Source organism: Harpegnathos saltator, unplaced genomic scaffold (assembly GCF_003227715.2).
Source record: "Harpegnathos saltator strain DR-91 unplaced genomic scaffold, Hsal_v8.6 scaffold224, whole genome shotgun sequence".
In the NCBI taxonomy this organism is placed as follows: domain Eukaryota; kingdom Metazoa; phylum Arthropoda; class Insecta; order Hymenoptera; family Formicidae; genus Harpegnathos; species Harpegnathos saltator.
Window position 1 is genome coordinate 53,331 of NW_020230011.1, and position 142,753 is coordinate 196,083.

Sequence of the window (142,753 nt, forward strand, 5' to 3'; positions counted from 1 at the left end):
ATTTGGAAATGCTACAATTTCAATAGCAATCTCTTCTTCTCATCTCGTCTACAATTTTTTCTAAAAAGACTCGAGGGAAACGATTATTGTTGACTTGTACAAACTGTATCCACCCCTCGAGTAAAAAGATTTAAGATGAATACGAGGAAATGTCTCTTCAAGACGACTCTTAAAAGTTCTTCCAGCAATCCTGTTCATCCTTTCTTGTTGGCTCGCACACACATTAGTGTGGAATTTCAAGGATAATAATTTCAATCCCGAAAGAATGAGCTCTCTGTTCGCTGCAGCGGGATCGAGAAAGCTTCCCGTAGATCGTTGCAATTTATGGCCTTTGCGGCGACAGTCACGAGACACGATCTCTTGCAGCATTAAAGGAACACACACGGACACACACGAAGGATGCAGATTATCTCGGAGCTTGTTTCTTCGTGTTTGTCCTTTTCATACTCCACCCGAAAGAATCCTCATAAGGAAATAAATATACGATTGTGTCCTTGTGCGTCGATTTTTCGGGACTGAGGAGGTGCGTGAAATCCCGGCGCGGTCCTCAGCCGCGCGATGAGCACCAGTCGTGTACGAGCAAAATGAAGGGAGACCGGGATCGTTTCGGGATTTTCACGGCCGCCGAGGCACGGGAGCCGACTTTCCTCGTGGCAAAACACGGTGGCAAAACGAAGCGCGCGAACGCGATAGGGCACGGTCGTGCAGAATAGAGGGCCAGCAGCAGGGTGCCGCGACATTCTTACCCACAGCACAGAATGCTGTAGGAGTCCGTGTCTTTACTTTCACTGCTCGTGGTCTGATCTCAGACGCGTTGTCCCCCGTCGTAATCTTCTAGCATCGTAAAAACATTAACGTTACGATCCGACGTGCTCGCGAATCGGAGCAAACGAAGAGCAACACCGAGCAGTGCGCGAATGTCGCGCGAGCGGCCGCGATCGCGCATCCCTCTCGATCCCGATCGATTTGCTCCTGCCACCGGTCAGGACAATACCTTTGCCGTTCCCTCCTCGGCAAGACCGTTGGAATTTGAATTTACATCGCGCTGGGCGAAGACGAGTCGCGGATATTCCAGCGTGGCATAAATTTCACGAAACGTGTGTGTATGGCGCGGACAGTCGAGACTGCGAGAACGAAAGAGAGGGACCGCGGCTTCGAGAAAACGGTGGGGTATACGCGGCGCCAATCGTCTCCTAAACTACAAACGAAAGGGAAAGGAAGAGTTACACGAGAGGAGAGCTGTGTTTGTCCCCGTCCACGTCGCGACTCGATCGAAGATGACAGAGAGAGAGAGAGAGAGAGAGAGAGAGAGAGAGAGAGAGAGAGAGAAGGTGGGAGGGAGAGGCAGGGTAAGAGAAAGAAAGAAACGGCGATTGAGAGACCCGATGATTCGTTTCCTCAGATGGATTTCGCGCGGTACACATACCGGTCCTAGAGAATCACGTGACTATTTAATTATTTAACAGTGTTATGCAAAGAACGATTAGTCCGCATAACGTTTCCGGATAGAACGCTTCGAAAAATCAAGCGGAGGACTTTCAACGTCACCGACGCTGAGAACAGATTGCTAAAACAACGGACGCGTCGGAATGGCGTTTTCTTCCTTTTCTTTTCGGACGAGATAAAAAAGGAAATCGCCCGTCCGCCGACGGGCGCTCGAAAGAGTGACGTTATTCCTCCCCCTGAGAGCGAGAGAAACTGTCATTAGTTATTCACTTGCAAAATATTTATTCGGTAGCCCACGCTGTACGTTGCGCGTGTTTGCGAAACGAAGTGTTATGTCCAAAAATATCGTCGCGTCTATTTACCGGGCGATGTGTATCGCCGTCGTCGGCGTATATATGGGAAATATTCGTAATCGATGCAAAGAGCTGCCTAATTATCCAACACCGTCGGCTCTTCTCCAAATCGTGACATTTAACACCGTTCGCGAATTTCAGATGCATCCCAACCTAAAATTCCGATTTCGCAAAACTGTCCGCGTCCACTTTCTCAATTTTTTCAGCTCGACTTTTAACCACCGTAGAACGATCGCATTGTCGTGTTAATTGCCAATTAACGATATCCTAGGTAGATAAAAATATAAGACAAAATTATCTTGAGAAATTCGTAAGAAATTCGTACTAAACTAAAAACATACTTCACGTGTGCAAATGAATCTCCCGGGGAACGGGGAGTTTGTTTCGCTCCACGATTTACATTCTACCTCGTCCACGTCTTCCATCTCCTATTATTCCTAGAGACAAACGACTGGAGCGCAGACGAGCAAGCGCGTCGATTCGCTAAATTACAAGAATTCGCGTGTCTCTCCTTCTCTGACTGTCGCCGACTAACGGATGTTAGCCGTCACAAACATGCATAAACTCCTCTTAATTACTATTAATAGATCCTATGGCGGCGGAAAAAACGCGTAAGCAGGTAACTCGCAGCTTGATTCGCCTCCCCGCCGGCTTGGCGTAAGCCGGGCGTAAGTCCGCGCATTCGCGACAGTATTGCGAGCGGAGGGTGAGTGTGCGCGTATCATTAAGGATATATCGGAGTCACACGTACGCTATCGCCGACGGCTCGTGCACAGGTGGTTGCTGGTAGAGTGAGAGTGCCATATATATAGAGAGAAGGGGAAACTCGACTCGGCACTCCAAAGTACACAGCCTCCGCGATTGCAGTGGTGTGCTTTCTTACGGTTCCTGCCACCGTCGCCGCCTGATATCCATTCCTCGCCGCGGCCTCGCGCCCAGTGGTTAACAGTCGGCCACAGATCGGTGCTTTCCACACGTCGCAGCCGCAGAAGGGCACGACATCCGCAGGGCCAGCCAGAATCCACGGGCCGTCGGCATCATGAAACTTACGTTGTTCACGTGAGTAACCGCACGAGTCGCGGCAGTCTGTGATCCGCAAGGTCCACTTTTAGACCACGGCGCTGCCAAAGCGGTCCTTATAAACCTCCGAACTCGTCTCGCTCACGCGTTGAGCTCTCCTCGATCTCTTTCCCTCTTTTCTGGCGACGTTTCTCCCCTTTGAGATCAGCTCTTCATGAGCCGCGTGGGTAGAATTAGAATTCAGCGAGTGACTTCTTCCTCTAGAATTCAGCGGACTTCTTGACAGTGATCCCCGGGTGATTATCGTATCCTGTACATGACTCGCTCTACTGATACGCTCGAATTGTCGCTTCTCGTTCCTTTTTCCATAAATACCGAGGAGGCTGTCTTACCGCTTCATTCATTTCCACGCGAGCTTCGTCGTAAATACAGGGTAATGTTATATGGGAAAGCACTCGGGAGAGAGCGATCTGTTCGGATGTTTAGAGAGATACAAAAGACGTCTGGCGAGCTCTTGTCTAATTTTTTATTATTATAATTATCAGGCGATTATACCTGGGAAGAATGGAAAATCTACTTATATAAATGCTTTCATCGCAGCCGTCGCATGAAACGGTACATTTGAACGTAACATATTGTTCAGCTGTTCATTACGCGCTCTCCAATGGTTAAGAATATCGAAAGAGCACGATGTTAACAAGAAACAACCGCAGAAGAAAAAAAAATTAGTGACGTTTAACGGTACGGCGCTTAACGGTACGATCGTTTACTCGCGTGCATTGTTACTCCGGTCAATTGCGATCGCGCAGATTATCCACAGATCGCCTTTGCTGGCTAAGTCGGAGTTACTCCAAGGCCGATAGTACATTCGCGATCGAAAGGTGTATCTACTCTGCCTATGCGTCGTTTTCAGGCTTCGGTATCTGTCATTCGTTGCCTGCAATCAAAATCACCCAACACCTGCGGAAATCGCCGCCGCCGCCGCCGATAACTTTCGATCGCGACAACGCCGATCGATTTAGCCGGTGGCTAATGACCAATATATATGCGCCGAATTGTTTAAGATAATGTTCCTGAGCACATAGAAGATAATGTATGCACGTAGCAAGTCGTCAAACACGTGCACCGACTTTTCAACAGGTTATTCAATCGTCGCGTTTTATTAAAGCGTCGCCCATTGATTACTTCACGTTACGCCCGCGTTCTACGGTAATTTCGATCAGATTCGGTCATATTCGATTCGCGAACGCAGTTATGAGCAAAGTATTTATCAATCACGGAATGCAGAGAGGCGCGTTATGCAAACGGCCGCAGTGACTGCTCGAGCTATCCTTTCCTGGTCCTGACCAGGAAATCGATTAGAAAAGTCGCGGCGAGAGAGCGAGAGCGCATAACGGCGATTATTATTGAAATCGATTAGCACGCTTTTTCTTGACAAACGAGAAATTCGTATAAACAGCGCGGGCATTGCCGTTGCTTCTCCTTGACATTATTCTAACGAGATGTGCGTTATGAAGTGTCTTCGTAAACCTCCTATCGTAAACCGGCAGAGAATGAAAAAGAAGAGGCATTTATTCGTGTCGAGGCGAGCCTCCTTAAGCGCGCAATAAAATTACATCAAATTTATCATGCAGAATTATAATTAAATAAGCGAGAAGGTGGAAAGGAATAAAGAGAAAACGATCGAGGGAGGAATAAAAATAGTAGAAAAAAATTCAGAGGAAAGGAGAAAGAAAAAATAATGAAATTTTGTTGGAGGAAGAAGAGAAGGATAGAGAAAAGGGAGGAAATTAGACGCAAGTAGAACTCGGAAGGGGAGGAAGATCTACGTCTAAGGAATATGTCCTTGTATAAAGAAGCAAAAAAATAAAAAGAATGGGAGAAAAAGAAAAGAGATGAAAGGCACAAAGACGAGGAAAAAGATTTCTAATGAACCTGCGCAGGTAGCTAATAACATCCTGCGGGCAGATTAATGTGAACGTAATCGTTTCCTTCCAAGGCGAAGATCCAGCAAGTTCAATGATCTCGCGTCACGACGTAGTCGAGAGCGGACGATGAATTACCTCGTTGGCGAATAGTGGATCAAAATTATTGCGAATGAATGCTAACGCGAAACTGTAGTCCTCAATCGGGCCGTCTCGTAGCCCGGCGGCCGGCCAGGATTACGCTTATTGATTAAGTTTGGTGACTATTCTCATTTACCGGTGAACCGGTTCGCCGATGAAAGAAGAGGTACGTCGCGAATTCCACAAATGAGCAAATCAATCGCGCGTACGCCGCTTCCTTCGCGTTTCATTTTAACTTTCCACTAGGATTTCTAAATTAATTACGGTGACTTGGGAATACACGCGCGTCCGCACACACGTACACAGCCCAAAAGAGAGATGCATCGGAGCATCTTTTCACGAATTCTCGCGGAGCAAATTCAGACACCTGCTGTGTAATATATTTCGAAGTAACATTGAATCTATTGAAAATTGTGGATAACGATAACGACGCCGACGATCCCCGTCCTCAAGCCATCTAATTATTTCGTATCAATGCATGGCTACGGAATACGAGCAACGTGTAAACATCTTGCGAAAGAAAAAATTACAAATTCGAAGTCTCTTCGCGTACAACTTGCGTGTACATTTTTCTCAACAGCGGAACGGGCCATTACGCGCATGCCACGTGCGCTAATAGCGATCTAATAGCGCGCACCGACGATGCGTTAATGAAAGCGCAGGTAAAAGGAGTGAATTAATCTCGAGTGCGAATCGACCTTGCTGCTCAAGCATAAGCTTCCGGCGCCGTATGTAAAAGTCGCAAAAAACTTCATGAAACTCTAACCGCAAGTAAATTTCTAAAAAAAAAAATTTGATTCGCGCTGCTTCTGTCTCGTTCTTATTTATGTAGAATGTTGGAATAATTACATTTAGGTATTTCGGAGCATATATATATATATATTTATTTATTTATTTATTTATTTAGAAGCCGGTTTGTCGTTATTTGTATATATTTAAATCCACCGACATAAAACACACAGCAACGAAGTGTTCAGTAACACAAAAATAATCAATGTCATTCGACAAGTTCCAAGTATGACGGAACGTCATGGTCGTTCTCGTTTCGCGAGAGAGGCACCGAATTCGCGATTCTTTTCGTAATCGCCCGGCGCCGGGTATTCCCGCGGCGATCTATCGATCGAGATCGCCCGACCGACCCGGCGTCCCCTGCGGATCCCTCGAAATTTCTCCCCCTTTCTTTCCCTCGGCACACCCGGGGCCCCGAGTTCGGCTGGTTTTCTTGACATTTGTGAGCCGCCTCACGTATGAATGTCCCGTCGTAACGGCGCAGCCAATCCCGAGCGTCGCGGCGCGCGAGTTGCACGAGAGCCGAGCAGAGAAAGTGAGTCCCGTGTACGTGAATGTCACAGGTCAAAATCCACCTGGTGTACGCGGATCTACCACGAGCGAACGCGAACGCGAACGCGAACGCGAACGAGCGCGCGAGCGGCAACGAGCGAGCACGCCGAGCCGAGCCGAGTCGAGCGTGCGCAATAATCGCTGCAGCGCACGTCACGAGTAGGATCTCTCGTCCTCGGATTCCTTTTTCGATCCTGGCGAAAGTTGCGGCACCGGGCACCGTCCTGCGCGCGTCCTGCGCGAGATCCGCGAGCCACCGCCACGGAAAAGAAACTTTCGGCCCGACTCCTCCACTCCCCCGCGAGAAACGCAAGGACGCGAATCCAAACAGAGATAAATAATCCTCTTTAAGGGGAAGCAAAGCTACGAAGCTACAGAGAGAGAGAGAGAGAGGATCAGAGAGACCATTGATATAAATTTTACTTTCGATACGAATTGAAACGAAAAGAATTTCTTTTCGGGCTTAAATTGGCGCCGTGGCTCGATGTGGGGTAAATCAAATTAGTCCGCAAACCATCAGTTGTATTATATTTCAATCATACTTTACATTATAACAACATACTCTGTGTCTCCTTACATTCATATCTAGATCTATCTTCACTATGTTATTTGTGCTGTGCTAACAAGAGAAGAGTTTTTCAATGACAATAGAACGCAAACAGGTGATTTATGCAGGACGTGACGTTAGAAGCACATAATTTACAAGAGAAATGTCTGTTGCTCTTAAATTTCTCAAGCGACACAATCATGTATTCATGTAGTCAGCTTCCAAGTTTTCAAATAGTCTGACTTGCGTATTCCGCTGTTTCCTAAGTGCAACCTGTCAATTTAGCCGCCGTAAACTTGTTTCGCGACGGCGTTACGCCGTAACTTAAATTACGTTCTTTTTTTTTTCGAGCGTGAGTACGCCCGTGAGCGAAGGCACAGATTCTCGGTGGTTTCCATGCGATCCTTCAGCTTGTCGCCTTCCTCTTTCTCGGCCAGGAAAATCATTTTCTAATCTCTCAGTACGTGCTCTGCATACGTGTGCTGTAACCCGCAGCTGTCGCTCGTCTGGTCAAACCGCACGGTTCTTCCGTAATCCCTGCAATGCCGTAGTCCGTAAGCAATGCAAAATGTAAACGAAAACAGCAATTTACTGTAACCGTTACGTCACATTATATAAACACCGTTAAGTTATTTCGTTGCCCGCGCTATTTTGGAATTTCGTGCACAACAAAATTCGCAAATTGCATATTTTTCTCTGACGATAATGTTATTTCGCAAATTCCTTGAGAAAATGTTATTTTCGCCGCGTATTATCCTTTAGAGCTGTCACTTGAAGATGATTCTGTGGAAACAGGTTCGCACATAGCGATCGTAAAATAATTATTATATTCTGCGAATGGTGAAGCGAGTCGCAAGAACATAATACATGAAGATTGCAATGTGCGTAACGTGTTGTTTGCAGAATATTAGCCCTCTGTATAATAGCCGTCAGCAGATCAGCCGAAGAAGAATATGATTACGAGGAAGAGGCGGCAGCAGCGCCGGTGACGCCGGCGCCAACGAAGCCAGCAGGTGGTCGGCTGGGAGGCCTTCTTTCCTCGAGAGGACGTGTCAATGTAGCAAATGTAGGAAAGAAAAGAGCGCCAGCGGTGAGTTGAACTTTCTTTTTCGCGCTAATTCTTCACGTGACGCGCTCGTAAAAGATTTTATCGTTGTTGAAAATCCGACTCTTTTTCTCTTATGTATCTGGAGAACAAAATTTATGAAACAATTTCCGTAGGCTCAGTCGACGACGTCGAAGCCGGTGCCGGAACAAGCGGCCGAAGAAGACATAGTCGAAGACGAAGACGTGCTTGAAGAGAGCGAAGAACACGAAGCTCCTACGACTACGACCGAAGCTGCGAAGAAACTTCGGAACGGTGGCGTCCGGCCCTTCAGGTATCCATAGAATTCATAAAATTGCCGCTTTACATCGAGTATTTTTTAGAAGAAATGACAAAAAGTGCGCGATTGCAATATAATTTAGATCAAACGAGGATCTTCTGGCTGCCTTGAAGAGGAGAAGAGCCCAGACCGGACCCAGTAGTCATCCACGAGAAACCGCCGCTACGCATTCCGCAGTAGAATACACCACAGCTAAGTCAAAGTAATGCAATATTCATATTCCTGTTGAATTTTATAAACCACTCGAGACACTGTAACGCATGTTTGCTCTAACAGTAAAGGTCGATTACTTTTTTATACTCGAGTTCTCTCGGTAAACCGCTGCTGACTAGCAATAATTGCGTTTCAGAGCTACCACAAACAACCGTGCCAAGGCCAGCACAGGTGGCGAGGCTAGATCGTCAGGACGGGGCAGGTTCGGAGGAAGAGGAAGTAAGACTGTTCAGGAGGAGGTCGAAGAGACCCAACGGGAGGAAATTCAAGTGAAACCCAAAAGCAACTCTTACCGCAGAGGTGGTCGATCATAAGTTGATCACTAAGCCGTAATGAGATTTGCCCAAACTCTCGTTGACTTCTTAGAAACACAAATTGTTGGAATGCACGACACTTTACCTGCGGCCAGAAACCGTCGTCTCTTTCTTCTCTTTTTCTTTCTCACTGTAAAGCATCAAAAGTCTTCTTCAAACGACATCGTCGAGTTCTCGGCGCGGATCAAAGTCTCAATTTCCGCGCGTATCGAGACTTCCGATAATACACAATTAACGTTAAACAAAGGATCGTGATGTACCTCTGGCACGAGTCATACCGAGGCATCTCGTCTTTCCTCGAAGAACGGCAGCTTCGTTCGCGTGTTATAAAAATATATATCAAGAGGTAATTGTAACCAAGTGATTGTAACGATTGTCATAAGAGGTGTTAATCAGAAGGAACGAAATAGTCGTGTCGTTTTTCCCTTCGTTGCCGAGTCTTCGTCAGACGCGCGCGCCGATCGAAGAGATCGATAAAAAAGTGATGTGTACATAGCAAAGTACTGCCGCCCGTCAAATACCTAAATCACTTAATGTATAAATGTAAATTAATGTGACAATTAATTAATGTGAACAATAAAGTTTTTTTCTGGAAAGCGACTCTGTTCCGGCGTACGTACTCTATGCTGATCTTTCGATCGTTTTCGCGATATGAAACATTGTCATTGATTGATTAAAATGACATCTCGTTACTCAATGAAACAACTTATTCGAATGAGAAAAAACCGGAGCAAAAGTTTCATTAGAAATGCGAGTTTGTAAGACTCGAACGCACTTGTACGCGCGTGTACATGTGTAATCTTTTTTCACAAAATATTCCTATTCCTATTCGCTTCTTCACCTTGATAAAATACGTGTCTGTTAATTGTTATTTGTTCCCCTAGATAGAATTTTTATCACTCTACAATAGAATCGATTGAACATTGTGTATATGCCAATATAATAGAAACGCGAAGCCACTATTTTTAGCTATGACAAGCAATGCTGAAAAAAGACGAATTAATTATCAGTCAACTACGTCCACTGAGCTTCATCAATTAATATAGATAGAATATCATCACACATGATTCATTCCGAGGTATGTTTCAATGCGATTTTACAATATAGAAAAAACACGATGTCCCATTGTTCGCCAGAACAAAAGACCAGACGAATCAAAGGCGAATGAACTCTGCCGCGAGCTACGTTGCCAGTCAACCATAACATCTTGCATCTACGTGACAAAAGTTACAAAACGATTCTTCGTGTTTTTTGCATAAAATACAAAAACACATGCGCGTGCAGCAGAGAATGAATATCAATTTCGCCTGGCTCGTTCTTCAAAAGCGGATTTTCCAAGTCACAAATTGCTCAGCATTGCTACATGAAAAACAATACAAAGTCCGAAGTCCAAAGGTAGAAAATGATAGAGACAAATGCAAAATCCAAGATTCAAAATTATTAAAAAATGCGACACAACAACACACTGTTTATACAAACGGACGCTTTCAATTTACGACGAAAGAAAATAATATCCACGTGTAATCTCTGAAAACTGTACAAACTTATTATTTTCTTCGCTTCTGTGCGTGTATATGTGCGATCATTCTGCTACTCTATTCCTTCGAGCCTCGGAAAGTAGAAACGCGGGTATTGTCCGCTTTAAATTTTCAAAAGCATCCTCGACGAGCATATTCAATTTCTAATTTACCCTATCGGCGCCGTTGATCGCGCCGTAACATTCCCCGTTATCGCCTCGTCATACCTCGCGGGTACTCGAGCTGTGAAAAAATAATGATGCACACCTCGCGGAATGTGCACGCGGGAGAAACTCCCGAAGCTCGGAATGTCGGAGGCGTTCGGCGCGTGCACTCCCGCATTCTTACGTCTCGCATTATGCGATTGCGGCACGAGGAGTCGCGTATGTTACCTACCACTCCCGAAACTCCGAAAGTTTGGCGCGACCGACTTCGCGGCCCACTTTATCGCCGATAAATAATTCAATCACGACCTCTCAGCGAGCATTTAATTCCTTTCACCCCCGTCGGAATGTCCGCTGCGCTTCCGAAATTGCGGCGTGCGAAAAAGTCCGGCAGTGAACAGTGAAGCCGAGCAAGAGAAACGCGCTCACGCTTCGAATATTTGCTTAGATGAGTTCGATCGAAAACAAATGGGAAATTTAAAGGGAATTTGCAAAGAATAATATCAAAGACTGTATTCTGTATTAAAATATTAAAATATTCTCTCCGTGTCTCTTCTGTTCTCGTCCCACGCATCGTTGATACTTTAGAAATCTGTAGCAAAGAAAGCACAGAACAATCGATATTGTTCGATGTTGCGAATCTCAATTTATTACACTTTCCGAGAGACTCGAGACGCGGCGCGCATTAGCATAACGAGAGTTTCGGACAGGAATCATTCGAAAGCAGGAAATTACGGTCTGACGGGTAATTGCGATACGGATCGCTGACTCGTCAAAACTTAATCGACTCGTCAGCGTTTAGAAGGCGCGACCTATGTACGAGCGTAATTCGTCCGCGAGCGCGAGAGCGCTGAACTTTAAAGTTCATCACCGACTGGATTTTACCGGGCGAGGTGTTTATAGAGAGGACTCGCAGTTTCGGCTGTCGTCCCGCGGCTTGCAACCTTGGGTCGATTGCAGCTGCGAGATCGGAGGACTACGAAGAACCGCCGAAGAATCCGCCGAGGAGAGTACGGATAGAATGCTAGAAAACAAGAAGAAACGAGGGAGAGAGAGAAAGGTGGTCGGGCGACCGGGCCCGTAAGAGCAGAGGTGTGCGATAGGCAGGAAAGTGAGAGGAGGTGGCACCTGGTCGGCCTTGAGGCCTTTACAAGGAACATTTCACTCACAAAGAATATCCAAGCCGCGTCATGACATCGGGACGTCGCGTTTTGGCGACGAACGACGAAAGGGAAGGTGACGAGAAGAAGCAAAAAAGAAACGAAGAAGACGCGCGCGAACGCGCACGCACACACACACACATCGACATAATTCGACACTCGATGCGACGTCGAATTTTTTGAAAGTCCGGCAGAAGAAATGTTACACGTTTAGCTGTGAGACGCGTCACGCCGTTAAATCGTGGAAACATCTATATTATAATGAACCGTGACCGAAAATTAGCTGTGTTCCAAATTTAAAGTTACCGACATCGGTTCGCACTTCAACGAGAACGAGTTTTGCAGCTCCCAGCAGAATTTTGTCCGATTTCTCAATAGAGAATCTCATAGAGATATCGTATTAGCATTTTTTACACGGAAAAGTCGCGGGGGAATACTTTCGACGAGGACAACTCGGCGGTCATGAGCACATCCGCGATGGCGTTCGCGCGCGCAACAATTTTCCGTGTGTGTGTGTGTGTGTGTGTGTGTGTGTGTGTGTGCGCGAGAACTCCTACGCGAGATTCTAATCGCGAGTCAGAACTGATCTCGTCCCGTTCAGCAGTCATCCTTGATCGCGGCGGCATTCCATCGGGAATTTCCCGTTTCTCTCGACCTCCGACCGGTTAGTGCAAACCGTTGACAGTGTCAACCGCCACCCCTAGTCGCTGCGAAATCGTTATCGCTAGCTGGTTCGATGGGAGGAAAGTAACAAACGCCCTATTCGCATCTATGAAACGCACAACGCAGAAAAACAAATAACGGACAGTGAAAGGAGAGAAATTTTGACGTTCGCCTTGTGATTTCTCAGGTTGCATGCACGCGAGCACTGAATTGTTCACCAGCACCAGACTTATTATCGCCGCTATTATGGCAAAGGTTAAACATGATTTCTTCCAGCAATTTACGCGTTCTTTTCTCCTGATGTAGCGCAGATTCCCTTTGCCTGCGAGTTCTCCGGCGAATTTTAAGGTCACTCTTTCTTCATAAAAATCTCATGAGGTCAGTCGCTTTCGACTACGACTTTTCCAACCGTGAAACGCAACGGTTGTTAAAATTCGAGATGTAACATTGATTTAAAATTTATTCCGAGTTATAAAAGATCATACCTGAAACGTGATGAACGATAGTAATAACGGCGAAATATGGTAAAATAATCATCTACAATTATGCGCGTTATTAAGGTCCTATTACATTGTCGCTGTGTATTGTACAATGTACAATTACATAACTAAACACGGTTGCGTGAGGTGGCCATAATGTACGACTTTTAAGTGTGAAGGTGAATATATCCCTGGGTAATGCAACAAGTTACATGTTGACCTTTCGATAATGTCGTTGGAGAGGTTGCAAGAGTAATCGCGCCTCGATGCGTCGCGTTTTTCGCTCATCGAGCGCTGATCGAGCTCGACGTAAACCACAGCATATTTCGTAAAATCAGCGGTCAGCGTGCAAAGTATTTACTCCAATACCACTTCGTGTCATGAATATTTTCGAAAGAAAGTCGCGATTAGTTCTCAACTACTCGCAGTGAGATCTCGTCACGATCGCATCGCGATTTGCCGTTTCTCTCGTTCAGACTGTACTCGCTAAAATGGGATAATATGTTCTGTTCGCGGAAATCGGACTTAGGAAGGAAGCTACTCAATTATTGCACCTTCGTGCGATTTCGTGCGTAAAATCAGAGGTCATTTTGCACATCGAGGAAAGCTACACGTTCGCACCACGGAGACGAAAGCTCGAGAAACCTCCTACGGTGCGTCAATCAGGACGATCGCTCAATTTATGCTACACGTAAAGAAAGATAACCTCACCTTCGTAATCGGACGAAACTAGAACATGCAGGAATACGAGCGGTAAAATTATGCTCATTATGAATTATGCAAGTATGAAAAACACGAGTCATGAAGCTACTGTTTATCTACGAGCGACAAGCGCTATCTGATAGACTGACGAGCCATCTCGACTCGAACATTACTCTATAATTACAGGAATGTGTGCATCTCGGCGAATTGCAATTGCGTTCACTGTCGCCGGCGAAACGTCATTGCGACACGAGGAAACGATTACACACCGCGATACGATGTGCATTATAATAATAACGCCCGAGGCGTTGCACAAACTGTAACAGCGCATGTCCTCCGCAAGAGCAAATAAGTATGTTTGCCGATTGCGCGCGTACTACGGCAGCTCATAATTGCACTTCATTTGCGCGAGTAGAGAAGAATATTGCGTTGGAAGGAGACACTCTGATTTATCGTTACTCAAGAGTCCATGTCCGGGCAGCATGCGCACACGTTTGTTTCAGGATGGAGTGACGAATGCAGATAAATACAATTGCTGTGCACTGCCGACTTATCGATCGTCGCGATCATGGACGAGAGATCTTATTTATTAACAGTCTTCCTTCCTCCGTCGAGAATGCGCCAACGAGAAAACATACGCGACCGGACTCTGAGCGTTCGTTGACGTTTTACGGCGCCGGCGGTAGCGCGAGCAGGATGAGGAGGTCCGTCGAGCGGTTATATCCTGATCGGCGAAATCAATGAGCGATAATAACACGGACTCGGCGGTGAAGTAAAATAAAATATCGCGAGAGAGAGAGAGAGAGAGAGAGGGAGGGAGGGGGGAGGTAGAGGGAGGAAGAGGGAAGGACTTTCTCTCTCAGGCGGAGATCCTTATTCGCTTTCCCTGATACCGCGCTCGTCAGCGTGCGTCGAGTGTGCGGAGGACCGCGTAAGGACAACGTCTCGCGACGGCGAGAGAGATGAGCGTTCGTCGATAAAGCACAAAATACAGCAGGATCGCAGTTAATTTATAGCACGAGGTACAATTGCGAGGTACACTTGCAGCGGGATCCAGACGAGAATCCAGACGTAATCTCGCGCGACTAGCGTGTTATTAGAAATCCCGAGAAACCCGAGAAATTGTACGGGGCCGTTCGAAGGCGTCGGGATTGCCGTTGCGAATTCGTAATTGTTCAGACCGGCCGGTTGCCCAACAATGGCGATAATGACGAGTTGTCCTCACGGGGGGGGGGGAGGGTTGTCTATAAGCCTATTTGACTTTTTAGCCGGCGCTCCTTGCGAAACCCTTTATATTTGTGCGCTCGGTTGCGTAATCCGCGTGGTGAGCGACGTGCCGTGGTGAGAATCCGCGCGCGCGCGCGTTCTTCATGCATTCATGCAGTCGAATGAACGCATCAACGTGCGAACAAAAACGAAGAAAGATTACACGCGCGAGTGATGGTATAATTATAACACTTATGATTCAATGCTCGCTCGCTCGCAGCGATTGATATTGGACGCCCACACGACACGTGCGTGCGTCAGCCAATGTTAAGGTCACTTTGTCCGCAAGGTTCTGCCAGAATTAGCGCGAAGAGCTCGACGGTGCACCTGACGGGGATCTGTCGCGTCGTCCTGTAACTTCGTCTCCTTGGCAATCCTTGGTCTCTGTTCGCGCTCACGAGAAGCGAGAAACACCGACGAGGCGATGTCCACGCAAACGACTCGCTCTCTTTCTCTCTCTCGAGAGAGAGAGACCGCTCTCGCTCTTCATTAGTCCCGCGGCGCTCCTCCGAGCGATAGTTCTGCCGCAAGGCGCGCGTACACGCGCGAAATGTAGAACTTCGCGATCGTCATTCGCGCTGCCAAGTGGGTCAAGTTGATATCCGGTTTCGCGAAACCGGAATGCCCGGCCACGCGCGAAATCTTTCTCTACGAGAAATGCCCCGAGCTCCTTCGCGCGGCGCCGCGGCGCCGCGGCGCCGCGCCGGGATGCACTTCGCGAAGCTTACGCGCGTTAGACGCGCGCGACACGCGCGCATGCGCCTCGCCTGCGACGTCCGAGAGGCAGAAGGGCGCGTGTCCACGCGCAACTCGTTTACCTCCTCCGGAAGATAACCGCGAGCGCGCAGAGATTCGGAGATGACTCACCGGCGAAGCTCACGGAACGTTCCGCTGGGGAAAAGTCCAGTTTCCCCGGTGATGATTCATCGTCATGATTTCAGGATCGTACTGACTGACGATTGACATCATCATCATCATCGCAGTGAGATCCGTCGTCTACGTTCGGCGTCTCGATTGGCGCACAGCTTGCGTGCTCATCACGACACTCACTCGCTACCGCAGCGAGCCGTAGGTCGAATTGATGAAGATGAAGATGTCATCTCGCGCCTCTTTAACTCCCAAGCTCTCGCGAGCGACGATGACAGCCCTCTCGCTCTTTGTTCGTTTCTACCGCGTTAGCCTCCCTCACGGAGGAGTAACGGCACCGTTAGGCGTTATGTAACGGTGAACGGACGTAACGGTAAGCGTTTCGTGCTAGTGCAAGAGAGACAAAGGTATGCGTGGATGCTTTCGCGCGTGCTCATCCGCCGGTGACGAACGTCACGCGTCTCTCCTATAAGCTTGTAATAAATGCGCGCTTCTCCGCGAACGCGGGAAACGCGGGCTTTGTTATTTCCGAGTGTGACGCGTTCGTCGGAGGACGCGCGAGAGCTAACGCTAACGGGAGAGGAGGCTCGGAGGGAGGCTGCGGGAGGAAGGAAAATGCCTGGACCGGTCGATCTCGCATGGAGATGCGAGTGGGAGGCACTTTCCATGAAATTCCTCCAGGCGCCTCGGCTGGTTTCGTCATCGCGCGTCGACGCGAGATCGAAGTCTCTTTATTATCGCCACCCGCGCGCGCGCGCATTCGCCGTCGATTTATGGCGGCGCCAGGATTCGCCCTCGATTCGCGACCTTGTGAGGAAGAAAAAAAGTCTCTCGCGCCGGCCGCCTCGCGCGGGAGGACTCCCGCGATTGTTTTCGTCGACGTCGACGATGTTCGCGCGCGCCTTAGGAATTCCGGCTGCTCGTTGTCCTTAACATTGAGTTGAGTCGTGTTCGATTTTAGACACGGAGATAAGGAGAAAGAGAGACGGATATTTCGCAACGTCCGGATTTCACTCTCGCCTCGTCGCATACCTGGCGAGCTTATTACGAACTCTGCGCTGCGTGGATGGAAAGAAAATTCACAAGAGCGTAAATTGCGAGCCGATCGACACGCTTCGTCACGCGAGAACGCACAAATGACATTAATGTAACGTTGGACATTACCATTTCGTTTCGTTTGCTCACAAACGTTGTGTACAAATTATCGCGTCAAAGCGTCCGACAATGTGTTCGTCGGCGGACAAGACTTCGAATAAATACACGAAAAATACACGAAACTCGACGAGACGCGAGAGATTTTGAGGGAAAATAAAAGATATCGCGCTTGCGAGGTAAAATTGAGGGTTACACTTGTTCTTGTTGAGAGACGCCGGTGAAACTCGAACTCGTACTTTACCCCGTTCGATAATAGAAGCGGCAAACACGACTGACGCTCAGAGAAAGCGAACTTCGTAAGAGTGAATCCGAATTGGAAACGGCACGCACTGTACCTCCTCGTTGGCTACTCGCCACTTCTTGGGCGACGCTTTTACATTTAATATGTTTCGTTTGATGTCCAGCCACAAAGCGCGCGGCTGCTTAAGATGCAGGATTCCCTGGCGAGTCGCCACGCCACGCGATGTGGCTTTACACGAGTTCTCATCACGTTCGCCGACAAATTGCACGGGATCGTCCGGGGAGTATGGACTTTCTACTTATGGCTCGGAGCGTTTCGCGTTTCGCGAGATGCCGTGGCTTGATTTTGCAAAACAATAGACGCGCACTTTTCTTATTCCGATGCAAAAATATACGATACGTCGGATATGCGATCGTCAAAGCAATCGCGAGGCCGCGATCGGCGAGGCGGATACTTTAATCCCGTATATTCCGTGAATGCCAAATCGCTTTCCTCCGCAGAGAGCGAGACGCTCTCAGGTAAAACTATCACGTGAAAAACGGCGCTATTAATAGAAGCATCAGTGTCATCAAAAGGCGATATCGCCCCGCGCGCCGCGCGGCGGCCGCTTCACATCGGAGTCACGTCGGGATTATGAAACATACGCACGTACGGCGGAGTCCGCCTTGAATTTAGAAAGAAGCGGAGGAATATGCGCGTAAAAATCGTGTAGATTCCCGGCCGATACGGGAGAAACGTGCGTAACGCCCGCGTGATTTACGCGCGGCGATTTTCATTCCGCCGACAGATCGCCGTCGACGTCGACGCGCGGGCGAGACTTCCTAGTGAAAGATGCGGGCAAAAAGTGTCCGTCGCAAAAGTGGAGCAATATCTGTCAGCCGCGAATCCCCCGGCTGAGTCTGCGCTTTCCAATAGACGAGCGACAGGCGACGAGATGAAGCGCGGGATAAAGGAAGAATGAGAGCCGCCGCCTCCGCCGTGCGCGGCGCTGTCATGTCGGTTCCCGGCCGTTCGGCGGCTCCCTCGAGCTGCTCGTTGTTGCTAATTGTTTAATTATCGCCAACTATCGGCGAGCGGCTGATAATTGGGCCTAAAAGGTCCAACGCGAGATTGCGACAATCTCACTTACTTCCTGAGAAAGTGCTTTCACATTATCCACCGCGCGTTATATCCCCGCAGTTACGATATTACCAGCGAGATCTTCCGCCAGCGCGCTCTTTTTCTCTCTCTCTCCTGAAATTTCATTAGCAGCTTTACCTCAGTTCCGGCCGCGTCGAACGTGATGTCACGTGATCCCCCGCGCCCGGTCACGAATTTCGGCGACGAAGGAAATCGGCACGGCGCTTCATAGAAAACACCGACCGCCTTTCTACCACCGTCCGAGTTCCGCGAGACACCTTGCGCGCGTGCACTCGATAGGGTAGGGCACGCACACTCGCGCGATGGCACTCGAGGAGAGTGCTACGTATATCCCGGAGAAAGTCAAATTTAAATCTGGACTATGTGGGTGCTGAAGGAGCGACGCAAAACGGGCGCGAAGTAGGCGCGAGAGGCGCGTTTTTAACGCCGAATTGGCGAGCGACATTTCGATCCGTCGCCACGATAACGCGCCTTCGACGCGCGGATCCGCACGCACAACGTGTCGACAATTTAATTTGCATTACATCACGTCGCATAGATCACAAGGCGCACAAGAGGGAGCAACGCAATGCGGGAATACGCTTCGGAAATGGGGCTTCGCCCAAGAGGCGATCGGCTGAATCGATACGAAAGAAGAAATCTGTCACGTAGAAACTGCGAATTACCTCGGACTGCTCGCCGACTTTCGAAAGTCGGTGGCGCTCGCGCGCGAGCATTCGCGTATTAAAAATGTCTTTTTACACTCGGCTACGCCGAGGATTCCAGTCAGGTATTATACGTACGAGCTCGCGAGCGATAGCCGCTCGTCGAAAGTACTCGGGAAAACGGCTGGTCCTTTAAAGGTCGATTGGGATGCGGCGCGAGTTCCGCGAAAGTGCAGTCAAGGTTCTCTGTTTACCGCGCTGTATACGCGTTGCGCACCGTCTACCGGCGCGCGCTCTCCGTTAAAGTGCACACACGTATGTGTACCAACGACCTCGGCTCTCGAAGAGACACGCGATCGAGATCGAGATCGAGATCGAGAAGCATCCCGACGCGGCGCCGGCGAAAACGCCGGACGGCAGTCCGTCGCGATCGATCGAGAAGAAGAGCGCTCGCGGATCGAAGCGCGAGATACCGCAAGCCGGATCCTTCCCTCGCGTTGATCCTCGCGTCGATACTCCTGAGGCTAGGCGAGGCGAGGCGAGGCGAGGCGAGACTCGTCTCGTCCAAACGCGACTCCGCCCTTGGACTCGCGACGATGAAACGAGACAAGCAGCAGACGGGAACCTCGGGAGAGACCTTCTGCGGTTCTTTTTTCCTCCGCTCGTCTACGTCTCGAGCGAGCGAGCGATCTCGATCTCTGAGTGATCGTTCGCGAGCGATCGTTATTATTCGACAAGGCCGTTGGACAACGGCAATTCTCCGTTCGCACGTTCCGCCAGAAGCGGCTCGCAGTCAATGGCCAGGCCTCTGTATTTAGCCTTCGACTCGTACACAGCCGTTCAGCGCCGTTGCAGCGGATGTAGTACGCGACGTGTTGAATGGCAATCGACTCTGAGAGTTGAAACATTCCGTATATACAAAGCGTGATGCGTTAAGCGTCATCGATACGTTCCCGTTAGCGAACCGCGTGGAGCGCGTCTTCCCCGAGGAGCGCCTTGCGCATCTGGCTGTTCATAAATCAAAAGCGCTCGCTGGCAGCGAAGTAGACGGACGAGCTAGACGAATGAAAGAAAGATAGAAAGGGGAAACATCGCGAGTCGGCCGGAAAGTTCAGCCGCCTTCCTCGACGGCGAGCAGAATGAATGATCGTAGACAACGTTGCACAGCTTGACGAGTCCTGTCGCGTCCTGTCGGATGCACCAACTTTAGTCTTGACTCCAGAATCGCGAAGCGTCTTCGACTGGGCTCTGGACGGAGGAATTCCGGACTCAGGTCCTCAGAAAACTTCTTACCGATTCTTGTTGGTCACAATTTTAGGAATTTCTATGATTGACAACTAATGTGTGTGTGTGTGTGTATACAATATATAACTCGAACCATAAAATACATCTCTTGAGCCATTCGACTGTCCTTTTTTATTTTTTTACTGGTTTCAAAAGTTTGCTTCAGGTCATGAGAGCCCCGAGGATGTACCCCGTTCTGGAAGAGCACTTTCTTTAACCCTTTAACGCCCGACTTTTTTATAAGTGTTTTAAGAATAAAATTTGAGTCTTTTTGAACTGAGACTATATAAGTAGTGATAACCAAAAAGATATCAGAATTTTATATTTACGAAAAACTACCTTTCCAAGCGGAAACTACTCCCAGAAGCGAAAAATACGCCTGATCGGTTAAATTCTTTTTTTTTAGTTTCAATAATTTTATATCATACCTGGTTGGAGAAATTCCTCGAAACATAAAACTCACATTCAGAACTTGATCTTTATTTACCCGGAATGGAATTGCATAAAGCATCGAGAGATACAGAGGGGAATTTTACAGGTTTTGCAGATTATTTTTGTCCTGCTTTGCTTCCCTTTTGAGCTGCACTTGACAACGTTCTTTACTGTTTTCCTTAACAGGCATGTGCTTGCTGTAACACTTCCTGATGTCTTCGGTCATCTTCAGTTTCTTGTTGTCAAAGTGAACTTGCCGCCCCACGTTACCATTAAAACTGAGCTAAAAACAGACTAAACCGAATCTACATACAACCTATATACCATTTTTTCGAAGAAGAATTCACCTTTACAACAGTGCAAAGGAAACGAAAATATCTCCTTTTCTGACCAAGTTATTAGATGCGTTTCTGGTAACTATAGTTACCACAACGTCAATCGAGACGAGTTCGAAATCGACCTGCTGCTGCGAACTTGCTGCCGCATTTGACGTTAGCAAGATTGCATTTGATGTAATTCTTCCGTAATTTTTCACTTAGAAAACGGCATGGACCTTCTTGGCCAGCTAATATTCACCGTTTCGCAGCTTTCGTCAGATAACTCGGCGCGTTCGTTGCGCGTTCCTCTACGAATATTATATCATGGACTTTCAGCGGCGTTCCGCTGGATGCGCAGCGGGATATTCGAACGTTACGTTCGCCTACGCGGCGACGACGAGCTTGTTGCAACTGCACCGAACCTCTCGCGTTATGTCACCCCATTCGCGGTGTAACAGCCCGGCAAAAAAGACATTGTTCTCCGGCGTTTCGCGCGCTTGTCTACCCGAGGGGCGCGAGCACGGGTGCTCTCCTTGCGGCAGAGAAAGTCTCGTAGATTCGTATACGAACGCGCACGTACACACAGCCGCGGCGGTCGTTACAAGTGTACACAGCACACCTACAGAAAATCAGCGCGCGAGCTTCGTCTCTCCTCGTGTCGCGAAAACCGATGGACTTCGCGGACCTCCTCTCTCCTTCCGCTCTCCGCCGTCCGCCGTACGCGGCGATACGATCGTCGCTTCAGCAGCTAACGAAACAGACCGAGTCGCGTCTGTGCGACGAGATTCGCGACGGCGACGACGGAACTGCATGCGCAAGGATCCTGAAGTCAGACCGCGACATCGACGCGCTCCGCGAGCGCGCTCGACAAAGTGAACGCTGCCGTTTGCTCCAGCCTTGATCCAAAGTTCAAATTGTCACGGATAAGGTTGCGCCTGCGAGAGCTGGCCGCGCGTCCACTCTGCCTGACATTGCCTGCCCGCTCGCTTTCACGTCTCGCCGTTATCCTTGCGACGACATTATCCTTTCGCCATTAGGATTGTCAATTGGGCTAACGAGTCGGGCGTAATTGCGCGGCAAGCGCCGCGGAGAAACCGACTCGCGAAGGCCGGGCCGGAAAACTGGAGAATTCGGGATTCTCCGCGCGTGTCTAAAGTCACGCTTCGTATCGCGGTATATATCCGCCAATAAATGCGCCATTTTTATTCTTCGCTCCTCGCGACGGCCGCGGCTCCCTTCGAGCGTGTCCCCGGTCCCGTCGTCCTACGATTTCTAGCCCGGCTAGAAAGAAGACGAACCGTGTTGCGGCGTGCGGTCGTTCGTTCGATACTCCCAGCACTCGCAGCGCTCGCAGATTATCGTGGCCTGGCCTGGTCCTAATGGATCGACATTCTTCTTGCGCAACGAGAGACGCAAAGACCTTTAACGCCGCAGCTGCCTTCTGCTTCTCGACGAGACGCTCCGGGCTGGATAGTTTATACGGCTGTCGGTTTCTCCGGGCCTTGACACCTACGGCGACGATCTCGACGTGCGCCATCTTCGTCGGCTTCTTCCCCTCAACTCTGACTCAAACATGAACCGTGTTCGTGTGTAGTTTTCAATAACGTTGATTGCATCGTGACATTTTCGCCCACTGCCCGTCCTTCGGACGGCACGGCACCTGGTTTGACATTCCGATGTCAACCAGAACGAAGATGTATTTGAATGGGAATTATTCCAGGATGCGACGACGAAGCGTTATCTGACGTAATTCTGCTTCGTGATTGTGCGTATAACGATGCAACGGAATAGAGAAGTATTGTGCACTCTCGAGGGAGAGAGAGAGAGAGAGAGAGAGAGAGGGGGGGGGGGGAGTGGAAGAGAGATAAAGAGGGAATATTTTATATTAAATAATAGTCACGATCTCTCTTCTCTCCACTCTCGTTGGCGCTGATAAAAAATTCGCAGATTTTTACGTGAATGATCGCGAGGTTTTACTGCTCGGCGAAAATAGAAACCCGAAGAGATATCTCCTCGCTGAGTGTAGGAGGAAGTGAAGATGCTGCAGGCCTTATGCAATGCCCCCAATAAAGATTATCGATCCTTTCAGGCACGTCTCGCGCTCGGTGCCCATGGCGGAATCGCGCTTCGCTAGTTATCGCCGCGAGGAAAAACTTATCGAAGAGCGATTCCACGTTTTACGCTCCCGTGCTCCCTTCCTCATCTCGTCACCGTTCCACGAGGTATCGCTCCGACGCGACCGACTCTGCATTCCAAATGTTGGGACCGCCTTTTTGGTGTACTTTGCGTGATTCAGACGAAACTGCATATTGTGAAAGCACCCGCGCTGATCGGGACGCACTTCGAAATCTTCGTGAAATCCTTCCACGCGTAAGTTGGTCCTTGAAAAGTCGGAGAAGAAATTGTAAGAGGAGGGGAGGGAGGAAGGTCGCGGGTGAGATTGTTGTGTCATTGGGGTAAAACTGCTTTCGTTGCGGTGAGGAGAGGTTTCAGGTCGTGCAGTAGTTGACCCTGAAGAACAGCAATCGGTATCTCTCAATGGCACCCATTAGTTATTTTGTTAAATAAAATATATTTAGGTGCAACTTGACCAAAGATCACGGAGAACGACGCTGATTGTGTGCCTGAAACTGCGAGGAGGAATAATTTATTCTACCGAACCGGACATTTTGACGGTCCCAATATGCAACAACTTTGAATACTCGTTAGATTAGTTGGACCGTAATGACGTAACGCGACTCCACATTCGACGTAACAAGTATAGGACGGCTTTGAAATCCGGTATAATTCCGCGGTATCGTTGACACGGGCAAATTTCCAGTCGTCGCGAACAATCGAACAGAGTCCTTTGTGCCGTGCGCGTAAGTTGATCTAGATTAGACTCGACCCGCAGTCCAGGCCCACGCGAGAAGGAGAGAGTTCGCGCTACTTGCTACACTTCGCAGAAACGATGCTTCGCAAGGTTGGGTCAAACATCGAAGGAAGTTAGACACTCGCACGAGCTGAGTCGAGCCGGGCGAAGCGTTCAGCCAGCCAGCCAGCCAGCCAGGATCTCTCGGGTCCCCGTTGGTCCCCGGTGTGCAGATCGAGTGTACCGAGCCGAGTCGAGTCGAGTTCGACTACATGGTGTCCAGTTTTCATAGGCTGGTGGGGTGCTCTCCAGGTGGCCGTGGTGGGTGGCGGTATAAGTAGAGGCCTGCATTCGCCACCGTTCTCATACCCTCACCACGTCCTTCGGCTACCTCTTACTTTTACTCAGTGCCCCTTTTTCCACTTTTTTTCTCTCTCTCTCTCTCTCTCTCTCTCTCTCTCTCTCCTCTCTCTCTCTCTCTCTCTCTCTCTCTCCTCTCTCTCTCTCTCTCTCTCTCTCTCTCTCTCTTTCCGTTTCTCTGTCGTGCAGTCACACTCTCACTGGATCTGTCTTTCTCTCCGGCCGCCCCGGCGCGTTCGTTCGCCTCGCCGTCCGCTCGGCCGCTCGCTCGTTCGTTCGTCTCATCGTTGGTTTTGCACCTCATCGGCGAAGTCGCGTCACGAAAGTGGCCGCTGACCAGAGGTCACGTCGACCAGGTCGCACGTACACGCCACGTACAGCGGAGACTCGACCCTACCTGGTGAACGCTCCACGGCTAGACACCTCTGCGCGCAGCCGGAGGACGAGTGTCGGTCGCGATCGCGAGAGAAGAGAGCAGAGATGGTCGCGAGTGTCCGGTGACGATACGTATCTCTATATATATACATATAATAGCAAACGTCGGTAGTACATTCGCGCGCAGAGAGTCGACATTGTCGAGAGTGCCGGGGAGAATTTCGTTCGTCCGGAGCAGCCAGCTGTTCGCGTTCCACGGCGGAAGCAGCACGAGGAGAGGCGAACAGGACGACGGAAAGGACTATGTGCAGTGCAGACATGTGGCTGAAAAGCGTGCTACTGTGAGTACAATCGACTCCTCCTCCGCTGATGAGAGAGAAATCTCAGTGATGGGCGCGTGTGGGAATTAAATGCCCGTGAAATGAGAAATCTCGTTAATGTAGTAGTAAATATCAATTAGCACTTCCCCACGAGATTATTTCTGAGAATTCAGGAAGATAGATAGAGAGAGAGAGAGAGAGAGAGAGGGGGGAGGAAGTTGGAAGAACTTAATTGTCGAGGATCGCTGATTGACGAATGATTAGACGCTCGGATCTGACACGGCTTGTTCGCTCGTTCGAGCCGTGATTCGCATCGAAGCTCCTTTCTACATTCGCCAGAAATGGTAATCGAGTTAGTCAATAGCTCTTGCGCGTATCTTAGCTGCGATCTACGCGCTACGCATCGCGCTCCTCCGCAACACACACACAGTTCCTGTTTACATACTTCCTATATAGATACTGCTTAACGTTTAATTCTGCATTCGCTCTCTTTGTCGCGCGCTGATTCTACTCTGCGTTATAATTTCATTATGATATTCTTCTACGACGTGAGAGTAAGTTCGCTCACTCCTTCGGGCCTCCGGATGTTCCTGTCGACGAGCACGGAGTCGTTTTATCTTCGACTCTGTTATATTTTTTCTTAACTTTCCATTTCTCGTCGTCCGTTCGGTTTTTAATCTGCTTTGCTACTCTACACCCGAACTACGAGGATCGATACACAGTCGTGTCTAACAGGCGAGTGCGACGTCTGAAGTTTCTTCCCGTTTTAAGTAATCGCCAGACGCACATGTTCATGTAACACCTTCGATTGCTATCGAGATCGTAACAAAGTAGGTCGTCACAACATGCTTTTTTACGGTATACGCAAGCAGAACGCACTTTACGACTAGTTCCGCCTCGCGAGAAGCGATGACAATGAAGTAAAATTGATGCGTCGTGCAATTCCGGTCATCCTCTCGGCTTCCATCTTTTACCTTGACGATCTTTCGAAAGCACGATAATCGCCGCGCGGGATTATGATATATCGAGAGAAGAGTGGCCTCGATACTTTTATAATTGCAGTTAATTTATGCCGGCACTGCCGCGCGATTCTCGCGCGAACAGTGAAAACGATGCCCCCCCTCCCCCCTCCACCTCTCGTACGGGATCACCGTAAAAGATTATAAATGACTGTCGATGAGAAAGAAAGCATCTGTCTCATTTTCTCAAGAGACTTCGCGCGCTCCTGAAACACGTAGCGAACGGCGCGCGCAATCTGCTATACTCATTCGCATTCTTAGATGCGCGGTTTCGTTGAGGAAGATCTACGTTTACGACGTTTATTTGAGAGAAACTTGCGTAGACATTGTCCTCGATTGAAAGATGTCGAGATCGAAACTAGAAGTCGGTGCAACTGGCTCCCAACTCGGGACAATCCGATGCTTAAGATGCATGAAATGCATAACGAGTGAATATCTCCGGTAAATGTATACAACAAAATATTGCGTAAAAAATGTGAGATAACAATTGAGATAGAAATATCTACGAAATCTTCGAGACCGTTATTTCGAGCCGCTGAAACGAGGATATCGCTAGGTGAAATACAAGCGCTTGACAAACGGAGCGCTAACAACGTGCTCTCCGGATGTGCTCGTTACTTTCAAGTTCGGCGAGAGCGTCGCAAATATACGAATTTGCAGCGCTTCTCTCGGTTAAACACATCATTAGATGCACCTCGATTTCGCGGCAGCGTCTGCAATAATCCCACGAAGAAAGCCACGTATTTACGTCAAATGCACGGTAACGAAGACGTACTCCGAAGACGACATGCATTTCGCTGCACACAATTACGCGCTTCTCGAACGACTAAAATATCTCATGCTTTTACATAATGAATATCTTATTACGGGCCGTACAAATTATCAAGCGAGACGACCAGACGCGGTAGAAAGTTCAATCGGTAGTCGGCTATCGAGTCTCCCTTCGTTGTTCGCGCTTCGAAATCTTGCAACATCATAAAATCGCGATAACGCGGACGTCACACTCGGCTTCAGGAAAACCTGAGGCGCGGGGAAAGCGTCGGGTCGCTGAGTAACAAAAAGGTATACCGCTCGCATTCTTATACAATTGCAAATGCAACAAACTTCGATCGAGCGAGCGGATAAGAGCGGGCTCGACCGGTGATAAGATATCTCGAGCTTGCCGAACTGCTGACGAGCTGCTCGCTCCTCCTCGGCGAGCTTCCCGCAGACTGAAGCCCCCGCCTCTTTCGTGAGGCGGCGTGAAAAAATATTTACGGCCCGGTAATAGGCTTTTGCGGCGATGTGTTGTGACTTACGTAATGCCAGTGTCTCGTGCCACTGGAGATACCTACGTACGCGGTACGCTTATGCAGATACGCCTGTAAGCGAGACCGCTTTCTCCATATGGTTTCACGATAAATTCCAGCATTAAGCGTACGTTTGCCGTCTAAGATTGAGTTACGGGATGCGCCGTTACGCCGCGCTCTCGAAATTTAACGACCGCTCTTCGCACCTTCCTCCGGCCGGCACTCGTGAAATTCTCCGCCGGTGTTGCGTCTCGCAACGGAAAGTCCGGTGACTTGAAAATTCGGCAAGATTTGACACAACTCGCGAACACGATGACCACTGCTTCTCTCTTTCCGCTGTCTCCGCAGTCAAGCTGCTCGAGAGAAAATTAAGTGTGAGACGAGGATGTGCAAAATTATAATATAAAAAAGAAAAGAAGGAAAAGGTAAACGTGTCCTTAAGTTACGTATGCTCCTCGACATTCTCGTTGGGAAAAAAAAGTCGATTTCGCGCCGCTCAAAAGGAATCCACGGGTGAAAGGTCCGCATGTATCAATAAGTACGTTTCTCAATTTGCGTTTCTCTCGCGATCTCACGGAGGAAGAGCTGAGATTTTCAGATAGTCGTGGTGTGAGGAGTTTTTCAGCGAGCTAACAGCAACGAACATCGCGAGCGGTGAAAAGTGCCGTAAACGAGCTTAAACACCAGTCGAGTACAGACATTCACTATTCCTATATTTGACTCGGTCGCGAGCGCTGCGCACGAGGGAAGGAAAGAACGTGTCTTATGATTCGTTCTACTTTATTTGCAAATGTATTCCGGTTATAGTAAGTTATTCCTGCACCGGAAGACCGCTCGAACGGAACGGTCTGTCGGTGCGCGTTCCTCGGCGGTTTCCCGCAAATGTCGCGCGGCGCGGCGCGGCGGACCCGTTCCCCTTTCATCGTTGTGGCGAATTAATATCGGAATATCGAATTCGTCCGGCGTAGTCGAGGCGTCTTCCACGATCGAGGGATAAAGAGACCGATTACGGTGAGAAGGAAAAAGCCGGCAGTCACGCACGATGAAAAAGACGCGATATCGTCGATCGGTGCGCAAACTTTCATGCGATTTTCGAAAGAACCAGCTCTCGAGAACCGAGCGGGCGTTTTTCCAACAGGCGAAAAACAACGATGATGATAACGTAACGAAGCGAGTTACGCAAGATCGATGACGTAAAAGTCGCGCTAAAAATAGGATCGGCGAAACGAATATTCTAACAGTGACGCGTCGAAAATATACATTTGGCATTTCGTCTCCGAGAGCGATCGCTTTCCGAAATGTCAGTCCCGCGATCACGCAATGCCCTTGCCGGTTGCATCTCGGCGAGAAAAAAAGAAGCCCTGGATCCGCGTTCGTATCCATTTCAGAAGCGGCTCTCCTTCGTCCACCGGGGAAATTGGTCGTAACCGATCGTCCTTGCGGACGCAACGCCACGCACTCGAGCACTCGTCGTTGTCTCCGAGCGACTCTTTCTTCGAAACTGGTTGAAATACTTTTATATTAAACAACAGATGCGTCACAGGAGCGTTATCAGTATTACGTGTCGCGATAACCGAAGGCGGAATATTAACGCATTAAAGCGTCATCAACTTGGAAGGTACGAGTCTCTTCGCAAAAGTTACCAATTCCCGACAACCTTGAGAAAAAGGGGAACGAGGTCGCGCGCTGGTATGCGTTGATGGACGGCCTTGGCATTTTTTTCCAAATTTAATTACATTGATAAATTAATTTCTAGTGCCAAATATATATATATATATATAACCACTTCTATCCACTCTTGTAAATTATTACGCATTGAATTATCCTTCGTTTCGTCCGCAAGGGAGTAGAATGAAAATTAAACTTCGTCTACTGACAAGATGGTCACATCTCACGGATCGTGAAGAGCAACACTAATCCCTATTGAACTATTTTCGGTATCCTTATCTCGACATTTCAGGCAATTATAGTCCCTTCCAGCCACGTTCTCGTTCCTGAATAGATAAGTTTCACTCTTTCGAATCGTTTGCTTCCCGTCTGCAAAGTGGAAAGTGGTTGCAGATAATTAATTGCAAGCCATTCCACACTACCGAGTAAAATGAAAAATTTCTCGAATTCACGCATTCCCGCAACCTCTTGCGGTGATGGTTGACACGTGAATTTCACGTCGTTGCGGGCGAACTTCAATTTTCGCACGATGGGTGTGAAGAATCGAGTGCGGTCCAGTCCGGAGAACCGGGCGAGTCGGATGCAGCCTGCCCGGACTCGACGACCAGATGTGAACTTTCACCACGTCAGGACTTGCATTAGCTGTACACGCGTTCTGCCGTCGTTTACACCTCGCCTCCTTGCATCTCGCAGGCGCCTTTATCACTTTCGCTGATGCGCCGTTATGTCGCGCGATGACTCGATAATTCTTTCGCTCTCTTTTTCTCTCTTTTTTTTTCTCTCTATCACCCTTTCCTGGCCGCGTGTGTTTGCACAATACGTGCGTCAGCCGTTTATACATACTCGGGCAACATGAAAGTGCAAGCCCTTAATTATTCTAAAAAAAAATGCGCCTGGAGTTTCAATGATAATTAAACAGTTACTAGTTCATCTTTAGTGAAATTTCGCGATTACATTCGGTTTCGCGGATGAGTTTCAATTTACGCGACATAGTAATAGATCAGAATTACTTTTCTAGGAAGAAAAAAAGAATTGCCACCTCGTGCAAAGCTCTTCCTTTTTACGACGTTAGTCGTAGAGAGTATTACGCGATGTTTCGGCAGGTAACAGGTATTGTTGCGTTATATTTTACAGAATATGTGGTGTCATTGCATGCGCGTTGGCTGACAGCTCGTCGGATATCGCGCAGATATCCGGCGACAAATTGGCTCGAGCGAAAAATGTAGCAGTCACGACGTACCAACCACCTCGAGCCATCCCGATCGAAGGTATATTCGTTCGCATATTAATCTAAACAAAAATATAAATTAGTAAATTAATCGACAACTTCGGTCAAGCGTGAAGTGAATTAATTTAACGTTCAAGAACTCGCGCAGGAGCTCATGAATTTTTATAAATTTCAAGAATCTGTGACAATCAACTGAGAGTCCTTGAATTTTGACGAGTTTTCAAAGTTCTTCGACCTTCAGTCGAAGGTGGAGCTATGAGTTTCAGTAAACTTTTGGAATCCGCGACAATAAAACGAGAGACCTTGCATTTTAAGAGGTTTACAAAATTTTGGCCAAGCTCGAGCGAGGAGAGAGGAGGAGCCGTGAATCTTGATGAATTTCTAGAATTCGTCACGTCGCACAAACTGCCGGAAAACGTGGCGAGACCATCGGAGGACGATGATTACGATGACTACATCGAAGAGAAGAAAGTCGCGCTTAAGGACAACAAGCACTCCAAAAAAGTCATCCCAAAGTTCGAGAACGTCGACAAGAAGCTGGCTGTCCTCGAGCCTGTCAGGCGTTTAGACTCAGCCTCAGAGGAGGACGACGTGGAGAGTCTCACCGCTAAAAGACAAGCGCGAGTAGAGCTCGAGAATTTTAGCGACACTGGAAAGGTCTTGCAAGAGGAAAGGACAAGAAGAGTCGACTCTAGGAGACCGCGTCCGACTGAACAGGACGAGGTTATTCCGGGAGTCTACGTCAGGTAAAACACTCGTCGAGACAGGATCGTTCGCAGGAAAATTCGTAAATAGAAAGCGTACAAGTTGAGACATTTCCAGACGATTCATCGACGAACGATTAGCTGACGCAACGCTTGACTTGTATCTTTATTCCCGCCACTTCTTCGAGGATGCAGTTTATACAAACGTTCTCAATCGGTTGAATCTTAACAAAGGAAATAAAGCTATTTTTTCCACAAGACACACACGCGCGAATATAATTGTACAATTAATACAAAAAAGTTGTACAAGTTCTTCACTCGGATAACAATATCTGTGACGTTTGCGTGTCTGCAGCGCTGAATATCCAACAACGATGCTACCGATCCTGACTACTCCGCGCGAAGCACGCGGCAAGGACAGCTCTTACGATTTCGTTCCCGTGAACATCATTCGCGAAGATAACAAGGATGCCTTCGCGCGTTTCTCCGACGCGAATTTCGGCGACTTGAGCGATGTGAGCTTGGTGCCGGCCGGTACAAATTCTCGTATTCAGGTAGGTTGAACGTCGCGAATAACTATCGTTGCGCATTCAAAAGTCCAGAGCTATCTAATATATCGCTCTTAATCCTCATGCCCGACAGGTGAAGAAGGGGCCGAACGGCAAGGACTACGAATACGAGTATGTTTATTATTACTACGACGAGGAGGATGAGAGTAAAGCGGGTACAGCGGGCTCGGCTGTGACGAATTCTTACGACATTCCTTCCAGAACGACCTCCGCGCCCAGGCGAGGCGGCACCGCCGGCAACAGAAGCAAGTACAACAGCGTGGAGAGGTCGAGCACCGTGGAGCCCAGCAACAACGAGGTCATACCGAACCGAAACGGTAACAGAGGTAGGCAACTCGCCGAGACCGAGGATGTCTCCGAGGAGAGACTGCCAGCGAACACTCGCTTCCCACCGAGGTAAATCTTGATCGTAGCGTGAAGCCGTACGATGTATCCGCTCTACGCGAGAGATTCACTTAACAATGCGGCTATCCTCTGAACAGATCGCGGTCGAATCACAACACAGGCACCACGGAACCCTCGCGAGCGCGAGGCAATCGGCCACGGCCGAGCCTGGACCTGGTCGACTCCAGCAGCTTCCGAACTCATCAGGAAGGTCCCGAGTTCCCGCCAACCTTGCCGAAAGGCCCGGTCAGATTTCTCGGTGTTACCCCTAACGAGGATAACGAGGAGAAACCGCTGATCAGAAGCCGTGGTAGACCGCAGCGGGTTCAAGAGCCGGCACCCGTCGAGGAAGCGCTGGACGACACACCGGCGCCTGCTAATAGAAGACGTCCGACCTCCACCGCAGCGCCCGAGGTAACCCTGCTCGTTAAAGAACAAACTGCACTGAAGGAGGGAGTAGTCGTAAACCGTGGGGGGGGGGGGTCATTAACGTTCAAGATATGTCTGTAACTCGACATACATACATAACGAAAATGTTAATTCGGTTAAAAGGTATCTTTCTGTTGATATTCAATTAATTTTGCGTTTCCTTTTACGACCAATTACGACGACCCTAAACGACCTAGAAAAATCGTACGTTGTATATAAAATGCGTGAAAACGAATATTCAGGCTGGAGTAGAGCTGAGCAGAGGTCAGCCGGTTCGCTCCAACGAAGAAGAGCAAGAGGAAGAAGAAATGGAGGAAGACGAAGAGAAGGAGATCGCCGCGCCGGAGAAGCCCGGCGTGAAGCGCGTGTCCTTCGAAGACAAGACGCAGGATTCCGGCGAGACTGAGGCCACGCCAATCTCCTCCAGCACCGCCGTCGACACCACGGACAATCCGACGACGGAATATCCGTCGGCCATGGACAAGGTCGCCCTAGACCTGTACGCTTTCCTGCAGCAGGGACAGAGCAACCTGATAGACGCGGCCAGCAGCGAAGCAGGAGAGACAGGAGACAGCACGACGCTTCTCGACGACGAGCTTACGACCGACGACGCCGCGACGACGACGACGACGACGACGACGGATTTCGCCGCGACTACGATCGCTACAGAATCCGCGAGCACCACGACCACCACGACCACCACCACTACCACCACGACTGAGCCGACAACCACAACTACCACGACCACGGAAGCACCGACCACCACGACTCAAGCTCCCGCCGGAAGAGGGAAATTCCGACGACCCGGCATAGGCGGCCCGGCTGTCTCGAGGAATCGGTAAGTTCCGCTGAACCTAATCTTCCGTATAACCGGACGGCAGCTAAGAAGAATCGTCGCTTTCTTGCTCTTAGCTTCAAGTCCAACGGTGCCAGCACGACTAGCACCGAGGCGCCTGCTTCGGAACCAACTCAGAGAAGTCGAACGCGTTTCCCTGGTAACGGTTCGAACGGCGGCGGTGGCTTCAAGCGACCTCGACCAGCCGGCAACCACAAGCCCGTTGAGGAGGATACCGTGCAGAAGGAGACGTCCAACACAGCGAACGCGGAGAAGCCGTCCGCCGTTCGCAACAGATTCCGCGCACCCGCTGGAGGCCGAAGCGCCGCTTCCAGCACGGCGTCGCCGCCGTCGCCGCCGAGCGGCGCTTCGGCGACGTCGAACGGCGCCGGTGGAGCGGCCCGACCGACCTTCAACAAGCTGAACATCAACCGCAGACGCGGACGACCCACCACAGCCGCGCCGGCGGGCGAAGAGACCCAGGAAGCTACACACTCCGAAAGCGGCCAGACTGTCGCCCAGGTCGCGCCGGAAACCGCCACCACTTCCGCTCCAAAGACCGCCGTACGGGCGAGACTTCCCGGCGCCGGTCCTGCCATCAGACCCGCGATCAGACCGGGCGGCAGGGTGAACCTGAGGCAGAAACCGGGACAGACCACGACCACGACGACGCTCGCGCCGGAAGCTGCCGACGCATCCGTCGAGGAGCCGGCCGGAGAGGGAACCGAGGAGGAGACTCACGAGGTTCGTGCGAAGCGCTCGCTTGACCGTGTTGAGTTTCATCACAGTTTGTTCAACAAGAAAGTGTTGGTGATAATCTGAAAAGAATAAAAGATAAAGTCAAGTTGTTTTCTTCAAAGGAAAATAGAAGATTTTTCGTAACGCGCAATTATCTAATATTTGATCCAGTTGCTTCTATTATCAATTATTGCTTGGCACCATTTTCGCATATTTGCGACCAGATTTTCCGCGTATTCTGGTAAAGAACGCCATATTGCTTTTATTTTTATGCACAATTGCTGAAATGTAAAGGCACGCTTTCCTTTAAGTTTCATCTTAAGGTATGACCACATATTTTCGATCGGGATTTGCGTCTGGAGAGAATGCCGGCCAATCCATCATAGTTATGCCATTTTCGAGCTTTTCTGACAGCGGCGGTTTTGTCACGGTGAATCGAAACGTGGTGATACCACGTTATTTTCATGCAGGCGGCTTTTGATGATATTAAGCGAGATATGTTGACCTTTTCGGCGGAAGTTTTACTCGGGCCTAACGCAGGGTAAGACCGGGATTCGTCTGAAAGAGACACAAGATCGCTTTGTCCTGCTTCGGAGTCGTTGCATGAGACAGCCCTCTTTCTGGCAGATCGTCAACATTTCCAGCGGTTTTAAATCTACTCACTTTCTTACGAAAGCCTCTGACTTTTTAATTGCTCCAGCAGTTGCTGCGATTGTTAATTTTGATCCTTTGGAATGGTTAATAAGAAACACCGCCTCCTAGCGCTTCAAATATTTTACACTCATTTTTAAAAACAATGTTTACTTTTAACGACTACTCAACGCAACTTTCTGATGTACACTGCGCAAAAGAAGTTAGTTTCAAGATTCAAACGGTATAAGGTAGATAAGGTGCTACTATGATTTTCCACAAAAATATCACTCACACTTTCTTGTCGAACAGGACTGTTCCTCATTTCTCAGTCTTCGTCTTCTTTCGAAGGTGGGGTTGCGAAGGGACATCTTTCAATGGTTTGTAAATTTCTCGGAGTGTGAGCGAAGCAATGTGTATAATTGAATTGTAATGCGGACTGTGACGTTAATTATTGTCGTAGCTATTCTATTATTATATAAATATAGAGATGTCTATCGATTGTATCGCAATGCTTCTCGCCGGGAGATAACCGATGCACATCGTAACACGTTACCCTACACGATATTTATCCCCCCGGAACATAATAGAACTTTCTATTATGCTAACGCCACGAACATTGAAAATGCCGGCGATCCAATTCGGCCGACCGCCGAACAATTTTAACTTTCCCCTGCAAATGGCGCGCCGCGGAATTCAATTGTTCCAGGTTGAATCGGTTATTATCATTCGTCGCGTGTGTGCATTCCGGCCGAGCCGCTTTTCGAGAAGTTTAACAACGACATGGTAAAAGCGCGTGTTTCAGCGTGATCAGTGACGGTCTTCTTTGTCTTCTGCATTTTTTTCTTCGTTCTCTTCACTTGTTCCGTATTCGTATTAAAGATCATCATTCCCGCCGAATGTACCTTTCATTGAGACAAATCCTGCGAAATCGCACGTCTATTTCATGTGACCGATCCTGAACTTCGAATACGTGTGCGCGCACGTATCTTCGGCTGTAGACTTCGCGAGATTAGGTACGAGGACGCAGTGATGTCACTCGACGAACTTCTCTCCCGGGGTTTACTTTCACTGGATGGCCTTTCAAAATGTCATCGATGAGCCGGCGAGAGACGGTGCGCGACCGCTTTTCATCTTTCGACTTTATGACCTGCCGGTCGTCGTGAGTTACGGCTGCTGAACGCGAAAGAGCGAGATAACACAAAAAGAAGGAGGAACAGAGAGAGAGAGAGAGAGAGAGAGAGAGAGAGAGAGAGAGAGAGAGAGAGGGAGAGAGAGAGAGAGAGAAAGAACGATACTTTGTCCAATAGATAATTTCGTAACATTCTGAACGAGCAAATATTATCCAAATTTATTGTTACCCTAAAAATAAGAATTAAATGTCCTACCCATTAAACGCTTCCATCATCTTAGAAGTCCCAGTTTTCCAAAATCTAACGTGCTGCCTCTCCGCGCAAGATCTGAGATACAACGACATGCGACTTAAAGCGAACTTCAGGATGAACTACGAGGATAGTCCCAGAAGTAACCGACCTGACGTACAGATGGCGGTTGTTGTTTGAAAAGAATGACAATGGTAGAAAGTACCAACTTTATAAAGCTTAAGTTTGAAGTTTGACGACGCTACGTTGTTTAGTATTTGTTTGGCAGCCATCGATGGTGAACGATCTCAGTGAATCTGTAAACATGGAAAGCATTAGTCATCGTTATGTGATACAATACTTTCATTTGAAAGGCCTCAGTCCAATCGATATCAAAGCGGAGCTAGATTCTACTCTGGGGGTGTCTGCTCCTTCATTTACAACAGTAGAATATTGGGTGGCAGAGTTAATTAAACGAGTACATGAGAAGATAGATACTTCCGTCTAGATATCTTACACGTTCTTTGCTACCAACGCTAACAATGTCTAACAATCGTCTCATTTTACAGGCACCAGCGGAAACCAGCCCGCCGCCAGCGCGAGCTACCACGCCGAATCCCTTAAATAAGCTTCGCAACCGCAACCGACTGCAAGTGCATGCAAAGGCAACGACGAAGGCGCCGGCGGTGCCACCTTCAATCAGAAGATCACCGTTGCTGCCGCGACGCAAGGTGACCGAGGCGCCCGCAGCTCAGTCGAGCCAAGAGGATGTTGCTTCCGAAGAAGAGGTCACTTCCAGCGAGGCGGAGCCGACCGAAGCGATCTCCGCCGAGACTAGCACAGCGGCCAGCACGAAGCACGAGGAGACACGAGGTCTGAGCGGCCTCCTGGCTCCTCGACGCAGGATACCGGTCCGACGTCCGGGTCAAATAGTCGCTCGGGAATAAAGAATCGTCGCGCGATAACGAGTCCTGGACGAGTTTGGGGTCTTGAACGAGTCCAGAGGATCCGGGAGATTCATTTCAGCGACAATGAGATGTACGAGAATGGAGGAGGGTAAACTAGGTGTCCTGTTGCTCCTTAGAGACCTACTAGACGCCGAATATTATTCGTAGAGAGGAACATGTCACTTCCTCGTTCTCTCTCTCTTATTGTATTCTCTTCTTTTTTAGTGTCTTTCCTCTACGACCAGACAGCATCTTATGCGTTATGACGAAAAGAAAAGGGTGTACATAGTGCCGTTTGCAAGGGTAGCTCTTTTTGAAGGATCACGTTTGTAATAGTACTCACTTTGATCGCACTTGAAACGGCGTGATTGAGACATGATGACATTACGACGGGGCAGCATTTACACCGATATATTACGTGGCAATAGCAAACTGAGACGAAAGAATATTTTCGAAAGATATTTCGCAGGATATTTCGCGTCGCGGAGTATTCTCGAAATACTCTTCAAATATTCTCAGATTATTAGCGAAATCTCATTTAGCTATCAACGACATTGGATTTGTAATTATCATCGAGCTTTGTGCACAAACAAAAATAACAAATGAATACGATATTCGACTCGGTTTTCCGATATCTCAATGTTCCGCACATAATTTCCAGAAGAAGTAGATTTCCCTGTAATTTCATAGTTGCACGTGTTACTGGAGATACGCATAAACTTTGGTTTAATTATAGATGAAGGTTGATGACTACTAATGTTAATGTATAGTAGAGACGCGTATAACGTATACGTACATTCATATATGAATTTATAAGCATTCTATTTCTATTTCCTAACACGGCGAATTGCTTCGTCAATCGAGAACGAACCGTCGATCGAGAAAGAAAGTTGGAAAGAGTACTGATACCAATTATTCTTTTCTCTGCTATGACAGAATAATGGTCGTTTACTTCTTTTCTTCATCGTTTACTTAGATTAGAACTAAATTACAATTAGAATTTAATGTTTACTTAAATTAGAATATCAATCGTGAAGAGTGGTAGTTTGAATCAACTACTTGTGGATTACGCGTAAATACTCGACGTTGGCACGATTGTATTATTTCGCCAACTCGGCCAATGCGATACGATCCAACGTTACAACACCAAGCTACATATAAATGTCTCAACATTACAACTAGAATTACTTGCACAATTTTCAATGAATTTTACACACTGCGTCCGTGCTCATACATGCGTAAGGTTGAAAATTGTAGTAAAGTCAAGTAACTAAACATTAAGGCTTACGTGACGTATGATGTACCGCTTTCGAGGGTGACAAACGCAATGACGATTCGATAATACAGATGCACGTGTCGAGGTGTCTTGGTATATATTGCGACAATTGTAACTATATCATATATTTAATTTGGTGAGTTTTATTTAAGAATTGGCGAGTTTGCGATGTTATACCGAAATATGATCTTTAACGTGATCTACACATATATGCATGTACTCCCATACATAATGCTATCTGTATTTTCCTCTGTCGACACCATATTCTTAGGACTACTATTACGTGCGCAATGCGTATGGATACTTTTGTAATTACAATGTTGCAACATACACTGTAAATATTGCAATTAAACGTACGTAAAACTAAATCGCATTGCGTTTCTTCGGAAAATCTTTGAATAGACATTCAAGTTCAACTAATTCGTTTTGACTTCTTTTAAAATCATACGTTCAAGATAGAAAGAACAATAATTAAGAAAGAATGATAACGTTAATGGTAAAAAATTCAATGAATGAACTCGTACTTTCTCATGAGCACTCACGAACGCTCGTGAGCTTCGTGGGCGCTCATAAACTTCTTGTAGATTTATTATAATATATCATCGGTAATTTTTATCAATATGAGATTATAAGATTGTTGTATCGACATTTTTAATTCCTTTTATTTTTAATTTTTAATTCCTTCTAAATGGCGATGTAGACTCATTGAAGTTTGCCAATCGCTCTCCTTAAATCTTTGTTATAAAGACCGTAAACATGTCATGACACTTATTAGTGTAAAAAAGAAACGCATTATATTCGAATATAAACATATCTATTGTGCCAAATTTAATTCACGAAATATAAATTTTTGTATTAAATGTCAGATAAAGTTTGTAAAAAGATAAATTTTTAACAGCTGCTCTCTACATTATCAACCACTGTCGGTAATACGGAGAGACACCAGTTCTCCTCTGTGAAAATACAGGTAAAATGTAATTTTACGCAAATATATAGTGTACTTTATCACAAGTCAGTATCATATCAAGATCAAGTATCAAGTATCAAGATAATTATACATCGCAAAAGTAATACTTCATTATGCACGAAATGTTCAGAGATTTATATTGAATGACTAAAATTGATTGATAATAAGAAAAATAAAAATCCTCTTACCTTGAACGTATCTACATATTCCGATGTCGATGTCGCTGAGCTCGATACAGATGAAGAAAACTTAGAAGTAGCACATCTGTTCATTGCAGTCGTCTTTTCCGTCTCTCCGAAACTCAATATACGTCAATTCCTTTCAGATGCAAAAAATGCAACTGAACAAACAGACTTATAAACTGAATGCTCTTATTCTTCCCACCAACCAAATAATCGGGGTAAGAAAAACATTTAATTCTTGGTGTATCGACCAATCACAAACGACAATTGCAGAGGACTCAAGATTAGTACTTTGCTGGTATTCTCGACTGTGATTGGTGAATTCTTCTACTGCTTAAGTCTCATTGCTTATAATTTTTCTGTGTGTGACATGGACCTTACCCTCTCTCGCTAACTTCCACTGCTCCCCTCTTACGGCAGCGCGCAGAAGAAACTCGTTGGCAAAGATGGCGAAACGTGGGGAGCCAGACGTGTACTTTTAATGTCTCGATGTCTAAATTTTCAGTGAGCAACAGCTCGTACATCGATGAACATGTTAGTGGGTAATTGTTCCTCCTGATTGACAAGTAGAAATAATAAGCGCTCGTCGATTTATCGTCGACAAATCGCACGGAGGGATCTGGTGGTGGAGAAGGTGAGAAAGCAAGGCGGGATGCACTTTGTTTATGGAGATCAGCTGTGCTCCAAAACACTCGGGTTACCCTTCCTGCACCGCGCGCTGTCGCGATCAGCGGCCGACGCTATTTTCGTCAGATAAAGGTCAGCTGAATACGGGGACAAAGCGACGAACGTCGCGACTTACGACAGTGCGTCGCGTCACGCTGTCGTTCATTCAGGGAACCCGATGGTACGTCGTACCTCTCGAAAAAAGAAGCAGAACGAAAATCCATATTATGTTCTAACCAACAATTTCGACGAGCTTTTAACGTAGATCATCTGGTTTTCCCGCGCTCTGTTCAGAATTCAATAAACACGTGGTCCTCGCCCGAGGAGCATTTTTCCTCTCGTATTGCATTTTGCGTTTGTCAATGGTGTCATTCGTGTGTACGAAGATTGATAAATTTTTGGTACGCCATGGGCTTAAACTATATGTCACAAGTGCTCTAAATTTTTACATTTCTGATAAATCGTAGAAGCATGCAAGTTTGCTGCTGAGTCTTCAAAAAAGAAATACAAGGAGGTATAAAAAAAGTACGTCACATACTAATATGCATCTGAAGAAAAAATGAGCTCACGGATAAATATGCAATTCAATGAGCAATCGATTGAGCAGTCTGCAAAGTTAATGATAAAAAGCTCTATGATAAAGTTCAGTGGAATAAAGAAGGATTTCTTCAAAGAATTAGTGTGTATTCTGGATATGTTTCAAACAAATGGCAAGAATTGTGGTGTGCTCTTATTTTACCGTATCTTGGCAGTGGCAACTCTTATTGTTTCAAAAGATATGAATCATTCTTCATATAGCAACTACTGCTTCTCCTTGTTCTCTGTTATCTGTGTGTTACAATAGAAGTTGCTCCATGTGGACTACCTAGGAAAGTGTTCCAAAATATTAGTGATTCTTTGTGAAAATATGAGACTTTTTTTTAATAAGAAATTTTAATATAATCACTTATTAAGAAGTTTAATATACAGTCAGAAACTACAACATATTTTGATTCAAACAACTGTATTTTAGATGCTTACAGAGCAACCATCAACCGGTAGCTGAAAAAAATTAATGACATGAAAGGATGAAACGAGATACTGTTATTACCTGTGTGGAGCCAAATCGACGAGCGCAAACAGTAAGTTTTGATCTGCTAAAACATGTCGCTTGGTATCATGTATGTTTCTAACTTTTTGTATATCTTTGTCAGTATATTATAATATCATCTGTCATCTCAAGATATAAACATTTTTGTTACATATCTTTTCAAAATGTGTAAATATCAATTGTAAGAAAAATTGTAATGCAGGAAACTATATTTTCTTTTATATGTATTCCAAATAATAAATAAAAGGACAAAGTTTATTTAATTATTTTATACACTTCTTTCCTTGATTTTACTTATAATGAATTATTTACATATATTATGTTGAATTCTTTTATTAAAGCACGTATGTTAAAGCACTTATTTATTCATATATATTTATATTTTATTTAATGCATCTGTTAATTGTCTGATATGCGTATAACACTTTTTTGTAAACAAATTTTAAATTGTAAATTTGTAAACAAATTGTAATTAACTCATCAGTTACACAGAATCAAATAGGATTCAATGTAATTCATACTCATAGATGACGACGGTACTGGACTGTAGTTACCAACGTATGGATCCTTATGGGACACACGAAGGAGATGCGGATGATGAGGATGAACGTGAAGAAACACCTCAGGACATGATAATCCACATGGTAGAGGGAAACAAAGCACGATGGAATCACATCGAGGATCTGGATTCTTTCTTCACGCGGATGTACCACTACCATCAGAAGCATGGCTTCGCCTGCATGATGCTCCAGGAAATTTCCGAATTAACACGATTCATTTTTGTGGTTGCATTCTCGACTTTTCTTGTTCACTGCGTAGATTACTCTGTATTATTCAAGTACGTCGTGTTATTGCTCATCGTCCACCTTGCGTCATGATAGGGTATTTGGGAAACAATGTTTAATAGGTTTCATGTATATTTTTAGGGATAGAATTACCAATAGTACTTCGTCCAAGACTACGATAACAGACGCCATACTGTCCTCAAGCGAATGCGCAGCGTCAATGCATCTAGGTACCTGGATCTGTATTCTGGTTGCGGCCATGTTCTGGATCCTGCGTTTCTTCATATTTCTGTACCACTTGACGCAGTTTTGGGACATGAAACAGTTTTTTAATACAGAGCTGAAAATCGACGACAGAGATTTGGACAATCTGACTTGGCACGAAGTACAGAAGCGAGTAATAGAGGTACAAAAGGTTCAAGAAATGTGCATTCACAAGAAGGACCTTACAGAGTTAGATATATACCACAGGATATTAAGATTTAAGAATTATATGGTAGCTATGATCAACAAATCCATCTTGCCTGTACGGCTGAAAGTCCCCATTACAGGAGATATTATTTTCATGACGCGAGGATTAAAGTACAATATGGAGTTGTTGCTATTTTGTAAGTATCCGTGTGCTTGCCTTATTAGCAATGTTAAGCGAACCTGATCCAGTCATCAACTACATGCACATTGATCATTCACACGTAGGGGGACCATGGTCACCGTTCGAAAACAATTGGCACTTAAAAGAAGACTATAAAAAGCTAAATAAAAGGCAAGAACTCGCGCGACTATTGTCCAAGCACATCCTGTGGGTCGGTGTAGCGAATTTCCTCTTGTGTCCCCTCATTCTCCTTTGGCAGATTCTTTATTCGTTCTTTAATTATGGTGAGGTGAGTACTTATGAGTAACGACTTATGAGGTACGACTTATCTTACGACAATAAGACGCTTTGTATAGAACATACTGAAAGAGAAATGAAAATTTTTCGACAGCTCATCAAAAGAGAACCCGGTACTTTGGGTACTAGGACGTGGTCCTTATACGGCCGTCTGTATCTACGCCACTTCAACGAACTCGACCACGAATTGAACGCACGTCTCAATCGCGCGTACCGTCCCGCTTCTAAGTACATGAGCAGCTTCACGTCTCCGACTATGACGGTGTTCGCGAAGAATGTTGTGTTTATCGCCGGTAGCGTGCTGATGGTACTGGTATCTTTGACGTTATACAACGATGCTGTTCTGACTGTGGAACATATAATATCGGTCATGACCATACTCGGTGGATTGGTGGCATGCGCAAGGACGTTTATACCGGACGAAAACCTAGTCTGGTGTCCGGAAACCCTTCTGACCGCTGTTCTAGCGCACACGCATTACAGACCGGACAGTTGGAGGGGTTACGCTCATACGCAGAGCACCAGATCTCAAATGGCGCAGTTGTTCCAGTACCGCGCGGTGCACCTTTTAGAAGAGTTGCTGTCTCCTTTGTTGACGCCATATATTCTGTGCTTCCATATGAGACATCGAGCTTTGGAAATCGTAGACTTCTACCGTAACTTCACTATCGAAGTCGCTGGGGTCGGTGATGTCTGCAGCTTCGCTCAGATGGACGTGCGCAGACACGGTAATCCCATGTGGCAGACCGTGGCGCACAGTCCCACGGTATCTCCGCTGCCTACAGAGGACCACAGCATGGGATATGACAATCGGTACGGCGTCGATCCCGAGAAGCTTCACGTACCGATGTCTAATCATTACACCCAAGCGGAGGACGGCAAGACCGAATTGTCCCTTATACACTTCACCCTCACAAATCCGGAGTGGAAGCCGCCGAGTTACGCAGAGAACTTCGTGACCGCTTTGAAGGAGAGAGCCAAGAAGGAAGTAAACGCGGTTCCCGACAACAATCCTCTGATAACTAGTTTGAACAGCTTGTCTGGTCTTGGGCCTGGTGTAAGTATTTCTTCGGTTTCTTTTTCGGAGCCTAGTCGATTAATAATCCAGATCCCAGAAGAGAACGGCTGCGATCATGTGCCGGATGCGAGTTTTGTTACGTATATGTTTACGTCTGGTCGATCCTTTCCCCCGGAATCGTAGTGGTTTTATCGACGAGTTCACCTTGATGTCCTCCATCGAGGACAGTTTAATTCGAATCCTCGCTGATACGCTGACTTTCCCTTGCAGTATAACAACATTGTGACGAGTATCATGCGCAGTACGGCGATAAATCAAGCGAGCGTGCCCAGCATAAGTAACATCTTCACCAATCAGCCGGGCACGTCCGGAGCGTCGGTGGGCGTTGATCAGTCGCTCAGTACCAGATCCGATGCTTTGTCGTGTGCGGTTCATCATGGCTTGAGGAGGGCGGAAGGACCGTTGCTCAACGAGAGAGGGTTCCTATATAGCTTGCAACAGGTATTCTCGAATCAATCTCTGGGTACGTCGGTGTTCGAGCCCGGTCACGAAGCGTCCACGGATCTGTCTGTACCTACGGAATTAACTGCTGCCGACATGTCATTGTCTACATTGTACCTGCACGAGCTTCATCACAGACAAGTAAGTACCAGACAAGTAAGCCCACTGTCGCGCGATCCTCGCGCAATCCTCGTGCGATCGACGACGGTCAACGATTGTCACCGGCTGCGAGAACAATGCTCGGATATGTGAAGGTAGAACCGTTCGGCTTCTAGGTAAGAAGACGCGGTTACCAAGAAATGGCAACGAGAAATATATATCCGCGCAGTCCGGCACAGGAATTAGCGACGCTTCCCGAGGTTCGACAAGAGAGGATACCGCTGTTGTCGCACCAAGATTCTTCTCTTAGAAGAAACCAACAGTCCTAACGTCGTCACAGCTAAAAATTCATTTAGATAGAGTCCAAATGATTCGCGCAATGATTATCATTTCGGAATAAAGCATTTCCATCTTTGTCACGTCGAATTCATGACTTATTTTAATAACATAATTAAGTTAGTCGCAAATGCCCGAGAGAGTGAAATCGTCCCAGTGTTCTCGGCATTCTAGATGTGTTATTACGTCTTCGAAATATTTAATATTACACACATACGCGCACGCACGCACGCACACACGCAGAGAGAACGCAACTTTTGTTCTATTTTTCTCTCGTTTTCTCTGCGTGTGATCAACGATCTAATAACGCCTATCTCTAACATCAAGGGCCTACCTGAAAGCTTACATTTTATACGTAAACTATCCATACTTAAAGTTTCTGCATTTTATGTTTCGATATAATTGCGCAGGCCCTACATACGTGCGACAATTAAACGACCTGTCTCGAGAAGGCATGTTGTACAACAAAATACCGCATATGTCAAAAAGGAGGAATTAACGTCGTCGGAGGAATAACGACGTATTCGATGTAGTGTATTCCAAATAATGTACGCGAGTTGAATGTGTGGAAAACTAGTATAATTTTTTGATAAAGTTCAGAGAGGAAACACACGCATATATAGATGGATATTTTTACGTTCAATAGAGAAACATCGAGCATAAAAAGAGTATTTGTACATTCCATCTTTTTGAGAATGACGATTTATACAAAGAAGAAACATGTTACTAAAATGTGTTTTTTATATAATATATATTATATAATATAATATATATTAATTCAAATAATTTAATATATTACGGAAATATATATATATGATATATATTAATATTCGCGGACAAGATGATATGTGCAAATACTTTTCCTCTTATCGATCGTACATCTTATCGATTGTATCTTAATCACCTTCCAATGCCACGATTCTCTAGTCATACGAAATTACTATCGCGCCGTAGTGTACTTGTCTCTTTAGATGAAGTGGTTCTATTTATTTTTAACGTTTTACTTTTACTTTTAGCTACTTTATATACGACGGCGACTGAACTTTTATGGCTAGGGTAATCCGTAGAACACTTGTACATAAGATCGCGATATTTTCACTAATGCCGCGATGAGGGACAAAGAGCAGTGTTTTGTCCTTTGGCGTACCGCAGGTTGTCAAGTACGAAGTAGACCTAAGACAAATTTAGATTTTACTCTCTACTCATTCTTTGTTTATGTACGAATTTTTAGTAACTTAATACAAAGTCGATGATTTTATGATGAATTAACGTGTTACGCAAATAATATTAAACGAGGAACGATGCGTTTTGCTAAATCTTATATCGATGTGATTCTCACGAAACGAGAAATTAGTGCTGTAAGGGGCATCTGTAATTATCATTATGATGCAAATAAATACATTTCATAATAAGCCGATCGGCGTTGGAAACGAACTCACTGTTGACGTTTACAGCAAGCTTTTGTTTTGGTACAATCGATGAGCGCCTGAACGCGAAAAAACAATACACTGTCGGCAAATGTACGAAAACATGAACGCTTATCGAGAAATAGAGATTGTGTCGTCAACGGCCAAGTTGGTGGACGCTTCCAAATACAACTTGCGATGTAATCGCAACATCAGCGAAAAGATGACGAAGAAGGATTTCATCTACGATATTCGTACACCTATGCAAGTCATGAGGAAGGTAACTCCGCGGATTTGAGATTAACTCTCTGCTGATAGTTTCTGTCTTTGATAAAAAGCAGAAAATTTCAAATTGTTCAAATGTTAATATTCTCGTGTGGAATAATGTCAAAAACTTCCAAGTGTCTTCGTATCATTTTTGTCGGACGATCCTTAGAAGGCGCACATTTTGATGCAAAATGAAACAAAAGTAATTTGCAGCTCGAGATGCAAAAACAGCCGATCATATTGCCGATACAATTGCGACGGAAACAAAGTATCGACTCGAGAATTCCGCAGTACACCGTTCTTTCCGAAAAGGTGGAACATGATGGCAGCGGCGACGCGGCTGTCGTAAGTATAGAAATTATTTACAAATAAAATTCCGGGGAACCGCTTGAATTATATTGTATAATTACAAAGATAAATATACAAATGTCACAGACAGAAATCTATTGTTATCTTCAGATTGTCGAGCGGCGCATTTTAGGATACAAATGCAATTTTTGTCACGAGCCAATTGCCACTCTACTGTCTCTGTCAACTCATGTTAAATTTCACTGTCAGACGCATTGTAAAATATGTTACTGGATTCTGCGTGAAAACGAGACGATGGAACAGCACGTCGCCGATTGCCATTGCATTGAACCAGAAATTGAAATATTGTAATTTCTAATAGGATTTAATTATGTGCTATTTCTATATTTTAAAAAATAATGAAACTTATTACTTCTCATCCAAATGAAATTTGTAGTTTGTGAATTAGTTATAAAAGTATTCAATGTCAAAAATCAGCTTATTTAAATAATAAATTATTAACAACTTCATTTTTCTTGCTCTGTTGCTATGACTCGGTCATATTACTGCAAAATGAATGTCTAATGCACCTTTGTGTTGTGTCATTTGAAAATAAAAAAATTGTATTATTTAAAAACAAAAAGATTAATTCGCTATTGAGCGGTATTTAAAAATAAAAGATTTTCCGACATGCACTTGACTCATACTACTTGAAAAGGAAAAATCTGACTTGACGTTGAGTTTTATCACGATGTCGATTTTGTCGACAAGTGGCGGCTCCTAGCGGAGACTTTAGAATTAATTTCGCCAAGAGTCAAACGTCGTTTTTACCCGATTACGCGCACGTAATTTAAGAGAAATTCTGGCCAGTTTGCTGTGAAGATTTTTTTGCGATGTCGCCTGACAGCAGTGCGTCAGTCGTTCTTTAGCAGTTTAATCGTATGTTCTTTCAACCCAATACATTTTTAATGATATTATTAGTTTCGTAAGTATACATACAACCTTTCGTAAATCCACAGGATCAGCTATTACTCTGAAGAGTAGTTTGAAAGTCTCCGCTAGGGGTCGCCACCATTCCTTTTGGCGACGCGAAGTGGTAGTATAAATCAACAGCGGCTCAGATCTTCCATTTTGAAATATGATCTTACAACGGTCAAGTGATCTTCGTAATTTCAAGTAACGCGGCAGAACGGCAGATCAGGATGTTTATTTCCGAGTATCGCGGATCAACGAAGGGTCAAAGGAGATTCTATTCTTCAGCAGCGCGTCTGCAACAAGATGGTGAGTCAAATAAACATGTGTTTCTATTTATTTATTAGTGAGAATAAGAGCCCGCTTGTCGACGACGATGAAACATGTCGAAGGCTAAAGATCCGAATAAGGCGGGCATCGAGATCATTTAAATAATATATTCAAAGTATTCTGCGCACACCAGGTGCCACACATATCATTTTGTGCCACATATGTCATTTTGTTATTATGAATATTACAATGTAGTCGTTATAATCGATCGCGTGTATAAGTAAGGTTGGAAATCGTACAAGTAACCTTACTTACAATGGCGGCACAAGATTACTCATAAAGATATTAATTAAGACACACGTATAACACGTAATGAAGTACGTAATAATGAAATTTTCCAACATCTAATTAGACATCGATTATTGGAATTAATCGGATTTCGAAACTTTGACAAGATAACTGACCTGTGTAAGTAAAAAAGAAAAAGCCTTGAAAAAAAATGTCTAAATCGGTCCTAGCGACATTTTGTACAGATATCACGTTAGGGAGCTATTAGGCGTCAGTTTATTCGCTGCGTGCAACTCCTTCGTTTTACCTCACCTTTGCGGTTGAGATTTACTTATCTTATAATGGTCGCGCAAGAGACCATTATATCGCGCAGGTGGAATCTTTCATCGAGGCGGAAACAATAAAAGGAACCGACTGAGGCACGTTTTCGGCCAACGTTGCTCTCCCGCGAGACGAATATATCACCCGGGCCTCTAGCGGCTATAAACGCTGCTGTTCTGAAGTCGTATAAAAGGGTCGCGATTGTCATGGCCTCGGGTGAATAAACATAAGGGAATTTTTCGCGCGCGCGGAAGGAGAGGAGAAGTTTCGGAGGGAATAATTTTTATTCACAGATTCTTTTTATATCCAGGACATAAATCGGACTACACACACACACACACACACACACACATACACTTACACCTGTATTAGAAGTTTCACGGACTTCTCTGCTACTCGTTCAAATTTCACATGTTTTGAAAGTAATTCCAAGTAATTCTACTTGAAAAGTCGATCAATCTCCGCGATATTATTAATACGATATTATTAATACCGCTCGGACGTTTCTTGCCTCGTCCGAACAATACGCGTCTCAGAGTACACGTTCTCAAGTATATATAGAAAATGTAGAAACTCTCCGTTTGAAACGGAGAGAGAAACATTTGAGACTTAAACCGATAGCCGATAGTGTCTACCCGAAGGAAAAGGGCAACGCGTCGCTTATAGTGTTTGATGATCGGGGGATCACATTTATATTTATTAGCCTCGTGCGCGCAATGCCTAAAATCAGGCGATCACATTTAGATTTGTGACGTTCAGGCAGAAAGAGAGACAGACCGTCTCTTTCTTCAGCCGTGGTTATCCTCGGCCTTCTTGGCGCTTAATAGTTCCGGCGCTACGACCCTCAGGGTGGCGATCACATTTTCGGAGCAATTACTGCAGGTGATCCTCTGGTCGTGTAGCGAGAGATCCTTCGCCAAGAGCTTCATATTCTACAAAGACGGACACACAGCTTTACGTTAATTGCGATATCAGCTCCCGGCACTTTATCAATACTCCTCCTCGCGAAAGAGGGCTCGGACGCGCGAATAATAATTAACGCTTCTTCTCTCCGGAAACGAAGGAATATTTGTTTGCTCCGACGTCCGGTGAGTTTTTCGAGTTTTTCCATCCGCGACGCGACACTCGAACGGCTAATATCACATCCTCCTTAACGGTTGCGTAACACGTGTCCCTTTAAGCCTCCCGCTGGGGAAATTCTGACTGTACATAGAGGGAGACTTGTCCAGGCGCTTCGTATCTCGCGGTTACAAGAATTTAGAGGACGACGATAATAGTTTGTTAGAGCACGCTTTTCAGCGCACTGTTATTTGCCGAATAAACTTTGCGGACCTTGCTGTATCGGATTATATTCCCGAAGTCCACGTGCGCCGTCCGACGCGTCTGTGAACAACTTCACTGTGTGCGGAAAATAGAGACCGTTCACTCCTACCGCGATCTAGCAATTTTTATCTCTACGCTTAATTAACTTTAACGTTCAATTACCGGGCCGTTTAACGCCGCGAACTTAATACATATGTATACAGAGTACGCTTCGGAATTATAAGTGAGGACTTGATTCTCGCTAATTGAGTTCACAGAGAGGAACGAACGGTACTTTTTGCAAACTTTTTGCAGATCCACAAAATAATCCTTCTCGGGATATTCAGTTTTTGTGAGCTACGTACAATTAGACATGTTGTGGGTCAACTGACATCTTAGGAAGTTTACAATCTCGTTTCGAGTAATTATCGCATTATCAGGCGCGATTGTAAATTCGTCTTTTCCTGTTATTTGTCTTGCTTGCAGAAGCTAAGCTTAGTGTTTTTTTTTTCTTTTTAGTTCTTTAGATTCTCTTCCTTCTTTTTTTATCCCGTTAAATGACAAACGATTCTCTAACGCGAATAAGGGATGAGTTGTCTCTCTCTCTCTCTCTCTCTCTTAAATCTATCGCGACATCTGCAAGCAATTCTCTCCCGCATCGACGAAGGAGGGATAATATAGACGCGCGCCGAGTAAAATGCTTTTATGTCGATTCGTTCGCGAATTGCGGCTCTTTAAAGTTTCCTCTCGGAGGTCCTTTAAAGCGCGCTCGTTCGCTCTACGAAGCACCGACGTGTTGCATACAGTCAAGGAGTCAACGATAATGTGGTCGCGTGACCACGTGATCAAGCGAGCACGTGGTCGAGCGGCCAGCTGATCCAACGCGAGAGTGGGGACAAGGCCGCGTAACCTACGAGTGTGTGAGACGTAAACTGTACTTCTCTCTCTATTCCGAGAAGGTGAGACCGTTTAAATGGCTCGAGCCGATACGATCATCGATATTTTCGTTTTCGGAGGTTATAGCGACTTGAAATATAAAAGAAAGAACCGTTGGCAAGCCGAGACTTCCGCATTTCCGATGAGCGTGAGATCGCTTCGCGTCAGGATCACGCGATCAGGATTAATTTACGCAATTGGATCGAATTGGATTGTGACAGGAAATAACGCTCGCCTTCGAGTTGAAGCGAAAATGATTTCACGATGGGAACTGCGAGAGCTCGGTGAGGATTGAGGATTTGCTCATGAGAAGAGTTATTTCGACGCGCTTTTAACTCGTAACTAGAAACGGTAGGCTCGGTGTTAAGTCGTTTCGTTCCAATGAGACGCGAGATGAAGGAACGCACGTCGTCTCCGTGAGCTTGTCTGCTCGCGAATTCTTTCCTATGATCTTTACTAAAGGGACACCTTGTGCCGACATCGCGGCGTCTTTCATATCGACCACGAACAAAAACTCACTGCCTACCTTAGCGACCGTAACGTCGAGCCTCTTCAGATTCTTACAATCAAGTATCACGTTGCATTCACTCTCCCCGGAAAGCTTCATTATGTTAGCACGTAGGCGCTCCGCCGCTGGAAATGCCACTGCCTCTTCAGGTGTCACGATTATTACGGTTTCCCCTGCGATCTGCGCTCACAAGATAAAGACGGGAAAATATGACCCGTTTATTCCTCATTGTACTAATGTCCCGCCCGAGGAGCGGCGGGGGGGGGGCATGTATATTCGTGAACGACGTTTGAGCCTGTTCTTGAGCCTGATTCTTGTTGCTGAACATGGATTGTGTAAATATCGAAATTAAGTCGAACCCCGTCGCGTGATTTGTATTAGAATTGAGAAAAGTAACTCATGCTGGTACGGTGAAGTACTAATTTATAGATAAAAGAAGAGGAACTTTAAGAAAATAAAGCGAGAGAAAAATATTTGCTACTTGAAAAAAAAAATTGAACAAGAGAAGACAACCAGCCTGGAAGATTAATTTGACAAGGGATGATGGGTCTCAATTACGTCTAAGCGATAGCGTCATGATCAGAACGAATTAAGCTGAAAATATAACAGCAGCAGCGATTTAAGGAGGCGGCTTTGTTTACGTAACAAAATGATATTTGTTGAATATTCTTTTTCTTTCTCTTTCTACCTCTTCCTTACGTTAAGAGTCTGTCTCGCGCGGGGGGGGGATTTTTGTCGTTCAGGCTCTTACAAGAACAGAGAAAGGTATGAGTACTGCTCTTTGTATATAACGTACAGAAAAATTAACGTCGCGGAAAGTCGATCGATCCATGTCCTGTAACTGTACCTGTTCGATTTGCGTCTGGATGGAAGGTCGCGCTGAGAAATACAGCAGCGCCATGAGATTGACGGCGATGCCGATCAAGATGCCTATCTCCAAACCGAGAAAGACGCTTGGGACCAATGTCAGCACCATCACGAAGAAATCGACCTCTATAAAAGTATGCAGATGTCTTCGTGTTATTTGTCTTCCGAAATTGAAGCGATGGCTGAGAGAAGGCCGGGCAGACATGTGAATTTCGCGTGTTTGACGGAATATATATATATATATATATTATATTAAAACATTTTGCAATAATGGCACGTTGAGATTTTCGCCGCGAAATTCCCGTTTTAGGTCGACCAAACCTTTTCAGGCATATTTTCAGGTAGGATAATTGTCTGAGCCGAAATATATATTATTTATTATAAATAATATTCCGACACGTGCGTTTTCTTCCTGTAGCCCCGATTAATATCACGGTTTGTAAGAAGCTTTTCCGGCTGTTCTTTTCACTTGAGCTCGAATTATCCGGTAAATAATGTGGGACGTATTTAATATTTCGCTCATTTGCCATATTAAATTCAAACGAGTATCCCACGTCGGGGACTTGTCGTTACGTCATTCTTGTTTATTCCCCGCGGTACTGTCGTTACTCATTTTTGATTAATTTAGAGGCAGATCCATATTAATGCGGCTCCGTCTGCCGAGCGACGTTCATTTCACGCATTTATTAGTATTTTCTGCCTTCGAAAGCTCTGCGGATTTATCTCCGTGAGCTTATCGCGACGGAAAACATTTAGCTTTCGGCTGCTGACACGATCTCGTTAAAATGTATGTTTTTCAAGTAGATCAATCTTCGCAAATCGATGGATGCGACATGAATAAAACAACGCTCAAAATCCGATAAATCCGATATGAATGTCACATGCGAAACACGCCAAGTTATTCCGCACTGAATTTCTCACACACACACACCTAATTTCTCTCTTTCGCAATAACGCGTTTGATGAAAACGAATCTTTAATCTGATCGACAGTCTTCGATAATAACTCTTTTGCAAAAGTCACCTGTGTCGATCGTTCCATCAGCCATGTAGTATCGATCGCACTATCGAGATCTCTGCACATGTGAGCAAAGCCTGTGAGGGCGCGACGAAAGTCGGCGGGAACCGCCGCTGCTCCGCCTTAACAATAAATGCCGCCAAGGACGCGGTCGAGCATTATTGTTTCGTACGAGCTTTCCGCGAGAACAAATGCGCCGCGTAAATGGATCCCGGGTGTGGGCAGCGTACTCGTGCGCTGACGCCGGTTGCTTTGTGCAGCCTGCGCCGCTGACGCCACGCTGCCCGGTTAGACTCTGAGGGTTGATGAATCGGACCAAAGGGAGAATGAAGTGAGAAAGATGGAGAGAGAGAGAGAGAGAGAGAGAGAGAGAGGGAGAGAGAAAGAGAGCGAGCGAGAGGGTGACGGATGAGGTAGAGGAAGAAGAGGAGAGAGGGGAGGAGAAAAAGAAAGAGAAACAAGAGACCGTTTTGGAACTTACTTCTGGCACGCCAGAGCATGACGTACGTCGGAAAATCCAACATGTAGTACATCGCGACGAGGATGAGGCCGGCCAGGGTCGCCTTTGGTATGAAGTAGAAGGTGGAAGTCAAGAGGCTGACCGCGAGCAGCACCAAGACGCCTGAAAGGGCGTTGTAATTAGTAAGGAAGGACGCGGAGAGACGCGCCGCTCCCGCGCTTCGCCGAGGTATGAAGCTACTTGCCTGCGCTACTCGATGTGCACCGAAAGGATTCGTCCTGTTCGCGGGTTTCTCTATTTTTACGTCGTACCGACTCGACGTATTTGATCGTCGGCTCATATCGACGTTATCAAAGGGAACGAGTATTTCTGCGGCGGTCGCTTTTCGTCAGGACACAATAGATATATCCCGCGCGATGGGACAATTGCGGATTCGCGGTGACGACGGTCAGTTTTCTGTTCTGTGCTCGCGTGAACAAAGCAAATTCATTTTCCATAAATAGAAAGAAAAAAAGAAAGGAAAAAGAAGATTGAAAGAAAAAAGAAGTAAAACGTGGTGCTTCGCGGGAAAGAATGTTCGATTAAAAACAAGATTTCGCGAAACGCCAGAGATTTTGCTGGTTAACGTTGACGGGGAAATGCTACACGAAACTTCGTTCCCGTCCTCCCGCGAAACGAACCGCCGTAGGGTCCGACCATTGTCGTGCCGCGTGCCTCTAGCGTAATCAAACCACGAGATTGCGTGAACAAACGGGCCCGATTGGTGTTTAGATCGCGTCCATGGATTCAAAGGTGCCGGGCAAATTTCTATTTACCGCACACACGTACCTGTAAATATTCCTCCCAACGGCGTTCTCACGCCCGACGCATGATTCACGGCCGTTCGCGTGAAGGATCCCGTCACCGGCATCGATCGCACGAACGATCCCAAAATATTGCAGGCTCCCAGGGCGATCATCTCCTGCGTGGCGTCCAGAGCTTTGCCCTTCGCTGAAAGAACTCGCAATGAGCCGTCACCGTCATGAGAGAGGGGATCCGGCTCTCGCACTGAGACAAAGTGTCTGCTACTCGTAATTATGTGACTGCTTAATAGAAGAATCGTAGTCAAAAGAGTTGTTTCTTCTTCAGCAAGAGTTACTATAGTGTGTCAGCGACAATAACGATATCGTAGCTGTTGTATTTTTATTTGGACAACAGTCGAGGCCAAAAATAACTGTAATTTCAGTAACATTAACTCTCTGTAACTGAATTTTTTTTTCGTGAGTATAAGAAAGATTATGTGACATGAAATCAGCAAATATTAACTTCCAGATATAAATTAAATAATTTTAACAATTATTATTTTTTTATTTAGGAAAAGAGTGTCCGGAACTCTTTTCTGAGATCAGATAGTACTCACAAAATGGAGGGAAAAAATCCCAATAAACATGAGTCGTAATTGTCGTAATTGATATTGTCGGAGTTACGAACAATTACGTGTTTCAATTAAAGCAATTACTTCCGGTGCTTTTGTACTCTCCGATGTAATTTGTCTGTTTATAATTTAAATTAAGAATATCGATATACATCGGTATGTGATTTCAAAGTAACATGGCGTTATATAGAGCTGTGCTTTTCTCTCAGTGCGAGAACAATTCGCACTGAGAAAGATCCGTCTCGCTCTCTCCCAAAGCCCGCGTCTTCGTAATCTCGTGAAAGCGGAAACAACTGTACGACCTCCGCTTACCGAAGGCTTTCGCGATGGCGATGTGCTCGATCGTCGACACGACCGGTATCGAGAACAGCCTCGTGCCCATCGCGCTGGCCATTTCCACGAAGCTGTACGTGCGGTTTTGGAAGGTCGTGGAGAACGGCGGAGGCTCGAACGTCGGCAGACCCTGACCCATCGATCCTGGAAACGCTCAAGCCATTATTCGCGCCTCGCGCGGCCAGATGTATCGACGCGCGGGACGTACATTTCAATCGCGACGGCGCCGGCGATGCGCAGCAAGTGATTGCTCTCGCCGACGTATATCGGCAGCTCGCTACGAGAACGTGCCTGTGTCGTTGCGCGATCTGGATGTGAAATGGTAATTATTCTATATGCGCGCGGTGTCGCATGGTGCGATGTTCGCCGATGTGCGATTCCACAACGTCTACAACCGTCCGACGGTTGTCCGGCGATCCGAGGATGGATATCGAAACGGAGCTGCGAAATTCGATGATTAGTCCATCGTAGCGAAAATCGTATCGCGAATTTATCCCGCGGCGCGAGACTCTTCCGGACTGTCGAGTCCGAAAAATTCGAGTGGCGCGGCTAACGGCAACTCGTCGATTAAAATTGCTCGAGGAGATCGCTGATAGCCGAAATTGTTAAAAAAAAAAAAAAGGGAAATCCGTTATAGCATCTCCAAATCGGCAAAAACTAATCCGTCGTGGTACCCAATAAGCATCTCCGTTAAAAAAGGGAAACGGAAACCGTTGATATTAATCATCATAACTCGGAGAATGCGATATTAACGAGCGATCTGTCCACTCACCCGTTAATTTGAAAGGCGTTTTTCCGTTAACATGAAAGATATACGCCATAACGGCGCCGGCAATTACGACGAGCGCGTTGCGTGACAAAGCGACAAGCCAGCCGGCTTTTTGAAAGACGTTGCCTACACGCCGCCCTGGTATGTTCTGTTGGCAGAAAGGACACAAACAAGATTCTATTATTACGGAGCTATCGCGCCCCCCCCCCTCCCCCTCCTATTAACTCCTGCGGTTTCACCGCGAACAACGCAATTGTTTGATAAACGCGCGAAGAAGTAGCCTTGACGCCGGTCAAGGAAAATAAGCAAGGTCTTTATGTAGAATTTTTCACCGACTAAAGGAGAAATTCCCTGCTACGTCGATACACTCTAACAACTTTCAAACGGTGTGGTCAAAGCGAACGTAATTATCGAAGCAAACGCAATTACTGCGTTGCTTACGTTAAGCAAACAGTCCGGACGGTGTGAATAGTTGTAACTCAAACTTGTCGTCAGAACAGGAGCGGGGTTTCTCTCTCCTCTCTCTCTCTCTCTCTCTCTCTCTCTCTCTCTCTCTCTCTCTCTCTCTCTCTCTCTCTCTCTCTCTCTCTCTCTCTCTCTCTCTCCCGGCTTACCCAATGGCGCAGCAGCTTTATACCTTGAGCAAAACCAACACCACGATCGTCCCGACGCCCAGCGCGGTGTCTTGGTACCGGATCTGATTGAGGTTCTTGAAGATCCCGATCAAAGAATCTAGGAAACTCTCGCTCCTGCCGGGAATACCCAGAAGAGATTTGAACTGGGAGGACGCTATGTTGATCGCCGCGGCCGCGGTGAAGCCGGTGATCACCGGCAGCGATATAAAGTCCAATAGAAAACCTTCGGGATAGGGACAGACATGACTTTCGCGAGTTCTTTTAAGCGTATTTATTCTTTTTTGTTTCTTTAAGTGTATTTAAAAACAAAACAGACCAGACGTCTCTTATTCAAGCAAACTTGATCTTCACGCAAGAAGACCGACGAGTTTTACCTTCACCGCGACTCTCTCGCTGACGTTCCACTTACCTAAGTGGAGGATCCCTAGAAGCGCGATGATACATCCCTTCAGGAAAGCGATCAGCACAGCCATGTCGCTGCCGTAACTCGCGACCAAATCCTGAATCATGCTAGCCATGATGGCCGTTGGCCCGATAGTGATGTTCTCGCACGAGCCGAAAACGATGTAGACGAAGGATGCCATGAACGACGAGTACAGCCCGTACTGTAACACACCGCCGAACGGAAACGGAAAGGATGACGCTTCGATTCGCACAAAACGCATCTGTTTTCTCTACGGTACGAATACAGCATTACTCTCTGTCTCTCTCGTGAAACATACCTCAGGACTCAAGCCGGCGACGATGCCGTAAGCGATGCCTTGCGGCACGGCGGTGAGGCCGACCGTGACGCCGGCCAGTGCATCTTGCAGCAGCCACGCGGGTTTGTATCGCGGCAGCCAGCCGAGAACCGGCAACCTCTGCACCACGAAGTCCCGGCATTTATCCTTCTCGTACCACTTGACCACTGAAAGCAGACTCAGCCTTATTTCATGGTCGAATGCGCCAACGTGATTTCTGTCTCCCTCTTTCCCCCTCTCTCCCTCTCTCTCTCTCTCTCTCTCTCGTTCTAAAAAGAGCACGTTATGATAAAATCGCGGCAAAGGAAAGAAGGTCAGATCGAGGTGAGAAACACGTGTCGAACTTTACTGCTCGAACGTCAACCTCCGACGCTCGCTTCCGCGAGGCGTAAGGCGGAAACGAGATAACGCCATTAACGAAGCTGGGAGATTAATGAAGCTGAGAATGAAGCCAGCGGCTGGAAATGAGAAAAGCGACCGAAGGGACGTTACAGATTAAAGAAGCTGTGGACGGGAGGAATGCAGACTCGGAATGACGAGATAAATGCAAGGGGATGATCAATTGCCGCGATGACACGCCAGAAACAGGCAATTTCTTATACGGGGCATACAGGTCTCTCTCTCTCCGTGGTCTCTCGAGGTCTCTCTCTCTCTCTCTCTCTCTCTCTCTCTCTCTCTCTCTCTCTCTCGGCGGACCAGCGTAGCTTTGCATCTCGCAGCTGCAATCTTTGCCGAGATCGTCCTTCATCGCGACACATGTGTATTCGTCGTCGCAGTCCACTTAGTTCCTCAATCGAGAGCTTGATGCGACGAGATACGGCGAGAACAGCACCGGGTCCCGCGGGACACGCTCCGGGAGCGGCGAGGTATTTTCTAAATCTACACGTGCGAAGCACGAGCGCAGGACATAATCCGCTTCCGACGGGGGACAATGCAAGCAACACTGGATGAATGGCGAAAAAGGCAAGCTGCACTGTACGACAGTGATTTCAGGCACGAGTCGCATTCGCTCGCTTACTCACTTTTGCTACCGCTATCGTTCCCGGCCCGCGCTGGGAAAAAAATCGCACGCGTTGTCTCGCGACGATTCTCGCGCGGCTGACCGACTAGCAGACACTCCTCGGACTGGTCGACTGGCGATTAGCGTTAACAATGATTAATTTCTTCGAGGACAGCGATGCTCCGCGGACGAGACCGACCGGGCGTACTCGTCTCGATTTACGATTTGCGGCGAGAACGGCCTCCGGAGGATTCCCAAAATCACCGATTGCGAATCCGTGTCCGCCAACACTTCGCCTCCTCCTACAAAGACGAATTCGTATTTTGGACTGCTGCACCACGAGGAAAACTCACCGGCAAGACGACCCGCGGCAGGCGGTTTATTTAACGGCAAGACGAAAAAGACAACAGATAACATCCTTTCTCCGCCTGATCGAGGTGCCAAAATTATTCGATGACTCAGCACGGGAGAGTCTTGACTGAAAAAACTTCACGAGTGATTGAACACGTCAGCTGTCCTACTCCGTCGAGTAGGAGCGCAGCTCGGTCTATACCCTGTCCATTGGCGGTGATGGCGCGGGTAAACGTTCTGCTTCGCAGTGCATCTACGTGTTCTAAAATTCGGTCGTCGTTTCACGAGAGCCAAGCAACGTGCACTCGAAGTGAACGACCCTGAGGATCTCCGCTCTCTTCTTGGCTATCTTCTTGGCTTGAAGGCAACACGCTCTGATTTCAGATAAGATATCAAAATCACGGTTAACGCAGCAGCGCCGATTTCCCAATCGTTTCCTCTTCATCCTTTTTCTGTTCTCTCTTCTGCGATACTGCAGACATGTTCCGCTCCACGCAGGATATTCTACGTAAAGCTCTCAGTGTGCACTCGATGCGTAAAGATCCTGAAGTCGTTTACCATTTACGGTCGACAGTTTCCCGCTGACTCGATCACTGCGCTCGAAACGGACACCGGTGACGACGGCGCATCACTGTAGCGCTGTATCGCTGCTTCAGCGTTATATAAACAGCTCGCTGCCATTTTGTGTATCGTACGAGAGTAACTTATCAGTAATTAAAGCAGATCGGCCGAGTTATCTCTCGTGATTCGTGATACGAATATACCAAAAGTCGCTGACACTTGCCGCGTCTTAAGGCCCGTTTCACACCAGTCGCAGCGCGACTGTCGCGATGTCTCGCGACGCAGCGGGAGATTCGCGCGAAGAAAATGTGACTCACGCATCCGAGCCGGAATCCATTCAGTTTGTCATTTTCTCTCAAGCGTGCTAGCTGACGTTAGCAAATTAGAGACGGGAATACCGTCACATTTCGCAACGTATCTTATGTCACGATACACATCACAGATTGTATTGCTGGAAATTGCACAATCACAGCCTCAAGGATGAAGAAGGATCGCGCGTCCTACTTATTGGATTCTGACTCGTATGTCCGGTGGAAATTACACAGAGAAGAGAAGCTGGTCGGATTGACGTGATGATGAACGAATGAAACGCGTTTCGTGGCGGCGCGAGGAAGCAGAAATTCCGCCCCACTTCAGCCGCAACGTGCTCGTTCGTTCATTGTCGCGTTTGATTCAAGCAAACTTTTCTTCCCTGCTCCTGCTATCCCTAGACAAGCACCAACACATGCACTCCTGCTTCGAGAAGCACTCCTTCGAGCGGGAGAGCTCTCCCCCGTGACACTAACCCGGTCGATGCATGCCTGCGGAAGAAGCGGGAACTCCGGCTGCGGTGCGATTAATAAAACCGGTGTAAAACCGGCCTAAGCGCGCGTTGCGGTTGCCTGATCGACGTGCCGCAGCGAAACTGAACGTAACGCGGCTCCGTTATGGAAACTTGAAGGATCGCCGATCGCACGAGAGAGAAAGAGACAACCGCGTTTCTCCTTCCGCCTTGCCGCGGCCGCGTTGTTCGTAAGAGAGGGGACACCCGCTATGTTAAGCGAAACTCGCGCCAGACGCAGCAAAGCGAGGCGGGGATTAGCACATTTTGATTATCCATTGTGTAATACCTGCTGCCGGAAAGGACCCGATATGTTTATGGGACACCATAGGTTACGACTCGACGACAGTCTTGACTTTTAGCCGGTGAACCGTGCCGGAGACGATGCAAGCAGAGCAATTAGAAGCGTGTGTCTGCTGGTTCCTTTCTTTCCGCGTCCTTCTTGATTTTCGTCCCGGAACAAAGGCGGAATGTAGGATTCGTCTCGGAAGAATTACGCGGCCGCGAGTCTTAATGAGCGGGATATACCTCTTTGCGCATTGTATTTATATGTGAGCTCGTATCTCTCGACTGTATTCCTGATAACGTTTAATATATCTTTATATTTACGGATTATTCCGCGTGATAACGTCGCGGAGTAATCGAAAAGTATTTTTTTCCAATCACTTCATTGGCAAGATACGTCCGAAACGTGACTGAGATGGCACTCGCTGATATCCGCGATGTAATTTGATGCGAGGGTATATACGGGAAATGATTCCTGCACACAGATATATGTATTGTTTCTCTAATACCTCGCGCACATTTATCGCTAGATTTTTTTCTTCTTACACTGTGGAAGCTTTTGAAAACACACTCGAGCAAAACAACGATAAGCTGAACAGATAAACACCCGAATTACAGGTGCTTTATAGGCACGATAAGCGTCCTCGTTAAAACAATGTCTGTGCATGTTAAACGTCCAGTCTACCTTGAACCAACCTCCATATACATAGCAAGCAAAAAAAAACCACGCTTATCTCTGGCATTAACAAAACGCGATAAGCAATATCGAGTATATTTGCATAGCGACGCACCGCATTAATTTCACAAAAATCAGAGGCCAAGCGCGACGATAATTAAGTCGTTCTCTTTTTCGAGCTCTCTCTCTCTCTCTCTCCGCCCCTCTCTCTCTCTCTCTCTCTCTCTCTCTCTCTCACCGCCCTTATAACGCGATTCTCCGCGTTTACACAAAACGAGACATCACCTATCGGCGGAGGCAGCGGCGCGACAGAAAAATTCAACGGCGCCGGATCCCCATAAATCGCGACCGTTCCGCTCTCGCTCTCTCCTACGGGAGAACGCAATAAGTCATCGCTAGCTGTCACCTCGATCGCGTCATTTCTAGCCCTCCCCTTGGCGTAGAAAGCGCAGGGGAGAACTCTCGATTTCTTTCTACCGCCCGGCCCCCGCCGCCGTCGCCCTCTTCTACTTCTTCTTCACGGCGACGCGACGCGACGCGACGCGACGCGACGCGACGCGACGCCGCCGAGGACCAAAGGGCGAACGCGGCGAGGGTGCAACGCCTGCGCGACGCCGTTTGTTGGGGTGTGCGTCCGCGTTCGCGGGGGTGCCGACGATGAATGAGCCGGCGGCGCTCCTCAGTGCCGCGCGAGCGAAACTGCGAAGCTCTCTCATCGGCGCGAGGCTGGCAAGCGCCGCGTGCAAACGCGCCAACATCGGCACGGAGCATCGCGCCGCGGCGGGTCGAAAACGCGCGACGGAGCCCCTCGGCGGAATTGCGGAATCTTCACCTGTCGTCGTCCGTTTACTCCTGCGGCCGCATCCGACCGCGCTGTCACCTCGAATGACGGCTTTGACAGCGCCTCGGGCCGTCGGAGGCTGCTGTCGTCGCGTCATCGGCGCGATCATTCCCCGAGATTGATGAACACTGACAGATCGCACTCGCGACTCATCTCCGGGCCCGTTGAAGTCTTCGACTCGCGAACTCGCGACTGCCCGAGTCGTCGATCTTCTTCGAGAGTACTGACCGATTCGGTGTACCGTGAAGGTACTCGTCAAACCGCGCAGCCGTGCCGCGATTTTTAACCGACGAGCTCGCTGGACGACGCGATGTAGGCGTAATGGACTTTCCAAGCTCGTCCGAGATGATACGATGACTGATGTACAGCGAACAATAAGCGAGAACTTGGAAAGGACTTGGAAAGAACTCTGAGCCGACTCACCTTTCGCGTCAACTAGCCTCTAGTAGTGTCACAATTTCGAGTCGATGAGTATCGGTTTTGGAGGACTCGACAGTTAGTTTGTTTTTCCACACCGACGCTCTTTTTCCCTGTCTGCCACAGTTGTCAATTTTTATTACCGTAATTATATGGTTACTCTCTCTTTCTCTCTCTCTCTCTCTCTCTCTCTCTCTCTGCAAGTGTGCGTGTATGTGTGCGTGCATCAAATGTATACGTCCATGTGTCACACATTTGACGTACCTCGGTATATATATCCCGACGCCACTTGTCAGTTTCGCTCAACCGGCAGCACATCGAGATTTCCAGCCGATGGGCAGTCACGTTTCGATATTTGTTTGATCGTTGACTTGTCGACGTGCGATCCCTTCCGGGATCGCTCGGTTAATTTGCAATCGCGACCGATATCACAGCGCGTGTCAAATCGCGCGGGAGACTTTTCCAGCCCGACAAGTGAATATATTTCTCGCGCCCCACGTTCGTCGCACGACGTTCGCGTGGGGCCGTTGACGGATTGATACGATCGTTTTCCAGCCCGCTGGGAGCGCGTAACGAAGTCTCGGGTGAAGATTACGGGTTCTTGATCCCGCCGGCCGCGTACGCCCGTTACCCGGACGTGTACGAATCGCTGTTCGAGAGAGAGAGAGAGAGAGAGAGAGAGAGCTACAGTTTCACCGGGACCACGCGATCAATCTTCTCCGCGTCGCTGAGCGTTGACGCGGCGAATTTTTGACAGTTCGATGTGCCGCGAATAAAGGAAAGCGAATAAAAGAAGTGCGATCGTTCCTGATATCTGATGATCTTTCGCGGCCGAACGAGAGATTTGATCAAGAAAGAGTGAGCTAAGAGAGAGAAAGAGAGAGAGAGAAAGAGAGAGAGAGAGAGAGAGAGAGAGAAAGAGAGAGCTCGGATCACAGAGAAAATGTCCCATCATCTACCGAGCGGGCATGTCGTGCTGCGCGAAACGTCACGCCGTTTGCCGCATCTACGTTGGATTAACATCGGACCGCGAAATCCGCCGCGGTGAATGCATCGTTCATCGTCTGTTCCCTCGACGACTCGCTCTGCGACGAGAAAAAGGAGAAAAGTATCACACGCGCCTCGAGTGACCGCAGGATCGGCCACGTCGGGCATCAAGTGCGTAGAAACGACGGCGCCGGTGATCCTCGTCGTGAGAATAATCGCGCTCGAAGAACGATGCGTGGATACGTAAGCGCGATATAATTTTCCACCCCGTCGTCGTTAATCGCGTTTCTTCCGCCGGGAACACCGGCGAGAAACCAAGGTGTTTCCCCGACGCGAGTATGAGAGCAGCCGCAACGCAGCCGCCAAGGACTTGATGCGCAAGACGCGCGGCAATCTCGATCCCGTTGTCTCACGCCGTGAGACGCGCGTTTAACAACGCGGCGTTTCCGCGATCGTGGTCGTTAATTTACGTCACGGACAATCAAATCCCGCCGCTGCTGCAGCTTTGTGGCCGCGTATACACGAGACACGCGGCAGGCGTTTGTGAATGAATGAACGTCGACGTAGATGCGATAATAGAGCAGTCGAAGAGAAACGAGGAGATTTTAATCTTACGAAGTGTTGCTCACCCCATCGTCGCCGTTGCGCCATTTGCCGACGGAAGAAATTTATTAAGGCGTCTCCGTTGTCACTCCGGCACGTTGGCGAGGCGTCATCGGGCGGCGACGAATTAGCGGTGTTCGCGCGCGGTGCTGCAAAGCGCTCTCGCGGCGCGAAACGAGGTGGCAGCTGCCGTCGTCTTCTCACCGTCGCTTCGCGATCTCTCGAAATCGCCCTCGTCCTGATGAGCGTCCTGTGATGTACGTAGTCGAAAACGAGCAGCAGGAATCGCCGTGGGAAGCCGCGAGACAAAGAGGCGTAATGGCACGTACGGAGCTTGATTTTGTCGGCCGGGACAACGCGAAGTGAGTAGAAAATTCATTAAGCGGCTCGTAACGGAGGAGGCGCGATAAAGGTAGATTGCCGAGTTGATCCTTCGAATGATCGCGAATTTAGGCCGATTTACGCGAAAATTCCAAGGAAATGCAAAGAATCGGGCTAACACGAGGCCGTCAACTTGATTCTTGGCTTTGCCTCTTCGTGTATTTACGGATCCGCAGTCGGCGCAGCTTTACTTTTCTCTTTCGCGAGTCAACTGTGAAGTCCTTTCTTTTTTTGTAAGAAGATGTTAACAATATTGTTGGTGACAATATTTTTTGCAAACGTGTCCTTCTTCGCACCATTCTCCGTTCTCCATTGTCTCCATTGTCGATTATTCTCGTTATCTTTAGAATACTTTTTTTAGTTTAAATTTTTTACGCGTCCGTTTAATGTAGGGAACTTACGGTTTGCTGTGAACCGTTCACAGCTTCGATACAGCGCGCAACGTGACTTTTCGCTGCAATTTGGTGCCTAATTTCGACCGATTCATAGTTCGCGCGTGTATTTACGTTCTGAGATTTCACCTGAACGAATGTTTTTTGATCAACAGCGTGTACATGTTGTCGCTGTTATTTAGCGCCATGCGAAATAAAAGCAAATAGGCACGGTATTTTCCCCATGCTGCAAGATCTCAATTTCGAGCGCGAAGAGCATCGCCAGATTACATTCTGGTGCGCTCCGAAACACACGTTACCTCCTAAACCTTTATTATGGAAAATAAGCTAAAAATCCATCGATTGTGTGCAAGTTATAATAATTTCTTCGGGCATTTATTGTTCACTTATCAATCAGTCAATCGCATTGACATGAAAACGAATGTTGATATTTAACTTTTTTTTATAATTTTGTAACATTCAGTAGTTATATATATATATATATATATATACATTAAAAAATATATATATACTAAAATTCTATTCTAAAAATATACATAAAACTGTACTGGGAAATTTGCAGGTAGGGAAATCAGCACGGAAAATTGATTTTGCTTTTATTTTTGCACATGGATAACTACAATTTCCTGCGTTTGTAAGTTTACAATACGTTGCGCAGTTTCTCCGTCGCACACGCACACACACACACATGCATGCATACAATTTTCCTCATTAAATTTTACGCTAAGTGACATATTGAATATAACTCTCTGCTGTTAATTATTGCTGATTTTACACTCATTCGAAATACGTACATAATTTTGCTACGCGTGTAAAGGAAAAGCTAATTAAATCTCGTGTCATTTAATTGAAATTTTACTGCATAAATTTGCATGGTCTATTAAATAAATTAAATGATAACGTGAAAAGTAAGATGACAGAGGGAGAAGAGCGTGCCTCCCTCGCTGTACAACCGCGTACGCGTGCGTGTACGTGCGAAATTAACGACATTACATCCTAATGGTCAATAAAAAGTAACGTTATATTCATGCAAAATCGCTATTCGCGTCGTATATCACCGCGCTGCTGCCCGGCGTTGGATATCTCAATTAACGGCCGTACAGCCAATTCACCTAATTAGAACCGTGATTTTATTTCGACGAATTACATGTCGTATCGTTCGGAGACGAATTTGGAATAAGTTACATCGGGGCGAGGATGTTTTTAGATGGAATTTATGATGATCGTTACGAGACCGTAGGGATCATAATTTTCGTACAGAATGGAATTATCAGAGATCCCGAAATTTGTAACGCCATTCGCAGGTTCTGCGGGAGGTTAAGGGGCGTAATTCGAAGACTGGGGGATAGGAATGCCTAAGACAGTCACATATATTTCAGTTTAATCTCGCGATATCAGAATAATTATCGTTACATCTACCCCTCCGCGGCCATTCTAGACTCCGTCGAAACGTTACATCGCGCATTACCGCCACTCGCCGCGATCGTAAATAAAAATGACTTCCCGAAATATAAAAGAGAATGAATGTCGATTCGACATATCGGGCAAAATAACGGACAACACGCCGCCTTGTCTCTTTCAATACGTGTAATGAGAGAAAGTAATACGCATTGTCCGTTTTTAATCAATATTCATTACATCTGCGGTATTTTTCGTATCTCTATATAGATTGAGACTTTGGACGAATTTCGAACCGACGATTTTTCCAGGAACATAATACCAAAAATTTTCTTCACAAGTTATTTTGACATGATAAACGTCTTTGCGCGACTAATTTCCTCTCCAGTAAGTTAGACCCAATTAAAGAGATCGGCTAAAGTCCGTTCGAGATTAAAGGGAGAAACACACGCACACATACAGGAGCACATATACATCTATTATTTCCATTTGCACTTTAGAAATTTAATCTTTGAAAGCACATCGCTTCCAATTGCTTATATAATGTAAAAACTGTCGTTCTTGATATTTTCCCAGAGAATCTTCATAAGTTACGTCTGTTTAGTCGTGTCTGTCTGATTCAATGTTTGTTCATCCGTTGAAACGTTAAAGGTCGTGCGTCTCTTTCTTTTCCTCATTTTTTTTTTTGTAGTGAAACCCGGATTTAATTTCAACGAATGGAGCCGAGAGATATGGTTATCCGATAGTACTAACCAACTTTTACCTCTTCATTCTCCATTTTTTTTACATACTGGCTTTAGAACTATCCCGCGGGTTAACTCCGTGCATAATCCTGAAATATCTGGCAATTGAAGGCGTCGATTTATAGACGTAGCCGTTGAAAACTTTAAAATTGAGTTGAGAACTATAATACATAACACGCCCTTACGTACAAGTAAATAAATAATTAGTAATCATCATTTATAAGGATTCGTTTGTTCTCTTCGAGACTGATTTGGCTTATTAAAGTTGCCAATTTTTCTCATACTATTTTTTTCACTTTTTCATTATAATTATATTATTTTTCAATCAATCAACTGATATATATATAAAAGATAAATCGTCATCCTTCACAAACGATAACCATATATGGTGGCCAATGATTTAATGGTGTCATCGACATTGAATAAATTTTTTTGTATATTGACATTTTTATCTGCCTTTTGACCTGTCCCCTTATTCTGAGAGTCGGAGATTATCATGCGTAATAACGCAACCGCTTCGATAGCGTCATCGTTATTACCAACGTAGAGTTTATCGAATTGTCTTACGTAAGCTATAAATAACTTTCGACGTTCCGTATAACAACGAATTGACACGTTCGTTAAAATGTCAGGCGTGATACGGCCCCCGATTACTTTTTTTCACACGCACATCACAGCGATATCGCGGTGATTTACTTCTCGAGTGACAAGCGATATTTGTACATCATTGAGTATCGAAAGGGAGAATAACAGGGTCTGGTCTAGTCAATTTTAGCTCAGGCCCGATATCGTTCGATCGATTGCGATCTTATCGTCGAATCTTTCGATTTGTTCACCGTCGTCTAGTGCGACAGTGCACTCAAAACAGATCTCGCTCCGTTTACGTAATTAATTAAAATTGTTCGCAAATACATCGCGAGTAATGATAAATAACAATATGTCGCAAATAATTATTTGCGATATTAAACCAAGGCATGTAATAAATAAGCACTCAATATTCTATACGGACTAACGGTAATCGCAATGCAAAATATTACTCAGTATTACTGGTATTGTAATTCATACGTAAAATCAATTTAAAATTGCACGGATGGATTATAACTGTGCCACATTATGGCGCACCTGGTGTTGGCGCGCAAGCCATAAACAGATTTACAATCCCGTAAATCTGCTGACGTTAGGAAAGTTATTTGCATTTTTATCGTAAACAGTTCACAGTCGATATCCTTTTAATATGCACACAGAAATATATCATGCGAGAAAGAGGTCATAGAAGTAAATATTAAAACGTTGATTTACAATACTCTTGCCTTGCTGAGAACACTCAATGCATTTACATCGTATTTATTATCATCTTTAACTTATAATACTTACATAAGAATGATTAATCCGTGCGAATTATTAAAGAAATTAGTAAGGAAATGATGCCACGAGCATTACACCGGCAAAATTGCACCGTGATTTTCTGCGCCGTCGCGCATGAAAGAAAACAACAAAGGGTACAAAATTTTTAATGAATATCATCGCGTAACTACTACGATAAATTATTTTCTTTTCTTCATTATTCCTTCTTCCTTTTTCTTTGCGTCGAGGCAGCTTGAGATTTTTGCCGCTTTAAATGAACACTTCAAGTTTTTACCCATCGTGAAGGGGGGACGAAACCATCGGGTTCGGTTCTCACGCCACACACGTACTCCTACATTGTTAGACGGAAAAAACTTATATCCTTGAATAGCAAGACTAACCATTACATCGTCATTTAATGCTCGTACGAGCATCCTCAAAAGATTTTTACGAAGCAGAGAAACGCGCGTGTTCGAAAAGCGCGGCTTAACGTGAAAGCCGCTCTATTGAAGATGAAATAAAAAAATTTCAATAATAAAACGAAGTAAATCTTAAGTTTGCAAATTGTGTAACAATGAACGCAAGTAGAAAAAAGGCATTAGTTTCTTTTAACAATAACGTTGCCTTTAACAATTAACAATAACGTGCCCCGGAATTACGGTTGCATAACACAGCAGCCAAAGATATCATGTCTCCGGAGATCGATAACGTCATAGTGTCTCGGAAAAGCGAATCCCACTAACAGGGTTTCACTCTTAACAGAATTTGAGGCCGAATTGTCCGTGATGAAAATTTTATCCTAGAAGAAGGTTCAAGGGTATAAACATCCAAGTATCCGAGGATTTAGGGATTCCACGGCCTAAAGATGTAAACGCGCAAGAAGTAAATATTCAAGAATATCTAAGGAGCTGCGGGGATAAAAGGATTCGCCAAATCCGGAAGATCTAAATGTCCAATCGTCAAAAGATTTAAACGCTTTTTAACGCAGAACGATTAATTCAAGTTGCGAGAGAGTTACGATTTTAGACCAGATGCGAATCAATTATGAATTTCGGTATGTATGAAAAAGGAAAGGGACAAAGAAGGAGAGAGATAGCGTGAAAATGGGATATAACGTATTACTTGCTCGTAGAAACGTAAATTTATTAAGAGAATCCGATGCATCTGTCGTTTCGTGAAACACGAACGTTATGCCGTGAGGCACTGAAGAATATCTCCCCTCCCCCCCCCCCTCCTCCCTCTCGCTACTTACATTTTTTCCTCACGAACATTCCGCTGCTTTCCCCGTCATCTTTGCCATAACTTACTATTATATCTCGATTATTCTCGAGGCAATTAAGCCTCGAATGAAATTCCCGTTACGCCGAAGATATTCAGATTCCCCAAATTAAATTTCCGTCAGGAGAAGATTAACTGCAAATTGTTTCTAGTCACTGTATATATGCACACGTATACAGAGAGCATTGATTTTAATTTTAATGAGAAACCCTTTGTCCACATGGTTCGCGGTGCTGTGTGAGACACGCATATGCGACGCACGATTCCCCTCTGACGAATTTATTTTTTCCACACGAGTTCGAATTAATTGAATCTGTTGCAGTACTTACTCCCTTGCTCGCTCGCCTGCTTGCTTGTTTGCTTTCGCGCATTCTATGGAGGGGGGGGGGGGTACGCCTCGCTTCGATCTCGATTGCGGTGTAAATATATGTATCCCGCCGAATCGGTCGAGTTTAGAATTAATTACCACGGCTAATATGCCCCAGACGCGCCGACCCCCGCCCGTTCGCTACGCTTTCCCGGGCCCGCTCGCGCAGCTCGGTTTTCCAACGGATGAATTTCACTTCACTACATCTTGCTGGAACAATTAGAATTCAAAGAGTGGGACGACGCGCGGTACACTGATTACCCCGGCGCGCAATTAATTCCGCCCGTCAAACCGCCCCGATCGTTTTTGCGACGAGCGCTCGGGACGCAGCTCACCGAGCTGTCACGCGTGCGATCTATGCGACGGCACGTTCGCAATCGGCATCATCGGCATCGGCCGATCGCCGGATCCTCCGCGACTGCCGCGCACCGCGGCCGGATTTCCCGAACTTCGTATGCAAATCGACGACAATCGATTTGCGCTCGATTCAATGCGCGCAATTCCCACGCGCGCGAACATCTGTGTCAGCTATAAACGGCGCAAATTGGCCGGTCGTAAAGTGGAAACGATGATATTTGCCGAAATTATTCGGCTGATACATCGCGCCTGTTACGGGTAGACGTGTTACAACGTGTGTTACCCGGCGTGAGGCAGATATGCACGCAATTATATGGAAATTACTCGATTATCGGCCACGCGGATTTACGCGAAGCTACGAAGACTTTACGTTCAACATCGAGCGATACTAACGCGAGCGTTGACCATGATCAAGATCGCGGCCCACGCAATGTACAATCGGCCAAGATTTATTGCACGCATAAATCCTGCGTTTTATAGCTGCTGGTCACGAAATTAGCTTCGCGACTGTATCGATTAGGAACTGCGCGCGGCGGAGATACCCACGTTGTCAACGTGGTAATTAGTCTTGAGCATTCATTTTTTCTTATCTCTTCGCTATTTAATAACTAATAAATTATTATTATTAAGTCGTACTATTTAGGAGTAAAGGTACTTTCGACCTTCGCCGATCGGTCGTACAATTTGAAAACAGATTTGTAAAGAGATCATTTGATCACAGTGAAGGTGTTTCTTTTTCTTTTTTACTTTGAAATTGCCTCTCTTCTCTTGCCGCGGATCTGGCGCGGTGTTACTGTTTCCGTCGGGAATTACTCCGTCGAGCGACAGCCGAACCGACCACGTGGGCGAAGCATGCCGCGAAAGTAACCGAGCTCGGTTTAAATAATATCCGCCGGCCGGCCGAAACAGTAGCGAATCCGCAGCGACAGCTTCGTCGCGTGCGGCCCGGGGCCGAATCGAATTCGCCCTTAGGTGCCATCAGCCAGGATGAGCTCTATTCATGACAAAAATCAACACAATCCTGCGTAATTGACGAAGGCCGGCATTGTGTTAGCGGAGCGTACTCGCCGGATTGATTAAAGTTACCCGAGCTCGACTATCGTGAAAAGTTGAAGTTTCATTCGGTCCTCCCTCTCCCTCTCTCTTTCTTTTTTTTTTTTGCTCTTTTCCTCACTCTCGCTCTCGCCTTTCGAATCGGCTTCCCTGTTCCGACTGCTCCTTCCATTTCTTTAGAAAATCCGTCCTTCGCCCGGGATGATGTAGAGGGAACGCTCGAATGATGTAGAGAGAAGACGCAACTCCAGCCGTGGAAAAGTTGCGGACCGACTCGACGGGCGAAAGGGCGGAAAGTGTAAAAAAGAAATACACGCCAGAGACTCGTGGCGGATGCTTCGCAACTTCCGATGAGTTCACGACCATTGTAACGAATCTCGCAACTGTCCCGCAGGCGTCGAGAACTCGACGATGACCCCCCAACGACGAGAAAACTCGTCTTGAGTCTAATTAGTCGTATCTACGGGTGTAATCGTAATACGAGGCGGGCGGCGGGGCGGCGGCAGCTGGGAAAAATGTACGCATGCGAAGGTTCTGTTTGTGCAGTAGGAGAAGAAAACATCTCTAACGATCCGCTTAGGCTTGCGTTAAGCGCCATATTAAATCAATTGAAAGAAAGGAAGGGAAGGGAGAGGAAATACGCGCGCAGAAGGACTCAACCGTCGTTGTGTCGTTTGTGTCGGATCGTTCCGGCGCTCTCGCGATCGGCGACGAGTTTGCTTCTCTCTCAGCACGCAAACAAGAAGTCAAGAGACGCCATCATGAGCAAAACTACTTATATTCCCCCTCGAATATCCGCCCTTCGCATCGCTTGTTTTACTTTGCCGCTCCCGCGTTGTTTTGCCTCGCGCCGGCGATATTTTCGCGAATTTTTTACGTGGGAGAGAGACGAGCGCGCGCTCACCCATGGCGATCTCCTCTCCCGAGCGTTGACAACTTTGACGAGTGAAAGCGGGGCCAGGAGGGGCAGAGGGCCGAGAAAAGGAATTCTCGGACCATGAGGGAATAGAAAAGGGCATGTCGCCGCGACGAAATCGATCTTCGCGAAATCGTCTCGCGATGCCCTTCGCGAGGAGCGCCCCGCGCCGCGAGATACGCGAGATAAATGACGCGAAATGAACGTGACGACATCACTCACTCTTGTCCGGCGCTGCGCTTTTTCACGCGGCGCATCTCCATTTTAATCCACCGTACGTGCGCGCATCCGCGCGAGACATCCACGTAATTATTAGTTGCCGTTGAGAAGGACTCGCAGGGACGGTTGACAGTTACGTGATCAATTCGAGGAATTACAAGCGGCGAATGGATCGCATAATCAGATTCGTTGTATTAGCTGCTCGCGGAGCGAAATACCAGGACTCGAGCGTACCGGGCGGAACAACGGAATGCCAATGAATCGTCGTGTAGGAAGTCGTAACAGCCGTGTAACGGGCTGGGCAAACATTTACATCCGCTCCGTTAGCGAGCCAATTTCTCATCGACGTAGCTGCTTGGAGCGACAAACACTCGTCGTCGCTAATGAAACAGCAATTTCCACGTTGCGTCTCTCGCGCTTCCGCCCGCATACTAAAATGTCCCCGGACGGACGGGGAATATTTTTCGCGTTGTCCAATGCCGTCTCGCTTATGCAAGACGACTCTCAATTGTACGTTTCGTCGAGGAGTAATTTCGCACGGGACCTGGACACGCCGATCTGCATGTGCGTGTGAAAACGCACATGGTCTCTTTTCCAGGTCTCGTACGACTGTTTCGCTCGATTACCCGCACGCGGGGCAGCGGTAACTAAGCTTTACGACGTATTAATTACTCTCACGACACGCGTAGGTAGCGGCGTAGGTAGCTTATTTGCGGTGGACGTTACGTGAAAGCACGGATACGTAGGTGGCAGCAAGATGAATCAGACGCCGTTGGGATTTGTTGATGGTAGTGTTTCTGAAGCCGTAATTCGTCTTTTAAGAGCAATGCTCCGAGGGAGCGGAATGTACAGGAGGGTGCGCGAGATTCCACGTGTTTGTCAGTCAACTCAAGAAGATAATCTATCCATCTGTCGAGTACTAATTAGCGCGTACGCATGCGTGAGATCAATATGAACGGCGAGAATCAATTCAATCGCGCGAGACGCGATTCTTAAACACTGCCCACGTCTTCACGAGGTTTATTAACGTCAATTGACCGAACCAGCAAGATTTCGATTAAAGAATCTTCGATCTTTAAGCTTTCGCTACGAAGGAAATTTCACACACAATGATCAGTCTCACAGGGAAATTTATATTTACGCGCGTACGATGGATTTCTAATGTAATCAACGTACACGTACGTTGTTCTCGTAATATCTCTCGCGATATTTCTTCAACGCGGGCCGACACTCCGGTCGTCGCTTTTAAACCGAGAAACTAGCCCTCGCACGCCTATTCCTAGGTCGGCCCTGTGTGTGCGAACGTGGTTGAACAAATGTAACAGCTGTCTCTGATCTCAATCCTTAGTACAGGTCACGGGAGAGAAGATGCCGGGGAAAAAGGCACATCGGTAAGACGTCACAGCGCTGAGATTCGGTGATCCATTTTGGATCAACGACGCGGCACTCTCAAAGCAGTCAAGACAACGCGACGTGAAATCCGTCGCTGGGAAAATAACTCGACGGTCTCGCGACGGAGGAAACTTCGCGTCACGTCGTGAGATTTAGTGACACGGATACGGGAGTGCTTTCTCGCGACAAAGGAGAGATGGGGGAGGGAAGGAGAAGAGAGAGAGAGAGAGAGAGAGAGAGAGAGATATATAATATCACTTCACTTTGTTGGGAGTAGTCCGGCCGCGAATCGACCAAGATTTGTAGCCCCCGATCGTCCCGCGTGTACACGAATAGTCCGACGAGGAGAAGGGAGCGATATCTCCATAACCGTACTATTTTCTTTCCATAACGGTGGCGTTTCCTCCGCGAGCTCGATACGACGGATAAATCGATACGTATTTCCGAACGATAGAAAACGCTCGACTCCTACAAGCCCGCGATAAGGAGACCGATGCAATATCGGAAAATCACGGCTATCCGTCTACGCGATACAGGCTGTTGCCGGTATCGGCCACTTTGGCCACTCGGGGAGGCCCGAGCTCTGAGGAGAAATTTATAGATTTCTTTGCAGATTTATGGACTCGTTTTGTTTCTCTTGTTTCTGCCCTCTCTCTCTCTCTCTCTCTCTCTCTCTCTCTCTCTCTCTCTCTCTCTCTTCATAGATTTATCTCCCGGCAATTTAACGAAAACCCGATATTCGTATCAGCGTGTACGTATTCTCGGGCAGATTTATCAGGAGAGTGCATCGAACTCGGGCGAGAGAAAAAGTCATGTCAATTGGATAAAACGCAGGCACGGCACACAAGACACGAGGCTTAGCATCGAACAAAGCCCTTTTCGTCGCGCTACGAAGAAAAAGCTAATACCGACGTCACCGACGACGGGGCAGGTGCGTTATCACTGTCAACCTACGCACCGAGTTCGCCGCTCTCGGCGAAGGAAGAATAACGATGTATGGAACACGTCGAGGTAGGCGAAACTCTCGCCGCGAAAAACATGCGCCGCTCTTAATAGTGATAAAATATCGCGAACTTAGACAGAGCGGATATACCTGCGGGCGGGCGGGCCACTGCCAGTGTAATTCGTTTATGCGGATTTCATCTACTTAGGCTCGGGAATAATACAATCTAGTCTCGCGAGTATATATTTCCCGTGTGCAGGTATCTCGCCGCTGCCGCCGTCGCCGCCGCCCCGCCCCGCCGTCGCCGCCGCTCCCTGATTTAATCAAAACGATCATCTCGGAAAAAAAATCGCCCGCTATTTCTCATACCGTCGTTTTACAGTGAATCTCACGAAGTGATCTCACAAGCGCGCATACATTATGCGATTTACGTTATAAGCGACATTTTTACGTCGCCTGCGTCGGATTTTTATGCGTTTCGCCTTACATCGCGATTCGCGTTTGTTGTTTTTTTCATTCGCTCTCGCGCCAAGCGCCGAGCGCGTGGGAGGACGGAAGAATCTCGCGCGAGAAGTGTACTTGATTGCGATTTTTCTCGAAAACCGCGTCTTTCTCGAAACATTTTATTGATCAGAAATTCATCTCACGAATAAAAGCTTCGGTCTATTGAATATTTTACAGCTGTTAGATACGACGATATGATTGCGAGCCCGCGCGCGAGCGTCTTTTTTTTATTCAATAGATTGTTAAATCGAAATTTTATATATATATGTAATATGTATATAAAAAATATGTATTAATTAACTTTTAACAATATAAGATTCTCTCGCCGTAACGCGCCAGTGTTAAAGATTTATCAGTTGAATTATTTCGCATTTATGCACAGACAGATGAAATGCCGCATAGTACATTGCTGGTAACGCGCCGTACACACCGTATGTGACAGCTCTCCGATATTTATTAATAACCGATTTAAACACTAGCCATTTTTACCAATTTTTCTTCTGTTTCTCCTTGGCAAATTTATTCCATATTCGAACAACCGTGTTGGGCAGATGTAAAAAATACGTTCGCTTTTTGGAAAAATATGCTATGTGTATTTTACCAAATAATAACTCGTTTATTTACAAATGACAAAAAAGTGAAAATCAACACGTGCGCATTTTGCGCAAGCTATTTGCTTCGTAGCTGTCGAGAGAGAGAGCGTTTATTTTTAATTACGTGTTATGACGTTACGTGCGTCTAAATAGAACACAGCTTGAAATAACTTTGGAAATATTTATCTCGCGACGAAACCAAAGTATAATACTTGTAGGTTTATTTGAATTTGAATACGGGGTGCAAATATGGGAGGGGCACATTGTCTCTGAGGTAAAACTCAGCGTCACGTTTGTTTCATACAGAAGCCATCCCGAAATAATCGGCTTTTATTCTAATAACAGATCTTTCGACAAGTTTGCGGTCGTGCAAAAGTTTGTTATACGAGGAATTTATCTCGGAAAGCAATTTTAGATGAAGTTTCGCGTAAAGTTCAGCAAACTGGCGCATTGCCTGGATAAGACTACCAGTGGAAATGGAGGGAGCAGATCCCTCTTGCGATTGTTGAGTGTCTCTTGCATTTACCGTAACCGGATTTCGTCAGATCCCAGCAAAAGGCTCGACGATAAAAACCGATGAAGTGATGTCGCGCAGAAGCTAAGATGAGGGGATTATGCGTAGTCCGTCAATAAAGGATAATCGGATTTTAACTCGTCGATGTTACAACTCTTGCGCTCGTAAATGTAACGAAGAGCGATGTATCGTGAGCGATCACGACGAAAGTAGCGAAAGATGGAAGGTCTCACCGGAGGTAATAAAGCTAGAGGCTAATCTACTTTATTGAAGTTCATAGCAGCAGCGCGAGCGAAGGGTAACAGAAACCGTATATACGCGGGATCCTACACTAGAAATTAAAACCGTGCGATACAAAGCAATAACCAAAAACAAAAAACAACCAAATACCCACCTACCTGACAATTAAAAAGACGGCGCGCGAGCACACCTGGTCAGAAAAAAGAATTGAGAATCGCATCGCTATGCGATCATTCTTATCATTCATGTGCAACGTAGAAATCAGAGTGCGCGTTGCCCGTTGCTGAAAAAGGAGAGTGTATCAAAATTACATGATTTAAAGAAAGGTCGAACCGCTCATCTCTCACGATATCGCGTGATCCACAGATTTACCTGAAAGCTACTTCGAAAGGACATCGCGGCACAGATACGCGAGCCGCGGAAATTCTCACTCATATTTTCCTATCACCGGAGGTGCCATATCGCGGCTGAGAGGTATGGCCATCTACTTGTCTTCGTCGGTGCATATACCACCGACGGATACGTGCGTAGAATGCGTCGGCTGCGAGGGTCCGATCGGTTTTTCAATCGTCGTTACGAATATCCGAGTATCGACATTCCCGTCGGAGCCGCGCGAGATTTATCGCGAAATCTCTCACGTCGTCGTTGTTGCCATTCTCCCTCTCTCGGAATCTCGTTTGCGGAGAGGATTTTACTCGAAGATCCGAGTGCTCAAGGTTACAAGATCAACACCGCGAGCACAGCATGTATTGTGTACACACACACACACACACACACACACACACATTCATACACGTATGATTATTGTAAACGTGCGCGGAATCGGGCGCAGCATTCGCGGCTTAACGATTGCTGTCGTCGTTAACACGGCCGCACTTTGATAACAATGCACGCAGCTGCCGTGCTTAATAACGGCTTTTATGTATGTATAAACTTAACAATAAACATACGCTGTGGGCAAATCCCATGTAGAAACGTACGTAGAATTAACGCCGTATGCAAGCAGATCTTTCGATGAGTAACGAGCTCGTACGTGAGAGCGAGCGAGCGAGCGAGCACGAACATTTGAGCGAAATCGTGAAATTTAGTTTTCGCGAATGCGAAAATGTTTTAATTTACACATTATGAATAATTTATATCGTCTCTCTGATGTCGTCCGTAAAGTACGTGACTGTGTGCGCGATTATACATTTGTCATTTCGTTATCAAGACGCTACGTGCTGCGAATTGCTCTCTTCGAGCTGCCGACGAGAGAGCGTAGCGGCATTGAAAGATACGCTCCCTCATATTCGCTTGTATTTGTTGAAAATTTGACGATGTGGAAGAAGACGCAGAAAGAAGAGCGCTGTGTGTTGTGTCAATATTGCGAACGTTCGAAATCAATTTCTTGCCGAATGTAAATCTCACCGTCGGACTGTTAATTTCACCTGCAAACCGCTCTATTGTTGTACCATTTGCAGTTTGATGCGCGCGCAGCGACACGCGAATAATCAGATTTGCTACGGAAAAGAAATATTTTCCACAGACAATTTTAATCCAAATTTCAACTTGTCGAGCATCTTGATGTTCAATTATTCCTTTATTCGAGTAGCTTGCGGAAGTGCGCTTTAATACGACGAAATTGCGAAATAATCGTATTATTTCTTAATACTTTTATTTCACGAGAGTGTTATTAATACGTCTGATATTAGTAATTGTGCTCGCGCACAAAGTGTTCCTTCTTCACCCTCGGTGTAATTCTAGGCTTCAAGAAGCAATTTTGTTATATAGCCACATTCACCGGCGATTAGCAATCCCATCGATCAAATATGTCACGCGGCATTAAGGAGCTAACAATACAAGTCAGACTTTTATTTATGACGATATTGGCGATGGCAAGTTCAGACCCCGAAGGCCAAGTCGCATTTAACAGCAGCGATCATTTATTTGTTGTACACCCTAAAAAGGGAGGCGCGACTCGACGAAGCGGACCGCAAGACTCCTCGCGGGCAAGTTTTCCAACGAATATCGTATTCCCATTGTCCCGTTTGAATCCCATGTTCCGACCCAATTTCGTCTTTAAAACGCGATATAAGTCCGCAAATATTGGTCCCTCGACATTTCGAAATTTCACGATCTCTCGATTTTCCATTCGACGATCTTTTCCACCTCGACGATTCTCTCGTTTTAAATAGAAATTTGAGAAACGACGTGAGAAAATAAATATATCTTATTCAGATACGTGTGCTGTATTAAAGTACAAATCTACTTTAATTCGGATATTTGAAGAATTATGGCAAGAAGCCAACGAACCGAGTAAATCTAATTTATCGTAAAAAGTAGATAATACAAATCAGAGTTACTTGAGTATTCGAAGTATTCGAAGTTTGCTAAAGGGTTCATTGTTTATTGACTTCCATGATAAAGTATTCCGTACCGCTAAACATACATTTTTCTTCCTCTCGCTCGCTTGCTCGTTCTCAGTATTATCTTAGCGACAAAGTTCGAAATTCTTCCGCAATTAGAAGAAACCGCGTCTCGTCGGCCGGATCGTTGAGCATTCGTTCAAGTAACATAGAAATTTTTTTTACTGCGTCCACGCCTCCTTCTGCCGTGTCGAAAGTTACGGTACTTTAATTGATTCAATTAACCAGCAAATGAACCTCCGTCTTCCTTAATTAAATAAGGTAAGCGATTTTTTGCTTGTGATGAAATATCTACCGCGACCTTCGTTCGATTTCGTCGCAGCCGAGCTTCCATCAGCGTGAATCGCGATAAAAGGTGAAGATAGGTGGTAATTACTTTTACGGATAAAATCTTTTTATTTTTATTCCCCCTACTTTTGAGATTTTATTTTCTCTTAAGAAATATTCGTGTGAAAAATTTCCTTTGCTATATAAAATGTATGTACAATAATAATGAAACATTTCTAGCCACGGATACGCGAAAGATTGCCCAGATCGAAATTTTACTCGGAATGGAGAAAGATTGTGGGTATATATTTTGATTTTTATCTTAATCTCTGAAACTCGAATTGAATTTCTACCGAGATAGAAATTGATCACTAACATTAGCCGAAAAAGCACACGTGCTTCTTGTCGCCCGTTTATATTCTGCGGAGTTTAATTTTCCAAGCGAATTATGCATGACGATAAATAACCGAATAAGCACCGCGATCCTTCGCAGGGCAATTGAGCACGGTTACTAATGGTGACGATGCCGCAGTTTTCTCCCTTCGTAAACGTTTAGTTTTCCTCTCGCATTGTTAGCGAGGTCAACGATGTAGTAATTGCCTCCGCTAACAAATTGCCAGATGCAGCGCTAAGTGGACCGCGGGATATAGGAACCGACGTCGCGACGTTCGTCGTCTCGTCGGCACACCGTCCTGTTTATATAATTCCGCTAATTCTAACCAACCGCAAATCCAAAGCAAATTATGCTCGATAAAACGTGTCGGTCGGACGCGAGATCGTTCTCCTGATTTTGGCATCTATGCGGGATTGCAGATAGATGAATTACGTGTAAGCCACGAATCATCGTACTTGACGCAGTATTTAGGACGTGGCATTTAGGATTTTAACGAGTACGCTCTTGCAAAATTAAATAAGTGAGCCGAGCGAATGATTAATTTGTTCCGTTTTCTGATTAGTTTGCAACTTCTTCGTTCTCGTTCTTCGAAAGCCATGAAAAAAGTCAGCGAGCTGCACTGCATAATTAATTTAAAAACCGTTATCGCAGCGACCCCACTGATGACTTGTAAATTCAATTTGCTTCGTGCTGCGGAAGAGGGAGGGGAGAAGAACTCGAGTTTATGTAATTTAACACACATACACATATTATATATATGTATAATTTTCAATATCTGGAAGAGCAAGACTTGGGTTTTAAAACTTGGGGTATAAAACATTATAAAAATTCCATTTTTTAGACAAACTTTCGTTAGAAAAGTAAACGCTACAGAATTATAACGCAACAATTTTGCCACGTTGGTACGTCTTCGTCTCGAATGCTGACAAAAGCTCGAACTCGATCGAGGATGAGTACGACGCGGCAGGAGCGAAAGAAATGAAAATTCACTCTCCGCGCGCGCGTGCTTGATTCTACAATCAATAAAAAGAATATCACGCTTGGGAAAAGTGGAGTGGTGCGATAACAGTTGTATTCCGATAGGAACTCGATTCAAGATTCTCTCGCAAATGTAATTCACATAGTGAGCAAACAAACCGATCACGACAAATGCATTAAACCGCGAGAGGTAAATTTCCGCCCGAGTGAGATCGTAAAATTCCGCTGGAAAGCTCGTTGAAATCATTCCGGCATCAAACTGCAGGTATATGTACGTCTGCAGCAACAGAGAAGGAGAAAGAGAGAGAGAGAGAGAGAGAGAGAGAGAGAGAAAAGAGAGACATATATATAAAGAGAGAGAGAGAGAGAGAGAGAGAGAGAGAGAGAGAGAGAGGAGGAAAACTAAACGCGTGTCAGCATTTCGCTAATCGCTGACGCAGAAATAGCGACGATACGCGCGCGAGTATTGTTGCCGGCCGGCCGATTTTGGCTCTTCATTGACCCGGTCGTTCCAACTCCGCGATTGCGTTTGTCTCTCGCCCCCAATCTCACATTCGGAGGAGATAATCTTATTCCCGGTCGCGATTCGCGAGAGCCAGCGGCTGAACGCTCTCGCGGGGTTAAACCGCGATCACACGCTCGCCGTGTAACCAATGACCCGTTGTTATCCCGCGGTTATCTTCTCATGCGTTACGCTTCTCATGCGACGTCATGCGAGCTCTTAACAGGCGCGAACAATGGATGAGCACGGCGTTGTTGGCGCACCTGTACGTAACTTTTGCCGCATACGTTCGCCAGCTTGCAGCAAGCCGGAGCGAAATGATGTCCGAGCGCGTGCGTGTGATGAATGTACGTTTGGTGTGTATGCACGCGCGTACGTGTCGAGGATCCGGCGTTCCAGGAATCCTCTCGCGAATCAGGAGTTACTTCTTTAGCGAACATGTGACGGCGGACCATTATTCTTGGCCCCGTTGCCGCGCCCTTTGAACCCTTTATAATCCTGGTATATCGGGCCGAGAGATTAAAAGCGCAGAAGCATGGCGCAAAAAAAGCGCAGGCTGTCAAGTGTAGCTATTATGCATAGGATGCTCTCTAGATCCGGCGGATCCACGGAGTCTCTCGTTCACGGGCTCCCTTTGATCACTTCGAACTAGACTGTTCCCTAGCGAGAACGCGCATGGCCGGATAATCCTTCGCTTCGAATTTGCGAGTTCGCGGGAGAATAATCAAATGTAAAATGTAACACTACAAGTAGACTTCCACTGTGCTCGGATTCGCAACTTAACACCCGTGAAATGAATAGAATAGATTCGCGGGTCGAATTATCCTTCAATCGGATTATTCGTTCCTCGATTATCTCGTCGAAAGCCGTTGAAAGATTCGCGCGTCAAAGTAACTCGATGGAAAAAAATTCAGAACCTTTTTATCTATAGTAGAACTTTCGTCTTCTCGCGTAACTGGTTCATCATCGTTTTTACGCACCGACGATATTTGGTTGAACAATAAATCGTAGTAACATGTGCTCGGCTTTGATCGAGCGCATGTTCTATAAGCTTCGACGCGTGCAAACATCCTGCACTGTGAAAATATTCAAACTTCCAAAACTCGGAATATCTCATTCGACGTCTATTCTGTTGCGCCGTGTGAGCGCAATTTTTCTCATTAACTGGCAACTTCGCAATATCACCGGTTGCACGAAATTATTACGCTTTCTAAGGCACACGTGTGCGCGTGTATGTGTGTATGTATGTGCGCGCACGCACACGTATTGCGAATATATTAGAGTGTTGTTAGAGAGCACTAGAAATCCTTTTATTTTCCAATTCATTTCGGGCCGGCCGTATATCTATCCGCAGTCCTCCGCTACTCTCCTTCTCTCTCCTCTCCTCTCGGCACAGCCGGTAGAATTTACTCGCACGGTGGGTCTTGCACGTGGTCTTGAGGTCAAAGGCGATAATCAACACTTGTTCGCAGCACAGTTTCGAGGAACGTACGAGGTCTTGATATAAAAAGAAAGCAGTCTCTACGCCCCATATTTTTCAATTTACCGTTACATTGCGTAAGAAGACGAGCGATGAGAAACGTAATGTAACGGCGCGTAATATACGACTACAGTACAAAGTTCGACTTGCCGGCTTTACGCAATAATGCGACATTGTACATTTTTCCTCGAGTGCATACATGAATACATTTATTATATTATGACGTCGCGGCGCGCTTTGCGTGAATCATATTAATTTTACTTCGCCCTTTGAATTTTTAACAAGCCGCATCTATTAATTAGACTTTTTAATTTCATGGCTGTTATCGTGCGCGCTCATGTATTTTTTAGACTGTGTTTTTTCAACTTTTCCCGCTTCTCTATAATTTTCCTCCATTTTATTCTGCACAACGTGTTGCAAATAAGTCGCAGGTTGCTAATGTAATTTGTTGCGCAGGTAAACACACTTATCTGTCACACATGCCGGCGTCTCGATCTTTTTAATGAAATTTTTCGTTCAACCGCCGGTTGTTCTCTCGCAGTCAACTTCGGCAATTACGGCAAAAACAGCACGCGCGATTCTAATGTCAAGCGAAAGTACGCTCGGCACTTCTCGCACAGGAGAATAACACTTGTTCGATAAACGCCATTACCGCAATTAAAATTAGCATAATGGCTCGCACAAAGCTAAATTGAGAAAAGTGGACACATTTTTCTCCCACCGGTCACTTTACCGCGCGCGCGTTAAATCGGTCCTGCGCGCGTCCTTGAATGGTATTTTCTTCCACCATATTAGCATAAAAAGGACCGGAGCGAGCGGATATTTCTTCCACGTAAATTCGACTTTTCGGATCTCCCCGCTGTATCATCGGTCTGGTTTAAGACGGTATATCTGTATATGTGTGTGTGTGTGTGTGTGTGTGTGTGTGTGTTTGTATGTTTTTTTCTTTTCCCCCTTTTCTTTCTAAAACGTTGAGACGTTAAACTGAATGACCCTATTATTCTCACACCCATTTCACGTGTCTCCTCTTCTCAGGGTGGAATCTAGTGCGAAAAATTCAAGAAGCAGCTTCTTCATATTGCACGCTTGGTTATCTGACTCAGTGATATTAAATTTTCGTAGCGAGGAGTTCGTTAGTCTCGCCATTTGCGCAACACGGACGTCTTATATATCTCTGATCCGCTCGAGAAGGGATTTGCACGACGGACCATTTTGTCGTACACGTGTCCCTTTCTCGCAATCCATCTTTAATCGACTTCGGTACCTCACTTTATCACGCTACGACGCAGTCGATGAGAAGAAAAATATTGTCGTACGTGAAAAGGAAAGAAAACTTCTCATGTTCCAGGCTCTTCAACGACCGGAATACCATCGCGTACGAGATCAGCAACAACGAAACTTATCTGAACAACGAAACTCTGCTGTACAACGTGTCGCTGAATGAAGATTACATCTTCGACAGGACCGATGTGAAGGTGATCTTCATCACGCTCTACACCATCGTATTCGTCTGCTGCTTCTTCGGTGAGTAATACATCTTGAGTATTTCGAAGATATTCGATCTGTCGCACCTCCAAACGCCTCGCTTACATCGACGAGTACAGGAAACGTACAGAACGTACATCCATCGGGGAAATTCCCGTTCGCGCGCTCTCTCTCTCTCTCTCTCTCTCTCTCTCTCTCTCTCTCTCTCTCTGTCTCTTCTTTCCCTGCAATTTTCGCGACTTCGTGGGCTTAATCTCGCTGCTAATTCACGGCGAGTTTAATCAACGCCTGTCCCCGCGCCGAAGCTAAGGACTTCTCGTTTCACGCGGAAGGCAGCTCGCGACTGCTTTTTACCTAACGAGGCGCGTCTGGGACTCGTGTCGCTGTCGGGCTAACTTAATTTACTTCGAGACGTCGCATGAACAAAACAGCCACCCCGGATTACCGTGGAACCGCTATTAAGCCGTACGTTTCCGGTCACCTGTGATTTATGCGTTGTATTAGTGGGTCGGCTTCGAGACAAAAAAGGGGAGGAGGGAGAGAAAAAGAGACGGCGAGCTTCGCAATTTGTCGATCCGGAGTCGAATGAATCAAATATACTTGCGGATTGCGTGAAGCGTACACGAACCTGATTATAAACAATGCTAACTGTCGGGACGACGTCCTGATAGATAATTCATGTCGACGTGCCGAAACATCCGTCGGAGGAAATTTAGTTTGAATTGAAATTTCACTCGAGGCGCAAGTATCGTCATATGCTTAATGCCGAAAACTTCGAAACTCGACGTTATTGGCTATGATTTGCCATAGAATTCTCGCTAAAGAGACATCGATCGAGGAAGAGAAACATCGAGAAAATTTATGACACTTTTGTGATATTTTTGTTCCGAATTTTTTAACGCGTAAAAATAATGTTACACGCTGCCGATTGACAACTGGATCACCTTTAACGCATAATGGCACTCGCGTCGATTTAATAATACCTAGAGATTAATGATTCGCGCGGTCGTAACTCGATTCCGAACAAACAAGAAACACGGCGATACGGTTGCACGGCCACGTGCGTATCAATGAAATTCACGCGAGACATTATACAAAGCGAGCAGATACGAGGAATACGGAATGCAGCCCGAAAATGTCATTGTCATCAGCGTATCAGCGGAATTCCTATCCTGCGCCTTGACGAACGCGGAAAATAATTGGCACATTCGCTGCTTTTCGTATTTATAGCGCGTCAGACGAGAAAATCGGCTGCACGTGTTAAAAATGAAGCACCGCCGCCGATTACCACCGGATGTGGTCCATTTTCTCCCCTGCAAAATATTTATGTGTTTCACGAGGAATTTCTTCTCGTAAAATATTTTGCCGACAAAAATCGGCTGCAAAATCTCTTGCGCAGCCACGTGTGCACCCTCGATTGCTTCACTCTTCATCTGAGAATTAATGGCGAGTGGGGATCGGCGTTTATCACAATCAAAGAACAATCTTTTCCGCGGTTGCGAACAACAGCGATGAATGACAGCGGTAAACTCGACCCGGCACTTTTACTAAATGCAAACCGAGGGGAAGTGTGCAACGACGGGCGATACGTTCCTATCTCGCTCGAGCGTCTCGTAAATAGCGTAGCTACGGTTTTGTTAGATAGGGCAACAACGAAACGCTGATCTGATCCTTCGACGGCGATTTCTTTCGCCGCCGGGCGAAATTTATGTTCTCAATAAGCGCCGGCGCGTCCGACATGATCGCGGTCTCGGATAGCCCCCACATACGAAAGATAAATTTTAACAACATGCGGAAAGATCCATCCTCCACGGTAACGGTGCGGAATTTCGGACCCGAATATCTTTTCTTCGACTGAAACTGTCGGGACGCGCGAAACGGTCGAGCCGAGCGACCGGGCAAACCGAGGCAACCGTCCCGACGCGATCAATGAAAACGCAATGACGAAACCATTTAGAAATTTAGGACACAGTATTTGATGACAAAATTTGATGTTTCTTTAAACAGTCGCTGCGACGTTACTTTATCATTATCGTCGGTCGTCTCTCAATCCTATTCGATATTCGCGTGTTGCAATAAAGACACCTTCGGTTTTGGCGAATAAAATTTGGCCTAAAGCCGAGGACCATTGCAAAGTGCAATGGTTATAAACGGAAGAATGAAATCGGCCGCTATTCAGCGAGGAAAAGTGACTACGCGAACGTGTGGCGTCGCGAACTATTTAGCGACATTCCTGACATGTGTCGCACTGTCCAGGATGCGTTTCGTCGTTAAATGATTAAATATCCTCTATCGAATTACGGGCACACGCTGATACGGCTATTTACCTTCCTCGTAGCCGTCGTGTTTCCAGAGCGGATAACGACGCTGTTACCGCGCGCGACGTTGCAACACGAAGCGCGCGATCGATAATCGAATCGGCGGGCGAGCATCGAGCGGCCGCGAATTAAAAGTTGAATTAAAGATGCCGCGGCGTTTATTTCGCGGCGTTCAAGACGCGGAGCTCTTCGAGCTCTTCGAGCTCGCTAATCGTGTATGAAAGATGCGGATAGTCGCCGCGCGTGGTAAGACGGGGGGGGGGAGGAGGCACGAGAAGGACGAGCTCGACGAACGTAATCGTCGCGTCGTAATCGCCATCCGCACGTGTACCAAATTCTCTCGAATCGGCGATTATTCTTGCGTTCCAATTATCCCGAGCTCAGTTACCCCGGCGCAGCTATCTTGTACGTGCTCTGCTGCAACCGGAAATGCAAATCCTCACAGGTGGTGCGATAAATCCTCGGCCTCGGAACGGAATCGCGCCCTCGTTCGCGCGATCGTAACCAGCCTGGAGATTTCAAGTCGTTTTTCTTCCATCGACTTGTTTTACCCCGACAGTCCACTCAGCGAGCCTCGCGATTCCTACCGGCTTTCTTCTTCTTTTTCGCTTTTCCCTTTTTTTTCCTTACTCGCACGACGATGTGTGCAAATCGAGCCGGTCGCTCCGAAACGAGCTTTCCTAAACGTGCCCCGTTGGAAACGTCCGCCCGTTATAAATCAACGCGCCGGCAATCGCGACTCCATTACTCATACCACGAAAATAGCAAACTCGATAGATTCTCGCGACAAATTCGTGCGTGCTCGAGAGCATAAATATTGCCGAGGAGGACTCGCGACTGCTGCTTGAAGCTTCTTTCTTCTGGAGTCGAATGGTCGTTAAAAATGTTCCGATGAAAGTGACACTCGAGTGCAGGATTGTTGCAAAATACGCGAGTGTGGAAGTTCCCAATCTTTTTCATCATTAATTCGATGCGTCGGAAGTACGTAACAAAAGCGGGCAGATCGTTACCGCAACTGTGCACCTACTAATTTCATCGCGCAGACATTTATTAATTAAATCACATGTAATAGCGAGCGGCGATTTATAGTATTATTGGTCATTTCGACAAATTTACTGCACGCAGCCGATGATTTATGAGTTCCTTCGTAAAGAGGCATGCAATCTGCCGGCGGTGGAAGACAGAAAATCGACATAAACGCTAGCATTAACCTAATTGGGAGCTCGTAAATTCAAATGGCCGATAATTGCGCAGTGACCAACAACTGCACACTTTATCCCGCGTTACGTACAAGACGAGGTAACATATCGCGGGGGAGAACCTAATCCAATTTTACGAAGATATAACGAGGACAAATGACGCGTCGCAAATCTGACACGCGACGCGCGACACAGAATTTGGCGCCACAGATTTTACGAAATTTCGCGAGCAGCATTTGCTGCTACTCTCTTTCTCTCTCTCTCTCTCTCTCTCTCTCTCTCCGATAGAATTTTCTTCATTTACAAACTCCTTTCAAACACACCGACGGATACACGGCGCACATAAGCGCTCTTATTTTATTGCGGAAAAAAGAAACGTCCGCGTTTCTCTCGACCAGGCCAGACGTTTCTAAGACGCCGAGCTGAGAACCGTATTGATTACATGGAAATGAAGGACTAATTTATTATGCGTACTTAATTACCGCTCGTCTAAGCCATTTAATTAATGAGACGAAAATAAACGGCGACAGTCGGACGCGTAAGGAAAGAAAGCGCCGGGGTCGTTTAAGCACGCCTTACTCCACTAGCTCGCTCCTCTCGTCCGCCCAAAGCACTCGCGATCTACTCACGGCCGCTTTCTACTTTTCTTCGCCTCCAATAACTCTCCAATAGTCTCTCAGTAGTCCTTCACGGAGGAAGGACTACTGAGACAACTATTCGTTGCGATTCGTGGACGTGTCCTTCTTCGGTAGATATTTATTGGGGTATTCCCTGCTAATTTCTAAGGAATACAATGAAACACACATCGATTATAATTAATATAATAAACTAATCTTAGCACAGCATTCTTTACGACACGCCGGAATCTCGCGCGCGGGGATGGATATTTCTCACGAACAAAATATATTAGAAATGGAATGTCGAGAGAGAAAATATAGACTCGTCGTGTACACAGAATGTACGCTATTTGGAGCATTCGTCGAAAGTGAGAAACTTCACTCGCGAATACCGCAAACTGCAATTATAGCGTGCGCGCGGTACGGCGGGACTTAAAATGTCCGAAGCAAACTCTCAGCAAGTAAGAAAAGCTGACTAAGCGTGCTCTCAGCTCCGATTTATCTCGACAATGGCCCACTGCACCCACGTGCCAACCGCGTTAACTTTCGGTGGAGAAAAGAGGGAGGGAGGGAGGGAGGGAGGGAGGGAACGCGAAACTTGATTAAAATGATAACCGCGCACGTGAAATAGCGGCGAAACGACGAATCGAGCGAGCGGACGCTCCGCGTGTAACTCGCCGTCGGTCTGGGAACGAGTCGGAAAAGCCGCTACCGCAATTTCCCGTCTAATACTCGCCTGGGGGGAATAAAATCGGCGGCCGGAGAAATTACCGCCCTCCGACACGGTTATAATCGCAAATAATCCATTTTCCGCCGGCGGGGTTCGATTTCACGCTCATCCGCGATGCCGGACACGGTTAGTGCGTCCGTAGGGCTCGCAGAGCCCTACGTACCGGCCCTATCTGCAGCGGACCTTCGCCGTTTTATACGCGGTACTGGCCAATGTATCGGAACCGATCGTAACCCCCGGAACTCGCCGCGGACTCAGCAGGAAAGCCGGCGATATGGCTCTCACATCGGCGGATAAACGTCGGCCGAGCATCGCCGATGTGCTCGGCCGGAGAATCGCGTGCTGGAAAATCGCAAGAATGCAAGACCGAACGTTCCTCGCACGAGACGGATTAAACGACACTCGCGCTCGGTTGTCAGGCTCGGCTGAATTGCGGATTTTTCGCCGGCCTGAAAAAATGCGAATGATTTTTCATCGGGGAGTCGCGCAGTCGTTTAATTACAACGCGTGCATTTGATATCTACCTCGCGGGTCCCGACGCGACGTCGCAACGCGGTGATTTCGCGAGATGTACGAACCGCGCAGCGTTTCTTGCTCTCGGCGTGATTTCTTGCCAGCGTGAGGCGCGCGTGAGTTCCCGCCGTCCGGTGAAAAATTCGGCGACCTACTTAATATCGGCCACGAAGCCGGCTATCAAGGGCCCGATCGTATCGTAGCGTAATACGTCTCGGCGAAGTAATCAAGGCGAAGCAATCGTCGCGGGCGTCTCTTTGCGCCCGGCCGGCGTTACGCCGCCGCTCGCGTGTCCCGATCCTTCACAGCCTGGTGTAATGAGAGGTTGCCGTTTTTATGATTATTGTTACATCTGATTGTGGCGTCTAGGGGCGTGGAGAGACCCGCGGATTCATTTCTTCCTGTGCGCTCGCTCGCCCGCTCGTTCGCTGTCGGCAATTTTCCGCTAGAAAAGAACCTCCTCGCGTTATTAATTTCCCATTGTGCGTCGGAATGCTGTTTCAAGAAACGCCGATCGAATTTTTATGAACTACCGATACCTCTTTGTCGATGCCAATTTCAGTTCCCGTTGAGGGATTTTTGTTTCCGCCTCGCGGGGTCGAAAATTTTGCACAGGGAAGATATCTCGATCGGTTTCGAGATGTCCGCACCGTCTTCTACGTCAATAACCCGCTCATAAGACCGACCGCGATCTTGATTTCTTTAAAAGGATTGAACATTCTTTTATCACCCCCGGAAAGGACGACTCCCGAGATAAAAATAGGAAAACGAGCTATAACAATTTTTACGATAATACTCTCCGCGAAAATATCGTGCGACGGCGAATAAAACGGAATTGGAATAAATTGCACACGAGGGTCAATGTGAATGTAATACACACACACACACACACACACACTTATGCGAGCACTCGAAACATTTAATATCCACAAATTTTAACTGCAAACCGCGAGGGATGCTCGCGGCTCTAACGTTCAGAAGCGAATCAAAGGCATAGGATGAAATTTCGCCGAGCTTATTGGAAAGCGGTCACTGAAAATTTGATAAGGAGCGATGCGAGTCGCTCCACGAGCGACTACAAAAGGCAAAGAGACAACGCGAGATCGAAGAGGAACGGTAGTGGAGAGTAGGTGTGGGATATGTACTTTGGCTCTTGCCGGAGCGACTCTCTTTCGCTGCAATCCCGTCGTCCGGGGACACGCTTATGCTCTTCTAATGGAAAGGACACGGTGCTTCCGGTCTCTTCTCTCTCTCTCTCTCTCTCTCTCTCTCTCTCCTTTTATTTCGCCGATACCGTATCCCTCGACGAAGACTTTACGGTAACGCAGGTTCTCCTTTTACTCCTCGCGACGATATCCTCCGTCCACCAACTAACTCTCCTTTCTAAACGTATCAAATCTGGAGTAGTGGCGCGTTTTAGCATCGTCTAGTGTTATTTTTAATCCAGCTCGACTTCCGTATCGTCTCTTGCGTGTCTCTCTCTCTCTCTCTCTCTTTCTAACGAGACACTGTCTATTCCACAAACAGGTGAATGTTCTCCGTTCGGCAGAGAACGGAGAACATTCCCCCCGAGTCTCCCTCGGGCTTTCCCCAAGTCACATTATTTTCCGTCGATATCGCTGCACGATTACGTCGGCGTGTCCGGCGCGTGTTGCGATCGGCCCAACGATGAAGCGATTTCGTTCGCAAGCAACGTTCTTCATACGTTACGCGCCGCCAGGACGTTAACTACTCGGGCGACTCGATAAACAAGCCGAACCACGTGCACGTGCGGCTTCTAGTTATCACGCGACGCGATAATCAGATCCGCCGGTAGTTGTAGACTCGAGTCGGCAGCGCATTCCCGAGCTGCCTCGTACATCACTGCCAAACCCACGGGAGAGAACGAGGTCGTTCGCGGAGAGCGCGATTTAGCTCGCGCGAACGCGTGCTTCGTCCTGGGCCGATGTCTCCTGAAACATTCATGACTTTCGCTGTCAAGAGACAGAGGAGGTCGCGAGGAAGAGAACGGGAAACGATACGAAGAGAGAGAGAGAGAGAGAGAGAGAGAGAGAGAGAGGGAGAGCCGGTCTTTTGTCCCTCGTAACGCGTCGGAAACGCGGGCCCAGGAGAAAAATGCGTGATCTCCGAATAACCCGACGAATAATCCGAGCGAAAAGAAGCGACTCTGCTGTACAGCTCGTATATCTGCCGCGACCCGGGGAACTGTCACGTGTCACTGCCATGTTCCGCTGACCATGCGACTCCGCCGGGATCTCCGATATGGACTGCGTAGCTCGAGAGTACCGTCGGACAGTTCGCCCCCTCGAGCCGACTCCTCCCTGACAAATTTCTCCTTCTCGAAAAAAAAAACGAGACGAAACAGGCACGGGGAGATTGTTTTTAACGCGTGCATTATGCCGAGTGAGGCGGGTGGGGTGAGCGAGCGAGCGAGCGACGAATTCCGTTCCTTTGTTATCAAAAGCCGGCCGGGGATTTCCGCGCAGGCCGGCGCGCGCGGCACTTCCGACGATATTTCTTTAGGAAGTCGGATGATGGTCTCGGCCGGTGGTGAGAGATTTTTACGCTCGCGCGGAGAATACTCATGTTCGTCGCGGCGCTGTGAAATTTATAACGACACGTGCGTACCTTCCACATGTCGTGACTCCATGCCGCGGCATACTTTCGCACGTGTCGACGGCCCGCCACCTTTTCTCATCGTGATCACGCGCGGCCTGCGCAATCGCCGCGCACACGTTGTCGACATGTTCCCACCTGTGCACGGGAATCTGTCACTTGCGGAGCGCGCGAGGTACTCTGCGATACCGAGTACCGCGATGCTGTGCGAACTTATCCCTTCGAGAACGAGAGCTTTTAAGTCTTTGAGAACAGGAGTGTTGCTGCCAAGGGAGGCAGCAATTGAAAGCGAGAAAAATATCGATGCGAGAAGGACATGTCGATTGTCTCTCAACGCGATGATATACTTCGTGTTCTACGAATTAATCGTACAGAATAGAATTTGTTACTTGGATCGGGCATGTAACGGTGTACTTGTACTTACTAACATTTTCTATGTTTCTTTCTGTTTTTATTAATTGTATCTGTTGTGGGATTGAAGGATATTAACTACCTCCTGTGCGGAGACGCAAATAATCGCGCGAATGTTCTCGATATTTATTAGTAATTATTGACCAGTCGTTGTTTATCATACGGGAGAATAAAAGAGTCTAACGATACGCGATGATGTCGACACGAGGAAAAGAGATCCACGCGAACACGACCGATTGCGTGGGCGAAGTCGTTGAGAGCTGAAAGTCGCGCGCGGTATCTTTTCTTTCACCTCTTTGAGATGCGCGCGCGCGCGAGAGAGAGAGAGAGAGAGAGAGAGAGGCGGGCGAATGTATAAGACATATTGCATGCTCGCTGCTGTCTCTGCACAAAGAAACGCCACGATGAACTCCGCCGAGCAGTGTTCTATTTTTATCCACCGCGGTTACAAAGCGTATTGTTGTCGGTGAAATCTTCGGACATTTATCGATGTGATGTACAAATGACGCGGACATCCGAGTCTCGTCTTTATAGTTTGCGAAATTTCTCACACACACACACACACACACATATTTGCATGAGCTGCTCTTTTTTTACGATTTACCCACTTCGCCACTTGAAACATTGAGGCTTTCTTTTCAGTTGATTCGATAAATACTGTGTATTTATATCTTCCGGGCGAAGAAACCAGCACTGATGTAAGAAGTAAATAGGATTTGCAAACTCTGCTCTACTTTTCGTTAGATCCTTCTTTACCGAAATCGTGCCGAAGCATGTCGTATTCATGAACATGCAAATCGACGCGACGTAAGAGCTACTCAACTCGCTACTCAAAAGAGACGTTGAAATAGAAGTGCTCGTTTAATAAATGGTGAAGAGGATCTTTCTTTCAATTAGATTAAGTGTCTAATTTGTGCGTATTTAGTCAGAGAACACTCGAATACTTTTCATCGCATAGACAAGTGTTCAGATAATTCGTACCGCGCCAAATAGATGCAGTGAGACACATTTGCTATCGAGAAAATTAATGTCTCGAAAGAATTTACGTATCGTTGCGTAGTATCGGCAAGAGTGATTCGAGTCTTGCCAAAAGCGGAAACAGGCTGTCTATCAGAAAAGAGACACTTATTGGACAACCACCACTTTGTGTTACCCGTCGGAGACCCGTCTTACAGTTCCTTTGCATTCCGTTACATGCAGTTCCGTTGCATTCCTGGGAAATGAAAATAAGAACGTTCATCCGTTGAATTCCCAACGGTAATGTCTGTTATACACGAGTAACAAGCGAGAGAAGCGGTTCATGAAGAAAAGGATTAATTTATATGCAAAAATAAGCTTTATCTCTATAAATTACGAATACGTTGAAGTAATTTTCTTCAATACGAATATGAAGTCGTTTAATTCTTGGGGAATGTTGGCCGAAGAAATGCGAGCTTACTAATAGCTTGCGCACAAATTGCCGATGAAAGTCTTGAATATTTACAAACGCGCTTGAAGCGCAGTTAACTTTAAAATATGGAAGAAAATTGCTTCTGTGATCACACGAAACCCGTGAGTCAGGAAATTGGCAGCGTCGAAAGCACAAGTCGAAAGGAGCGAAATTAAATGCGTAAAAATTTTTACTCAACTCCTTTCAATTTCCCGTTTGACCCTATCCTTTTCAAAACGGACTTCCCTCGGCTACTTTGCTGCCGAATAAAACTTCGGGTGGTTTAACGTGAACTTTATTTCTATCGCGACGCACACTCACGGCTCTCTGACGCGCGCCAAGAACTTGTTACGCATAATATGCTTAAAGCAGTCAAACAACGAAGGACGAAACCGCGATACTTCCGCAGAGGAAAAGAGAGACAGAGAGAGAGAGAGAGAGAGAGAGAGAGAGAGAGAGAGAGAGAAAGAGAGAAAGAAAAGGGAGGGAGATAATGCCACTTTCCTTAGATTAAATTTTCTTCGAAACTTTTTTCATTTTGCGGTCCTCTTCCACATTCTTTTACATTCCCCCGCTCCCATCGTAGAATTGACACATCGTGCGGAATAAAGGATAGTATAAGTTACCGAAGTAAAACCTTTCGATTCTTTTCCGATTCCGCTAAAGATTCAATTAATTTGCCCGCAAACAGCTCGATCACCGTTTAACTCGAGCGAAATCGCCGATTTTATTCACGCTACTCACAAGTGACAGCTTTCATCAGCGCTACATTGGGGAGTGTCGATTGATTTCCAATTTTCGTCGCCGAGAAGTCGCCATTAGGAAATCCGACTCGCCAGATTTCCCGCAGAGTGTCGCGCACCGTCCACTTCTACGACCCGAGACCTCCTGCATTTTCTTTATTAACTCTCGAATTTCAATGTCGCGAAATGACTTTGAATAACGATGGGGAGAATGGTTATTACCGTTAAATTGGAATTACCGCGAGAACGCGAATTTCAAAGCGGGAGAAATGTAGTTACCGCGACGGAAGTAAACGCGAAGAAGAAGAGAGAGAGAGAGAGAGAGAGAGAGAGAGAGAGAGAGAGAGAGAGAGACGCCTGCTAGCGTCTGCGTAAAATATACAGAACTAAAATATACTCCCTCTCATTTCGTAAAGCAACCGAATAATCGCTATCGTCGTCGCGAAAGTGAGAAATTGCGCGCCACCGCGTTTCTTACGGTATACGGGATTATCTGCTTTACCGTGGAAACGTTTCCCTCTTTTTCGTCGCGCAAGCCCGCTCATTGTATTATTCCGATATAATCCGCTTAGACTCCGATACTGCGTTACGAAATGAGGGAAAATCGCCGATCGAAATATAATCATATTAGGAGATAGATGAAATTAAACGTTAAAATCGAAGGCAGTAGGAAGTGCAGAATAGAGTAACAAAAAGCAAGCAGGAAAATTAGGAATGACGGAAAAAGCGAATGACGTGTCCGACGTTAACTCTTCGATTTACGTACGCATCCGTTAATTGTTTTGCAACTAACGGTTGTTGTTATCGCATCGTCATATTGAAATTCGTCGAAAGTTATTGAAAAAATTCATCGGCATGACTTTGTCAAGAGAGCTCTACATTGTTATTTCTCAATCATACAACAAAGCGTTCTTCCAAATTGCGCGTCAGATCAGTCGTTAAGTGAAAGTAATGATTGATAAGTTTATTGAATAAAGCGTGTGACGTAAATTGCTATCGGCTTGATTACGCTCTGCGGAACAACGACAGAGCGTAATGTATTCATGGGAATTTTAATCGTCCGCGTATAATTCGCCGATAAAATAATAAAGAAATCTGCATAAAATACGTCGGCGCGCAAAGTGTCGGCCCGCGAGATATACCGGAAATTGCAGCGCGCGTGCTGCATAAACATTTATTTACATCCCATGCAAATCAATTTATTCTTGATTCTTATTCACTATTAAATCAAGAGAGGGACGTATGTGCGCGTCGCTTTACTGGCATGTCCCACGATGATGTTCCTCCTAGCCCACTTTTTCTCACGCACGGCTCATCGCTACTTATTTATTCGTTTCGCGACTCGACGGCTCCGCCCTGCCACTCCATTTCCCCGAAAATTTGTATTCCGCCATCTATCTCGCTAATGACGGTTCTCGCGAGCGATAACCCGATTACTCCTGATCTTCCAGCTGAAACGGATCGAACGGATTCGGCCGGGCTGTAGCAGATGAAATAATTGCAGCGCGTTCGCAGGTGCGCGGAGAAAAGGGATCGAAAGCGCGGTCGGGATCACCCTCGCGCGTTGTCTCCGTAAACTCTCTCTCTCTCTCTCTCTCTCTCTGTCTCGGTCGGCTTTACGACGGCTCCATGTAAATTCTCGGGGCTCGATTGCCCCGGCAAAATTTCGCCGGCAGATGTAAAACGCGAGACGGTTACCCGTTAATGTCACATAACACACTGTCGCTCTCACTATCGAGAGAAGTCGACAGTAAGTAAGTTTATTGCCGGAATCGGGTCGCAGCGAAGGTAGTTTCGTACGGCCGTAAAAAGGCGATTTCAGGAGGTCCAAGACGAGCCGGTAAACTATCATTTCCACGCCCACGACATTTTCATTGTTCATCGCCCTGATATATACAGTCCAACGTCGCGGCCTCTGTGAAATTTATTTATTTTTGCTTCGACTTCTCTTTATCGCCACCGAGATTCCGCTTTGACCTACATTCGACACGATGTGAATTCGTCCCGATGTGAATTCGAGTATCGCGAGCTTCTTGCGAGAGGACGAAGACGACGCTGAGAGACGCGACGCTCCGCAGGTCTGGTCATGTAACTTCTCGTTGCGGGAGATGTAACAATGTTACTCGAAGAGAAACGAAGATCAAGAGAGCCTTTTCCTCGTGAGGTCAGGATCGTGTTGTCAACTGGCAGGCAAAAATAAGGTAGGAAACTTACGCGGCGCGCGAAGTGGCGAACGGGAGAGACCTACGAATGGAACGCAGATTTGTCCGCTAATAAATCGCCCGGCCGAGAAAGTCCCGCTTCTTTCCTTCCGCGCCGTTCGTTCCCGATATTACTGCAAACTGGAAGCGCAAACTCGCGAACGCAAAAGTTGCTTGTCGTAAAAATCCGACCTCCTCTCGATCGACCTCTCCTTTAATCCTGCCCCGTATTTCGCCTACGGCGGCGCGTCCGCGACTCCTCCCGACCTCGCAAATTGGCTCCGCGAGCGTAGAGCGCGCCGTCGTCGCCCTCGTTCGCCGCTGTATACGCGGAATCCTTATTTTTGTAACTCTTCCCACCAATTTGCCCGGCGCGAAACTTTCCTACGTATCGGTTTATCGACCCGCGAATAAATTTGCAGCTCGCCACAGTAGTCGCCATGCAAATGGATAACAATTTCCATAAGACGTCGCGAGGAAACGTTTCGATTGATTTGCATTCGGCCGCGTCACAGGAGCCGATACAAAGGAGAGCCGGCTTTCGCCTCAATGGCCCCCTCGAGCCCAGCGGCCCGCGGATACGCCACGTGTGGGAAAATAGTCACGCCGGAAAAGTCAGATGCACCAGAACTTTCGGCAGATTCGTCGGCAGGCGTCGCGAGGAGGGATCGACCGCGCCAATTTCGCGACGACTAAGAGGGCCGAAAAATGAAGAAAAGCGACACGTGTGGAGTGCTCGGCACAGAAGCGAGCGAAGAGAGTAGCTCGTGGATTCCGCGCGCCGGAAAGAGAGACGGTCGAGTATCGGGAAACGTGAGCGGGCGATTACCAGGCGAGATGCATCCTTGCGTTACGGAACTTTATCTTTCGTTCCACACGCGCGTTTCCGCTTGTGCGCGCACGCGTGCGAACGCGCTCGGCGACAATCGCAAAGCAGTTCGCGAGCTGCCGGCGGAATTATTTATAACGACCGGCGGCGCACAAGTATTCGCCGCTAAAGTTCGGCCCACCTCTCGACGCGGCAACTTCATCAATCGTTATCTCTCTTAACAAGCCGCTCCTCCCGGCCGTCTCAATCTTCCTCCTCGCGTCCTTCCGCCTGTCCTTTTCTTATTCTTCAGCGAGGTAAAGCGAGACGAGAGAGAAAGGAAGAGAGCGATCGGGTGATCGATCGAAGGGTCGCGACGGCGGAGCGAAGATAAAAGATCAAGCAGCAAAAGGCGCAGAGAACGACTTTATTAACGCCGTCGGCGCGCGTCGGCCAAACGAAGCGACAAACATCTGGATCGGCTGATTATCGTTACGGCTTTCGCACGAAACGTTCAATCGCAAACTGTCGTTTTTCCTTTTTTTTTCTTTTTTTTTCACCCAGGCCGGCACGAAAATTCTCGTCGATTCGCTGCGACGTTGCTCGACGCGCGCCGGGTATGAATAGTACAATGCTTGTGGTCCGAAGAAGAAGATGAAGATTTCCTCTCTCACGAATCACTGAGAAAGCGTAAATAAGATCTGCCGTTAACTCCTCGTGTTAATTTTGCGTTACTCTGACGCGGACGGTCAGACGACGAATGTATCTCCCGCTACATGTTTTTACGTATCAAAAATACCAATTGTGCGTTTGGGGGAGGGAGAATACACCAACTGATTTTACGACTTCATCTCGCTGATTATCTCGCGTGTGAAAGCAACTTACCCAATTAGATACGCAGCTAATGACGAGACGACGGAATGAGCTGGCGAATACGTCACGCATTGCCGTGACTCGCATTTGTTTACCGTGTTTTTGGCGACCCAAACATTAGTCGAGCGATAATGGAAATCAAGCTATCACGGTGTGCGCGTTGACTTAACGATCAACCGATCGTCAAATGTGCAATTTAACCATTATTTCGCGTTCGCGATTTACCGTCGCGCAAGCTACCGCGAGAGATGTATCCACCAAACAATAATTTCAATATTGCAGATCTCTCGTCGAATATATCTCGCGCGACAGTTTCCCGCCGGGAGGGAGGGAGGGAGGATTCCGGGGGAAACTATCTGTAATGAAATCTGGACTTATATAAAATCCCAGCTAGATAGACACTTTCTCTTTCTCTCTCTCTCTCTCTCTCTCTCTCTCTCTCTCTCTCTCTGCTCACGGTGAGCTTATTTTCTATCAACGGGTAAACGGGACGAGTCGGAGGGCAAGTCGGATTTTAAATGGGAAGGAGCGTCATTAGCTTAATTAACGTCAGTGCGCCGCGAGTAAATTACGTCACTTGCGCGACTCTAATTTCGGGTGTCCGCTTTATTGCCGCCGCGCTAAGATCAGAGAGACATTTCCAAGTTTGCGAAGCGCCTATGACGAGTATAGATCCTCTCTCTAATTCTGCCAAAATGACTATATCTACGTGTATCTGTGTGTGTGTGTGTGTGTGTGTGTGTGTGTGTGTGTGCGTGCGGATACGTACCGGCGGAGAACTCGAAAGTAATTGACTAGCTGCCGAGGAGAGCTTACTAAGGGGATCGGCTATTTGCATAAACCCTAACATTTGGTTTGACCCAGCGGCCTAACCAGACGCCTACTTGACCCCTGAATCCGTCGCATTCCCTCTCGAGCGTAACACGCGCACAAACTGTGTGCACATTACTGGAGGCACACTTGAGCAAGCATCAGCATCAACATTGCTGCCAAGCATCGCTCGTTCGTCCCGCTCCCTCCGCCTTAAATTCTCTCTCATGACTTTTCCACGCTTTTGGCAGGGAGGAAAACGTCGGGTTATCTTCGGCGCCTGATCGAGAGCGTAATTAATCACACCTTCGAATTCGCGGATCATTATTGAGCCTCTCTTGAGTGACTATCTCGCGAATCTCTTCATCTCGCAATTTGCCGCTTGCAGAGCCCGTCATTGTTTAATGCTGATTATTCAGCGCTTTGTTTATCGCTTCGGACCGATTGGTAGAACGGAAGCTGAGAAGCTGAGAAGAGAAATTCCGTCAGCGACTCTAAATTCTCCATCGTTTTTCGCAAATCGGGTAATGCACACCGCGTGCATACAAGAATCGATACAGAGAAGGGCTGGAGGACGCCCTGATTTTCAATAAACGTCGGAATGAGTCCGTGATAAAAATGAGAAACATGAAATTCGCTGTCGCGCCGGAGGAGCTGATGGATATCAGGCGTAATCAATGAATCGCGCGATCCAATATCGCGCGGCTGCAATATGCACGTCACCAGGTGGTAACAAACGTAATCGCGAGAATCGATCTTACTCGCGAAAGTGACAATTAAAATTCGTCCCTCGCCGCTTTCAAGCGCGTGTCCTATCCTCCCCCTCGGGAACGCGACACGTTCGAGAAATTTTTCAATTTCCGCCGCGTCCTCAGGTCCGCCGATGAAGCGTCGGATACGGCGGAGCGGCTAACGCGTTCAGCTGGTTGAAAAGAAATTCGACTCGATTTTCCGGTGAAACTCCACCTTACTGCATCTTATCACTAACGACAACTAATTGCTCATCAATCAAGTCATCGTCATCGTCGTCCACGTGCCGCCAAGCCGTTCCAGCGGCATTCGTCTATCTCCGTCGTAGAAAAGTGACCGTCGTCGAGAGGAGGGCGGAAGATCGAACCAAACTACTTGACTAACACGATATCTGTCGCATAACACGGTAAATCGACTCGGGAGCCGATCGCAGTTGAACTTTCACGGACGCGCGTTGCACAGGTAATGGCGACGCGACGACGACGACGACGACGAAAGAATCCAAAACTCCCCCCCGGCTACGTGCGGCGTGTTAGCTCGTCGCTTAGATCGGCAGATCCGGTTGGTACAACCCAAGTTAACGAGACGCGATCATTGTTGGCGGACGAGCGACGGAGAGCATCGGGCAGAGAGCTGGCAGGGACGCCCTATTTAACGGAGAGTACTCGTTCGTATTCTCCGGCGCGTCTGTCCGGGATTGCGTTAGCGATATCCTGCGGAATGGAGCTCCGCGACCCGTAATTCCAGACGGAGAATAGCCGGCGAAGGCCGCGCCGGGTACGTCCGCGTCTCGTCCGGGCGCCGTAACTGACAGATATCGCGGCACGAACAAAAGAGAAGGAGAGGCCGGACACAGCCAGGAAATCAGGCGAACACGGCGATTCAGTTTGACAAGTTCTAATATACTCTACGCAGTATTTAATCTACACGGTTATACACGGTTATTTTTCATCAACGCATCGTAGAATCCGCGGATTTCGATTGAATCCTGATCTGCCGGTCGCGCGAGCGAAGAAAAAGGATTTTCGCAGATAAGGGGGCAAGATAATTGAACTACCAATCTGGAGGAAAAGAGATAGATAGATAGATAGATAGATAGATAGATAGATAGATAGATAGATAGAGGGAGGAGTGAGAGAGAGGACGAGAGGGAGTACTCGACACTCAATCTGAACTTTATTCCGAGCTCCGCTGTGTCGACTCGTCGACGTTGTTCGTTGAGCTTAATTTTTAACGATCGTCTCACTCACTTTGCGTCACTTGTTCGAAAGTGTGTCTCGCGAAGAGAATCACGAAGGGAGGACACATTGACATTGTGCGAAAACAGTGCCGATCTCGATATAAAGTCGCAGACCGAGCGCTACAATGTCGGCGACGAAGGCACAATTGGAGTAAAATAATTGAGATGGCGCGATAATGTTCCTATATGGACGCAACAAAGCTCCTGGCCCGGCGCGGAGTGTTGTATAATAAATGCGCGAATCGCGTTCTTCTTTTGTGCGCCAACAAGTTCGTGCCGCGCGCGCTCGCATCACACGCGGGAGATCCCCCGGCTGGAATGTTTTCGCACGATTTAAATTACAACGCAAATGATTTCGTGCTGTTCGGCCGGCGCGGCGCGACGGCGCGATATCTTCCCCGGCGATATTACGGCGTCGGAGATAAATAGCGACGGTATATATTTGTCCCTCCTGCGTCCCCCGAAATTCTATAACGAATGCGATAAGCAAGATAGAAAGTGGGATTAAATTGACGTTTGTCAGCACCTTACGCCTTACGTGAGTTGCGGGAGATTAGCATTCGGGGTAATCCCGTTTATGAAAGTAACAGACGCAGACATCGTCTGTGCGTCGACCGAAGACCGACTTTGCGCGATTTCCATAAGAAATTATTGTACTCGTGCAGATCGACAGGAAGTGAGTGCGATAACAACGAGCGATCTCACGAGACACCATCATCACATCGACTCGCTTTACGATTGCGCTTTAACGAACTTGATCATTTTTCTTACTTTTTGATTTCATTTTATTAAATAATCGCGCGGCATTCGTAAATCGCAAGGTGAAAATTGTCACGTCACGGTCTACTTTGGAACATTTTCTCATAAAGTATGAATTTATGGGGAGCACGGGGCGGGGGGGGGGTTGGGACGTGACCGTATCCCACCCTGTGAACTCCGCAGCCTGAGTATTTTAGATAGACACTACCAACTCGCGTTACCGCGCGCCATTGATCTCTAAATTTGCTCGAAGCAATCTCTCTCGCACTGTCGAAGTATATCATCCTCGGTAGCTTTTGTCGCGCGACGATCTTTACAATCGCGCGAAGGTCTGTCGTGATCGCTCAGCGATTATTTCGCATATCGTTAGTCTCAAAGTCATGCGGCCTCCAGCCAGCAAAAGAGCACCGTTATGTTGTCATAATTTCACATTCTTCACACGTTGTAATATTAGCATCTTTTATTTCACGTGTCACATTTAATCTCTCTCCTTGACGTTAAAATTCGTCAAAATGCGTAACAAGTGCCAATGTCCCGTGCAGTCCCGATAATCGGGACTCATGTCGAGATCGAGATAAATAATCGGCATTGCTGAAAGCAAGCAACAACGAGGATGCATCCTTCTTATGGTAGAAATCGTCAGCATGGAAAAGCACCATCGACTTGCTCATTCCATATAATTAATATTTCCTTCTATATTGCTTCGAAGTGGTAAAGCTTCCTTCCCTTTAAAAGCTCGTTTTTCACGTAGCGACTACTTTTCGTTCTGAGATACGATGTTTTCACGGTTAAATGCGAGCTCTCGGTATTCTCGTATTAACGACAGTGCGCCCGTCGTGCGGAGAGAAACGTGAATAAATAAATTTCTCGCGCCACCGCGAGGAAAGCGCGAGGAAGGAAACCGCGTTATCGAACGGGACAGGATGCTCAAAGCTTTTCCACCGACCGAAATTGTGTACGTGCCGACGGTGGGGAGGGGAGAGAGTCATCGGTGTGAAATACGGTAGGAAAATACTTCTCGCGAAAATACCGTGCCAGCGGTGAAATACCGCCTTCAACAATAATGGTTCTCCTCAAATCGAATCGACTCTGTTTCGAAAATGTGACGTCATACGTGACATTAAATTATTACACCTTTTCACCTATTTCTTTATTATATACCTTTTCTACATCTACGAAAAAATCCCAGTTACTTTCTACATCAGTGAAAGAAAAAAAAACAAAAAAGAAAACAACTCCGAGTCTAATAATTTATCCGAAGAAACACGAAAAAGTTGTGCTTTATACTTGGAATATTTTTGTTTAGAAATATATTCATAATTTTCAACGAAATCTGTATGAATCGAGACGTTAAATTTCTACATATTCTTAGGTCACTCCCCCTGCTGCTGTAATGATAATTAGAGTCTAATTATCGTAAGACTTGATCAAATTTCCGCAACAATTATATTTACTTTTCGGATAAGCTACTCTCAACCGTACTCGACACGACACTACACGACTATTCCATAGTCATTCAACCGGATAAAGATTCAGCCGTTTTCTTCATCGTTCCCGACATTGTTCGTCGCTGCTTGTGGCATGTTACTTACTTTCTCGAAATAGTCGACTCAATTAAAGTTTACCCCTACCGGCTTATAAAGCGAAGAAAACTTTGTTCGACAGTAAGAGGGTATTGTGGTCCGTTAGCCGACCCTATTACGAATAAGCCTCCTTACTTTGACTCCGGATCCACTTAAAGGATCGATTTAAGCGTGCATGCTTAAATGCGTGACGCCGGACGACCTCGCGACCCAAGTCGCAGCTGAACGCAAATTTAGACAGCCCGGGTCGCTCGGTAATGACGATACGCGAAGAGCGAGACACGCCTAAGTCAAACACATGTGCCGGCGAATTGCCGCTGAAAGTGCAGTAGCGTTGATTGAAAAACTCATTAAAAAGTGAAAAGTGTGCGGTTGCATCCACTAGAAGCAACGAAACGGGGGCGGGGGGAGGGGGGGCGGGAACTGGAACATCGCGGAAGAAGACGCTCTCGTTTCCGACGGAGCTAGCAACACGGCGCGAAGAGAACGGGAAAAGAAATCAAATAAATCGCGCGCGTCTCAATGACGGAGTCTCAGAGCGTACCGTATCGACTCGTAATTAAATCATCCGAGTGGGATTTTAACGTATGCCTGGTGTGCGCGGAGAACACAACGACGCGCGGCTGATCGTGATTGTGAAAAGTTAGTTCGTTGGTTTTTTAAACTTTCTTGTCCGCCCGGCGAGCAACGCGACATTCTCGCTTCATCGTGCGGATGCTGCGGTAATAAAACGGAGACTTTGTAAAATATCGCGTCTATTATCCCGCCTCAGTATGCAGTGAATGCTAAAAACGGTACATCGCACATCGCAATCGAGCGACCGCAGAGACCCGGTTGCGAGTTTTTTGCGACAAAGGGGGGAATATATTTACTATACGAGATGGGAGTGTGTGATATCTCGCGGTGCAATCTGACGCATCTGCGAGCTCCAAAGTTGCAATAAATATTCATGGATCAGCCGATAGCTATTAATCGGTAACGCGAAGCTTGAAATCTCACAATACCTTTCGTCAATACTGTGCATAATTATAGACGACTGTTTCGGCGAATTGTCGTAATCTCTGTATTGATTCAAGCAGAAGTAACCGCGCGAGAAAAGTACGCAAATGCGATGTAATACTGTAGCGCAAAGTGACGAAAGATCAGAGATGGATGTTGAAAGTCTTTGAAGAAGTATTTGATCAGAAGTCAAAGTCTACAAAGTCCTTATTCTAATTGTTCACTTAGCATTGAATATACAATGGAGGATATAGTTAAAGTTGAGTCAACTATGTTGACCTTAATTCTCGAAGAACTCGATGTAGACTTCAAATATCGAGAGAAGCCGCTAAATTACAGACTCGGCAAGTCTGTCGCACTTCAGTGTTTTCACGCGAGACGCACTCGTGGCATTTTACTTAAACTACGGAGCAAAAATTACAGGGACTCGTGCGCGCGTAAAAATGTATGAACGATATCTCCTCGAATAGCTCATTTAGCATGAACTTTCCTGAACTTTTCACGAGAGCGATCAAGAGGAATAAATCGTACTTTGGAGGCACTTCATCGAGTTGCTTTCTTGTTTTTAATTCGCGAGAGTATCAGGATGAAGTTCAAAGACTTCGGCGGGAGCGAGCGAAAATAAAACAGGTCGAGCACACCGAAAGGGAAAAACTCGGGAACTCTTTGTCACGTAGCGCCGATAAATTACAACGCCGAAAGTTGCGGGGCCGAAAAACGCTCGACATTAATTCGCTATAGAGGCGGTTACGTTGCGTAATTACAACAGGAAAGAAGTCCTGATGTGACCATGAGTGACATACAATTTCCATTAGAGGAATTCCACCGGCAAATCGATGCGGCCATTCTCGGCATAACGGCCGCGCGATATATACGTACCGTTGCAGGAATTGTTTCTCTTTTAATTGCTCACAATGTGCATGTCCCAGATGGAGTGGTGTCCAATTAATCGGACGGAATTTGCAAGTATACTTCGATAAAGTCGTCCCCTTTTTCTAACTTTCCGCGTTGGAGGGATAACTTTATGTTCTTTCGGGGGAAAAGCTGTCGTGTACATATAAAATAAACACCCCACGAGAATCTACTTTATTTTATAAACATTTTGTAAAACCCCGTGTAAAGTTATACATGCGTTATTCCCGAGTCCTCTTTTTTCCAAGGTTACGCCCACACAATTTCGAATTTCTTCGTGAAGAGGTACTTCTGAGGGAAAGAAAGAAAGTGCCGCCGCATTCGAATTTATGTCCTTCTGCTTCTCGGATACACAAACGTCGCGTCGTAACGCTCCGTAACGTTCGCCGTATCGCTTGTCGCAGGTGTGCTCTCCGTCTCCCGAGAAGAGTTCTTCACTTTACGGAATTACCGTCGCATTGTCCGAACCGCGGCAAAGAAACCGCGGAAAGTCCTGATCCGCTCGAGCGTTAGAATTTCACGCACGGAGTTAGCCAAACAAGCCCTTTCAGACCCGCATAATATCAGCCGTGAATTGGCGGGGCTCTCCTCGAGCGTCTCCTGACCATAGTTCGAGGACGATTAATTTCCCTTGCGACGCCGACTTGTGATCCAGCCCGAGCCCTTATTTCTGACAGTCGGCCAATCGAGCTTGTCCGGAGCGGCGGAGCGAGAGTATCGCCGACAAGTACATATTGCGCGAAAACGTGCCGCTGTAAAATGCTCTTTATTGAGTCCGCGATCTGCCGCGGCCTTCGTCGCCGTACCGAAGGTACTCGAGTAGCTCCCCGAGATTCGAGCTTCGAAGGTGAGAGTAGTTGACGAAACGTTCGTCCCCGCTTAATTTCTACTTCAATGGACTCTCCTGTGTAGTTAGAGCGGTAAAACGATTAATTTCGCGAAAATTGCCAGGAGTCGTCAAACTAGATAACGACCCATCCAATTTTCAGCGAGGAAACTTCCAGCAGGGACTTGAAATCGATCGGGAAAAGGTGTCGCCGGCACGTGGAATCTTCCGTTCTTCTCGCCCCGAATACCTCAAGATTACACTTTCGTCGCGTCTCGCAGTAACGATCGTCGCTCCGCGGCGGGGGGAGGGGGGGGTAGTGGAGGCTTTTTAGCTGAATCTATTTCGCGCGATAAGCTACACGGCTCGTTAATAAATCACAACGATGGGGATACGTCAACAGCGATAATCACTCAAGCGACGAGACCGTGGGAGAGCACCGTGGCGGCTTTCGGCTGAGAATTTACACGGGTACAATCATATCATATTTCTGTATACGAAGGATACAGGGTGCGTGCGCAGTGGCGCGCGATCGAACATTAATTAGCGAACGCGCTACTTTGCCGTCCCTCCGCCGAATGAAGCAAACTATTTGAAAAACAAATTTCACAAGGTCCCCCCCCCGGCCCCTTCTATCCGCCGCGTAATTAATTTCACCGGCCGCCCACGCTATCGATCCGTGTAGATTTTCGGAGACGTGACAACGCACTGATGATCATGAACACGTCAAGCTACGAACAAACACGCCCCTCGCCCACGGCACGTACTTTATTTTTCAGTTGCGCAGCGATCTACCCTTATCCTCGCCTCACCCTCCTCTCTGCCGCCTCGGTTCGTCCCTTCGCCGACCGGCCCCCCCCCCTCTCTCTCTCTCTCTCTCTCTCTCGCTTGCCCCGACGTTCTCCGCGTGCGATAATTCAGAAAATCTATTTTACCAGGTTTTTTTTCTTTTTATTACCGGCCATTATTTACGGCGGACACGCTCTCGGCAAGGGTCGCCTCTCCTTCGGATCCGGGAATACGTCGATAATGCTTAATCGCAGAAACGGGAATTTCTCCTCACCTCCGTGTGTCGAAAATTCCAGATGGTACCATCCCGTAGGTGGAGCGAGAGGGTGCGCGAGAGAGACTGGTCGGCGAAATTCGACCTCAGCTTGATTCTTGCCGCTCTTTGCCTGGCAAAGAGTTCGACGTTGGTTAATATATTCGTTGGTGTTGACCGACTTTTTAGTTCGTTTGTTGACGCAGTTGGCCAGCGCTCGTCGGTGTTGATTGGCGTTGACCGATGTTAGATCGGACAAGAGAGAGAGAGAGAGAGAGAGAGAGAGAGAGAGAGAGACTCTCCGACAATAAAATCACGTCGTCATATTCCCGCGAAAAATATTATTTCTCAAAAAATGAAAGCTTCGGCCTAGGTCCGAAGAGCTGCTTCAACAGACACTCCGTATGAGAGAGACGCTCGATGAGAGTCGCGAGTAAGAATCTTCATAATTGCTTCTTAATCTGGATCACAATGCGTCCCTGTCGATCGCAACAATAGGGGAGAACTTGACAAAGGGAAAGAGTGCCTTTCAACGGGGCTTGCGTCTCAGCTCGGGATCTCCGGAAGCTGCATTTCTCGTATGACGGAAGCAGGATTCACGCGAAAACGATGGAAAGGTCCGGTGCCGAGCCGAGTACGCGTCCACCGGATTATCGTAAAATTGAATCCCGCTCGCGAGTCTCGACTGCAGAAACGCCCGGCGATCATTTTTTATCGTCAAGCGTGGCTAACGATCGTCGCGGGTATAATCTCGCGTGCCGAACGTACAGTCATAAAAAGGGAAGCATCCATCACTCGCGACGCGATCGTCATTTATCGACGTAATGAACATCTTCGCTCTTTATACGAAGCAGCTCCCGCGCTACGGCGTCAAGCTGCTCCTTGTTTATCTCTCTCTCTCTCTCTCGCAACAATCTCTTTAAGTAATATTAATTAAACGGATGACTATATTACGGCGCTCCTCGCGAGATATATAAAAACGAGATACTTAAAAGTCATTAATCATTTGTCCGTTACTGTACGCGGAATTTGCTGGCGATATAAAGTTACGTATAATTAAAGACCTATAATTAATAACTTCAATCTTAGTTAGCGTTAATTCCTAATTTTTTTCTTAAAATTTCTGGCGAACGTCTTTAAGGCATAACAAGTCGGAAATAATTCCGCAAAGCAAAAACTTCTCCTTTAATTAACGCCGAAACAATTTATATCTCTGCTACGAAAGACGCCCTCCCCCCCCCCCCGCTCGTGTGTGCAGAATTGCGTGAAGTAATCTGCTTCCTTTAAAAATCTGACAGCTGGGAAAATTACGTCGTCGGAAGAAAAATATTTTCGAACGCGCCGTTCTCGGCGCTACTCCGTTCCCCGGCTGCGAAAGACAAAGTCAAGTCGCTTGTATTTCTAAGATACACCGATACGTGAATCCAATCACGCCCACGGCGATAAATCCGGCGGGGATTAGATATTAAAATGTTCAGATACAAATGGCTCGTTATCGACGGTGATCGATCGGCATTATCACGAGCGTGGGACGCGATATTCGCGCCCGTCGATTTACAAACTGGCGGGGAACTCGCGCGCTAGAATCGTATTAATCTCCCGCTGCGAATCACTCGACAGCCGCCAACAGCTTAGATCCCCGGACCGTCCGTCGCCAATAGCTCACCGTCTTATCTCGCGAAATCTCACGAGAGAATCTCCCGAGAAAAATAAGAGGGATTAAAGCGATTGCGAGGAGGGAGAGAGAGAGAGAGAGAGGGGTGGGGGAAACGAGAGAAGGAATACAGAAGTTGAGGAGCAGTTCCTTCTGCCTTGTCCGGTATATAATTTTCAACTTGGAGACCGCCGAAACTTTTCACTTACTTCAATCGTGTTCCTTCGGCTTTTCATAATAAACTGTGGGACCGCGAACATTCAGTTTGCTCGAGCGCAGGCTGGCGGATTGCCATTATCGGCATCCTCGGCGGTACCGCAACGCTTTAAAGACCGAGGACGTCTCTTATTATCGCAACAGCTTCATTAACGTGCTAGTTGTTTCGCTGGCGGGCGAATAAGGGAGAGTCGTGTGATCGCGTCAGCTCGTGTGAGATCGCATTTCATCGTCTCGTATTTCACCCCGCTCGAGACAATCAGGGCGTGACTTTTTAGGGGGATGCTGATGCGTCGCAGCATCAGCGGGAAAATCAAAGAAATCAGTCAGCGTATTTCGGCGGGGCGTACATTTGCAAGTTTCAATACCGCAATGCGTCAAGCAGAGAGGAGACAACGAAAGACAAACGATTAAAGGATTAAATTTTATTCGCGTTAAGAGAACCGCCCATCTTCTTCGGTTTAGAAAATTAAAGGGGACGCTGCCGGTACGCAGCTGACGCTCGTACGCGTTCTGTATAAGAACAACGACGTCCGCGCGGCAACAGTCTTCCGTCTCTCCGCTCGTGCCATCTCATTTTCTGTATTTCGTCCCGCGTCTCCGTGACGTGCGCTTCTCTAACCGGAGCAATGTCGGAGCAATGTCTGCCTTCACAGCGGCCTCGAGTGCGCGAACCAAGAACAAAGGATGACGCCCCGTAAAGAAATATGCAAAAGGGTGGAAAAGGGGCGGTGGCCACCCCGTCGCTTCTTCTCTTTCTTTTTCTTTCTTTCGTTTTTATCATTTGATATTTTTCGCCTCTAGGTTTCGATGCGAAACCTAGAGGCGAAAAATATCAAATGATAAAAATGTCCGACAGGTTGTTAAATAAACTGTAAACTAAAGAGATGCTCCCTACGACAGTGAGATTGAAGTCGGTCAAGAGAACTCTCGAGTTCGAGCCACGATCGGACGGTGTTTGCTCAAACCTTTAAGATCGCGAAAGATATAACGTTCAATTTTACGTCCTGATTTATGCAAAGGATTTAATTGCATCTTTCAACGTCGGGGAACGTCGGTCTGCTCGTCGAGAGCGACCTTTATTCAACCGCTATGCGTAATTAAAGAACGTCACAGTCATAAGGAAAAATGTCGCGTGCCGCGAGGGAGATGACGTGGGTGCGATAAACATTTTCAAGAGGAATCCTAATGGAACCTCGGGGATGAATACCGAATGAACTTGATTGGCCGACGACGACGACGACGACGACGACGACGACGACGACGGTGTCCATTGTTTGGCCTGCACATCGCGTACGACCTGTAGAAGTCCGCAAAATCTTATCAATGAAATTAACGTGGATAGCGAGCGCCGTGAAAGCAATTACATGGCTGAGTCCCTCGTTTAACAGTATTATTGCGTTATCGTATGTTTCTTCGTGGTGGTCGCTTAACGATCCATTATCGGGGAGTCATTAAGCCGCCGAAGCAGAGCCGGCCGGTGAATTATTGAGCAGGGCGCTCTATTATACTTCGATTACGGTATATGCTCTCATGTCTGTTGATTAACGCGACGCGCTAATCAGTTAACGGAAAAATAGATTGAAAATGAAGGATTACATCGGAAATAAGATTAGGTGTTATACGAGAAGTATGTAGCGAGCAAACGAGGAGCCGAGATTCAAAATAACAGCATCTCATCGTATGTTGACTCGACTCGCCTCGTTTTTCATCGAACCGCTTTTCTCCTATTAATTGTTCACGTAGCATTCCTTCTTGTCTCTTTCTCTTCTTCTCTTCCTGGGATATTAATCTGCAACGGTAATCCTTAGGTTTCGACCGATCAATTCTACCCGCGTATTGTCGTTGGTATACATTCATAATAATAGAAAACGATAAATACGTGAAAACGTATGTCCCAACAAACTAAGATGTATTAATAAAAGGAGAAAAAAAAATACACAAAGAGAGATGTAAAGATATGTCGAACGATTCTTTCAACTTTTTCCCTTCAATATACAACGCTTCACGAAAAAGGCTTAAACCACCTTTCGTTACGCACACTCGTGCAACGCCGTTGTCATTTGCTAACGAACGTATCGAACTTTTTTTGTATATCCTTCGAAAAAAAGAATCGCAAAATGATTCAGTTTGTGAGAGAAAAGAAGAACGAGAGCGTAGCATCCGAGCTTGATTGAGGACTAATCGGTTTACAGGTCTGAAAGAGCATATTGGAAAAGGGAAAGGAAATACCGGCTCGGTGCAACAAGCAGGAGAGATCGTGAGAATAGAATGACGTGGAGTCATTTGGGGAATCGAGACTACTCGATGAGTGAGTCGCGTAGATTAAGCTAAGACCGTTTCTGGCGCGTCGCCAAAGGACGTCGCTCGCTATTTGCGAATTGTCGACGGTCTCCCCCGCCTCCTCCTGCAGGAGACGTCTTTGTTCCTCCGGCGTTCAACGTGATCCAGATTTATCGCGATAAAATGGTAAAACGGGTCCGCCGGATCCGATCGTGGATCATGTTTATTGTTAGCCGAAATGGGACGCTGCCGGGAGGAAAGCGCAAATAGGCAAACTCGACTTACAAGATGCTCCGGGATAATCGAACCTATCTCTCTGCTCCTTCGACCGGGGGGACTTGCGCGAAAGTTCCAGAGAAGAGTTCGATCATCGCCGTCGGAGAAGAACTCGTGCGCGCGCTAATTCTCCAATAGCCGAATGCCGAAGCGTCAAAAGCGACAGAAGCTTTACATCTCTCCTGCTTCGCCACGATTTTGACACGAAAGCAAAGGTGTCGTTTAACGATCACCGCCGCCGGATCGTCGCGTTTCCACTTCGGTCGAGTGCGTTCGACACCGCGTGCGCTTGTGACACGTCGCCAACAACTCCCGTTTACGCTCTCGCGCGTTTCAGGTAATCTGATGGTGATCTTCGTGGTGACGTTTTCCCGCCGGTTGCGCAGCATCACGAACTTCTTTCTGGCCAACCTGGCGGTCGCGGACTTCTGCGTGGGCATATTCTGCGTCTACCAGACGCTCACCAACTACCTGATGAACAGCTGGCAGCTGGGCGACTTCCTTTGCAAGGTGTACATGTTCGTGCACGCGCTCTCCTACACGGCGAGCATACTCATACTGGTGGTGGTGTGCACCGAGCGTTACCTCGCCATCGTTCATCCCATCAAGTGCCGGTCCATGTTGACCAGAAGCCGACTGCGGATAGTGATAGGTGTAGTGTGGATCGTGGCGGCCGTTTACGCCTCGCCCAGGTTCTTCTACGTCGAGACCATCAGCAATCGTCTCAACACCGGCGACGTCGACATCATCTGCGTGGCCAACATCAAGAAGCACAACAAAAACGTCCTGGACGCGGTGAACCTCGTCTTTCTCTACCTCCTGCCGCTCTTCCTCATGTGTTGCTTGTACACCAGGATCGCCGTGGGTCTTTGGAGGAGCGGCGCGACCCTCGGAGGACCCGGCCTGGTCGCCCGGAGCAGAAACGGCAGGGTTCATCATGTGCACACCTCCAGCAAGAACGTGCTGAGGGCGAGACGCGGTGTTATCAGGTATCTCTCCATTTCCGCAGCATGCTCGGGACAATAAGCGCCCTCCAATTTCCGTCTAGACGGAGCCGATGTCCGCTTGAGCGATCGCGCTCCTCGAGAACACGTTCCCCTTCGGCGGTGCCGTTGTAATAACATAACTCGAGCAACATGTTAATATTAGATAAGCAAGCAAGTCGGTGCTGTTTTAAGCAACAGATGAATAATTCCTTTTCCGTAAGAGAACGTTACGCACCGGTAAACTCTCTGTTGAATAAGCTTTCGTTCGAGCACACGTAAGCGCATTTTCACTTGACAGTGTGCGGATGCGCAGTTTGACATGATAAGACCTCGAAACGAACTTTCTCGCTTACCTAATAACAACACACCGGCACACCTTGATCGTCCATTAACACCACTTCGCGTCTTGGTCGTAAATTCCAAGTTCCAAGACACTGGAGAAATTATCCGAAAGATTGGCATTGAAAAGTTGACAAATTCAAAATCAGCGTTTAGACACCAGGAAACTCACTTGTCCCGTCTACTGCACTTCCGAGAGACCTTCTTTCTTCCAATACCATAAAATAATCTCGCACACCCATACATCCGCGAAAGTAATTCCGCGACGAGAATCGTTGGGCATCTGAAGCCGCAGCGAAAAGCTTCAAATCAGAAGGCGGAGAGCAGCACGCTTGCACAACTCGGGAGATGAAATTTTGCAGAAGATACGCGGCCTCGAGAGGAGATCGATCTCGAACCCTCTGTTGCTTGCTGTTTCGCAGAATGCTGATCGCCGTGGTGATGATGTTCGCCGTGTGCAACCTGCCCCAGCAGGCGCGCATCGTGTGGCGACATTGGGGCCCGAATTACGACCGCACGTCGGACTTCAGCACCTTGCTGACCGTGTCGACCTTCCTGATCTCGTACATGAACTCCTGCCTGAACCCGCTGCTGTACGCTTTCCTGTCGCGCAACTTCCGCAAGGGGATGCGCGAGCTGCTGCACTGCAAGGGTGCCAGGACGCACGGCAGCGCCCTGGCGATGGCCTGCGCCGGTGGCGACCAGAATCGCCACGAAAACGGCATCAGCACGCACCTGCCTCACAGCTCGGTGGTACGGCTGAGCTCTGTTCAGGACAGTCCGTGCACCACGCAGACCATCACCCGGCAGAGCACCTACAGCCGGAATACCTAGTGAACTGTCGTCGTCCTCGGCGCGAGTAGATCGCGAGGCTCCTTCTCGGACAGGCGAGCGAGCGGCTGCGGGATCTTTGCGGAGAGCCCGCGTCGACGCGCCGCTCTTGCCCCGAAGAGCCTGCTCGAAGCGATACGTCGGAAAATCACTTTGTGATCTTTCGATTCGGCTTCGAGTTGGACAACGAGTTCGTGAATGTTGGAGATGTCGGTGGTTCTGGCCGCCTGGCAGCCTGCGTACGGACAGATCCGTCGTCGCATCCGAATGTTAATGAGGTGATCCTATAATGAACGTTTCGCCGAGAGAGAGAGAGAGGGAGAGAGAGAGAGAGAGAGAGAGACCATGTCTCCTACGAATTATTTTTACCGGTTACATTTGTATATACGGGGAATCGAAGGGCTCGTTTTCGGGGTGCGCCTTGGCTTCTTGAAGACTCGATCCATGTTTATACTTTTTTCTTCTTTTACAGAAAGAACAATGATGTAACATGTCGTAAGTGCGACAGAGATGACAGAAAGCGGCGCTCGCGATCCTCAATTTTGCATTTTGCAAGATAATTGGCTGTGTTATTATTCATGAGACTGTAATTTATAGCATTCGCCCTCGATATCGTATCGTACGGATTGAGTGAAAAAATGGCGTTAAACTCGTTTTGAAAACCATTCGCGATTTCGAGTCCGATCTACCCTGAAAATTAGCTTTTCGGTCACACGCGAACTGAATTCGCAGTTTCACAGCGGATCGCGACCACGTTCGCGATGGCGCCGGAATTGCGGCTCAATTTCTTACTGATGCGTTATGCTGTAACCGTAATCTCGGCTCGCATATTACAATTGCAGAAATTGCCACGTCTCGGGAACAAGATAGCGATAGTTTTCACTGCATGAGAGAGAGAGAGAGAGAGAGAGACAGAGAGGGGAGTGAACGAGTGAGTTAGTCCGACGAATTTGCCAGCGACCAAATAGTGCCAGTGGCATGCAACTTTGTCGGGGTATGTGCATGTGTGTGTGTGTGTGTGTGTGTGTGTGTGTGTGTGTGTGTGTGTGTGTGTGTGTGTGTGTGTGTGTACGCGCGGAGTAAAACTGGGTACGGAGCTTAATCGGAGCTTATTTAGAGCGTATTACGTATTACTCCCATTTCCACTCCTCCTATTCTTTGTGGCCCCGGCGCTTAAACAATACAGACAGAAGCTATTGTTAGTTCCGCCTGTTGTCCGCTCGGTTTAACACTGCGCCTGAAGTGACAACAAGAAACTGCATTACGCAACCGAGATACGATGATCGATATTCGTATTCACAGTTGCGCCCGAGGGCGCGTTACGTACGGAACATCGAACATTCTAGCGAGCTCGATTACTATAGACTGCCGTCTTTTCTAATAAATAGTTTCTGCCGGCTCGTCGAGAAGCGGACTGAGAGAAGACAACTGAGTGTACGGAGGAACAGTTTGGCTCTTGAGCATGAGTTGTATAAATTAAAGTAAGGTTACAAAGGCAAAGTTCGTCAAGCTCTCTAAACGCGCACGGTGTATTTTACTTTCAATTGGACAACATACAAAGTACGACCACGTGTACGACCTATCTAGCAACATTACACTCGCGCGTCGTCAAAAACAATTTAGAGCTGAGAACGCGAGTGCTGATGCGTTTTCTAGCGAATTGGTTCCTAAAACGAGAAACATGACGACAACGGCCGAATCGCCAGTAACACGTCACGTGCCGGCAATTTATTGACATTGGCAGCGAGTTAATTGGTCTGGACGCGAGAACAGAGATGCAATCTGCGGCGATGGATCCCAGTGGGAAGGATAATTTGTCCGGCATCGTGTTGGAACGAGCACCCGGAGAGCTACCGCCTTCGATTTTTGCCACTTGCCGACGCTCGATTTACGCTTCGTCGCAATGCACGAATGCAAAAGTGATAACGCGAATATTTTTACTCCGGGCTTTCCGCGCGAGCCGCTAAAAGAGCTCTGCCACAGCATTTTGTCGCGCATTTGTCGAATAGTTTAACGATTTTCTCACCTTGTCTATAGCTCGAACAATTCAATCTTGCCCATGACGGCTACGACGGACGCGGTTCCTTGTTAATGTCCTGATTAATCTCGCCAAGAGCTGATCGAGCAGAAATAATCGACTGCCCAACACTGCTCCTATCTGGGATTGGAAGGATGTCCGGTGACGGTGAGGCCACCCTGTGTAAAACCTCGTCCGCCATGGAACAGTCTATAGCACGTAACAAATCGATTCGCTTCGTCGATTCGGCTCGCGAAACGCGTGGCGCACGCGAGGTGCGAATCCGCGGGCTCGCGGATTGTGCGAAAGTCCGCGCGCGTGCGGCAGTTTCTATAAGGTAAAACACTTCCAGAGAGACGTAGGCATCACCTCGACGCCTAATTTACCTGAGAAAGAAGTTTCCTCAACCGAGATGTGTACATATAGATATGTATATGTATATACATATATATATATATATATATATATATGTGCGTGTATGCGTGCGCGTGTGCGTGTGTGTGTACTTTCTCAGACGTGGGTGCGTACACTCTCGGCGGCGTGTCATCAAATTTGCACCCCCTCAAGTTTGTAAATCCCCCCGCAAATTTGCATCCCCGACGAGCAAACAGCCCCGTCGTCCTCACGCGCTATTTTTCACAGTCGAGTACTTTATTGAACAGCGTGCGTTACCGAAGCACGTTGAATAAAACCATTCTGAAAGGAAGCAGCTCTGTGCACTCTTCATTGTATCTCTTCCTCGATATCCGACGGCTTTGTTTTCTTCTTCTGTTTGTCTCCTCTCAGTAGCAACCATATCGAGCGAAATTTGTCGTCTCTCTGACTGGGCTCTGAATGAAAAGTCCATTAAACTGTAATGTACCGTGATTCCTCTATTATTAAAGAGAAATGATATTAATTTCCGACACGGAGATCAACCGTTACTAAATGTCGATCATTAAACGCCATGCAAGCCACCAACGAAGCTAATTGCGCTAATTGCGAGTACAAATCGGATGCTGATGCGACCGCGCGTCATTTGTTTCATCCGCAGTGTTATCATTTTAGCTTATCGTGAGTGAGATGACGGATAGGGGGAGGTGGTTATCCGCTTAACACAATCGTCGCGTGCGATTACTAGCCGGAGATTATTTGTTCGATAAGCAACGCCATGGGATATAACGCCGAGGATATAATCGAGGTATAATTATAGTAAGTATCACTTTTCACGTTTAGAAACGCAGTTTTCAAATTCCATGTTTGATTATTGACGCGATTATTGACCGAAAGGAAGAGAACTCTTAAGAGACGCGTAACATTGTAAATTTACAGGTGCCTCGACAATCCCGAGATGCTTCGACTATTTCGAGGTGCTTCGCCGGCCGGCCCCGCAGAGGATCGGTGAGTTTTTACAAACTCTCAGCTACTTCTCGACGCTCGCTTCTCGCTTTCTTCTGCACGCTTGCCTCCCCGCGGTTTTGAGATCTATATTATGCTTGGCGATTCATTTATCAGCCGACACTTAGCAATCGCATCTCGCGTCTCGAGCGAACGTCGCAGCGAGAAAGGTGGCACTTCGTTCACAAAGGCTTTCCTCCATGAGGGGAGAGAAAGAGAATGCGTTCTCGTCAAAGGATCTTCCCTCGTTAAGTATATATAGTTCCACTTTAAAGCAAAGCGCTTTTTGATTACGACGACGCGACGCGACGCGATGAAATGTGAGAACGTATATTAGACCTAAACCTAAGAATAGATAAATAAATAAGAGGGAGGGAGGGGGATAATGACATAAATAGAGAAGAAGAGAGAGAGAGAGAGAGAGAGGGAATGTGTGTGTTAAAAAATTGCATTATACACGATTTGCAATGTTTTCGTTGGATGAAAAGCGTTTTGTCGCAGTGCTCTTCAGATAACACGAATTTTGCATTAATGTAGAGACGCGATGGGCGCGTTTGGCAATGGTACAAGAAATTTCCGGACGGACCTGGACGGGCGGGTGACGCGAGATAACGCGTGATGTAGGGGCTGCTTCAGCCTTGTCGCATTTTACCCCGGGTAATAGAAAGATAGTTACGGGTAGATTCGAAAAATGTTTATAGCGAATCTAGGATCGCAAAAATATTTTCGCCAATATCTGAACGCAATGTGCGTCCGACCGAAACATGTCAGTCGCTTTCTAATGTAGAAGCAGAGCATTTCTTCAAACATCTTCAGAGCACACTCGCGCCAGCCATTTTCCGAAACGTCTGAAGCGTTTTCGGCAATGATCAAGATAAATGACCTCGTGAATTCTGATCCAAGAGGCGAAGGAAGAGGGGCCCTGCTTATATATGTTATAAAGGACAAAAACATGCGCGATGTTCAGTGTATTTCAGTGTACTTCATCATGTACGTCAAGGGCATGTCTACCGGCGCGACAGCCAGAAAGCCAAAGGCGGATGTTTGAGTCTCGTTTATGAGCGACGTTGAGAGTCGCGTGAAACAGCGACTTCATCCGCTGCAGATGGAGGAGCCGCTCGAGGAAAATTGCGAGAAGTCAAGCTCACAAGAGACTGAGAGGAAAAGGCGAAGAGGTCTGCCGTATCTTCAGATAACGCGATCACGTTCGAGAACGCCGGATGCCGAGTTTCACCGTCCTTTATCTCTCGTCGCTGTCCCTTCCTCAAAGGTGTCGACCCGGATAAAGCGCGCGACCGCGAAAAGACAAGCGACGAGAGTCTTCGCGACGCCCTTCCGCGACGCTGAAGAACGCCAGAATGAGAGGAGAAGAGAGAGAGAGAGAGAGAGAGAGAGAGAGAGAGAGAGAAAGTTCCAAATCTTCTTCTCGTACCTCGCCAGAAAGGAGAGAGCTCGATCTTCCCTTTCCACGTACGACATCGACTATCGATCGATCACCCGATACCCGGGAGTATTCGCCGGCTGCACGACGGTCTTGACAAATCGAGCGGATCTCCGCTCGCAAGAAGAAATTTCGCCGATATGAATGAAAGCGCCGTCCGTTTCGGCCTAAGGCGACTCGCCGCGTCGCGCTGTTTAATTCTCCCACCGCGTGCAAAACGATGCCCTCAGAGTGTGTGAGACGGTGTGCTTCACCCTGCTGAGCGTGTCATCGTCTTTTTCGCCACGCGAGCCACGCGAGATCGACCTTCATCGCACGTCATCGGAAATTCACGCGGAATTTCCCTCTCGTCCATGCGTAAAACAAATTCGCGAGCCCCGCGCGAGTGTATTTACGTTCTCCGGAAGTCGGAGATCGACGGAGCGCGGGACAAGAATGGGGCGGGGCAAGAACCCTGGTTTCCGGGCAAACGGGACGCACGCGGGAAAGAACGCTCCTCGCAGCGGTCGAATCAAAGCGAAAGCGCAGTTTGGATGCCGCGGATGCTGCAGCCGTCGCCGCTCAAGCCGAGGCCCAATTTGAATCATGCACCGGTCGCCGATATACGCAAAGTCTAACCTCAAATCTGAGAAAGAAGGAAAGAGAGAGAGAGAGAGAGGAGGGGGAAAGGAGAGGGGAAATTCAAAGAGAGTTCAACTGACCCCACTCGCCAGGCTCTTCCACTCGGACTATTCGTTAACTTGCGATCGTATCTCTCAGCACGCGATTGTCAGCAATGTGAGAAACAAAGCGATGTATGCAATCGCTAAAACAGAAGGAGACTTCGCTGGTATCATTGTACTCACTCATTCGTGGTGTAAAATTTCGGGGGAATTAAACGCGAGGGGATTTCTTTTTCCTCCTAATTTCACGCCAACGAGCTTTCGCGCGCGACGATCGAGAACTTCGTCGCTGCCGGCGGAGTCTCCTCCAACTCTCGGAGATTAACTGGCAGACGACTAATGCAAACGTTCCCGAGTATCGGCAGGTAATGGGTACAATACGACGTGCAGCTATATGCAGTCGTAGTTCTTAGTCCAAGTTGCAAACGTGTGACACCAACGGCCGAACTTATCGGACCGCGACGAATCGAGCGGCTCTTATTGAGGACGACAATATGCAAACCTAGGTGGGCGAGCTTCGTAGGAGAGATTCACGACAGAGAGAACGATTTAGTTGAATCTAACAAATGCTTAATTGCAACTTAATTGCAGCTTAATTGCAACGAAATGTTTTTGTTGCGTCAAACAAAACTTTGTTCGATCAATCAAAAAATTTATCTGGGCTATTCCAAATAAGCATTTGTTAGATTCAACTAAATCGTTCTCTCTGTGCACGCAGACTGCTGGTTAAATAGATATTCGATGAACATGGCGACGTATTAATATTATATACTGCGATATATATTAATCGACCGAAGTGCCTCTAGAGATCCTTCGCCGGAAGGGAAATTTAATTGGACGAATTATATTTGTCCAATTCCGCCTGGAGCGGAAATTTTATAGAAATTTCATTTTATTCAAGAATGTCGCGAGAAACTGCCGAAACGATCTCGTGCAGCTGTTTCTAAAAATTTCGTTTAAATATCACACGGAGAAAAATATCCGAAATATCCGATTGTTAATTTTGTTACCCGATTAAATACACCGGATATTTGATCGGATAACAAAATTAACAATTTCGGATATTTTTCTCAGTGCAGTGATAATCGGTGCAAAAATTATAGATATATATATATATATTTATTATATATATATATTTATTATATATATATATATATAAACACGGATCTAAATATTCTCCTAAAGCAAAAGTAATCCGAGAATGTACGTGAAACATTCGGAGCTCGCGTCGGGAGTAAATCTACCCGGCACCGATCGTCGTAAGTTTTTAAATAAGGTCTACCGCGTCTTCCCGACGTCGGACGAAGTTTTATCGGCGCAATTACGACGACACGTAAAACGTCGGCAATAACGCCGGAATGATGATAACCGCTAAGCCCGCGGTGCATCCAGACCCAAGCGCGGCCGGAGCGCGAGTTATAAACACCCACGCTCTGAGCGAAGTCGCCAAGTCGTCAAGGGGCGTTTAATTTGAAAAGTGTAGCTCGCGAATACATTTGATGTCGTGTCGTCTATTTGCAACTGCTCTGTCGTGGATAAATGTGATTTATGCTGATGCGCAGGCTGGAATACTCAGAAAAATGAACACGTCGCGCGCACGTGCGCGCGCGCGCGCGCGCGTACGTACGCGCGCACGCGCGCTATCTGATCTATTTCTATAGCACGCGAATGAAAATTAATGTTCATTAATTAAATGAAATGGAGAGTAACGTCTTAATTAATTAAATAGGAGCCGTTCGCGCACCTCTGACGCAAATCGCGCGAGTCAGCCGACGTTTGAGAGCGCGAAAACCCGACGCGACGACGGCACGGAAAAATTACTGTCCGTCCGGCCGCTCGTCGTCGCGTGCGATTATACGCACGTTCGTGGAAATTAGAATTTTTGAAGAACGGGAATAACGCATAATCCGCGATTAAACTGCCGCAGTCACGTATGCATCTGTGTGTGCAGCGCGCCAGTTGTTTCAACGCGACGACGCCGAATTGTACCGTCGGTTTGCTTAATTCGTACAGTTGCACTGTGCTCTTACGCGGATTGTTCACTTTGTTTTTATACCGGGGTTTTATTATTTTTTTCTCCTCCCTTCCTCGCGCCACCCTCCCCCCCTCTCTCTCTCTCTCTCTCTCTCTCTCTCTCTCTCTCTCTCTCTCTTTCGACACTCCCTTTCCGCCTTCCGTCACGTAGTTTCCCTCACCCCTCTTATTTCCTCGTTTTATAATACAATATCTCTTTTTTATTTCTTACATTCTAACGTGCGGTACATTCGTTTTCCTCCGCTTTCGTCCGCACTGCCGCGCGATGAGAGATAATTCTTTAAAGGGATAAAGCCCGAGATTTATAATCGCGCGTTCTTATAGCTCGAAGCGCGAAATCGACCGCGAATTGCAATCGCATCGGGCATGAATAATTGTGTCACACAAAATCAGTGGCAAATATCGCGCGATTACATCGCGCGATTTATGTTATTCATTGTTTGTCAATTAGTGCGACAAGCTACCGATGTAATCATGTCTCTGAATTAACAATAATTTTATACGTCTCGCTCTTCTCGACTTGATCGACGTGAAATCCAAATTGTGGTAAATGCGATGAGCTGGCGGACATTCAAGTTGAATGGGAGAACTTGGCTCTTTCGTATTTGTCGTTTTCACTTACCGGACAACTTGTCTGAATGAGACTCGTGCAGGAATAAATCGTTAGAACATTCATGTGCCCGCAACGATCCTCTCATGGCTGTGTTTGCCTCTTTAGTTGCATCCCTAGCAAAAAGTCATTCAGGTTTACGGTCGTTGAACGGTCGAGTTTAATAAAGAGGAGTGGTATTACGAATGCATCGTGTATACGCTTTGTTAATATATTTCTTTCATGTTTAATATACATTACTTGAATGTGCCCTCTCAAGGTTGAAATCGACCCGCTCGACAACTCCGAGACTCACGTACACGAAGGAATATATTCGTTCCGAAACTCTCGGTGTATTCTCACGCGAGGAATCACCCCCTTTTCCGATTGTACCGCTTGTCCTCCCCCGACACACCCTCCGTATTAGTTAATACGCATACAAGCGAGAGCCTCACACCCCAGATCACAAAGGGCTCTCGTCTTCCTATCTGCGAGCGATTCTCCCGGCGAAACGAAAGCGCCGTTGATTCCTCGCGGGCAAGCAGAGCGGAAAGCCGGTGAAATGTGGGAAGCGTGTTCTCAGACCTAGAAGCACAAAGGTGAATCCTCCGCGGTGACCCGTTACTACTTACCTCTTTCGTCATAATTCACTTTTCGCTCGTTCAAGAGCGAAACGAGACTCCAACAAATCGCGCCACCTGCTAGTCGCGCTCAGACACGTAGAAGAGATAAGGTGACAGAAAGAGAAACGTAGGAAAAAGATTTAAAGTCGGCTGTTCGTTAACGTCGATAAATATAGGAGGGAAGCTGATCTAACCGGGTGTTTTCGATCCGACGAAAAACGTCGACGTGGTGGTCGCCCCATACAGCGCGAATTAATCTCTCCCTCGTGTAACTGAGACAAAACTTCGGCATTACAAAGCCGGTACTAATAAAAAGAGAATAAAATCGAACCCTCGATGTGGATCTTGCCGGCGAAGTTAAACATCTCTATAATATCCCCCGGAGTGGTATTTCTCTCTCGTGCAGCTTTACCGTTTATCTGATAAGTGCGCAGCGCGAGGGCAAACGCAGGCGAAAAGTTAAACTATGGCTCGCCCGGAGCGGAGCTTCGTCTCTTCCGCTTTTCCATATATTTTTCTCGTCGTTTAACGCGAGATATCTCCCTGTGTATGCGCGCGTGTCCAAGACAACGGAAATTGACGTCGACGGCGCAATCGTCGTTCGAGCTGCAGCAGCGTCGGCCTTCGGAGAGACCTCGGCAACCTGCAACTTTTTCAGACAGCTACCCGCGGAGAACCGAGCGGAGAATTAAAATCACACCGAACTGACAAATCGCGAATCCGTGCCGCGAATTTTCCGCTGAGGCATGCCCGCCTCGCCGGAGGCACAATAGGAACGAACACTCGGCTGCACTGCGCTGCGCTGCGCTACTTTGCGTCGCAGATCACGTCTGAGATTTACGATAGAAAGTCGATTCCATTTATCCGTATAAATTACCAACGGCGAGCCACGAGCTCCCGGTTTAATAGTTTTCTTTGCAAATCCGCGTGCGCGTCGCGACGTTGCTAGATGTTTTGTTCTCACAAATCCATAATCATCCTCGTTGTTACGTCCTCTTTGTTCGCCTTCGAGAGACTTCAGCACGAGACCGTTGGTTTCTTCTCGCGGACTGAAACCCCTGTTTTCGCCCGAACGAATAATTTTACGCATAAAACGTAAGAAGATTCTTACTACAAATCTGCGAGCTAATTTGTCGAAACTTCTCAACGTCTACTTTCCGAATGCGACGAATAATAATATGAGATAATTCTCTGCAGTTTTTAAATATCAGTTTTTAAATGTCGGCGGCGCGTCTGTTTGCCGATTCATCAATCTTACAAATTTGCTTAACGATGCATAAAGAACACACTTTTTCCATAACAGAAATATTTTTCTGCTTATCTACGCGCGAATATCATCCGGAAAAAGCACCGCCATCGCTCGCGCCGATATGTTAATCCTTTTACCGATATGCGTGTTACGGTAACAACACGAACGACCGACGTGAACGGAAACGCTCGCCGCGGGGTGTAACGTTTTGCGGACAATCTGTAAAACGCGATACCTCCGTTCTGCTTGTTAATAAAATTTTCTATCCGACTATTGTGCAAAAAAAAAACCAATAGAATAAAACGATTAAATGTTAACAGATGCAAACAAAGTTAACGCGTGTTATACCAAAAAATTTAGTTTTTACGACTTCCTCTGAAGAGTTAAATCTCTCATATAGAAATTTGCTTCTCAAACGTCGAATAATCGAATACGAAACGCGATCGCAAAAACGTCCCACATTGAAAACTCCCTTTAGTTTCGATGAAACATTATAAATCGAACAAACAATGTAAATGGAAAGGGAAAGGGAAATAGTTTCTTTCGCTTCGATTAGATTCACCTCTTAAATTCTCTCATCAGAAGCGACGAAAGTTCTCGAGTCGTCATCGGCTGCAAAAAAGATACAAGAACTCGGCGCGAGAAGAGCCGTGCGGAATTTTCATTCTTTCACCTCCAATTCGCGTCGATTCAACCCCACATCGAGCGCATATTCGTATGCGCGAAACGTTCCAGATCTCCCAAGACGTTTCGTATTCAGTGTGAACGGGCAACCGATTGGAATGTCTAGACCGAATCGCTACTGGATCAGTCCTGTGTGATCCATCGAAACTTGCAAGATCAGATCAGGTCTGAACTAACCGTTATTGTGCACTTTTCGCATTTCGTGCTTCTTCGGCGTCTTCGTAATTCGTTTCCTATCTATTTTTATTCGGAACGCGTCTTGGCACTTTCAGTCGTAGGCTTTGTTTTTTCATAATTTTTCAGTCGATCAGGTTATTACAGATTATAATAAAACGCGAAGGGATATTTACAAATTAATACGATGCTTCTCGAAGTGAAGCGTCGTGCTTTCGTCTTAATCTTACGATACTAGAACATTTTTACGTTACTTCCATTAACCCGGGAAGAATGTTCGTTAACGCCCATTTTGTCACTCAGTTCTCCAGACAATGAAGCCTACATTGCAAATCCGAGTGTGTTATTTTGACACGCACAAGCGTGTGTAGCTGTGAAGCTTTCTTTACACGTCTCTTGTCGTCTTAAATCACGTCATTTAATTCGTTGTTAGACATTATTTAACATATAACGTTTAAACGACGTATTAAATGACGTGATTCAAGACGATAAAAAACGTGTAAAGAAGCCCATTAATTTACACGCACTAAAATAATATATTCGTATATTCGATACCGAATGACCGAGTGTTACATTTATCGAATTATTAACGCGGACGCGGACGCGCTTGTAAATTTTACGACCGGTGACTGGCACTCAGGAATCAATGACGGTATCAACAGCCAACAAAAATACGGAAAAGCTCGAACGCGAGAGTGGCCAAGTAGCGGGTATCAAGCGCACTAACTCGTTCCGAAATAATTGGATCGATATCGCGGGATATGCGCGTCTACTTACACAAATGTCGGCAAAGTCACGCGCGATGCGTGACACTCTCGTTCGCCATCGCGCGCTGAAAATAATAGGAAAATCTTTCCCGATAAGTATGTAAAAAGTGAGTCTGTCGGGAGAGTCGTGGGCTTGAAACATAAATCCGATCCATCGAAAGCACAGAAAGCAATTCTTGGCCTTAGAAGGGGACAAATACGAAGATTTCTATCACGCGCAGCGTCTTGAGACTGGCACTTTGAAATATTAATTAGCCGAGTGCGAAAGGATACGATTCTTTTTCGTCGCGAGAATTAAGGTCAGTAGTGCGCACTTGGGCAACTTGTACGTATATTCCGGCAAAGTTTCGCGGTCCGGCTTCGGTGCGCTTTACATTTTTCCGTAATAAATCTGCCTCCCCGCCAGATTGCAGCTCATGCCTTTGGCAGCGGTGCCAAGTTCACTAGCGCGTTTGGGATCCTGATTACTTCAAATTAAAGTTTGTCTCTCGCACAAGCGGAGGTCGCCGACACCGAGAAGGCGCGCGGTGGAAAAAGACACGCCCTTTTCATTCTATACCCTCCGCGCAAAGAGCGATCATTCATAGAGACGTTTTTGCGAGTAACTTTTCGCATCATTACTCGCACACGTGGGATTCGTCCGGAGGAATTCTCCTTTAGAACAGGTCCCCCGAGGATTTGGAGATGACTTCCCTCGGAGGAAACTTCAATGGCGAGATCACTCATTGAACTCGCACCCTTTCATATTTACAAGTTGCGCGATAACGCGATGCGCGATTCGAATGCGGCTATTATTTATGTCTTACGAGATTTTACAGGCCGATGATAATAATTCGCGAGTCGAAAAGGCAGCCTGTACAGACCCGAGCTGTCTCTTACGATTAGACACTCCAAGGTCCAGACACAAGGCACGCGATGTGGTAATGTAGATGCGTTACTTGACCTTTTCGTGTGCAGTGCCGTGTACTTCGGCACTTGATGCCAATTAAAGCGCTATGAATTAACTAACATCGAGTCCTCGCATGCCTGCAAGAGAAAAGTTTCCTCTTGCGCCACTGACACGAAAGCAAACGATTCCTGGAATATTATCCTTTCGGAGGAAACGCATCTGTTTGTATGATAAAAAGGGTGCTAATGGGAACGTACATTTCCTGTACGCCTTTCTTCTTTTTCATGTTGTAAAATTAACATTATGATGTGTGGAAAGATAAGAATCTTTAATATTCTGTGATATTCCATTCGCGCATCATCAATATTATTATCTTTAACAATGAGTAAAATTCGTGCAACCTCGTTCTTTTTCAAATGTCATTAAGTTGTTATAAAGAAAAGTAGATAGTTTTATAATTTTCAGTATCAATGAGAGAGATATTTCGTTCTCTCTTTTTTCCCATTTAATGTCGTGTCCACGCTTAATGCCATATTATCCACGCCACGTTTAATGCCATATTATCAATAAAATATAGAATATTATCAATTAAATAGAATTTTATTTTGCGATCGTTACGATTGCAATTTGTATTAGATTCGACTAATTTCAAACTGTTGCGCTTCGCGCAACATTTCCACGCGAAATAATGCGTCTCATGTCTCACACAAAGTTACTCAACGGCTCGCCTTGTTAAGGAACTAAGCTCATTAAACTATCTAGATACAGTAGAAAAATAACATGCAGAATTATCGGCCTGCACTTCGTCTGGTAAGACGATCCCGAGTAGCAGATAAGAAGCGTAAAGCGCGGCCATTAATGACTAGCCGCCTACAAAGTCTATACTTAACAGCCGTTACCTTACTGATGCAGCACTTTGTCCCATATTCCTAAAATCCTAAAAATGGCACGCAATAAAAATGGCACGCAATAAAAATGGCACGCAATAAGAACGTGGCACGGTGAATAATTATGTTCTAAACAGCACAGCTCTCTTTAATAAAACTTACGTACGTATTCTCAAATATTCATCAATTTTATTCCACGTGTCGCACCTGTTTCTTCTTTTTTCTTTATCGACTTTTTTAACTTTAAAGCGGGCCGTACTTTTCATGGAATATTACACCGTCATGAACCTCGTCTGTTTGTTCACACGTGAAACTCAGCCGTATGTATAGTAACATGCGTCACATGAACAAATGTACACGCCGTCGGATAAAATCAAAATTCGCGATATCCCGTCGTATGTCATCGTCAATGTTGCGACGCCAAACGGCACATTTAACACAATGTGCGCCTATTGTTTACGAAATAAAATCATCGCATTGTCTGCGCTGACAATCTTTTCCTGTTGCCTCGTTGGAGCAAACGAGTCAAGTGCTCTTCTCTTCTCTCACACACATGATATCATATCTCATGCGAGCGAGGTGTCTGACAACATGTGTCGTCGACATGTTCTCATCACAATGCGCTTTAAACTGTCGAGCAAAGTGTGCTTAATTGTAAAGACAGACGGACGTTTGATAATTTTGCAACTGAGAACGAGTGAAAAAGCGCCCGCCGAATGCTTCTGCAGAAACCGCGAGTTCTCTCTCTCTCTCTCTCTCTCTCTCTCTCTCCCCCCCCCTCCTCCCCCTTCTTTCTCTCCTTCTTTCTCTCTTTCTGTTGCCCCGCTGTTCCCCTCGTATCACGTGAGTGCTTTATCTCAGAAAATTCTTTTTCTTCATTCCCCGAGCATTATCTCGCGGGGTCTCGAGTTCACGCGCGGGTAACCAGTTCGTTCCGGCGCGCTCGCTTCTTCCCCCGCTCGCCCGACACTTTTATCACCAACAAAACCATCCTCATTTAACAAGATGTTTACGGACCTTTATCGGCCCCCAGATTAAATATCGATGCCGACAAGTTCCACGATGTGGTGGAAGCACAGCGCACTCGAAGCGAACTCGATTAGCGGCCTCCCCACGAGACGCGTACACGGTATCCGGTTTTCATCTCGGCGATTCAAATTTCCTGCTCATGTTGAGAGGTGTTTGCGGGTCACTCGGCTGGTATCGTGCGTCAGGTAACCGTGTGAAGACGTTATTAATATACGAGACGTCGCGTTTCACGATGAAAATCCGCACACGACGTTCTCTCCCCTTTGGCGGCGAGAGGAGCTCCTTTAATTAGAGTCTATTAATATCAAGCGGACAAACTATTTCGAGTTCTCTCGGAGATTCCCGCTCGGAAGAACGCTCGGTATTCCACACGCGTATATATTTCACAATGATTAATATATAGCCTGTCAAGGCGAATCCAGGGACATCCATCATCCGCGAGAGATTCCCGCGGTTCGGAGAGGGAGCTGAGGCAAAATAAGCCGGAGTGTTTTATAACGTGGAACGTTCAATAACTGTATCAGCCTCGCGCCATGATCATTGAGCAGAGAAGGAAGCAGGATTCTCGCGCAGGACGAGGCTGGGTGGGTGGTGGGGTGGCCTCCCCTGAGGAACGTCCGGGAGTCGCGAACGAGCGAAGTGAGACGCGCCGCAAATACGATCGAGTCGGCGCAAGAAGCGCAGGCAAAACATCTCGTGATATTCCTCTCGCGTGTAGCGACTGACGTTAGTGACGTTCCCCACAGATCGGAAAACGATCGTCGCGAATCGCCGCCATGACGATCGGCCGGCCGCGCCGTCGAATTTGCGCGACGAATATTTCTCCGAGATTTTCTTCGAAATTTTCTCCGAGACGTTTCTTTCTTCTACCTCTTTCTTCGTACTTTCTCTCGTATTCATTCTCAACGAGCCCGCGAAAGAGACAGAATTCCCGTCTCTCTACTTCGTCCTTCATCGCCGGACGGTGTCATTGTTTCCGCGCGGGAAACGGAGAATTATTAGATCTAACGAGTCAAGATGAGATGAGCGCGCGCGCGCGAACAATGTAGATTTATTATCGCATCTAACGCGCGCGATCCGCCCGCGTGAATTGGCAGAATCAGTCGGGCGGCGATCGTGCTTCTGGCGAACAACAGTTTAATTATAGTCATCACTTGCGGGAGCCGCGACGACCGCGAAACGCGCCTTCCGTCTGCGATTTTACAGTTTATTGAGGCCCGATATCGCGCGCGAGTCTCTCTCTCTCTCTCTCTCTCTCTCGGTAACTCGAACGCAACTTAATGACCGAGTCGAGTTTCTGGCGGTGCATAATTATGAGGGGCGAGATTAATCGCCACTCGAGCCGGTTAAAACCCGGGTTGGTGGCCGCTCTTCTCTATTGCCGGCCGCTCGGATAACGAGCGATATTATTAGAAATCAAATGAGCATTGTAGCCGCGAAACTGGGTAGAAAAGTAAACGGGCGACGTCTCGTAGCCGGAGCGCTATCAGGCCACGCGAAGACGCGCGAACGAGCGCACTCGGCCGGAGTTATTTTCCACGCTGATAAGAGATAATTCGGTCCGCTGGGGGTACCCGGAGTCAGATGATTGCCCCGCCACTCTCGATGACGCTCGTCGGATATCTCGGCTCAGTGACGCACGAAGCAATGGTGCGCCGCTCTTATTTTGGCTGACACGAAAACAATACGCACAAGAGAGAGTCGTAAATTGAGACTTGTTTTATCGATTTGTACACGAGACGTTAATTGCGAAACATCGCTGATCGAAGGCACCAGATTGACCGGCCGATGAAATTAAGAACTCGAGAAACCGAGGAATCCGAGACCGCACCCACACTAGTTTATACAAATTAAGGAAAAGAGCGAAAGGAATGATGATGGACAATAGAAGTACCACCGTGGTGGTGGTAAACTCGCTTCACTTTCGAACAGAGTGTTTTATCGCCGGAGGAATTTGTAAATCCGACGGAAACGGACTCGTCTTGCCGGTAGGAAGCGGCCGATATCCTGAAGATACTTTATCGAACCCCGTGTCGCGCTTTATCGCTTAGCCGCTCAACTCCGGCGAACTCGGGGATTTCTCGCGGCCCGCTCTCGCACGATGTCCGATAATGCGTTTCGTAACTCCGCGCCGGGAATCGCTGATAACGGCAATTAATACGTATGCAAATTCAGCAGCCGATCCACGCCTCCTTAGCACGGGGTCCGCACACGCTCGCGACGTGTGGCAATCGGCAGTTATCAGCGGTCGTGGCGAGAGAGACGAGTCGAGTTGTTTGCGAGAGAACGAGCAGTGGGAAAACATGGAGAGAACGACAGAGGAATCCAGACCGAAAGAGCGAGAGGAAGAGAGCGGCGGCTGACGATTGCACCAGCGGTGAAGAGTCCGCGAGAGATATCTCGCTGTAATGCGATTATTATGGCTGAATCGGACCCCCAGCAGTACTGTTGCATCATCCCAGCACCTCTCGACCCCGCTGACCGCGTCGGCCGCGCCGCGACGACGAGTGGAAAATATATTTTGCGCCGTGTGCGCTCTCTCGCGAACGCGCGATAATTTCCGTCTTTTCCTGCGCGGCTCGTCCCGGGCGCGATTCGCAATTTGCGGTTCCGTCCGCGAGACGAACACCGCACCGGATTCTTCACGCGCACATCGAGATCGGCAGATTTCGAAATCGGTCACCGCGTGTTACTCGGATACAGATCGATAGCACCGAGATACCGACTATCGCCATATCGGCCGAAGGCTATTTATTAATCATCTCTTTTTTGGCGCGGTAATCCTGCATTATGTATACGCTCATTCATTCGCGACCCTCGACACTGCGACGCATGCGTGGCGAATGCAACATTTCGATACCTTCCGTGAGGAAAGGAGAAATTTTGAAGCCAACTCAACACGAAAGAGGCGGTGTAGTTTTTTTTCCGACGAACTATTATTATTTCGAAAATCGTGCGAAGATCGAGCCGAACAGCTTATCGCTCTAAAAGCGACACGTGCGCTCCACTACAAATGGCGCGTCATGAAGTGCGCGTGATTATCTTATTTGTCCGAAACGATCACGAATCAGATTAAAAAATATGGCTGAGTAGGTACTGTAGGATCAATAAAGTATTAGGTAATAAAAGATAAGTAACGAGTAGCGAGGAAGAGTTGGGGGAGGCAGCAGCAACTTAAAAATGCGCTTGAAGGAGGCTGTGTGTGTGTGTGTGTGTGTGTGTGTGTGTGTGTGTGTGGATGGGTGGTCACGTTAATCCTTTAATTTCCCTTCCCCTAAAATTCCGCTCTAAAATTCGCTTCGCGAGAGAATCGCGCGAGATACAGTCTCGACCGCTTTATCGAATAGAATTCCGCCTATGAGCGACATTTACGGATGGCTTCTGCCTCAAAGTCAAAGAGAGACACACCTCCGCTCTTATCTCGTAAGCGTAAAGTTTAATCAGCGCGAAAGTTGATCATCAGCATTCATTTAATCGTCACGATTAAAAGTTCTTCACGTCTTCGGCTCACCAAATAGTGTTATCGAGGTAGATGTTATCAATCTTACCAACGACCGATAAACCTGACCCTGATAGCGAAGGCAAGACAGGTAATTCCGAAATATTTTCATTCTTACGCGCCGAAAGTGCGTAGGTCATATCGAATCGAAACCGTCGGAACTGTTTCGACATTCGCCGCCAGAATTGCTGAGAGGGAAGGTTTCTCTCCCTTCTTCTTCTTCTTCTTCTTCTTCTATTACTTTCCTTCCTCTTATAAATATTTTCTTCATCTTAACTCTCAAGGTCACGCAATCGCAATTTTAATTTCTCATTTTTAATAATTTCCATCCAGAAGTACGCTTGGGCAGACCCTAGTAGCGTTATCAGTGCAAACGCTACCGAAACTACTCGTAGAGCGCGATAGTGAACTTCACAAACAGCAATAATGTAACGTTAGCACGACTGCGTCGTGCCGTTGTATCATTTATCACCCTGGAACTTACCGGTTTGTGCTCCAAAAGCACCAGTTAGTGAGAGTCGCAATTTTAACTACTCTTCAGTCTCAACATTCCGAAGCTCTGCTTTCACAAAACTGTTCATATCACATGTGTGAATAATAAAATGATGGATATGACACAGACATACCATCCAAATACAGCGATACGCAATTCACGTAGCTCACAAACGCTGACATTGCCAATGCACCACCTTGGAATAACATTAATTATAGCGTACAACCAGAGATGTGCGAACTATTCGAATTCGAATCGAATCGAATCGAATCTAATGTAATTCGATTCGATTCGAATCCGAATCCCTGTGATTCGAATCCGAATAATTCGAAAACCTCGAATCGCGAAGATTCGAATACGAATAAAATATATTGTGCGTATCAGTTATAAAACGGGCCATCAGTTATAAATCAGGCTTGTATATTTGAACCCTTAACTTTTTAATTAATTATTAACTAATAATGTTTAATTACCGTAATTAACCTAACTTATAATTAATAACTTAATTATAAATTACTATAAATATTTAAATATATATTTTATTTTAAGATAATATTACAATATTAATATTTCCTTTCATAGTAAAATCTTCCATCGTTACTTGCACGTTTAATATTCATGTTAAATTTTTTAATGGTTCGATTCGATTTGATTCGAATTCGAATGAAATTTCATAGATTCGATTCGAATTCGAATTTAAAAAATGAGATTCGATTCGATTCGACATAAAAATTCTTGATTCGCACATCTCTACGTACAAAACGCTGTCATTAGTGATGTCACGGTAGCGTTTGTTAGCGCTAACGTCCAGCCGCGTGAACTTCTATTAGCGCTAAATAGCGCTAAATAGCGCTAAATAGCGCTAAATAGCGTCTCCCCGAACGCACCCTAAACCTGTAACTTTCAAAGGACGACCGATACCGTCAAATCCGACCCAACGGAATTCTTCCTACGACCTTTGTTAGGACCAGGTAACGACGCGCCCGAGCACGAACCGAGCTCGTACCTGGAGCAGGTACGTGCGTTTCGGAAAACATCTATCTAAGCAAGGCGCAGGTTTTGTCGAGTGTGCCTGCACACGCAGCCACACACAAACATCTCACACTCGAGTGGCGAGCGAACGGCCGACGACGAAGAGGGACGGCAGTCGCGATGCGGACAACATCGCCACAATTCGCTCACGCGCCACGTTCCTATGGTCAGGGTGGGGACTCCGCTATAAGAAGATAAATCACAGTAGAACGGGTCAGTTTACGACTAGACCACCGTACGGTACCAGCACTCCAAGTCCCGGTGTTACCGTCGCTGATACCGTTCGTCTCTTGCCGAGGAGCCAAAGCCGTGATAAGCGAATTTTCCGCGCAACAAGCGAATTTCCCGAGAGGAGAGGTACGTCCACCGCATTGAAATTCCACTCGTCCGGCACAGGACGAGCCGTGCCGCGTCGCGTCGCGTCGGTTCCTCGACGAGGGGCCACGACATTGGGAACCGGCTTCAAAATCTGACACTTGTTGCTGGCCCGCGGCTTTCCGACGCCGCCGCCGCCGCATGCGCGGCGCCATTGCACCGACGTGCATCTTACGGCCGGCGGTAATATGTAATAACTCGATTTACCGCGCTGTTCGAGATGCGAGATAGCACCGCGCGTAGCAATCGCGAATGCAGCCGTGAAACATACGACCGGCGTAACGCCGCGGCGTCGCACATGCAGCGTGCGATTTTATTTGTAAGAAAGCTGCTGAATTTTTCGTGATCAAATCGTCAGGCGAGCAAAAAGCAAAAGGGGCGGGATAACGCCGCGTCGCTCGGCTTGACGCGGAAATTTTCCGATCGGGAAGAAGAATGGAGGAAGAACGGAGAAAGAGAGAGAGAGAGAGAGAGAGAGAGAGAGAGAGAGAGAGAGAATCGCCGTGCCGCTTATCAAACCGCCGCTGGTATTTGCATTTATCTCTATTCACCGGCAAAACCGCGCGCCCATTTCCCGACAAAAGTCCACGAGAGACCCTCTCTGAGCGCACTCTCTCGTGGGATCGCTCGTGGGCGTCTGACGTCAAGGAGAGCACAAGCTCGCGACGACGAATTGATGAATTCTCTCCCGTTGTTCGCGACGCGCTCCGCGCTTACTTCAGCGAGTGACGATAAATTTCAATGCATGGAATATGTTGGTCTCCGCGGAGAAGAGGAATTTCCGTATCGCCCAGCCCGGCGAGCGCGCGCGAGCACGCTTACACCTTTTTACTTTTACACATTTGCGCTTACGTAACTTTCACTAACTTCGAGCTCGTCGTTCTGTTTTTACCGCGGGAATAATACACACTCCGGCACTACCGGATGCCGCGGCATTAGCATTGCTTCCGGCGCTGCTTCTCCGCGACTAAAGACGCTTTATTAGGCTCGCTATATCCAACGCGTGATGTAACCTATCGTTTGACGTTAATTACGAGACTCTACAATTTCCGTGGCTGACACGTGTCGTTAAGTCGCCAGGCACGTCCGTGGCTGACTGTGAGTCAGTGTGCGTAAGACGATATCGCCGGACTGCGTAAAAGGTCACCGCCGAAGCGACAGGAAAATACGAGTTTTCGCGAAACAGACAGGAAACGCGCTCCCGGCAGAACTCGGGTTTTCATTAGCGGAGATATCGAGTCGCTAATTACCTAAAAACTGCAAGTCAGTAAGAATAGATAAGACGAGGATAATAACTAGATAACGAGACGGTCACTCGCAACCAGATATTCAAGGTGGACTTTGATAGATCTCCAATTAGGCTCTTAATTGGCAGTTTTATTATCGAAAGATATCGCACGTGGAAACTTGGAAACTTGCACCTGCAATGATAATCTCCCTTGACTTCTCTTCCCTTTTTTTCTCAAGAAAAATTCAGATCGAAATTCTCAAAATTCAGGTCGAAAGTTCAGAAAAAAACGGAGGGGGGGGAGGTCACGCGTTTAATATGTTTTAACTTTGGATGCTCGCTCGAAGCATTCTTAAGTGACCGATTATGAATGTCCAGAGACATTAACGGACTCGTTCGCGTGAATAGCTTCGAGTATATCGACGTTTATCGGAACCCACACGAAGCGTCGCTTGTAATTTGCGCGTATGTGTGTGTGCGCGCGCACGCTGAAAGATTTAATATGTATAAATCGACAGTGGCGGTGCTGTCGCAAGCGCTGCTACATATTGTAATCGTAGCTATGTACCGCGGCCGAGATATTCATGATGCGGTATATTTCCGCCCATAACAAGCTAGTTATCTTATACCTCGGTGCATTAATATTCGCCGCGCACATGAATAATTAATGTGTTAATCATGCTAATGGCCGTTACGTGACACGCACAATGTTGGCGATCCGAGCATCAAAAGAGCCAAACGTCCAATCTCTATCCTATGTCTATCCTCGTATAAGTGTCGGAAAGAAACGCAGGAAGGAGAAGAGGAAAAATTAATAGAGTGTTATTCCACTAAGAATTCTGTTTGCGTAACGTCTCGATCAGACATCGAGTCTAGATAATGTCCGATACAATAGAAAGATAACGAGAAGTACAAAGTAAACGAAACAAGTGATGTATCAACAGGCTGTTTGTCCATCGCGTCCTCCGGACGCGTTTCTCTCTCGAGATAGACGACTAGAGCTGAACTTTTCTCTCCAGTGAGTTTCCAGCGAACGCGTATAGGAACCTCCGAAAAATCCGTTCGCTCGAAACGCTGCAGGTTCGCTCGTTTCGACTTATCGGATTATTTATTTAACTGTATACGCGAGCCGAGATGCTATAAACGGATGAATTAGACGGGCGAAACGCCGGGTCTAACAGCGAATAATCTCGCCGACGACGACGCCGACGTTGTTTGCCGTCGATATTGATATTTCCGTCCGATAACGCGGGGATAATGGGAACGTCAACGTGTGTTTGTGATTTCGATAAGCGAGGTAATATATTCACGATGTTTATCGGTCGTCCCGTGACCCGCGCGACTGTTACGGCTGAAGATTTCGATCGCACGGCCGATTGTAGATTTCCGCCGCGCGCGGAACGATTAGAAAGTGTTCGCGTACGAGAAGTTTCATACACGCGAAATTAAGCAAGCCGACTTGCAGACTCGAGAAAAAACGTCCACGTTGCCGAAATCGATTCTGTGCGCGAATGCGCGTGCGATTTACCCGCCGCTCTTCGTGAACATGTGTGTCCTATATCCTCGAATGAAAATATGCGTACAATATAAATCGTCGTGAATTTTTAACTCGCAACTTTTCAAGCGGGTGATACGTTAATAATTAATCAAACGGCAGCAAATAGGGAATTTCTAAGAAGCATGATAATCCCACAGCAGCTGCTGACGGCATAAATACCCACGACCGGTCGACCGGTTGAATAATAAACGCCTGATCGCCAGCAGCGATATCTCTTTGTCCAGGTTCAGGTAAACGATACTCAGGGTCTTCTTTTGTTCAAGGATAACATGTCGGTCAACCTGAGGAGCGTTCTCATCAGCGATCCCGTGGACGAGTCTTGCGGGGCGCTGCTGCTCGAGCACGGCATTCCGGTTACGACAAAATACAGACTGCCGAAGGATGTGCTGATCAACGAGCTGCAGGTAGGGCTGCATTGTGCCGCGAAGTTGCGCTGTGTGCGTGTAAATCCCGTCGCGCGAAAAACAAGCGAGTCGAAAAGCAATCGGTACAAACGGTATTTGGCGAAATCACGTATTCCGTTTGACGGAATATCGAGTCGGCGTATCGAGTATTGACTTTGAAAGCAGGGATAATGCAAAAGGGACAAGAGAGAGTGGGATCGATTTTTTTCTTTCCGGGGAGCCTCTGCTAACGGTTTAACGGGCGTTTTGGCTCACTTTGTCTGCTTCTTTGTCTGTTTCTCATCGGTCTGAGTCCGGAAATACCGTAATTCGATGCTGAGAGGATCAATACAGTGAATTAAAATTGCAAAGCTTCGCAAAAGATCGTTAGTTTGGTAACATTTATCGTTACTGTCGATACATTTACGACGTTAATTTTAATTTATTTAATTAATTAATTTTAATTCGCAAGTCATTGAATCTCTCGACCGTCTTCTTATCGCGGCAACCGATATTTCTGCGTTGCTTTACGGACCGAGGAGAATCGCAACGACCGAGTGACTATTCAACGCGGATCTGACGGAGTTTGGTTTTCTTTCGGCGCATTCATTAGCGAGTAGCATTTGCATTGTACAAAGCTCTCAATATTCATCGATTTCGAAACAAGCCGATATGAACAATAGATTCTGAATGAGAAAATGGAGAGCAGACATATTATTTTCCTTAGATATTAATGAATAGAATCACTATTGACAAATATCGATATTAATCAACGAAGCAATAAGAGGAGAAATTTCTCGAAAAGAAATATTTTGCGTTTTCGTTTTTTCTTCGTTTCTTTTTTTTTTTTTTTTTTTGAGAACAATCTACCTTTGAAGATTTGTTTCTCTCTGTGCGTTACACTCGGATTCCGATAAGCCGATTAAATGCATACAGAGACAAAGGCCTGTTTGATCTCATCAAATTGGTACGTTGTGCCTTACCAAACACGTAATCAGATAAAATTGACGAAATATTTGTCGTCTCTCTCTCTCTCTCTCTCGTTCCGAAATACATATTCAATCAGTTATCAGATACGTCGTCTACAGAACTGTGATATATTTCGTTAATCACACAAATGACGACGCGCCTGTATTATTTCACAGCGCGTCCGAGCTACGGAATTAGTTTACACAGAAGTAAGCTCTGTTAAATTCCAATCGTCGATCATCTGGAACAATCGCGTCCCCCCGCCCTCCGTTGCAAGAAATCATTCGTTCTTCCTCCCCATCCCTCCAGAACGAAAAGGTGGAACGTGCGAGTGACGGACGGAGCGCGATGCGCAGCGACTTGCCGCAATTTCTCTCGATCATAATTGATCAGCGACGAACGAATCGAGGAGATCCTCGATTCGAGCCGGAGGATTTCGGGGATCGGTTTATCTCGCGCTGAATATCCCGCGTGTGTGAGAAGTCGCTCGTTCCCCGCTCGCTCGGGCGAATTCCGCGCCACGCGTCGATCCATCTCGAGGCGTTAGAGACACATTCCCTGTAATTTAACGCAGCGTTACGAGCGTAATAAATGCACGCCACTGACATGTGACGGGACGCGCCTCTTGCTCTCTTTTCCGCCCCCCTCCGACCTCCCACCCCCTCCTTCGCCGCGCTGCCCCGTCTCCTTCGCTCCTTCGGCCCGATCGATCTCCGTCCCGTTCTCCGTTTGATCTCTCTTTTCTTAATTGCCCGCATTCGAGGCGGCGATCCGGTTAGATCCAGTTGAGTCGGCCGGCGCGGATACCGGTTAGTTCGCAACGGGTCATTGTACCACCGGTTTGCGCCGGCACACATGGGCGCTCGTACAAGGAGACTTGCTGTATCCCTTCTCCGCGCAGCTATTTCTCAACAAGTCACATTTAGATCGCCCGCAGCCGCCGTTCCTCCGTTTCCTCGCTCTCGCCTCCTCCGGCAACGTCAAAGCGCAACGTTTGCAAAGCTCGGACGCACGTCTCGTTGCAAATGCCGCGAAGGAGAGACCGACGCGACTTTGGAAGTCGCGCGACCTTCTCTTTCACGGAGAGACACGGATTTGAATAAATTATGACGTCGCCGGGCGGGATCGCCTCGTTCTATCCACTACGGCGGTGTTTGCGGTGTTTCTCCCGTCTTCCAGATCGGTATCAGCGCACACGATGTGCGTCACCGATGCCGAGCGAAAGATGCCGCAGCTCTTCGCTCGTAAGTGCAGTTCTCGAAGTAAACGAGACGTTTGACGTTCTGTCCGACAGAAGCACGATGCACTCATCGTCCGCTCCGAGACTAAAGTGACGGAGGACGTGATTGCCGCCTGCCCGAACGTCCGCGTGATCGGACGCGCCGGCACCGGGGTCGACAACATTGATCTTCAAGCTGCCACGCGCAAAGGAATCATCGTAATGAAGTACGTACAAGTCCGATTTTCGAATTTCGCACGAACCTGCCTCCAATTTCGCGTATAAAACAACGAGCCTCTGCGGCGCCCCTGCGGGAATCCTCTCGTCAAGAGGACGTGATAGATCTTTAACGAATCAGCTAGTAACCGACGCATCGATTGTTCAATCAACTGGACTCAAATCACCGCGGTGGTTAAAGAGCTGATCCCAGCGCAAAGTTCAGCTGCAGAACAGATAGAACAGATGTTGAATATTACTGAAAAGTACTCCAATCGTGTCCTCGAGACTTGTAATTGTGAAAAATACATATCTGGACGTGAAACTTTCTGTACTTTTCAAATCTGTAATAAAAAATATAAGTTTTGCACCAACAAATCAACGCTGGGCCGCCCGTTAGGCCCAAGAGGTACATCGGACCCAAATTTGGGGCCTACCACGTGAAAGAACTCGATCAACAGGACAACTTTTATTTTGGATAATTTTTCATAAAAATGCACTCATAACGAATTATTCGACCGAGTTCCCAAGGATCCGGCGATATCTATGGCGATACGTGCCACGATATGGTCGCCATATTGAAATTACTAAATTGCAAAAGATTTCAGAACTACATATATTTGAAGTACAAGTCTCGAGGACACGATTGGAGTACTTTTCAGTGATATTCAACATTTTTATCAGGATGAAATCCATGATTTCGAAAAGAATTGACGAGAAAAAATCGCATTTTTTGGAAAAACAATACAAACGCCCATTTTTCATGATTCTCGCAGCGGATTCGAGAAGAGCGACCTCGAAAACCCACTTTGGATTAAAATTTTCGAGCATTTTCATAAAAATTCATAACGTTGAAATCAACGCGAAATCTCTGTCCCAGCCGGCATTAATGAGTTAAGCGCGAGAGACTTGGCGCGGATCATCCCGATCGAGCCGTCCGCATCCGTGCGTAATCGCATCCCTTGCTTCGGCGATTTCAGCACCCCCGGTGGCAACAGCATCAGCGCTTGCGAGCTAACGTGCGCTTTGATCTCCGCGCTAGCGCGTAATGTGGTTCAAGCGGCGCAATCGCTAAAGGAGGGCCGGTGGGATCGGAAGCTGTATTCCGGCCATGAGCTGTCCGGCAAAACTCTCGGGGTCCTCGGGATGGGTCGCATAGGCCGCGAGGTGGCCCACAGGATGCAAGCCTTCGGCATGAACGTCGTCGGCTTCGACCCCATAGTGAGTGACGAGGCCGCAACCGAGCTCGGTATCAAGAAGCTCAGTCTGGAGGAAATCTGGCCGGTGGCCGACTACATCACCGTCCACACGCCGCTCATACCTCAAACCAGATGTACGTGATAGAAAGTCGTTTGATCCTTTGGAATGATCCTTTGGAAATTGTTAAGTGAAGAATCTAGTAGAATCTAGCAGTACTCTGTAGTCTGAAGTTGGAGGGCGAATTTATCGTGTTGATAATTGTATACTTGGAATTAGAATAATTGGTCATCACTCGCAGAGACGGAATCGTTCTTGTGCCACGCGACGACTAACCGCAGCTGCGCATTGTTCACAGATATGATCAACGCGGTATCTCTGGCCAAGTGCAAGAAAGGAGTAAACATCATCAACGTCGCACGTGGCGGGATTGTCGATGAGGAGGCTCTCTTGAACTCGCTCAACTCCGGTCACTGCGGCGGAGCCGCCCTGGATGTCTTCACACAGGAACCGCCAATGAATCCATTCATCATAGAGCTCATACAACATCCGAAAGTCATCCCGACCCCTCATCTCGGTGCGTAGTTCGATTACTCAAAGTAATCTCAGTCTCGATTGTCTAATATGAGAAAATCGACTGATCTTGTCAGATCCAAAGACGACCCGGCGATTGAATAATTAGATTATCAGTGAAAACAATCGTTTCTGCGTACATTTTAATCGATAGATCATTTACAAATAAAAGACGCCTTAAAGATATATCAACCAAGCTCGAACCAAGCTCTTCAAGGTCTCTCCCCATGAGATGAAAGTTCAATCTTGTCAATTCTTGACAATCTCATCCCGCCCAGGCGGTGTGTGCTGTAATGTATATCATTAATTGACAACCGGCTTGATCACAGGCGCCAGCACGGCGGAGGCTCAGCAACGGGTGGCGGTGGAGATTGCTCAGCAATTCCTCGCTCTGTCCGGCAAATCGACCGAGTACGCCATCACCGGTATTGTGAACGCCCCGGTCTTGACCGCCGCCATGACGAACGAGAACAGGCCGTGGATAGAATTGTCGAAGAAACTCGGCCAACTGGCCGGTCGCTTCCTCAAGGGCAAGCTCAACACAAACACCGTGTACAGCCAGACCGTGGGCAACGGCATGCAGGAGAAGCGATTCATACACACGGCCGTGCTGGTCGGAGTGTTGACCGGTCAAACGAAGAACGGCCTGAATCTAGTTAACGCGCCGACTCTGGCGCAGGAGATTGGCGTGAACTTGCAAGAAAACCACGTCGAGGACAACATTAGAGCGGTCGTCGTCAAAGTCGACCAGCATGTCATCAAAGGTAATGCGACGGGACCAAAGGGTTCCTCCCACGCGAGAACCAGTGTCCTTGGATTCGGTAACATTGAAGATTATTCCTTCTGTATGTTGCAGGAACCGTGCGCAACAACGAATTGCTGCTGTTGGCTTTAGACGACGCAGTCTTCGTGAACGGCATCGCGCTCAGATACCACATTTGCCTGTACCGCACGAACAGGGTGCAGGATCTCGCCAACATCGTGAACGTCTTCTCGTCGAAGGGTATCAATATTCGCAACTTGAACGCCAACGGCAGCTGGCTGATCATTCAGACTGATCAGGAGGTGTCGATCCCAGTCGACGGAATCAACAGCTTTTGAGCGTTGTCTTTGAAAGAGACAGAAAGAGAGACAGAAAGAGGGAGAGAGAGAGAGAGAGAGAGGGAGAGAACTTTTAAGAGAACGATCGCGGAGGAAAGCGTCGACGACGAGCGATCCTCGTGAAAGCGGAAGGGATGCAAAGGCACTGATAAATCCAGTATTGCTCGATTGCTAGAAACGCGCGTCGAGCTCTTCTATGCTCCTCTACCGACGCGCCTCTTCTTAATTATGTAAAAATCCTCTCATTCGTGAAATCATTATTTATTATCGGACTTAAAGCGGACGAATTTGAAACGAGGTGGAGACAATTACTGTTAACACGCTACGTAGACGAACGATAAGTGTTTCTTTCCTTCTTTATGTAGGATGGAGACTATAGAAATGGTCTGCGAAATATTCTCATTCGATTACACGCGAAGATATACATCTATATATATATATATACTATGTACGAAACACTATTAAACTTATATCGCACACTTACGCACGATAAAGATAAAAATGTATAAAAAAAGGGTTTACATATATAACATGTTCGCGTATAGATATTTATATTTTTGTATTATTATTAGAGAGTTTGTTAATAAAACATCACATTATCAAATCACTGGTTCCAATTCAATTTGTGTTACCTACACCGGAAGAGCCCATTCCATAAGCTCCTATGTCTACAAACGAAGAGTCTCTCTCCTGTACAAAAGGGAACAACTATTCTAGTCATAGAAAGAGTCGAATCTCGCCTCGTAAGTGCCTCGTAAGTTGATTAAAAAGTTATAAAAAATATAATATTTGTAGCTCATCGAAAAATAGTAT

The 142,753-nt window shown here is 47.0% G+C and overlaps 8 protein-coding genes and 1 long non-coding RNA gene across 25 annotated transcripts in view; 7 read left to right on the top strand and 2 right to left on the bottom strand.

The window, feature by feature from the left end:
* Positions 1 to 2,622: 2,622 nt before the first annotated feature.
* On the top strand, positions 2,623 to 9,025 carry LOC105188975 (uncharacterized). The gene is made up of 5 exons (XM_011150743.3): positions 2,623 to 2,858; positions 7,677 to 7,863; positions 7,995 to 8,152; positions 8,241 to 8,360; positions 8,508 to 9,025. The coding sequence occupies exons 1-5, from the start codon at positions 2,839 to 2,841 to the stop codon at positions 8,683 to 8,685; spliced, it is 663 nt and encodes a 220-aa protein (XP_011149045.1). The 5' UTR covers positions 2,623 to 2,838; the 3' UTR covers positions 8,686 to 9,025.
* A 15,044-nt stretch (positions 9,026 to 24,069) lies between these two features.
* LOC105188973 (mucin-5AC) lies at positions 24,070 to 37,475 on the top strand. 2 transcript variants are annotated; one of them, XM_011150741.3, is made up of 10 exons: positions 24,070 to 24,643; positions 29,733 to 29,866; positions 30,212 to 30,572; positions 30,886 to 31,084; positions 31,173 to 31,210; positions 31,301 to 31,495; positions 31,582 to 31,897; positions 32,155 to 32,750; positions 32,825 to 33,491; positions 36,046 to 37,475. In XM_011150741.3, exons 1-10 carry the CDS (start codon positions 24,606 to 24,608, stop codon positions 36,421 to 36,423), a joined length of 2,922 nt encoding a protein of 973 aa, XP_011149043.1. In that variant the 5' UTR covers positions 24,070 to 24,605; the 3' UTR covers positions 36,424 to 37,475. The 2 variants fall into 2 exon arrangements, with proteins under 2 accessions (XP_011149043.1, XP_011149042.1); XM_011150740.3 differs by having other exon boundaries at positions 31,173 to 31,495.
* A 1,812-nt stretch (positions 37,476 to 39,287) lies between these two features.
* Atg9 (autophagy-related protein 9) lies at positions 39,288 to 44,464 on the top strand. Of its 9 annotated transcripts, none has more exons than XM_011150733.3 (8): positions 39,288 to 39,695; positions 40,527 to 40,635; positions 41,132 to 41,442; positions 41,531 to 41,997; positions 42,086 to 42,270; positions 42,373 to 43,335; positions 43,567 to 43,938; positions 44,073 to 44,464. In XM_011150733.3, the coding sequence occupies exons 2-8, from the start codon at positions 40,582 to 40,584 to the stop codon at positions 44,223 to 44,225; spliced, it is 2,505 nt and encodes an 834-aa protein (XP_011149035.1). In that variant the 5' UTR covers positions 39,288 to 39,695; positions 40,527 to 40,581; the 3' UTR covers positions 44,226 to 44,464. The 9 variants fall into 9 exon arrangements, with proteins under 9 accessions (XP_011149035.1, XP_011149037.1, XP_011149034.1 ...); XM_011150735.3 differs by having other exon boundaries at positions 39,288 to 39,607; XM_011150732.3 differs by having other exon boundaries at positions 39,288 to 39,482.
* Positions 44,465 to 45,002: 538 nt separating this feature from the next.
* Positions 45,003 to 46,686, top strand: LOC105188971 (uncharacterized). Its single transcript, XM_011150730.2, has 3 exons — positions 45,003 to 45,918; positions 46,119 to 46,250; positions 46,365 to 46,686. The coding sequence occupies exons 1-3, from the start codon at positions 45,751 to 45,753 to the stop codon at positions 46,563 to 46,565; spliced, it is 501 nt and encodes a 166-aa protein (XP_011149032.1). The 5' UTR covers positions 45,003 to 45,750; the 3' UTR covers positions 46,566 to 46,686.
* Positions 46,687 to 47,490: 804 nt separating this feature from the next.
* On the bottom strand, positions 47,491 to 60,268 carry LOC105188970 (sodium-independent sulfate anion transporter). 8 transcript variants are annotated; one of them, XM_025298519.1, is made up of 12 exons: positions 59,723 to 59,855; positions 58,048 to 58,327; positions 57,008 to 57,192; positions 56,695 to 56,890; positions 56,288 to 56,508; positions 55,654 to 55,798; positions 54,861 to 55,025; positions 53,963 to 54,124; positions 53,156 to 53,296; positions 51,638 to 51,783; positions 50,809 to 50,970; positions 47,491 to 48,976 (listed from the first exon to the last, which is right to left on the bottom strand). In XM_025298519.1, coding segments are annotated over exons 2-12 (1,668 nt in total). In that variant the 5' UTR covers positions 58,049 to 58,327; positions 59,723 to 59,855; the 3' UTR covers positions 47,491 to 48,832. The 8 variants fall into 8 exon arrangements, 7 of the variants coding, with proteins under 7 accessions (XP_025154304.1, XP_011149030.1, XP_025154303.1 ...); XM_011150728.3 differs by lacking the exon at positions 59,723 to 59,855 and adding an exon at positions 58,935 to 59,716; XM_025298518.1 differs by lacking the exon at positions 59,723 to 59,855 and adding an exon at positions 58,379 to 59,716.
* Positions 60,269 to 62,186: 1,918 nt separating this feature from the next.
* LOC105188983 (trissin receptor) lies at positions 62,187 to 114,695 on the top strand. Its single transcript, XM_025298521.1, has 4 exons — positions 62,187 to 63,928; positions 83,575 to 83,750; positions 111,857 to 112,508; positions 113,267 to 114,695. The coding sequence occupies exons 1-4, from the start codon at positions 63,822 to 63,824 to the stop codon at positions 113,676 to 113,678; spliced, it is 1,347 nt and encodes a 448-aa protein (XP_025154306.1). The 5' UTR covers positions 62,187 to 63,821; the 3' UTR covers positions 113,679 to 114,695.
* Positions 114,696 to 114,709: 14 nt separating this feature from the next.
* Positions 114,710 to 117,065, top strand: LOC112588460 (uncharacterized). The gene is made up of 3 exons (XR_003112862.1): positions 114,710 to 115,860; positions 116,740 to 116,883; positions 117,004 to 117,065. It is a non-coding gene; the product is annotated as an uncharacterized LOC112588460 (long non-coding RNA).
* A 16,207-nt stretch (positions 117,066 to 133,272) lies between these two features.
* On the top strand, positions 133,273 to 142,544 carry LOC105188969 (hydroxypyruvate reductase). The gene is made up of 7 exons (XM_011150724.3): positions 133,273 to 133,478; positions 136,546 to 136,686; positions 138,929 to 139,080; positions 140,050 to 140,402; positions 140,625 to 140,843; positions 141,169 to 141,603; positions 141,696 to 142,544. The coding sequence occupies exons 2-7, from the start codon at positions 136,552 to 136,554 to the stop codon at positions 141,938 to 141,940; spliced, it is 1,539 nt and encodes a 512-aa protein (XP_011149026.1). The 5' UTR covers positions 133,273 to 133,478; positions 136,546 to 136,551; the 3' UTR covers positions 141,941 to 142,544.
* Positions 142,545 to 142,547: 3 nt separating this feature from the next.
* LOC105188968 (cation-dependent mannose-6-phosphate receptor) overlaps positions 142,548 to 142,753 on the bottom strand; it is a 2,965-nt gene continuing 2,759 nt past the window's right edge. The window contains exon 5 of the mRNA XM_011150723.3: positions 142,548 to 142,753. This exon is cut by the window's right edge and continues 748 nt beyond it. The gene's annotated coding sequence lies outside the window, so the exon portion shown is untranslated.

Bases quoted from the DNA above. Each gene is read 5' to 3' on its own strand.
- LOC105188975 (XM_011150743.3), top strand. From the start codon at position 2,839: ATGAAACTTACGTTGTTCAC. The intron at 2,859-7,676 runs GTGAGTAACCGC...TGTTGTTTGCAG, and splicing joins ATGAAACTTACGTTGTTCAC to AATATTAGCCCTCTGTATAA. The intron at 8,361-8,507 runs GTAATGCAATAT...ATTGCGTTTCAG, and splicing joins TACACCACAGCTAAGTCAAA to AGCTACCACAAACAACCGTG.
- LOC105188973 (XM_011150740.3), top strand. From the start codon at position 24,606: ATGTGCAGTGCAGACATGTGGCTGAAAAGCGTGCTACT. The intron at 31,085-31,172 runs GTAGGTTGAACG...CATGCCCGACAG, and splicing joins GTACAAATTCTCGTATTCAG to GTGAAGAAGGGGCCGAACGG. The intron at 32,751-32,824 runs GTAAGTTCCGCT...TCTTGCTCTTAG, and splicing joins CCGGCTGTCTCGAGGAATCG to CTTCAAGTCCAACGGTGCCA.
- Atg9 (XM_011150733.3), top strand. From the start codon at position 40,582: ATGAAACGAGATACTGTTATTACCTGTGTGGAGCCAAATCGACGAGCG. The intron at 41,443-41,530 runs GTACGTCGTGTT...GTATATTTTTAG, and splicing joins GATTACTCTGTATTATTCAA to GGATAGAATTACCAATAGTA. The intron at 42,271-42,372 runs GTGAGTACTTAT...ATTTTTCGACAG, and splicing joins CGTTCTTTAATTATGGTGAG to CTCATCAAAAGAGAACCCGG.
- LOC105188971 (XM_011150730.2), top strand. From the start codon at position 45,751: ATGTACGAAAACATGAACGCTTATCGAGAAATAGAGATTGTGTCGTCA. The intron at 45,919-46,118 runs GTAACTCCGCGG...AGTAATTTGCAG, and splicing joins CTATGCAAGTCATGAGGAAG to CTCGAGATGCAAAAACAGCC. The intron at 46,251-46,364 runs GTAAGTATAGAA...TGTTATCTTCAG, and splicing joins GCAGCGGCGACGCGGCTGTC to ATTGTCGAGCGGCGCATTTT.
- LOC105188970 (XM_019844025.2), bottom strand. From the start codon at position 58,442: ATGTTATCTGTTGTCTTTTTCGTCTTGCCGTTAAATAAACCGCCTGCC. The intron at 56,891-57,007 runs GTATGTTTCACG...GGTGTGTTACAG, and splicing joins TCGCCGGCTTGAGTCCTGAG to TACGGGCTGTACTCGTCGTT. The intron at 54,125-54,860 runs GTAAGCGGAGGT...GAGTTCTTTCAG, and splicing joins CGCCATCGCGAAAGCCTTCG to CGAAGGGCAAAGCTCTGGAC.
- LOC105188983 (XM_025298521.1), top strand. From the start codon at position 63,822: ATGTACGTAGTCGAAAACGAGCAGCAGGAATCGCCGTGGGAAGCCGCG. The intron at 83,751-111,856 runs GTGAGTAATACA...CGCGCGTTTCAG, and splicing joins ATTCGTCTGCTGCTTCTTCG to GTAATCTGATGGTGATCTTC. The intron at 112,509-113,266 runs GTATCTCTCCAT...GCTGTTTCGCAG, and splicing joins GCGAGACGCGGTGTTATCAG to AATGCTGATCGCCGTGGTGA.
- LOC105188969 (XM_011150724.3), top strand. From the start codon at position 136,552: ATGTCGGTCAACCTGAGGAGCGTTCTCATCAGCGATCCCGTGGACGAG. The intron at 139,081-140,049 runs GTACGTACAAGT...CGGCGATTTCAG, and splicing joins AAAGGAATCATCGTAATGAA to CACCCCCGGTGGCAACAGCA. The intron at 140,403-140,624 runs GTACGTGATAGA...CATTGTTCACAG, and splicing joins GCTCATACCTCAAACCAGAT to ATATGATCAACGCGGTATCT.